The following is a 143465-nucleotide window of genomic DNA, read 5'->3' on the forward strand; positions in this document are numbered from 1 at the left end:
TCTCCAGTTTGAGTCCTGGAGTGACGTGAAGACTCTGGATTCTTCCCAGAGTCCAACAAACATGTTCAGCTTAATTGGTGACAGTAGAATGTTCAGTAGGTGCATATGTATAAATGTATGTGTGTGTGTGTGTGTGTGTGTGTGTGTGTGTGTGTGTGTGTGTGTGAGTGTGTGTGTGAGTGTGTGTTTGTGTGTGTGTGTGTGAGAGAGAGAGAGAGAGAGAGAGAGAGAGAGATAGAGAGAGAGATAGTACCAGCTCTAGTTTCCATGGATGGATGGATGAATGGATGACGGATGGATGGATGGATGACTGAATGACATGAATGACAGATTAATGGATGGATGGACAGATCTATGGATGGATGGCACCAGCTGATGTTGTTCACTGGTCAAACTGTCCTGAGTGAAACCAGCCGCTAACACCAGGGGGCAGGAACATCTGGTCTCCTCCTTCTATGACACGCTGTCTAACCTTCAGTCAGTCAGTCAGACATCAGACAGCGTCAGTATCAGAGGACAGGAACCGGTCCGTCATGGCTGTGAACGTCCCCGGCGTGATCGTGATGGTGGTCTTCTACCTGCTGGTCCTCGGGACCGGCATCTGGGCCTCCTTCAAGTCCAAACGGGAGCAGAAGAAGAGCGCGGCCACTGGGATGGAGATGGCCCTGCTGGGGAACCGGGGCATCGGCTGGGTGGTGGGGATCTTCACCCTGACAGGTGAGGGCTGCGGGCATGTTCACAACAAAACATCAGTCAGAAAACCGCTGAACAAAAATATGAAGAAAAATCTCAAATTTCAGACCGAGTTCAGATCCTGAGTGATGTTTGACAGGAACTCGTAGATTATTTGTGAGATTTCACAGTGCAGCTCGGAGGTCAAACTGAGTGATACAAAGAAGAAATCCTACAATTCTTGGTATTGGCCACTGTTTTAAAGACTTTAAGGGTTAACAAATGTTCATAATCAGTTTCTTAATGACATATCGCACAAACAACATTGGTTTGGGAAGACTGGGATGGAAGAACATTGTTTTATGATGGTTCTTGCTAACAGTCACAAAGAGTGATAAACTGAATCCACTCACTTGTTACTGTCACTTTCCCACCAGTTCTTCTCAAATACATAACCCTTGAGTCTGAATTGGTTAGTCATCCTCCCCATGGAATCAATATCCTGCAGGGTCTCGAACCGTTTCACTGCTTGGTGTGTCCACTGCATACCGGTTCCTCATTATCGCCTTTTTACTGGCAATAAGTCAAGTTTTAACCAGATACCTTTCTGCTTTCTTGTCAGTTTTTCCCTGCTTCCTAACAACATCATTATTTGGTATTTCAAAAGCCAATATGTTATCAGTAGTTGAATTTACAATACTCCACAAGGTTTGGATTTGCAGCAGCTTTAGAAAACGTGTGTGTAGTTGCCCTCTCAGTTGCCACACAGCCTGCAGCAGGGTTGTTGAGTTTTTAGTTGTCTGCTCTTAATCTGAGGTGCTGAAGATTCTTCCAGCCAAAGTCCTTCCATGTCTGTGAGCAAGTGGAAGAGCTTTGTGTCAGGCGCATTTCGACAGTGCACTGGAGGCGTGAACTGATAAGTAATTGCTTGGTGTCATCGACATATAGGGAGTGTGTAAAAATGAAGAAGCTGCAGAAACTAACATAACCCCAAAGTGGCAGAAAATCAAGTTCAGGCTTGATTACACATTAAGTTGTGTTCACATCGTGCTAAACATTCATGCGTCCTGTTCTGAAGTTTTTAGCGATGGTGAATTATTAACCAACTTTCGCCCCACACCAGAAAAGCTACTGGTTGCTCATCAAATCATTTACTCTGCGATCATGTGTCTCACAGCGACGTGGGTGGGAGGTGGCATGATCGTTGGCACAGTGGAGATAATGTACAGGCCCTCCATGGGACTGACCTGGACACTCATCATGTTTGTAGCATACGGCACTTCGTTCTTTACAGGTAAGAGTTCAACTTCTTAATGGGAAAGTGTCCATAGTCCAAAAAGGTTCATTGGTCTTCCAAGTTATAATCCAAAACAAAGGTTCTTTTCCAAAGACCAGGGAGGTATTTTATTATTTACCTGACGGTTTCGGCAGCTGTCGGCTTTTATAAGGCATAAGTATCTTCTGGTTTGTACACCTGATTGATGCATTTACCTGAAAATATAAAATGTGAACAACTGAAGCACAATAAAACGTGTCCTTGTTACATGTATGCTCGTGGAGGTTCAGCTGGCACTAATCTGGAAATGAGCTTCAGCGAAGGGGAACACTTTCTGATTCCTTCAGAGGCCCCCGTACTTTACCTCACCACACCTCACACGATAATAGAGTTGGGGGGTCCACCCATCAACTCCCATGAAAGGATCACCTCAACCGGGTTGGGACAGGTAGACTGGAAGGAGCATGCTTGATCGGCTGGGAAGATTGGGGAAGGTTTTTGGGTTTTCGTGGTGTTTGGGAGCTCTGGGTCCTGCCTGGTCTTAGGTTAATGACTTAGGTTGGGGTCTATGGGCTAGTCCTGGCTAGGGGCGGTCTTTACTGGTTCCTCTTCTGGTGCTTCCTGGCCGGAGGTGGTCTTCTCTGATTTTTCATCTGGTGCCTCCTGGCTGGTGGTCCTCTCTGGGTCTTTCTCTGGTGCCTCCTAGCTGGGGGTGGTCTTGTCTGGTTGTTCTTCTGGTACCTTGCAGTTTGGTCTTCTCTGTCACCTTTAATTTTCTTTTTATAGAAATCTACATAAGATATTTGAATTATTTTGCAATGTTTTAATGTGTTTTCATTTTTTGTCTGCTCTGTTTGACTCGAAGCTGGTCTAGTCTTTGCTCAGCCGATGAGAGACAGAATGTGCATCACCATGCTGGATCCCTTTCACATGACATATGGAAAAACACCCACCGTGATCTTGAGTTTGGCTTCACTTCTGATCGATGTGGCCTGGATACCGTCCACGCTCATCGGTCTTGGTACAGTTTCTACTTTATTTCCATCTATTTCTACATGCATGATGAAACACACATAGCCCTGTTTTTTAATCAAATCTCACTAAATCAGTAGCTGTTTATTTTTCAGTTGGTGTCAAAGGCTTTGACAAGAGAATCAAAATCATATTTTTATATTTGCAAAGTTTGTAAATATAAAAATATGATTTTGATTCTATTCAAACTTCCTGACAGGAGGAATCATGAGTGTTGTTCTAAATTTGCCATTCACTGTCTGCATCTGGATCTCTGCTGCTGTGGCCATCACCTACACACTGATGGGAGGTCTCTACTCAGTGGCCTACACTGACGTGATACAACTTGTCCTGGTTTTCATTGGTTTGGTGAGTTTTCCTTTGTTTTTCATCGGTCTGTCTGGTCTCGTGATTGGTTCACATGATGGTTCCCATGCAGGCGGTATGCAAAGTGAAGACCAAACGTCTGTTCACTAGCATATTTCTTGCTTTGCTTCCACTTTTAATTCCTCCTACTCATCTAGGGGATGCATACAAAAATCTTTCGGGAGTTGATAGATGTCAGAGAAATGGTGTCTGTGAATGAAAGTCTTCACATGACACATCTGATGCACTCTTCATCTCCATCCTCTATCATTCAAAGCAGGCCAGATCTTAAACACAGCTTTCCTTTGGATTCTTATTGTATTCATGATTTTCTCTGTTAATGTAGATTGTCTGCGTTCCCTTCGTCATGACGAACCCTCACTGCCTCAACATCAGCCACACTCTGCTGAACAACAGCCTGCATGCTCCCTGGATTGGAAAACCAGAACTGAGCAGAATCTGGATCTTAATTGATGACTTCTTCTTCTGGGTAGGATCGATCTAAATGTGACTTTCTGTATCTCACTGATAGCTCGACATCCTACCTGAGAATAAAACCACACACAGCATTAGAAATAGTTTCTTCTTAGAACAGAACACCGCAAAGCTCAATGCAAGCAGTCATTTCAGCAGCTCATTCTCATAAAGTGTCGTTCTGCAGGCGTTGGGCTCGGTCGGATATCAGTGCATCCACCAGAGGACCCTGTCAGCTTCATCCTCCAGCTCCGCCAAGCTCACATGTGTTATTGCAGCTTTGCTGTTTCTTTCATTCGGGATACCTCTCATTCTGCTCGGAGCCGCTGTGTCGTCTACAGGTAGCAACAAGTCTGAACACACTGGCGTAAAGTGTGAAATGTGATAAGTTATGCTTCTATAGGAAAACTTTTCCTGTGCAGAGATTTCACTCAGCTGCCTCGGACATGGCAGAAACTTCCTGCTCCATTACATCAGTGACAGCCGTGTTAGGGAAGCCATTTCTACAAAACATACGTACCAAGCAATAAGCAGAATAACAAACTATGCATAATTGTCTTGTCGCTAGAGAGACCTGTTACCAAATGGAGAGAGGGAAACGTTGCTGTGACAGTTTTTAGTGAGTGAACCGAAACAGAAGAGGAAGGAAATCCCAGACAAAATTCTGAAAAGCAGGGAAGCGACTGGGCAAACCGTGGACCGTCAGACCTTGACCTTTCTCCTTAAGACTACAAGAAGGTATAACACTCAGGCTGACAAGGAAAACTAAGTCCAAAGACGAAATCTTCAATCCAAGTTAAAACAAGCAGAAACTTTGGAAGACCAAAGGTGCTGCTGGCCACGGCAGCACCTTTGGTGTGAAATGGTGTGAAATGTGGTGAAAATGAAATTCTAATAACATAACGTTGACTTTACTTGTGTTCGTCCGTCCGTCAGACTGGAACATGACCTCCTACGGTTCTCCGTCTCCATACGAACGTGGTGAAGCAGCTCTGGTCCTGCCCATCGCCCTGCAGCACCTCACCCCGACCTTCGTCTCCATCATCGGCATCGGATGTGTGGCTGCAGCCGTCATGTCTTCAGCCGACTCTGCTTTGCTTTCTGCTGCTTCGGTTTTCAGCCAAAACATCTACAAGAGCGTCCTAAGACCCAAGGTGGGGAAAATACTGTACACCTGAGCTGTTTGGGTTTATTCTGTTGATGCAGAAGAAGTTAAACTGAGCACTTCCTGCCTGGCTGCTGCTCTTTGCCTTCTCTCTCCAGGCGTCTGACAGGGAGATGCTGTGGGTGATCCGGGCTGTTGTAGTTGTGGTGGGCTTGGCCGGCACGTCGTTCACCAGCCTGAAAATGAGCACCATACTGTACTGGCTCATCAGTGGCGAGCTGGCCTACATCGTCATCTTCCCTCAACTCGTCTGCGTCCTCTTCTTCAAAGTCTCCAACGCTTACGGGGCCATTTCGGGCTTTGTGGTGGGACTGGTGTTGAGAGTGCTCAGTGGAGATGCAACACTGGGACTGCCTGTCACTCTCCATTTCCCAGGATGCACTCTGGAGGACGGCGTCTACGTCCAGTACGCTCCGGTTAAGACCATCTCCATGGTGTGTGGTCTTGTCTCCATCTTGCTCGTCTCCTATCTGACGTCTGTGCTATTCAGTAAGAACCTGCTTCCTGAGAGGTGGGACGTGTTCAGGGTGAAAGTCCAGCAGCCGCCACAACCACTGACACCAGCGGGTGGCGCCGCAGACAACAAAGACAGCCCGACGGAGCCAATGATGAGCTACAGTTAGCATTTCTGTGTAACTTGAAGCAAAAAAAAAAGGTGAGACGACTGAACAATATTCTGTAGCCACATTTTACAGACGGGAAGCAAACACACCGCACTGAGACAGTCTGTGGTCTTGGTTTAGCTCCACTAGCATGCAGGCAATCGCGATCATTAGAGGCTCAGCGTAAACACGATGAGTGATTCCTCATACTCTGATCCTGAAGTTTTGACGTTGGCAAAACGTTAAATAGTCAATGGAGAACCGACCGTGGCCGAATGTGGCGTTTGCTGACAGGAAGGGTCACACGGTCTGAAGATGGAATGTTGCACAGTGCGCAGCTTTTAGAAAATAATAAATGTGTATCTTTGGCAGCACTTTGTACCTGTTCCATTTTTTGCCAGACATGTTTCTGGTTTCATTTTCAACATGTGCCTCCAATAAACTCAATCCAACCATCCTGCTCTCATGTTATTTTGTAGTAAGGTTTGTCTTCAGAATATGTTGATAATAATCTGTAGATGTTCTCCTGTATTTTTTTGATGGGTATGTGGTAAATACCAGGTGATCAGGCAGACTACACAGACGTGTCCATTGAGAGCTTTTGGATTTACAGGACCATAAACACCTGATCCATCATCAATACTACTCCATCCAGTTCAGTGTTTCACTCTAAAAAATGATTAATGGGGTTAGTTAGTTGAGCTTAAAATCATGAGCTTTTTCGGCATAAAAGAATAAAGTTGTTACATGGACTTATTATAACAAGGTGGTAATTTGTTTTAAGAGGTTAGTCCGGCTGAAAATATTGGGTTAGCTCGTTGAGCATAAAATCAAGAGCTTTGTCAACATAACATTCTAAATTTGATACATGGACTTATTGTAACAAGAAGGTGACTATTTTAAGAAGTTGGTCCAGCTTGAAATCGGAAACTGTGTCAACTTAAATATGTATGTATGTTTTCAACAAAACCTGTCAAATTCAAACTGAAAAAACTTCATTTGTCCCCAAGGGCAATTCAAAGGCCAGACCTGAAATCAACTGCACCTCATTCATTGTCTGAGCTGAATTAGGGACTGAAATTTTGCTGTATATTGAGTTTTCCCATCAGTTTGCCCAAATCTCAGAGAGCAACTGGCAGGTGACAAATAACTGAAAAACATAAATGTAAAAAATAAACTTTAAATAAGTAAGACAAAACAAACAAAAGTGTTCCTAAATATTTTAGGGCTGAGTGTAAGTAAGATGACCACACGGTGGTGCAGTGGTTAGTATTCATGCCTCACAGCAACAAGGTCCTGGGTTCAAATACTGGCCGGGGCTCGGGGCCTTTCTGTGTGGAGTTTGCATGTTCTCCCCTTGTGTGCGTGGGTTCTCTCCGGGTACTCCAGCTTCCTCCCACGGTCCAAAAACATGCATGTCAGACTAATTGGTCACCCTAAATTGTCCCTAGGTACGAATGTGTGTGTGAATGGTTGTATGTCCGTATATATATGTCAGCCCTGTGGCAGACTAGTGAACTGTCCAGGGTGACCCTGCCTTCGCCCACAGCAGCTGGGATTGGCTCCAGCCACCTGTGACCCCGAAAGGGAGAAGCGGAAGAAAATGATTCAATGAATGAGTTTATATAAGATTTTCAAACCATGTTTTAAGGTGAGGTGACCTCACCTCTTTCATACATTGCTTCACCTAAATTTTACATAAACCATTTCACTGAAATTAAGTTGTTTCACCTTAATTTTGACATTGACCAGTTTATTAAAATTATGTTACTTCACCCTAATTAACTGTTTGTAGGTTGAAGTAAATTATGTTGGTTGACCTTAAATAACTGAGTTTCGACCATTGAAAGTCCTGTGGGATTTATTGAAAGGTTTTAGTTGGAATTTCTTAAAAAGGTTGATGCAAACTGTTACCTTAATTGAATTAAGGTAACAGGTCACTTCCGGGTGAGTGGACGCTGGCGCGTCTTGCTGCCGCTGCTCTCCGGCACTTTTAATGTGTGTGTTTTTATATTAATGGACTGATTACACGGACTGGTCATTTCTCCTGGCCTATGGACAATTGACTTCACTTCTTTTTGAGTGTCATCAAACTCACTTTGAAGTGTCTCTCCTAATCACGTATTTTTTTGGTGCTTTTGGTGCTTTCCGCCTCGGCAAACATTTGCCCACCTGTTGCCGTTCCACTCCCGGCACCGTCCCGTCATCATGTGGGCAAGCAATTTTTGTCTTTGGCTCACATGTGTGTGGCTGTTCCTGCTGTCCTGCCATCATCCTGTGACAGGATTATTTCAATACACCGCAGCAGAGCTCCACTGGATCCGCTCTCACCTGCCTCAGCCCCCGCCTCCTGTGCTGCACCAATTCCAGGACATCGCTCTTCCCCCACGCCGTAAATATATCCACCGTGGGTCTCGCAGGCACTTCCATCACGACGACTCTACAGCCATAAAATCCTTCTGGTCCACTTCTCGCCGTCGTCTCAAAACCACCAGGCGGACTGTCGATCACAGCGCGTTAGCCGGCTTAGCTCGGTCGGCTAACTCAGCTGTCAGGCACGACACTCCAGTCAACATCGGTCTGCTAAACATCCGCTCACTCACGAGCAAGGGACATCTCATCCAGGACATCCTCACCGACCGTAAGCTGGACTTTCTCTGCTTAACTGAAACTTGGCAACAGCCTAATGTTTACACTCAACTTAACGAATCTACTCCGCCTGGCTTTGTTTATGTCTGCCGTCCCCGTGGCAACGGACGCGGGGGTGGTATCGCGATACTTCACCGCGAGAAGTGGAAAGTTCTCCCCGTGTCCGTGCCCCCACTTACCTCATTTGAATGTCTGGCTTTTAAGTTGCCTGGTCCCGCTCCCACCTTAATTGCCACCGTTTACCGTCCCCCCAAGCCAAACTGTAACTTTTTAGATGAACTCTCCACCCTCCTCACCCACCTGTCTACCTTGTCCCCTAACGTCATCTTGCTAGGTGACTTCAATATACATATAGACAATACTAATCTCCCCCTCACCAAAGATTTTTTGTCATGTCTGGAGAGCTTTGATTTTGCTCAATTCACCAATTTCCCAACCCACAAAAAAGGACATTTTCTGGACTTAATCTGCTGTTCTGGCCTCGCTCCCTCCAACTTCACTGCCGATGAACTTCCTGTTACTGACCACCTCCTCCTCACCTTCAGTGCCACACTCTCCCTCTCCATCATCAAGCCCCCCCGTCTCATCTCTTTTCGGAATATAAAGAATGTCAACTGCGACACTCTTTCCACCAGCCTTCGTTCTGTCTCTATCCCGGACTCCCTCTCCAACCCTGAAGAACTAGTCATCCTCTACAATAACAGCCTTCAGGACATACTTAACTCTCTCGCCCCAGTCAAAACCCGTCAGGTCTCTTTCTCCTCCTCTGCCCCCTGGTTCACCCCTGAGCTCCGAGAGATGAAAGCCAGGGGTCGTCAACTTGAGCGTCTTCATAAAAAATCTGGTCTTACTATCCACAAGGACATGTACAATAACCATCTTCTTCTCTACAAGGACTCCATAACTCAAGCCAAAACCAGCTATTACTCCAGCCTCATCATCACCAACGATGGAAATTCAAAAACACTCTTCTCTCTGCTTAACAAAATTACCCAACCATCTAACTCCCTCCCACCCCATCTGTATTCCACTGACTCCTGTAACTCTATAATGCAGTTTTTCAATCGCAAAATCAGCAATATCCATCAGAATCTTTGCTCGATCGGACCATCGCCCTCCCCATCACCCCCTCTTCTCCACTCTCACTATTTTTCCAGTTTTCATCTCCCCAGTCCCCCCGAAATTGCTGATATAATCCTAAAATCAAAGCCCTCCACCTGCCAGCTTGATCCCCTCCCCACATCCCTGGTCAAATCCTGCCTCCCCTCTCTTCTCCCTCTCATATGCACCATCATCCATTCCTCACTCTCCTCTGGTATTGTTCCTTCTTCATTTAAAACAGCATCTGTTACCCCCATGCTAAAGAAATTTGGTTCAGATCCCAACAATTTTAATAACCTCCGCCCCATTTCTCACTTACCTTTCATTTCTAAAATTCTGGAAAAAGCAGTCGCCAGCCAACTCCATTCTCATCTTTCCCTCAATAATCTTTACGAACCCTTTCAATCTGGATTTCGCTCCCGCCACAGCACAGAAACAGCACTACTTAAAATCACCAATGATCTCCTCATGGCAGCTGATTCTGGTTCACTTTCTATCCTCATCCTCCTCGATCTGAGTGCGGCCTTTGACACCATCTCACACCCAATCCTCCTCCATAGACTGTCTTCCATCGGCATCACCCACACACCCCTCAGCTGGTTTCACTCATATCTCAAAGGCCGCACTCAGTTCATTCAGCTTCAGTCATTTAAATCAGACCTCTCCCCAGTCACCACAGGTGTCCCCCAGGGCTCAGTCCTGGGGCCCCTCCTCTTCATCATTTACCTCCTCCCCCTTGGCAGTATTTTTCGCAAATTTAACATTCAGTTCCACTGCTTTGCGGACGACACCCAGCTCTACCTCTCTTGCAAGCCCAATTCCACGCTCCCACCCCCCTCCCTCATCTCCTGCCTTTCTGACATTAAGTCTTGGTTCACTGCAAATTTCCTCCAATTAAACAGCAATAAAACTGAAATCCTCCTAGTTGGCACTAAATCCACACTTGCTAAAGTTGACAGTTTTTCTCTCCCCATCGACAGCTCCTCGGTCTCCCCTTCCCCTCAGGTCAAGAGTCTGGGTGTCATCCTGGACAGCACTCTCTCCTTCCAGTCTCACATAAATTGCATTACTCGGTCTGCTTACTTTCACCTCCGCAATATCAATCACCTCCGTCCCTCCCTCACTCCTCACGCTGCCTCCATCCTTGTCCACAGCCTTGTAACCTCCCGTATCGATTATTGTAATGCTCTCCTTTTCGGCCTCCCACAGAAATCACTCCATAAACTTCAACTGGTCCAGAACTCAGCTGCTCGAATCATCTCAAAGACCCCTTCTCACCACCACATCACCCCCATTCTCCAGCACCTGCACTGGCTCCCGGTCAAGCATAGGATTCATTTCAAAATTCTACTGTTCACTTTTAAGGTCATCAATAACCTCGCACCCCCATATCTGTGTGACCTCCTCCACATCTCAACTTCAGCTCGCTCCCTCAGATCCTCCTCCTCCATCCACCTCACTGTGCCCCCTGCCCGCCTCAGCACCATGGGGAGCAGGGCCTTCAGCCGCTCTGCTCCCCAGCTCTGGAACTCTCTCCCCCCGGACCTCCGTAATCTGAACTCTCTGCCCCTCTTCAAGTCCAGACTTAAAACCCATCTGTTCAGATCTGCATACTCCACTTAGTTTTCTCCTACTATTCTCAGTTCCTTACCGACATTATTTGCTGTGTTGTTACTTATGATTTTATTTATCTATTATTATTATTGTTCCTCTGATTGTTGTTTTAACTCTGTAAAGTGTCCTTGAGTTCCTTGAAAGGCGCTTTGAAATAAAATGTATTATTATTATTATTATTAATTAAGCTGAGCTGTTACTTTATTTCTTAGAGTGTTGGGTGGAGGAAGAGGCTACTGTTTTCTGGAAACTCAATCCTGTTGAGAATGAAGTGATACACTCATAATTGTTTGCACTCCGTCCAGGAGACAGAAAGTGACTAATAGTATAAAGCTCAATGAAACTGATGAAGCACTGAAAAACGTGGATAAGAGAGAAGTCAGTTTACCAGCAGTGCTTTCTTTCAGTGTCAGTCTCATCGTCGAGAGAACGTTGAATAATATCACAGCTGTCACTTTCACTACTGCTTGCCAAAACTCAACTTAAGCCTTTGATTTTCATTTATTCCCAGTATGTTTCCTCGAGAACTAGTTTCACTTTGCAGTGAATTGTAAACTTATGGCTGGTAGGCGTGTAATCGGATGCTATTCTATAATTTGTGCAACGCCCATGATAACTCATCTACCTCCAGTTTCTCTGTTCACCAAAAATGTGCCTGTCAGCTGTCGATGTGAATAGTGTTCTAATAGCAATGCTTGAAATCACCACTAGATGGCGCCAAAAAATCTCTGTATAAATCCAATCAAATCCTGTTGAAGGTTTTTTTTTTTTTTTTTTAACACATGACAGCAGAAACACTGGGAGACAGTGTACAGATGGGACTCTAGATGCTGGATGGTGTTGATCAGACTGGTCCACATGAAGAGAACCACAAATGGGATTCTGCAGGATCAGCCAGGACGAAAAAAAAAAAAAAAAAATCCCAGGTTGTCCTGCACTCTCTCAGAGGGCATCAGCTGGTATCCTATGTGATTTTTTCTTGAAGTTTCCCAAAGTTTTGGCGGTCCTGAGCAAAACTGAGTAAAATGAAAAAGTATTGTTTAAATCAGTGTTTCTCAACTGGTCTGGCTCCAGGACCCATCATCACCATTCATGTCAAGCTGCAACCCAAATCAAGGAAAATTTTCAACTTCACAAATTTACTGGATTAAATTGTCGTGTAGTTTGAACCACAGATAGTAGAATAGAATATCACAGAATGCCAACACAAAATAAAAGCAGTTAATTGATGATCCAAAATGACCAAACATACCAAGATGACCTCAAGTGGTGATAATAGAGAGGGAAATATTCCCTTTAATGCTCAATTAGCTGCAATTTAATTAACTCCAAAATGCTTCACTTCAGTAACATCAGCTGTTTTTTTCCCACAGACTCAACATACACAAACATGAAATAAAAAAAGTGCAAGCACTGAGCAGCAGTTTCAAAAAGAACTCAAATATGTAGCTTTCGCTGAGTACCCACTTGCTGAATATATCACAATTTCCTATTAAAACTATAATTCTACAATTTCATTTAGCAGACGCTTTTGTCCAAAGCAATGTGCAACACAAGCAAGAATTCAGACATAATGAGAACCTTTAGTAAGTGCAAAAACTATGGAAACTAAGAACTCAAAATATATAGTTTTAGCTGAATACACACTCACTGAATACATAACAATTTCCTTTTAAATCTAGCCAGTGAGAATTAAATTAAAGGGGCTGTATCATGCAAAATTCACTTTTTGTATGTTTTAACCTTGTTGTATAGTTATGTACTCACCAAAAACACCCCAAAGCATTTTTCTCCTTCATGCCTGCGTGTTTGAGCTTTCCTCATGTTTCAGCTGCTCAGAGAGGCAGCCCCTCCCGCACCCGTGAAAACGCTCTGTTTCCCATTTTCACGTCACACGGTGAAGATGGCTCCCCTGAGCCCCCCCCCTCTCCCGCAGGCCCTCGGCGATCAGCGTTGCCGCTTTTTTCAAACTCTGATTTCGGAGATAAACTTTAACCATCGTCTGAAAGCAACAATCAAGCAAGAGCAAGAGTCTGAAGGGTCTGAAGGGTCTGGAGGGTCTGAAGGGTCTGTGCTTGGTGAGTTTCTCACAGGAAAAGATGTTTTTGTGTGTCTTTGTGTGTAGAGAAGCTAGAGCTAAAGAGCTAAAGCTAGCCAGCGTATTTGTTTTGTAGCTCTGATTGGTTGAAGTCGCTGTCAGTCAAAGTCCACAGGGGGAGAGGCAGGATTTTCAGTGAAACAGAGCGTTTTCTCTTCCAGGTTTCAGAATTAGCCCCAGAAAATCTTTTATTTCACACAAAATTACTTTTCCTTAGCGCCAAAAATAAACTATTACCATGTTAATGCCATTTCTAGGGTTTGGACTAGCTAAAAAAGCACGATACAGCCCCTTTAAAGGTTGTATAGAAGATCTTTATTACTAACAAAAATGATTTAAAGCTAAAAATTGGCTTTGCTAAGCTGTAGCAGCCTTGTTTTTATCGTGATCAAAAAAAGAAAATAAAAATTAATCAACTCTGGACGTTGTAAAACCAACATTACTTTAGCCAATCAATAACGAGGTAGCCTCGTTATCTATTGGTTTTCTAATGTGTCAATCAACCTCTCTACAATTTTAGTGTAACTGTCATGCTCCTACGCCGTTTCCGTACCCCCCCACCCCCCCCCCCCCCCCCCCCCCCCCCCCCCCCCACGTGCTCCACCCTGCTCCTCCCATGCTCGGCTCTGCTGCCGCTATCAACAGTTTCAGTTTCAGTTCAGTTTACCTTTTCACCTGTAGACTTGAGACAACTGCCACAAACAATGTATGTTTTAATCTTAAAACAAGACTTGTATGAAAAAGTCCGGAGAGTGAGAGGAGGAGGCGGGGTTTGTTTAGCCTGCAGGCTGCAGCCACACAGATCAGCTGTGAGCTCCGAGCGTCTGCTCCAGTCCTGCAGCTCCGCACAAACCTCCCCATCCTCCTCTGATCCACCGAGACCAGGGACGGCTCAGGGACAGGGTTTGGCGCAAGTGCAGGATTTTACTCATATTCGCTGTGTTTTGTGTTGTTCAAAAGGACACGTTGGGAGCTATGTGTTAGCGCTATGATGCTAAGTTGCTACATGCTACTTTCTGCGTAAGGAGGAGGCGGTCCTCCAGAGAGAGCAGGGGAGGAGGGGGTGTGGGTCACACATGTGCAGCATTTCAAAAAGGACTAACAGTCACTGGATTTCTCTCTCCATGGAAAATCCTCTATACAACCTTGAAGCAGCACTTATTTCCACCTTAGGTGTAACACTGCTCTCACAGACCTGAGTTTGGAGGAATTAGTGGGAGAGCTGGGCATGTTTTCGGCTCCTGACAAGAGTCTCAAAGTGTGGAGTTAGAGTTGGTGAAGCAGCTCTGAGGCCCCGCTCAGTGTCCAGTGTGTTTCTCAGCTTTGCCTTCACTCACAGAGAGGTAGTGCTGAACGGCAGGAGGACCTTCACTGCTCGAGTGGCAAGACAGCGATGCTCGCTTGTTACAATGCTGCACCAGCAATGGGAGAGGCTTCCCTCCATGCATTTCTTTTTGAGTGTGCGGTCACAAGACAGCTCCACCAGCACACTCTCTTCATTGCTTTTTTCGTTTTTTTGAAAGCTTCGATTTTGTCAAGTTGTTCAAAAATGTTGTGCCCTCTCCCCTACACAGACACATTTAATGCATTTAACTGTTCAAACACATCAGCAAGATAAGCAACGTGTGCGAGCCACACACTGTCACTGAACAGGTCTGCAAGGGGCGAATTGTTCAGAGAAAGAAAGTCTGCGATTTCAGCTCGTAGTTCGTAAAAATGGGACAATACCTTTCCCCTCGAAAGCCAGCGCACTGTGGTGTGATACAACACTTGTACATGCTCACTACCAAGATCTTGGCACACTTTTTTAAAAAATGGGGTGTTCTTTGCAATTCGCTTAATGTAATTTACCACCTGGATGGCATCGTTTAATGTTCCATGAAGCAGTTCCATATCCTTTGCTGCTAGTGCCTCCCCATGCAAAAAACTATGGTTCCATGTTGCATTCGGAGCTTTCTCAAATATTCTCCTCACTCCCCCCGAGTTTTTTCCTGTCATGGAGGCAGCACCATCAGTTGTGATACTGATGCATATTTCCAAGCTAAGGCCCACTGAACTCAAATGCAAGTCCACAGAGCTGAAAATGTCTTCTGCATACATAGTAGTGAGGAGCTCTCTTACGCAGAGAAATTGTTCAGGTAAGTCCCCGTTCTACACGTGTCTCACGTAAACAAGTAAAACTACTTTGTGATGTCAGCAGATTAGATTAGATTAGAGTCAATTGCCATTTGTACAGATTAAAAAACAGTTTTCAACAAATACATTGGAATTCTTGTGCATTTCACCAGTCAGATTTGTCCGATCAGAACAAATAAAATATTAAATATGAGGAATTACCCTCAAAACATATATATATATATATATATATATATATATATATATATATATATATATATATATATATATATATATATATATATATATATGTATATATATGTGTATTGAACCGTTTCGGTACGGGCCGTTCGGTTCGGTACAGGGCTGTGCACGGGTGAGTTCACGGCCCAGAGTTTGTTTGTTTTTTTTTTTCCCTGGCTCATGGGCCGGATGGTGCGTGTGTTTACGTTCTGCCGCTAGCATGTGCAGCTATGATTGCTACTGCTAGCAGCTTTGTCGCGCAACGCGGTCACAAAATCTGTCCTGCGCGCGGACGTCCGTGGACAGAAATTCATGACATGACGTCCCAGGGACCAATGCGCCACGCGGACATGTGAAGCATGTACGAAGCTGCTAGCAGTAGCAATCATGACTGCAGGTGTAGCTGCACATGCTAGCCGCAGAACGTAAACACACGCACCATGCGTCCCCCCCTTAAACATTGGACGTCGTATAGACGTCCAGATCATGTCCATATTGCGTCCGTCCATCCAAGACCAATTATAGACCTATTTTGGACGTCCAAAATAGGTGCGGTATTTGGACGTCTTATTATTACCCAATTTTGACGTCTAGATGATGTTGAAGATCTGGACGTCTAAATTAGGACCCAATATCGACGTTTACATGCGGTTGAACATTTGAAAGTCGGGGAAACTTTATGTTCCTTGATTAAAAATGTTTACCATCTGAACGAGATGATGAATGACATATTATGTATGAAATGGGTTTTGATGTATTTTATTTTTGTTTTATTTTAAAGGGCGACAGACAGGAAGTTCTGTGTCTGTGATCACTTATGGGAATGGCTAGTAGCTACGTCATCGAAGCTGAATACGTCACTTCCGTGTCCAAAGCGTATGGTGCGGTGCTGTGTCCCGTGTTGTAACAACTGGAACGATGTCAACAAAACCATATCCTACTACCGCTTTCCTCTGATATTACATCATTATATTATTTTTCCTGATATTACAAATAATGAGGCGGACTCACGTTATATAGATCAGATTTTTATTGTTTCATTTAATGATCTCTCAGAGCCAGACAGCAGCAGCACCGCCGCCAGGTCTCCTCCCCACAGCGGTGACGGTCCCACCGAGAGACACACACCCAGCACCGGACCCGGTCCTGAGCAGGACCCCGGACCGAGCAGGACACAGGACGGAGCAGTACACAGGACCGAGCAGGACCCGGGACTCAGTCCACGAGGGCGGCGCGTGCCACCCGCTGCCGGTGCTGCTTAAATTAATTAAAGACAATTTATAGAAGTCTTAATAAATTTTTTGACTAAACGTCCTCATTCTCCAAAGGGCCATGGAGGCACCTACCAAGGGCCCATTGATTGATTCACGTAAACAGTTTTGTTTTCACTGCCAGGTGACTATGCAGTCCTGATGCACAAAGCTAACGCTACATGGTAGTTAGTATTCTACTTCAGTATGGTACAGATTTAGCATTACACACATACCTTATCGCCATTTTTTTCATAAATAGAGCTCATCAGACATTCAAGACTAGATCTTCCCTATTGAGTAAAAAGAAAGCCACTTGTGGATCCCGTTTCATCCCGAGGGCAGATCGGAGCTCTCGCCATTGGCCAAAAGTTGCTCCTGTGTTGATCCGGGTTTTGCTGCGACACTTATCTGACTCCAGTTTTGACCTTTTTGTCGCACTAGACAGAACTTTTCTTTTTCTTGCAGAGTCTCTGTTGGTGTTTGGGACGCACTGGGTGCAGGCCTTTTCGAATCCATGCTTGTCTCGGTCTCAACAGCAATGGCGGCGGTAAAGCAGCGAATACACATTTATCAGACAGGACGGCGTGCACGCGCACGACGTCAAGCTCAGAGCGATTCGTACCAGAATCACTCATATTGCTGTGCCTTCGGTGCCTTGCACAGGAAAATGGGAGCGACTGCGATCTTGCAGAAATAGCTCTTGCTGCCCATCAGGCAAAGGTGAAAACGTGTGTGGGTGTGAATAATTGATAATCTAATATTTAAAACTGCGCTGTGCTCTGTTAAAACCTGTTTAAAGGCTACTGAAGACATGTTCAGATGAAATGTCATGCTTTGACTCGGAGTTGTATCTGTGATGAAGAAACAGACCTTAAATGTGATCCAAAATGTATACTTTTGATTTTAATAACATTTGATAAACTTGGCATACCTGCAGGTGTTGTCAAACGAGTAAGGCGGGGATTACTCAGAACAGCAACTCTGTAGTGACCTGTCTTTCTCTGGGACGGCCCCTCTGCCTCCGGATTGGTCCGCCACCTCCAGTCCCAAACATATTGAGCCTCCAATCAGAATAAAAAAGTACATTAAAATGTTAATATAATGTAGATACAAATAATTAATACAATAGATGTTAGATCAGATCTTGCCATCAGAAAAACCCTATAACCCCTAAGCCCTAACATTTTTAAAGAATCACTTATCTGTACATCAGAAAACAAGATAATTTCTATACCAGACTAAAACAAGTTAAAAGCCGAGTTAAACTGAAAAGAAGCCTAGGTTAATAGATTAGATTATCAACTCATCAAAACTAAATTAAATAACAGTAACGATAAGGAAAACAGCAATAACAGGGCTGATGTATGCCCGTATGCACACTGTGAGGGATGATGAGCATATGGTGAAATACTGGATAGGAATGCTGCTGTTAAACTGACCTGTACGGAAAAAAAAATTAATCCTGCACTCTTCTGTTCAAACAGTTACTTTATAATATTATTATGACATTATATTATTAAATACAGGTTGGTGGAGAGAAGGAAGTGTATGATAGCTTTATCTATTGAGGGAATTCTTACATTTTATTTGAGTACTTGCTTCCTTACTTAAGATACTCTTGTGGAAAAGTACTTTAATATGAATGCATACAACCTTGCTTGTAAAACGGCTTATGCAGCTTTTGAAAATCTTTAATCATAACTGGATGAGCTACCCTCTGTGTTTGAGACTCCCTGGACTGGTAATTCAGAAACCCATCCCTCAGGCCATACCCCCGCCTCTGGCAGCACCTCAGCGTTCGGTTGCTTTGCCTGGCTGAAGGCCTCAAGCAACGACTCATCTTGACTGGAGCTGTGAAAAGTCTCGAGGCAAGTTATCTTCAGACACCTCTGGTTTTGGAACGCATTCGGCTAACTTTTTAGCTGTGCCTTCCATCTTCTCCCGTCTCTTCTGGTGTCTACTTTTGTGCAACTTTAAGGAGCCCACCAGGGGTACATCAGAGTCAACGAATGGTAAATCACACCATGCATTTGGATCAATCTGGGGAACATTTTCGGTTTCCTTTTGGGAAGCTTTTACAGTTTGCTCACTCCTGTCCTCGATCCTGTCCAAACCGGCATTTGATTGTGCTCTGCTTTGTGTCACCATACCGACAGGTTTAACAGTTTGGTTTAACTCCTGCAACGTAGGGATATCCTGACCCAAAATCACCTGATAAGCAAGGTTGGCTTCCACCCCCACAGTTAACAGGTATGTATGGCCTGCCACCTCCACACACACTATGGCTGTTGGGTACATACGGTGATCCCCATGAACACATGAGATGTCCAGACATGGCCCCGCAAACTGGCACTGACCTTTTAGAACTGAGGGATTAACAAGGGTCTGTACACTCCCGGTGTCAGGTAAAGCTAATGCTGGCTCCCCATTAACGTTCACCTCAGTAATTTGTCGCTTGCCACCCCCTTGAACCTCCTCCTTTCCTGGTTGAGGGACAGGACAAAAAGTATGCACTCTTAGCCTTTCTGGTTGGACAATCTGGCTTTTTGTGCCCCTCCTGCCCACAGGAAAAACAAACTAGACCCTTGGTTGAAAGCTTAACTTTGCCAATGTTAACGGTTTCCTCCCTGGCCTTAGTTACCCCTAAACCCTGATCCAGATCACCACCCATACCAGAGCCCACAGACTTACTCTGCTCTGCGCTGCCCTTGGAGTGGGGATCAAACCGGAAGGTTTTAGGTCCTTGCCTGGGCGGAAGAAAGTTCTCCACCAACTCTGCTGCCTCCCACCAAGAAACTGGATGGCGCTCCTTAACCCAGACTCTCAGCTCTGGTAACAAGGAACTCTAGAACTGCTCCAGAATGAGGACTTCCCCCACTTGCTCCTTGGTCTTCTCCGGCTGCATCCATTTCTGGTACATGTCCTTGAGCCGGGTGGAAAACTCCCGCAGGGTCTCTCCGGGCTGGAAGTCAGGCTCACGGAACCACTGGTGGTACACCTCTTCTGTGATTTCATACATTGTGAAGAGAGTGATGATCTTGGGTGGTGCTGCGAGGGTTTGGAGGATGTTCCCCAGTGAGGAGTGGCAGACGGTGTCAAAGGCGGCCTTCAGATCAATGAATCCTATATAAAGTCCAAAAAGGTTCATTTGGTCTTCCAAGTATAATCCAAATCTAAAGTTCTTTTCCACAGACCAGTGTGTTTGTTTGTTTACCTTACTGACGGTTTCGACAGCTGTCAGCCATCTTCCTCTGAGGAAGAATTAAGAGGAAGATGGCTGACAGCTGTCGAAACCGTCAGTAAGGTAAACAAATAAACACACTGGTCTGTGGAAAAGAACTTTCAATTTGGAATCCTATATACAGATGGCGGTCTTTACGGAATTCACGGGTCTTCTCTATCAGCAGACGTACAGCAGAGATGCAGTCGACTGTGGAGCGATTGGGCATAAAGCCAGCCTGCTGGGGACGGCGGCGGCTTCTGATCGCTGGAAGGGCACGGTGAAGCCAGATCCTGGTGAAGACCTGGCCAGGGATGGAGAAATGCCTTTATGGTTTCTGCAGACAAGCCGATCACCCTTGCGTTTCCAGAAGGGCAGGATGACCCTCTGGTCCAGTCGGTGGCAGCTGCTCTGTTTCCCACACCTGACTGAATAAATGGGTCAGCCACTCCACCATGGCATCGCCGCCGGCTGTGAGCATCTCACCGGTGATAGCACAGATCCCCCGGCATTGTTTATGTCCACACTAAAAATTTGAAAAGCCTTCAGGAAGATGGAGCCATTATCGGTGGTTTTCCTCACAACTTTGCTGCTGATGCCATATTCACAATGAATGTCATTGAGTGCGGTGGCCAAAACATCAAAAGTGAAGGAACCTCTTCGCTTTCTGCAAGCTAGGGCTACTGAACGTCTAGTTAGATCTGTAGGGTTCACCCAATGGGCAGTCACACCAAGGAAGCTCCTTCTCCTAACTGACCAGCAGTCTGTAGTGGTGGTCATGTGATCCACTTTACTCATTCCTCAGTTAACACGCTTTTCATGGTCTTTGTTAAATCTTCAGTCCTTGATCTCAGGGTGACCCGTGTGATGACTTTGGCAGTAGGGAGGAGATCTGTGAGAAGCTCTCTGAAGGCTTCATTTTCAACAGTTGACCATGGCTGGAGCCCGTTGACAACATACTGAACAATGGCCCTTTGACCTGCACTCTGAGATATGGATCAGGTATCCAGCACGGTGCTGTTTGATGGTGGAGGTCTCAGCTTCCGAAACCCTCTTTCTTTTCTGTGAAGTCGGCTGCTCATATTTTTTTAGATGGTGTGGATGTGCTCTCTACATAAGATAAGATAAGATAAGATAAGATAAGATAAGATAAGATAAGATAAGATAAGATAAACTTTATCGTCTCAGTAACAACAGGAATGTCAGTCCAGCTGGTAGCCGGCGCCCAAGTTAGAGCTGTTCACCGTATGCTGGCTGTTTAATAAAACAATAGAAATAGAAATAATGGAAATTTTCAAACGGTTACTCTTGGTGTGACACACTCTATAACATTGACCAGAAGGTAACAGCTCACACTCAGAAAAAAGAGTGTAAGAAGGATCGGACAGTCCTCTGTTAGCCAGACCGAGCACTGCCTTCTCAAAGATCACCTGAAGAGATGGAGAGTCCTTCTTGCCAATTACCTTCATGGCTGTTTTTTCCATTTTTGCCAGTCTGGCTTTCAGCTGAACAGAGAGAGTCCCGAACCGAGCTGCGATCCCATACCTAATGATACTGCTGAGAACATTCACTTATAAATTGACATATCGATCAGGATTTCACTTTTGATTTTGATTATTTCAAGTGTTTTTTAATACAGGATATTGAGTCTATTTTATATTGTCTGTTCATTTTCTCCCACCTTCACTACCTGATCAAGGTTAACTGAAGCGCTCTTGCTTTAACCAGGCAGGGCTGGGAGCCAGAGCCAGGTGTTTTTACCCTGCAGGGTGATTCTCAAGAGTAATGACATTAACTGAAATTATAAATGATGCAGGACAGAGAGAGATTTTTCAGGCGAACAGTGAATCCATTACTTCAATATTTCATTACTGGATACATATGAAAAGAAAAAAATAGGTAACACTTTACCTGAAGCACCCATGTATAACACATCATTAGTATATTATAGCACTGTATAACTATAGTTATAAACACTCATAAATGATCACAATGCTTTATAACATCAGGACCTAACTCTAACCCTAATCCTAATCCTATGCTGTATAGTGGGTTATAAAGCATTGTGATAATTTATGAGTGTTTATAAGAACTTATAATGTGTTATACTGGTGCTTCAAGTAAAGTGTTACCAAAAAATGTCAAAGGAAAAACAAATATCAGTGTAAAAATGAGAAAGTATTCAGTAATCACTGATATCACAATCTTGTTTGAATTTTTCCAGGTGAAGTTTGACAGTCAGCAGCAACATAAGCACCCTCACTGGACGTCCAGGAAAATTAGTCAATCAAAATAGCAATGCCCAATATGTTTTTATTTCATTTTGGATTTGTAAATGTATTTTATTTTTTATGTTTGAAAATGTTGAGACCCAAACTGGCTCCAGCTGGAAACTCAACAGAGCTGGAGGATTCAAATCAGGGAGCCAAACCAAACAGGCATTTTGTTTTTATTCTTTTTTTTTTTTTAACTTATTCCTCTAATCTTTTTTTTTTTATTATTTTTTAGTGTTTTACTTTTTAATTTCCTTATCATACTTTTCTTTATTTTTAATTCTTTATAAATCTTGAACAGGGCATGGGCGAGACATTGATGCACCAAAGACAGCATCATTAGTGTTTGCATACTGTCGCTCCCCTTCGCACATCACCCCTGAATGTCAGGAGATGGAATTATGAACCATCGCTGGTGCAGTTAACTTCAGATGAGGCTCTTCAGACAGTGTGGAGGAAAATGTTAAATATTTTGACTTAGTTCAAAATATTTTCTCTCTCATTGTGTTCTGGCTGACTGAGGCGTTTGTTTATGGCTTGGAATTTTTTTTTTTTTTTTAATAAGAGAAGATGTGTCACATGGCGACAAAGGGAGGAAAGCTGGACCCAAGATACCAAACACTACAGAAGAGGTGGGAAAACTCGTTTCATCGTCCATAAAGAAATCAAAAACGGAGATCACAGCGGGCTCAGGAGCGAGATGCATAATGCAGAAGGATGTAGTAGTGGAGGGCAGAGGTGGAGGAACACGGACACTGAGCCACTGAAATGCAGTAAACACAGCCTGAACCTGCAGCCAGAGCAGCCGGGGTCTGAGTCTTAAAGCCAGAGCAACAGGTGGCCGGAATCACACTCAGCTGGAAGACATGAGGGCAGCGACGAGCAATCAGACATGAGGAGGAGCCGAGGAGCCCGAAACCGGAGGCAGAGTCCGACAACCTCATGAAAACACACGAGACAAGGCATGAACCCCGACAGAACCAGGCACACAAAGTGAAAGTTTAACTTGTTCATATTAACAAACATTAACATAACTGTTTTTTTTTTATTTTTATTTTTTAACTTTAGACTGTCATGTTTTTCTATATTGTTTGTTTGATGACGTTACTTCTGAGTCCAGGTTTGTACTCGTTGCACTATTTTCATTTGGAGAGAGAAGGCTTTGTCTGGTCAGCACTCATTTAACATGCAGTTGTTCAGCAGGGGGAGTTTTCAACTTTATATTTAAATAAATAGTCAACTGTGTCCCAAATTGTCCCACTGAGACAGTCCACTTGTTTTTCAGCGACGCAACAGAGACGTCTTCTTCAAAATGATGTCATGTAAACTGGGACTGGCTATCGACTACATTCATTTGTATTTAAGACCAATTTTCACATATTTAAAGACGTGTCAGATGTTTTTCAGGGACTGTTTTCTGACTGGGTTTAAATATGCTGAGATTCTTCACATAATGGATCAGAGGCATAAAAAAACAACCAGACTGAGGTTTTATATTAGGCTTCTACAGTTGATCTGCGGAGATGAGCTGACGGTTCATGGAGACTCCACCTCACAACGTCCAGGAGTGGAGAAACATCCACTGCTCCAGAGCTCTGACGGAGGCTCAATGATCCAGCCGATGGCCTCCCTGCTGCTCCCCGTCCGATTCAGCAATCATCACATCACAAACTGCTTCATTTCAAAATCAGCTTTATTCATCCAACAGTCCATAAATACAAATGACATTTCAACAAAAGATAAGATGAATCAAGGACCGTCTCATTCAACATGTTTCAAACTTCCTCTGATCCAACTGTGACTCCTCAGCTTCTTCACTCTCACTGGTCGGTTTAAATCCAGAACTGTTCCCACTGCAGCCGAGCACAAACACCCAGCTGAGGATCAGCTGAGGATCAGCTGAGGTTCGGCTCTTTCCACAGAGTTCAAAAATGACTTGTCTTGATGGAGGCTCAGACAGCTCTTTGACATGTTTCATGTCTTCACTTGTCAGATTTTCATCTGAATGTTTTGACATTTTTGAGTGAATTTAGTGAAAATAAGCAAAAAGAAAATGCAACTTTATTCCTGTTTCTGTTTATTATGTGACTGAGAGGAGAGTGGACCGTGAGACGACGTCATCAGAGAGCCTGTCCAATTATGTTATTAGAGAGTGTCTCTGATGATGTCATCGGAGAGCTCGTCTGATGATGTCATCGGAGAGACTGTCTCTGATTATATAATCATGAGCATCTCTGATGATGTCATTGGAGAGAGTGGTCTGATGATGTAATCGGTGAGCATCTCTCTGCCACAAAACAAACACACTTGCACATTTATGTCAAAATGTCCAAGTTTCTTTGTCCCTGCCCAAACATATCTCACTTTATCGTCCATGTGTGTGTGTGTTTGTGTGTTTGTGTGTGTCCACCCAGACAAGCTGGTAGTAAATTTCTAAGGCCATTCTTCAGTTTCGGTGCTTTCATACACCAGATCAAGATGGCTGCCCTTAAATTCGCCCCAAAGTGCAGCCATCAAACGGCGCCGGTTGTTTGGCCGGCCGCCACAACATGTCCGGTCCAGTCACCGTTTATCCACAAAACCTGTTTCCACCGCAAAGAGTCAAACTTTGCTTTAATCGATACACAGAAAATTCAGCTACTTCCAAGCGTAAAAAACTTTTTTGCAAATTTTGAATTTCTAGAGTTTCCATTAATGTTAATTTTTGCTTTCTGTGAAAATTGTAATCACAGTAGCTGGATGGAAACCCTGTTAATGAAAGACTTCAGATGACACTTCATCTGAAGAGAATGTTTAAAATACTTGTTCCCTCTCTTCTGAAGGCTCAAGAAAATAACAATGAAATGTGCAAATCAGCAGTTTTATAAAGTCAAATCTTTTCGTAGAGAACTTTGTTTCTATGTGAGATGGAAACAAGTTGCAGAGCTGCTGTCTCTCGCTCTCTGTTGTACGCAAACAGGCTTTGATGGGTTTTTGTTTCCCTTAACTCCTGTTTACTGGAGGCGCCTCAATTTACTCAGTCCTGCAACATGACAATGTCTCACTGTAAGCTAACTTAGCGTTAGCTGTGACTAGCATTAGCTTGGTTAATAAACGGTTAGCTTCCCTTCAGAAGTGCTGCATGTTCGTAGTTTATCTCAGCTGCCTGGTTGCTTCTTCTTCTTGTGAATAGTTCATAAATCTGTTTGTTCAAAAGGCAATGCTAATGCTAATGCTAACATGACAATAGTCCAGCTGTGTGGAAATCATGACGATGGCTTTGGAAAATTTCCAGAAATCGACCCATGACTGTGATATCGTCATGTCTTTCGTTGCACTTTTAGACATGAGAGTGAAGAGATTTTTCTCAACCCGACATAAAAAACTTTCTCTGCCCAGTCTCGTCTGTCAAGCTTAACAAAAACAAAATGCAACATAAGACCAAAGAACTTTAAACTCATCTGAATGTTTGAGTGAATCAACAGGAGGCTCAGATGTGTGTAGAAATAAACTCAGTGAGTTCTGTTAGTTAAAGAAATAATAACAATATAAATTCCATCTGTTAAATCAGATAAAGTGTCAAACCAACTACAGTCAAACTACAGTCACCCAAGTATTAAAGTGTACAATACTGAAATAAATCAATCAAAACTGATCAATGGGACGGCGGTGCGAGACGTCACCCCGTCGACTCAACACGCTGACTTCAACTCAGCTTGAAATAAAGAGTTAAGAAAAGCCGAGACATTGTCCAGCAATATTTGGCGATCAATGAATCAATCAGAGATAATAATAATAATCACATTATCAATGGTATCCTGATTAGAATTCACATTATTGAGCCATGGCTCGAACCACAGGGAACGAGCCTCGAGGGTCGATGGTTCAAATCCCGGAATCGAGCCGGGAGGCTGACGGACTTCCCTGGATTGACTGGAGTGTGTGATTCAATAAATACACGAGACCTGTGGCTCTCAGCTGAAACCTCCTTCTGGACCTTTCCCACTTCTACTGTTTGGATTTCTCCTCGCTGAAGTTGCACAGGAGGCTTTTGGCGCCGCTCTGCCACGAATACAGCGTCTCCATCGGAGTCTTGCCATCCTGCACAGAAACACAGGAGCGAGCGGCATGAGGGAAGCACAGGCCCATCAAAGAAACCGCTTTCTCTTATTCAGTGTTCGCATGGTTTTCTTTAGAATAAAATCACCATCGAAACTTGATATCGATATCGGTAAATATCAGTTTTCGGCCATAACGGGAATCTTAATGCTGGTATTGATCAGCATCGTAACCTGGGAGCATCTGTGGTTTCCATGGATACTCACGGCGTTCTTGGTGGTGAGGCTGGCCCCGTACATCATCAGCAGCCTGATCATCTTGAACCTGTTGATTCTCACGGCGTCGTGCATGGGCGTGTCTCCGTCCTGCAGACAGACGGGGAGACAGCGGGACTCGGATCAGGTCCTGGTTTCTCCACGGTTCCAGTGAAAACACAGCGTTGTTTCATTTTCATTTCAGAAAGTCGTCACATTTCCGCATGAAGCTGCTGATTTACTTCAGAAAAACCAGAAACCAGACGGTGTTTTCTGAGACATTATTGACTCGTTTCCATGAGACGACTGCTAATAAATACAGGCCACGTTTACAGGACGGCGTTCTGAAGTGAAAACACAAAACTTTGGACTATTTCGAGGATTCGGAGTCGGAGCAACTGAAAACACAACTTTTCAGCTGTGTTTCGTGGAAACGTGGGACTAAATACCTAGTTTTCAGCATGCTGCCATGTAAATCAACTTCATTTTTGAAATGTTGCCATGTGGATGTGAAACTTTTCTAAACTGAGGGAGTTAACCAGAGTTTGCTCTGCTGAGAGCTTCATGGAAGTTTCCCTCCGTTCAGCTGACTGAGCAGGGCTATCACGCTCTCGCAGGTCTTACTCTGTCTCTGGCGTTGACGTCCGCCCCGCAGTGGATCAGGTACTCGGCACACTCGCAGTGTCCCGTCCTCACGGCCACGTGCAGAGGAGTGCTGTGCAGCTGAGGAGGAGGGGTCAAATTACGGGATTAATGCACGAAACAGGAACAGGGGATTGAAGACACTGAGTCATTGACTGGTTGTCGTCTGTCCTCCTACCAGCAGATGGCGCCCAAACACAAAGGTTGACCCACTGCAAACAGCCTAACAAGCCCAACTAACCTCACTAACTCACCGGCCAGAAAGGACCCGATTTCATCTGAAGTGATCCAGACTGGTCTAACGGAGACATAATAACCTTCAATTTGTAACGTTAAAGCCTTTTATCTGCTCACAGTGTCAGTTTATGCAAAATGTTTCACAATTAGTAGAAAATGACTTCATCCTCAACATCAGGCCAATATCAGTGAAAGCTTCTGCTTCAGCTGTTGCATTCTGGGTGTTCTTCCAAAATCCACTGAATGGCCCCTACCAGCCTCTACTGGCCCCTACCAGCCCTACCAGCCTCTACTGGCCCCTACCAGCCCTACCAGCCTCTACTGGCCCCTACCAGCCCTACCGAACCCTACCGGCCTTACCGGCCCCTATACCGGCCCCTACTGGTCCCCACAGGCTGGACTCACCTTGTCTCTGGAGGTGAACTTGGCTCCCTGGTCCAGGAGGAGCTGCAGGGCGGGCAGGTTTCCTCCTCTGCAGGCCCAGTGCACAGCTGTGGCCTCCAGCTGCACACACACACATTCAGTCAGCTCTGTGTGTGTGTGTGTGTGTGTGCGTGTGTGTGAGTCTCCTGCTCTCTGATACCTGATACTTTTGTCGATATCACTGCATCCGGATTGGAAACAGAACATATCAACATGTCAAAGAGCCTTTTAAAGAAATCCCACCTTGTCTTTCTTCTCGATGGCGACGCCGCTCTCCAGGAGTCTCTTCATCACCTCCACATATCCGCCGAAAGACGCCTTGTGCAGGGCGGTCCTCTGGAACTGTCCATCGAGACAAACGACCACACGTCACAAACTGTCACATCTCTTCCTCTTTCCTTCCAAAGTTTCAGAAGTGAGAGGACTGATGAACCGATGACAGAGCCGAGGAGGCGGAGTCTCACGTGGTCTGCTGCGTTCGGGTTCCCTCCGTCAGCCAGGTACTTCTCCACCACAGGAAGCTTGTTCTCCATCACTGCTCTCAGGAAGAGCTGCTCGTCCACGATCTCTGGCTGCAAAGGTCGAGACAGCGAGACGTCAGCTCCCGGCCAGATTAGAGCATCTTCCTCCCGTTGTGTGTGAGAGTTGACTCTTACAATGCTCTCGGGCTCCGGCTCCTTCTTCTTGTGGACGGGGGCCTTCCTCTCCCTCCTCCTCTTCCTCAGCTGCAGGATGTTGAACAGGTCGTCCACCGTCTCCAGCTTCAGTCGGCCGCTCCGGTCCGTCTGTTCGGGCAGAGACGAGACAGACGACTTCAACACGACGGCGACAACGTGGAGAAAGAAAACACCACATTTAAAGAGAACGTCGACAACACTGGAAACACAACGTCACGTCGAGGTGAAGTACAAAACAGGCGGGGCCTCAGGAAGGCGGGGCCTCAGGAGGGCGGGGCTTCTAGAACTTCGTTTCTTATCGTCTGAAATCTACTCAAAGTTCCCTCCATTAAGAAGTTCCCCTCCTCGACTCAAGAGCGATCTTAGAGTTCTGTCAAGGCGGAGGCGGAGCTTTAAGATGACAGATCCCGTGTTGCGTTTGAGGCGGTCAGGCCGTTTCGGTACTCACGTTCAGGGCGGCCACGCTGACCTCTTCCTGCTCGCTGCCGCTGTCGCCCTCCTCCTGCAGAGCTCCGCCCACCTCCAGCTCCCGGTGGGAGCGCCGGTCGTCCCGTTTCTCCCGGTCGACGGCCGCCTCGTACTCGCCAACCTGGAAGTCGGCGGCCTCTTTGACCTCCGACCTCTTCCCGGTCACCTGAGAAGACAGCGAGTCAATGTTACAAGTGTTTATTTATGGTGATTTTTATTTATTTATTTATTTATTTATTTATTTATTATTGTTGTTGTTGTTGTTGTTTTATTGATGTTCTGCCATGATGATACGAACAAAAGATATTTGCTGTGAAGCAGATGATTCCTCTAAAGCTTTGTCTTTTGTTTGGATTTGATTTTTGTTTCTCTATTGAAGATTGAAAAATCTCAACTAGAAGTTTCTTTGAACATATTTAACCTCATTTAAAGTTTTTCAAGATGATTTCAATGAGTTTCTTTCTGTGATTGTATATTGAAGAACTGAAGTTTTGAAATATTAGATTGTCTTATTTTATTCCTGAGCAGCTGTTTTCTCATTTCTTTTCCCAGTTTTCACTACTTATAAAACAAGAAATGCAGTTTCATCATGTTGTGATTTAAAAACAGTTTTATCTTAAAATCTCATCTCATGTTTTATCTAATCCCATGTTTGTAAAAAATGTGAACCATCATTTGTGTCAAAATTCATTTAACAAAATCACACACAGAAAAAAAAAAGATTTCAGGCTCATTTTCTCATTTGAAAGAGTTTTAGCTCCCTATTTTCCGATCAAGAGAAAAAGTTAACATTTTTGAAATCAAAAAGAAAATCAGATGAATTGAAAAACAAAAAGAAAACATTAAAAAATATCTTTAGCAAAAACCTTAAAAATATTTTTAAATGTTTATGATATTTTTCCTGTAATTGATTTTCCTTGCCTATGACAATAATATTCTATTCTATTCTATTCTGTCATCATCACAAAGACATTTAAAGTTTTTTCATGACTTCAGGCTGTCACCTTCTTAGATTGTTTGTCAGTATTGCAGATTCTAAAAAAAGGGCAGTGAAACAACACAAAACAAATATGAAGAAAATATTTTTATGATGTTCAAACTTTCACATTATGTCAGTATTTTAAGAATTACTTTTCTTCATACGACAAGGAAGTTCTCTTTTTAAAAATCAGGTTAAATTATTGATTTAATATAAAAATGAATTGCTGTAATAAAGTGTAAAATTCCAATAGCTCATGTGGAACATTTTTCTATGTATAATTTCATTTGTGTAACCATCAAATTAAAATCGTCAACATATCAGCTTTCTTTTCCTCCTCACTTCCAAATAAAGACATTTTTATGACTTTGAATAAAAACATAAAAGAATTTTTAAATATTTTCACCATAAAAAAGAATAAAACTGAGCTTTCTATGTTGTTTTCTTTTAAATGGAAGCAGTTTCTATCTCTTCGAGCTTCATGTAAAGTCAAGTTTCTTTCAGTCAATATTAAATCATCCGAATAGTTTTTCTCCTCATTTGAAGATGTTTTCAGGATTGAAGGACCGACTGGAAGAAACTCGATTCAGTTTAAACAAGTTCAAGAAGCTGAATGTGGAAATCATTTCCAGGATGCAGGGAGGCCTCACCATCTCTTCCACACTGTGCAGTCCCATGGCTGAGCTCTGGACGGGTCGGACCGGCGCAACGGAGGAGGGTGTACGTCCCACTGCGTGTCTGAGAGTGTGTGTCTGTCTGTGTGTGTGTGTGTGTCTGCAGCCTCTTTTATAGCTGCCTCAGACATCTGCAGGAAAAAAAAGGTTCCTGTCTGTCATCCTGGATCACATTACACACACACACACACACACACACACACACACACACACACACACACACACACACACACACACACACACACACACACTGTCGCCAAGCAAAGAGAAGTGAGACATGTCACTCTCTTCTATTCAAACACTTTAACAAACTTTAAATGGGTTTAAGATAAGTTCAGCTTATTCCAATAATAATAATAATAATAATAATAATAATAATAGTAATGATCAAAGAAAATAATGTCAATTACAAGAAAACACCCTGCAATACTGTAATAATAAAGACAAAATCAGGTCAAAATGACAAAAAACAAAACAACCGACGCATTCAGTAAATGTATTTTTTATTTAGGTAATTATTTTTTCTTGTAGTGAAAACAAGGCAAATGTTATTATTATAAATTGATTATTATAAATAGCATAATCATCAGCATTATTATTATAATTATTGTTATTAGTAATAAAAAATGTGTGACGCTGACTGCTGCTCTCGACCTGCATGTTTTGTGTTGAAAGTCTTTGTATGATTGGATTTGTGTTCATGCAGGTTTTGTGTGGTAAGTGTATTATTTCTTTGTTTGAAATACATTTCAAAAATAAAAGCTGACTGTGTAGCGTCCTTATTCGAATGTCTGTCATGTTGCCGTCAGGCCCGTCCAGGTCTGCAGCTGTCCCCGCTGTGAGTGACTGAAACGCTGAGTGAGAGTCAGTTTTCAGGAGGAGTGACTCGTCTTCTCAAACACAGGATCTCTGCAGGCTTCACTCTCACCACGTGTGCAGAGAAACGCAGCGATATCACAGCGAGGCCTCGCTTCCTGGAGGAATAAATATTCTCCCAGCAGAGCAGCCAATCGCAGGTGGAGGTCAAAGGTCAAGAGGCTGCTGCTGCTGCTGGGAAATGTGGCGAATGCTCACATCTGAGAGTCATGTGCCGACAGCAGGGTGAGCTCACCGTGGACCAATCAGAGCGCAGACACGCTGGAGGAAGACATTGTTAATATATGGATGGATTTATTCATGTAATGAGCAAAGCTTTTAAAAATACTCTGATTACACCTCAGAGCTGCCCCCAGGAACACAGTGAGGTCCGCAGGTCCAGAGGGAGGCGCTCCGCAGGCTGTCAGTCACTGTCCTTCATGTAGTTTGCAGCTCTGTTAAGTTACTGCTGAGTAACTACTGTAACTACCGAGTACCTGCTGAATAACCACTGAGTAACTCCTGGGAAACTACAGAGTAACTCCAGAGTACATTTACAATGTGGGTAAAGGCTGAAGCCTTGTGACCTGCATGTTTGAGGCCAAAAGTCCCAACTTTCTACTTTTAGTTAGCATTGTGGGGAAAATCTTGAACACATTTGCTTGATTACACACACACACACACACACACACACACACACACACACGAATGGTGCAATGATGCAATAACTTGTAACTTGTGATACTTCTGTGTGTATATATATGTATGTATGTATATATATATATATGTGTGTGTGTGTGTATATATATATGTATGTGTATATATATATATATATATATATATATATATATATATATATATATATATATATATATATATATATATATATATATATATATATATATATATATATAGATAGATAGATATAGATATAGATATATACACATACGTGTGTGTGCATACATTCTGTGCATGTGACATTCTAGCTGTTGCATCCATTGGAAATATTTAAACGACCTGACGAGTGTGTTGACCTATTTCTGACAGGGGAATTATTTCTGTCATCTCTTCGTTTCAGGCTCTCGTCTTTTCATCTCTGTCTTTATTTATTTTTATGAGCCGCTTTTTGAAAGGATGAGTAGAAGTGTGAGTCCGGGCCGATCCCTGTGACGGCCGTCGCTGGCCTCGGAGCTCTGCTTGGTTCAGAACGGCGAAGTTCAGCATCCAGCCGCGATATTCTGGTGGTGTGATGAAGTCTGCGATCGACACGCCGCCGGTGGCAGAAATACCGAGCGGTTTGAGGGACGCTCCGGCGGCTAAATAAAAAAGATGAGATGAAGTCCCATGTGCCTCGTTCAGCTGCTGCTCGCACACAGAACACCTCATATCCTGCTCTGATGGCGGAGTGCGAAGATGACACCATCCTAGTGCGTGTGTGTGTGTGTGTGTGTGTGTGTGTGTGTGTGTGTGTGTGTGTGTGTGTGTGTGTGTGTGTGAGCCGGTAGTCTGGGACCGGTTTGGTGTTAAACCCTGAGGGATGCATCACAGGATTCTGTAATTATAAATAGGCCCCGTGCAGAATTCCTTCTCTGGAAATATATCTGCGTCGACTCTATAAGTAGCAGCGTAAATCCTCCTCTCACCCGGTTCCCTTGTTGGAGGGTGGAGGGGGGGCAGGTGGGGCGGGGTGGGGGTTTGGGGGTTTGGGGGGTAAAGTTGCCCCCGCCACTGTTTACGAGTGTGTCATCATATGGAGGTAATCCTTCACTCAGAAAGACAAACCGTCCGCTGGTAATTCTGTTTGCAGGCTCGTCCGCGGACCCTAATGCGGACCCCCCCCCCCCCCCCCCCCCCCCCCAGCCCCCCTACAGCCCCCCACAGCCCCCCACAGCCCCCTGACCGGCCCCCATTCGTCTGCCTGAGAGAGCTGTAACCGTGACAGCCGGAAGGTGAAGGTACCGAACAGTCTGCCAGAACAGGAACCTCAGAGTCTGGACGCTGCTGTTGACCGGCCGGCCGGTGTTGATTACCGGCCGGATGTCGTTGGTTACCAGCTGGACGGTGTTGGTGACCGGCCGGCCGGCTCGTTGGTGGAGCGGTCCATTCCCAGTCCGTCACGAGTTTGATTCCCCATCTCCCCCTGTCCACATGTCCTTTAGCAAGACGCTGAAGCCCGAACTGGACGGACTGAGCAGCAGCGAACTCGTCAGCCGCCTGCGTTTAGACTGAGAAATCCTCCAGCATCAAGGAACGGAAACAGGAAACGCTGGTAAAACTTAACTGACCTGCTTCAGTTGGTAAATCCTACATGAAACCAGGTCTTTCAAAATAAGTTCATAAATGACATGCAGTGAAAAAGGAAAAATTAAGTTCTAACACCTTAATTCTATAACTGGTAATACCAAAATAATTGAAGTGGTATGAATGTAATTTTTCAGTATATGTAATTCATTAACTTCATTCAGTTGAAGAAATTCAGTTACGTTGATCCAACATTTTCTTACACTTACAAAAAACCTTTCATTCCATCTGCTGTAACCATCCTGAACAACTTTAGATGACACACTGCACACTTTTAACACTTTTAAACTCTTTATTTATTTATTTTTTATTGTGTAAATGTGTCTCGATGGGAATGTGTGAATGTGTTTGTGAGTCTGTCACAGGAGAATTTCTGTCAGACAATGAAGTTTTCTGTTCTGTTCTATTCTGTTCTGTTCTGTTCTGTTCTTTCTTGCGCCGGCCTCCTCCAACACGTCTTCCTCCTGCTGTGCACGAAGCCTGAGCAGAGACAGAGCAAACCACTGCACCACCCACACAAAACACAGTAAGGCAGCTTGCTTTCAGAGGTTACTGAAAATGTTTTGATTATATATGAAAGAAAATTCAGTGTTTGATTCCCCAGAACAAAGGATGAAGCAATTCTGCCACAGGGAGAACATGCAAACTGAAAACTTCTCAAATGTGAAGCAGGATAGCAAAACCCTGCACTGTTTGTTTTTTTACTATTTTGTTGATTGAATGATTGAAAAAAAGTTAATTTTTCCAACATCTTGTTCCAAACAGCGGCAGAATCTCGAGGTTTAATGATTATCTTCAAACGGCTTCTGAGTGTGTGGAGGGACAAGCTGTTGAGGTGTGATGCTGCCGTTTATAACGGTGTGTGAACGAGGTCAGTGCGGATGCTGTGGCTCGAGTCCGAAGAGGTCAAACACACACACACACGCACACACACACACACACACACACACACACACACACACACACACTGATGCAGCTCGGCGTGAAGCTTCTTGCTGGGTATTAATAGAGGCGGCGCCGTAATGAGGCTCTTTAGGAGAGTGGAGATGTGCGGAGATTAACCGCAGGTGTCACCCTCAGCGGCGGCGGCGGTCCATGTGCACGGCCGTGCATAAGCATATAAGGACCGCGGCGGCGGCGTATCGCGCCGATCCGCGGCTCAAGGTCACAGGCTAACGGCGTACTTGTGTGTGGCTTCACGTGTGGCATGTGATCATCCTCATAAAGGCGTCGGGGTCAAAGGTGAAGTGCAGCGAGGCGACACCTGCTGTAACCACACATGCTGATACCCCCCCAGCCCCCAAGCCCCGCCCCCATTCATGTTATTCCTGGCTCACACCTCCGATCATCAACATCCTGGAATCCTCCTCAGGCCTGGAGCGGCAGCGTCCGGCCGGCTCTCTCTTCCTGGTCACAGGACCGCCGTCTGCTGCTGCCGCGCTCACATTTCATATTCAGAAACTCTGTGAGGAACAAAACCTCACCTTCCATCTCAACTGTCATTTCTTCAATGTCATTTTGTCAATTCCAGAACTCTCCAACAACAAAGGGGTTCGGACAGATTTCACGTCAACTCAAAACTACGATTCCAGCAAGTTTTGGAGCTTTTAAACAATCTAGAACTTTTCCACAAATTCTAGAACAGATGAGATATCCAATAAGTTTGAGACGTCATTCTAGAAACTCGACAAGTCAGAGAATCCTCACAAAATCTAGAACTTTGATACTTTCCAGAACTCTCATTCAGTTTAGAATTACTTTTGTTTCTCACAACATCGAGAACTCTCACATGTTCTGCAACGCCGACAAACGTTAGCATCAGCTCTGTTTCACAAATGTTCATTCTAGAATCCAGATCAGTTCCGCAATTCTAGAAGAGAACAGACTTTATCAGTCCCTGTGGGAACAGGGACAACTTGTGGCCCTACATGGAAACGACATCGTTTTCAGCGTTTCTGCCGTTTCCGTGGAAATGAAGCAAAATGTTTCCTTGTGAACGCCACCCATTTCTGAAACGCTGCGTTTTCGCAGGAAGTTCAGAACGAAGCGGACGTCTGTTGAGAAAAGACGAGTCCGTCCTGTGAGACCTGCTGGAAGTGGAGCGGCGCAGTTTGTTTTGGCCACGTGCTACTGATCCCGCCCCGCAGGCAGCGATCCCGAGGAATGGCCACCTCCACCCGGGAACAGGTGGAGCGGGCGCGGCGGCGGCGGCGGCGGCGGCGGAGGCCTGGGAGGGCTGGCCAGTGGCGAAGGGGAACCGGAGGCAGTCCTACAGCTCAAGGTTAAAGATGAGCAGCGGGATGTGTGTGTGTGTGTGTGTGTGTGTGTGTGTGTGTGTGTGTGTGTGTGTGTGGTGGTGGTGGGGTCTGTTTCCATGACAACGGTGCACAGAAATGCAACTTTTTGGAAACAGCTCCCCCAGCGGAGCTTTTGAAAGCAGTCCAACATGGAAATGAGGGAAAAGCAACTTTTCTGAAAGTCCAGCTTCTCCTGGACCTGGTAGTTCTAGAGCTGACAGTCACCATGACAACAGTCCCGCGTGGCATTCGGTCCGTCCCCGTGTCTCCCATTGTCCTCCTATTTCAGCATTTTGAAAATGTTGCCATGTAAACGTGAAACATCTCTGAAACAAAACATAAAAACCGTTGTGGTGTAAACGGGGTGTGTGTCAGTGTATCTGTTACTTTTTCCTTCGAGAAGCTTTTCACAACCTTTTGCTGGTATTTTTTTTTTACTCCAATTCCTCCTGACTGTCTTTCAGTCCTTGGAGGATTTTACAGAGACGTCGGACCACAAGAATTCAAATCCACAGATTTGTCTTGATTTTTCCGAAACAAACGCGCCCGCGGTGCGTCCAACCGTCCACAGCTTCGCCCTCCTGTTAGCAGTCGGTTCGGCTTCTCTTTGCTCAGTCGGCACGGCGGGCGGACTCGTTGCCCCGTCGTTGAGCCAGGCTGCGGTGGATCGGACTCGAACTTGAACTGTCAGGGTGGAGCGAGCAGCAGCTGAGTGAGGATTGGTTCCAGGGTGTGCCGGGCACCGGAATTCCCTGCCAGCCCGCGGGTCACGGTCCGAGCGTCCGGGCGCGTCGCGCTGAAATCTGACGCTGTCGCATTTCAACCGGCAGCTCCGGTGGAGACGCTGCCTTGCTCCCGGGCGGTGCAAGTGGGATTTACGCGTGATGAAGAGCAGCCACAGCTGTCGGCTCGCACGACGCGGCGCTTACAGCTGCTGGCGGACGCTAAACTTAGCAAAGCTCATGTTGGACAAGAGGATTTCTGACTTCACCCAGAAATATTGTCCATGTTTTTCAGAATCTGAAACGGGTCGATTTCCAGGTGCAGCAGAAATTGTGAGGAATTTGTTTTGGTGGACGAGCAATCAGACAAAAGAAAGAACAGGTTTAAACACAGGCACAAATACAAAATACAAATAGGAGGAATTAAGTCAAACAAATAACACAACAGCAATAACATAACAACAATAAATATTGAAGAATTCGAGTCCAGGCTGAGCCTTTCTGTGTAGAGATGGCATTTACTCCATCCATCCACCAGTCATCATCCATCCATCCATCCATCCATCCATCCATCCATCCATCCATCCATCCATCCATCCATCCATCCACCAGTCATCATCCATCCATCCATCCATCCATCCATCCATCCATCCATCCATCCATCCATCCATCCATCCATCCACCAGTCATCATCCATCCATCCATCCATCCATCCATCCATCCATCCATCCATCCATCCACCAGTCATCATCCATACATCCATCCATCCATCCATCCATCCATCCATCCATCCATCCATCCATCCATCCATTCATCCATCCATCCATCCATCCATCCATCCATCCATCCATCCATCTATCCATCCATCCACCGGTCATCAGTCAATCATCATCCATCCATCCATCCATCCATTCATCCATCCATCCATCCATCCATCCATCCATTCATCTATCCATCCATCCATCCATCCATTCATCCATCCATCCATTCATTCTTCTTTCCATCCATTAATCCATCCCTCCATCATCCAAGCATCCATTCCTCCTTCAATAATCAGTCAAACATTATCCATCATCCACCTATCCATCCATCCATCATCCATCCAGTCTTTCATCTTTCCATCCATCACTCCATCATGCACTCATTCATCCATCCAGCCATCCATCCATCTGTTATGCATCCTTCCAGCCATCCATTCATCCATCTGTCATCCATCCATCAATTCATCTATCCATTCATTCATCTTTCCATCCCTCCATCCCTCTAAATGATCAGTCATCATCCATCCCTTACATCCCTTCATCCATCCGTCCAGCCTGACTGTTTTTGAAAAGTTGCACTTTGTCAGCAGTTTTCAGAAAGTTCCATCTTCATCGGCTTCATCGCTGTCGTAAACGGGACCTGAATGTTTCTGATTCAGAGAGTCGGCGTCTTGAAATATTCTCCCGTCTGATGATTCCACAGCAGTAAAGCGTGATGAGAGGAGGCGTGTCCGTCAGTTTGAGGACACGCCCACAATGCTGCGTTCTCACCACATGCTTCAGACTGAGGGTTCAATTCCCGTGTTTAAAATACCACACTTAGCCACAGGAGCAGTCATGTGTGGAATGTGCTTCGCAGAATGAATGTGACTGCTGCTAAAAACCATGTATGGAGAATAATGAGTCAGAGAGAGTGAAACGAAAACTGTGGATGAGTCAGGCGGCTCGCCACATGGGAACCTGCTAAATAAGACTCTGACTGAGAGGAGATGTGAGAGCTGATCAGCGAGCAGAGGATCCGCTTTCAAAACCGAAAGAAAAGAAGGGCTGGAACACAAGGAGGGAGCAGAAATGAAGAGGGGAGATAAACGAGAGGAACAGAGACACAGGGAAGGAAGGAGAGAGAGAGAGAGAGAGAGAGAGAGAGAGAGAGGAGAATTCAGAAAGCGGCGGCTGCAATCGGAGGGTTCAGATCCACATTCCTGTAGAGTGAGGAGTGTGTGTGTGTGTGTGTGTGTGTGTGTGTGTGTGTGTGTGTGTGTGTGTGTGTGTGTGTGTGTGTGTGTGTGTGTGTGTGTGTGTGTGTGTGTATGTGTGTGAGAGACACACACAAAGTGGTTTCACAAGTGATAACCCTTCAGTCTGATTCCACTGCTGTGGTGGGAGAGTTTCAGTGGAGAAGACGAGCAGCAGGAAGTGAGACAGAACAACACTTTCAGTTTGTCTTAATATCGTTTTATCTCCATCTGCCTTCGTCCACCCCGATATGTAAAAGTCAATATAGCCATTTGTGTGTCAGAAAGTGTGTCTAAATATCACACTCTCCTCCTCTGGCTCACCCCCACTAACCTCCAGATTATAGAGCATCGTCCACCCTTGAGCCGATGTAACCAGCACAAAGCGTTGTCTCATTGCACTCTGACCCAGAGGGACTCAGGATGAGCCTCATACTGACTTTCAGGTGTTGAGCTTCAGATGCTCGGGCGTTAATCCCGCTGCATCATGTGAAAGAAAAATCCTCCAGTTTGACCAAAAAAGATTCTTCCGCTTCGCTGGAAACACCAGAGTCCTGAACCCCGAGTCCCCTCCGACATAAAAGTGACTCTTCAGAATTTTCTTTTTTGTCCCACTGCGAGACGGGAAGCGTGGTTACCATGACGACACATTCCACTTCCCCAAAACAAGAGGTCCCGTCCCGCCGGCCGATGCCGCTGAAGACTTTCCCTCCGGTGGCCCCTCGTCTGAGTCACCCAAGACTTTTCCCTCCAAACTGTGTGGAAAATCCACAGATCAACATGTGAGCGACCACAAACTGATGCAGGAAGCAGCTGCTCCCGACAGCCGTCACGACACACTCAGGTCCCGAGGACCGATCCACTGTTCGCTCAAACGATTCAGTCTGCGGCTAAAAGACGACTGATCCGGAGATCAGTTTTCAGTTTGAGGTGCTTCTCTCTCTTTTTTTTCCTGGTTAAATTTTCGATCAGTTTAAGGAGGAAATGTATAAATGAAGGGAAGACGGCTCGGATCCATTCAAGGGCTGCAAAAAGCAGCACATTAATTGAGACAGCTTTAGCATGAGGCATTTGCATTATCTGTTACTAATATGACCAACTTTGTCCACTAAAAGAGCATCTTATTCATCCTCCACTGACTCCTGACCTCCGGACAGCAACAGAGCATCTTCCTCCCACTGACTTCAGCGAACGTCCAGAATATAGAACATCCTCCTGACACTGACTGCATTACTGTGTAATAATATAAATATAAAAATAGACTAACATCTAACAACTAAAATGAATATCATCATGAATATAAAAAATGAGCTGTATGTGTTCAATGACCTACTTTCAGTTATAAAAGAAAGTAACTCATGCCAACTCAGTATTGAGGTAAAAGTGCAAAGTGCTCTTTATTCCTGCAACGACTTCCTGTATTTACTTCAACTGACATCGAAAACAGCGTTTTACTACACGACACGGCCGTTCTAACAGTGTTTTACTTTTAGTTAGAATAATCAACGGAAGTCCAGACGTCCTTCTTTATTACAATGTGTGTGTGTGTGTATATGTATGTGTGTGTGTGTGTCTGAGAGAGAGAGAGAGAGAGAGAGAGAGAGAGAGACCTCAGCATCTGCATTGACCTCATTCACTCACAGTTATCAAAAGCAGCGTCTTAAATAAAGTTTATTCTTCCATCTTTATTCTTCTTAAACGTGAAAGTTAAACTTTGGGAAAAGATGCTGAAATAATAAACTTTTTTCAGTCATTCAATCAAGAAATTGCTCCAGAAAGTGAGTGACGATGCAGCGGTTTGCCCTGTCACCTCACATTCGTTTGTTTTTTGTTTGCATGTTCTCCCTGTAAAAACAATCCGTTTTATGTGGAATCAAACGTTGTGTGCGTGTGCGTGAGTGTGTGTGTGCGCGCGCGTGCTTGTGTGTGTGTCTTTCAGTTTCTCTGCTGGTGGCTTCCCGCCCACCGCTGCCCCTCCTTCTGCCGCTCTGCCGCGCCGCTCTGCCGCGTCGCTCCGCCGCGCCGCTCTGCCGCTCCTCTTTCTGCCGCGTCGCCGCGCCGCTCCGGTGCTCTGCCGCGCCGCTCTGCCGCGCCGCTCCGCCGCGTCGCTCCGCCGCGCCGCTCTGCCGCTCCGCCTGCTGCCGCGGCTGCTGGGCGGACCGGGGCAGATCCGAGCCGACCAGTTCCGCGTTCCCTGCTCAGCCGCGGCACACGGAGCAGGCTGAGCCGGCGGAGCAGCGGGGCGGTGTCATGGTGGACAGCGGCGGCCGGCCGCGGGGCGAACCGGAGGTGAGGGTCGCCTTTTCCTTCTCGTTTCTGCGCGGATGCGGAATTCATCCGCGTTCCGTTTGAGCCAAACTTTGACGCTCCTGGCCGGACCTCCCCCCCTCCCCCTCCCCCTCCCCCTCCACACACTAAGTGCGTCACCGTGCACGCGCACACGCGGGATCTGTTTCTCTGTTTCTCGCCGCACATTCACGCTAAGCGACGTGACGTGGAGCCACGCAACTTTTACTGAGCACACGTGCGTGCACTGTACAGTAGGTGTGTATACCCGCTACGCATGTTCGCATGCGTACACGCGCCTTGTCGTTACATATCGCCGTGGCGCGCGCGTGTCGTCCATTGATGTTGTTTTGACACGGGTGACGTAGAGCGTGACGCGGCCGCGCGATGAGATAAGCAGATCCGCTCCGTGGGAATAAACAGGGCGCGTGCGAGGCGGCGGTGCGCGTGCGAGGCGGGATCTCGGAGCTGCGCACTTTGGATTTTTCTAGCAAAAAGCAGCCACACGCCCCCCTTCACCCCCCCCCCCCCCCCCCCCCCCCCCCCCCCCCCCGCGTGCGTGCTACTCTGCTTTGCTCTGCATGTGTATACGCACATACACCTGACGCACGCACGCTGACGCACCGTGCGTGCGTCAGGTGTGTTGCGTGAGAATGGAAGGTTCTGTCAGGTATTTAAACATTTGCACTGTTTTCAACAGTTTTACTGATACTGTTAGATTTTGAAGGTTCTAAATGTGTTCTCCATCTGTAAAACAACCGTCTGATAAAATCCACGTTTTTTAACTTTTATAGTTTATAGCTAACTAGCTAAGATTAAAAACAATGATGTATGAAAAGATTTTCAGATTCAGTTATTTTTAAACATTTTCAAAGTCTGTTTCACTTTTTTTTTTTACAAAATTATGTGAAAAATTTAACATTCAGTTTATTCTAATCCTCTAATCATTTTTCAAATATCTTTTTATTTATTATTTGTTGTTACATTATTATTGTTGTAATTTTTAGGAACGTTCAAATTTTAGTCGACAGTGGAAACACCTGTTAATCAGGAATCAGAAATTCAAAATCGGTTGTTCTCAAATATGAAAATATCAAAGAAACTGTAATGTTTTCTGTTATATCTCCATCTATAACTTATAATCTAACAAGTTTCAATGAGATTTTTAATCTTCATTATGATAATTATGTCGACTCGGATTTAAAGAAAAATAAATACATGAAAATTCCAGGATTTCAGATACTGTATCACAATTTTAACTTAAAGGACTATACAATTAAAGACTTACAATATTTTAGTTTTTATGCAATATATCTAACAATTTTGGCTGCTTGACTTTAATTTTGGCAAACTTTTTTTTTACAGTTCATCCTAATGTTTGTCTGACACACCTGTGCATATTTGTCCTTAATTTTTGTACTTAAAGCTGAATTTGTTTCTTGTGTGTCGTGATGGTGAGGAGCACACGTCTCTGATGATGAGATCTCGTTCTCATGAAACAGACACTTTTCTCGGGAGCGTCTTCTGCCTGGCGATTAGTGTTTGTCTGTCTCTGGTATCAGGTAATGGGATGAACCGATGTTTGTTTACCGAAGTCGGGAATGAGTCAGATCTGAGACGAGTGACTAATCCCGCGTCCACACTCTTTACTGTAAGCACCGACATCCTAAAGCTCTGTGAAGCAGTTTGAAGCAGTTGCACAGTAAATGTGGAACCTGTGAGCTGCTGTGGTTTAGAATCTGAAGTCCAGAGGACTGAAATTCACTCAGATCCATCAAAGTGGGGAAGGAATGGGGGCAGGTTGGAGGGTGGAGCTAATCATAGAAAGGAATGCACCTCAGAACTGCAGAAGGCTCTTTTGGATGAAAGATTGCATCACTATTTGCTGATAATACATTTCTTAGGATTTACCAAATGTGTCAATATAATCAACAAATTAAAACGTAACAGAATCGCTCAAGATGCTTCAGCTTGATGGTTTTATTTGAGATAGTAGTGAAGCAATGTGAGCAGTGTTACTGTTGACTGGAAGAGATTCATTCACACAGATTTGTCACTCAAGTAGATGACACACAGATCAGCCATTACATTATGACCATTCTGATGGATCTTGTCAGCAGGTGGAACATATCAGGGTGCAAAAGAACATTTAGCCTCATGTACCCGGCAATTGATTGGAAACAGTGTAATTTTTGGGATTTGTTGTTCTTGCAAAGTTCAGGTGATGGTGATTTGAAAATACTCACGGTGAACTTAAAAACTCTGAAAATGCTGCAGTTTGCATGGTCGGCCAGTACTTGCTTTGTTCTTTGTCATACAACAATAATGCCTGTCAGCTCCTTTTATTAGACGTGCCCTCAGCGTCTGTATGAAGAAATGTTCCCACGTATGCAGATGATGGTGTAGTAAATGTTGCCTTTGTCAGAGAAGAGCTGTAGAATTCAGGACTGAGCAGCACACTTAAAGCTCGTGTCCGGAGTTTTGAAAGAGAGAGTTTTTTTTAATCCAACGCCTCGAGGTTCCGCCCTCCCTCTGCTTTCATGAGCGACCAAGCCACACCCCTTTAATTGTGCACGCGCATTATCTGTCGGGTGAAAATGAGAGCCTCCGAGTCCTACAGCATCCTCCATGTTTAGCTGTTCACGGTGGATGTTCAGCAGACAGTGGATATATCCGAGGTGAGCGCTGCGGAGCTAACTCACCTCTGCTGGGTGAGCGACCTTGCTCTCTGGCTGCGAGCACACGTTGATTGACAGCATGACAAAGTGGAAGCTCGAAATCTATTGGCTGAAGCTGACCGGTGCTTTTTCGGATAACATGGGGGTCTATGAGACGAAGGTGGGCTCATAAATACATTTTTATATTGCTTTATGCTAATATTATATTATAGTATCGAACCAGACTGACACATTTAAGCTCTGTTAAAAAATGATACATACGTTGGAAACGAACGGACACTCCGGACAGGAGCTTTAACTCTCCATATCTGTGGTGTTACAGTATCTTACCTGCAGCTCTCGGGGGTCTTCCTGGTGGGGGGCGGATCTCTCAGAACTGACTGGTGAAGCTCTCCATCCAGCAGACGAGCCCCTTTAGCCTAAACTGCTGTAGAAGTTCCTGTGAGGCTGTAACCTCATTCATGTGGTTGGTTGAAACTTTTTAAAGGAACATAGTGACCACTCTGAGGTGTCAGATCTCTGTATCTCAATCCAACAGAGCACCTGAGGGATGTGTGGGACATACCGGTTAAACTAACCAACGTGCTAACACCTCGGTGCAGAAACCACAGAAACGTTCTAATGTCATGGCTGGTTGATAAAGGCTACGCTCCTCTTATTTGTAGACAAAACTTCAGAAATGGGGAAATGCATCAAATAGAGGCGTCATCAGAAACCTGTGAATGACTTTGGTTTGAGCCGGAGCTGAAAAGTATTATCGTCTTGACAGGAGAAGAAAAATCACTCTTGATTGGAAAGTGATGAGAAAGCTCTTTGTCATAATCACACAGTGCCACTATCAGAAAGACTGAATCAGAAAACAGAAAAACAAGAATCAGATCAAGTTGGATCAAACCACAGCTAAGTAATGTCTGAAAGTCTGAAAGTCTGAGGTGGAACAAGCGGGATTCATCGTGTGTGGTTCTGTTGTGATGGTTCCTGGCAGAGCGCTGGCTGAACAGCAGCATGTGGATAAACCCCAACCTCTGCCATTCTGGTAGACACAGAGCGGCGGTGATAAAGGAGAAAGAAGCTCTTTTATCTCCTCGAAACGTCTTTGAATCAGACCGCTCACCTGGAAAATGTTGGATCCAGGAAACAAACCTGAGAATGACCTGCTGTTCTACAATCGCTGTCCTCTGAACTGGAAACATACTGAAACTTACCAGAATAACAGCTTTTCCCTGTACGTCGTCGGTGCACAATGACCCTGCCTTCAGGACACGAATGACCAAATCAAATCAAATATGGAGTGGTGGCTTCATGAGAAATGAAGTTTGGCATTGAAATAAATTGCAGAAGTGGTTCAACATTTTGCCTCCTATAGGGAAACTTTTCACCATTTAATCGATGCCGTGCTGGCTTCTCTTTAATCTGCTACAGTTCTGTTGGTTTTTGGCATCCATCCATCCATCCATCTATCCATCCATTCATCCATCCTTCCATCCGTCTGTATTCCTTTCTTGGCAGTCTGAACCTGCAGCAGCATGGCTACAAAAATGGTCCAATATGACCTCTGTGGTTCAGGTTCAGGTTCAGGTTCAGGTTACTTTATTAATACCCGAAGGTAGATTTGTTCCTCAGTGGGATGACATTTACACACATTTATACACAGTTATAAGTGCCACTGGTGGTCGATGCCCTTATTAAACATTGTTCGTATTCCTTCATTCCTCCATCCATTTGTCCTTTATAGCCCAGCCTTGGCAGGATAAACCTACAGCAGCTCGACTGAAAGCGAGCGGTGTGTGTGTGTAGAAATTCACTAAGTTCCTGAAACGTCATCCATCTTTCTGCCACATCCAGTGTGGACTGTGTGCACTTTTTCATCCATCTGTCTGTCTTCCTGATTGACCATATCGAGACGAGCAGCAGTGCTTTTAAGATGCAGATTTTAAATCTATTTCTGCTATTCTGTAGAACTTTTGAATAGATTCAAACCACACCAGTGCTTAGCATGTCAGGTAGGTTTTAGCTAACGTTTGTGCCTCTTCTCCTCTGCAGGTGACCTCAGTTTGAGTCAGGAGGACGTCACACGGCTTGAGTCACCGTTTCCTGGCAGGACAGTGAAGACAGCAGCAGACCGGGACGAGGCCGCCGGCGTCTCATGGAGTGAAAATGGCGCAGCGAGGAAGGGACCCGCCTCCACGTGTGTGTTTGAAACGCCGGGCGCTTCCCCAGCTCGATGGGACGAGCGTGGACGAGTGAAGACGGAATACAATCTGGGCGGGAGATGTTTCGCGAGAAGGAATGATTTTAAAGTTGGAGGCAAACATGGAGCAGGATTTCACACAGTAGGATCTCATGTTCCGCTCACTGACGTTCACTCACACGCTGCTCTGATGCTCGCCTGTCAATAAAAAACTGAAGGAAGGACTCTGACGGGCCTGCAGACTCCGCCGGACTCTTCTGAACCTGGACGAAGACACTTCTCTGGAACAAACAGAGGAAATCAACCTTCAAAGATGGCGGCTGCAGGAAGAAAACACCTGGTCAAAGACTTTAACCATTTCATCACCTGCTATCTGTGTCGAGGTTACCTGATCAAACCCACCACGGTCACTGAGTGCCTGCACACCTGTGAGTACACACACACACACACACACACATACACACACTGCAGTATTAGTGCTTCGTCAGCATGACTGGAGGAACCAGAAAAACCGCCCGTGTTGGGACCTAGAATATTTCCAAAGTCCAGAGACAGATTAAAACCAGTGTTGGGATCTGGTGAGTCCGACGCCGGCGGGGTGGAGATGAAGGAAGTCTGTGGTCAGAAGCTGAAACAGTCTCCTGCAGGATTTTGTCCAGTCGCTGAACCTGTTACCGTCACATCTCCACACTGATGTGTGCACATCTGGGAAATAAACCGTCTCCTGAATGGAGTTCACATCCCGACCGCCTGGTTTCTACTGTATGTGAAACATCTGAAACAAACAAGCTCAAACTTTTACAGACAGGAAGCAGCTTCAGAAGTATTTTGCTTTCTTTTTTCAGGTTTTAAAACTTACCTTTGACATGTTCTGACGGTGTTCGATGGTTTTCCTCCATCTTCAGAACAAAGCAGACCGTCGAAACCTGTTTTAACGTGTTTTAAAAATCAATTTCTCTGAAAAGAAGAACGCAAAATACTTATGAGCAAACTAAAGTCATAATGGAACCAACTGAACCAGACAGTAGTGCCGATCTTCCTTTAACTTTGTGGCTGTGTTGCATTAACGTGTCAGAGAGGCTCTTCGGTGATTAAACACGGCAAACTGCCAAAAACGAAGGTAACCGTCCAGCCGTAAAGGCTCTGGAGGAAACACTGACCTGTCAGCGAAGAGGATCGCATGCCAGCAGATCATCGAAGTCTCCAGCAAAGAAGCTGAACTGATGTAGAAGAAGCTAACGGGTGAAGCTGATTGGACCGTTGTTGAAGCTAACCTGCTAACGAGAGCGTTGTTTTGTCTCTTCCAGTCTGTAAGAGTTGCATCGTGCAGCATTTTGAGGAGAGTAACGACTGTCCCAAATGTGGCATTCAGGTGCACGAGACCAACCCGCTGGAGATGCTCAGGTAGAACATGATTCCTCTTTGTTCTGTTTCTGAGAACGTTCTCTTTCATCTCATTATCGCTGTTCATGGACCTCTTCCAGTAGTTCTTGGGAACCTGTTCTCACTGCCTCTCTGTTCTCAGGCTGGACAACACTCTGGAGGAGATCATTTTCAAGCTGGTGCCTGGACTCCGAGAGAGTGAGTTTGGTAGTTCTGTCTCCTCTGTGTGTCTGGAACGACGACGTCGGCTGCCGGGTGCTCAGGTTCCCTGTTTCTGTCTGTTCTTGCACTTTAGAAGAAGAACAGCAAGAACTTGAATTCTGGAAAAGAAATCAGCCCAAAGAGAACGGCCAAGGTGAGCGTGAAAGAGAGGTCCATTTCCCTCCCCGAGCACACCTGGAGCCAGTATGGAGCAAGAAAGAATAGATTTCACCTGCAGCTTCGTCCAACTGGTCTGCTGCTTCTGCACCGAACCAGAGAACAAATCTCTGTAGCAGGTCCTGAACCAAGCTCAGGGTCTCTGGAACCCCTGCAGCAGGTCTTGGATGATGAATCCCGTGTTGGGAAGTAAACTCAGTTCTGCCAGAGACAGCTTTAAACAGTGAACTAATAATAACTTTAATAATGTAGAATTATAATGTTGCTGCACGTTAGATTAAACAGGAAGTTTAGAAGAAAAGAGGAACGATGATGAAACGAGGCTATGTGGGTTTTATTAAAATGCTGTAACTGCTAAAAAACACAGTAAATTGTCATGTTATCCGTCTGTATGCCGTCATTTTGTCCGTTACTGTAGCAGAAGCCCTGCGGTGTCCGAGGCTCGGGCCGCCCGACGCCAGAGGCGACGGCGGCGACGGGGCCGGCGACGACGACGGCGGCGGCGAGGACTACCACAGAAATGACCCTCAGATCGCCATCTGTCTGGACTGCCTACGCAACGGCGGGCAGGCGGCGGACGGCAGTGTCACGGTGTGTGTACGTGATCGCGGCTCTCTTCTCTGAAAATGCGCGGCGCCTCCTCCAGAGGCCGGCCGGCGATCTCGCTGCCCGTCCAGGAAAAACACACATTTATCTTTGAGACGCCTCTCGTGATCAATCAGCCCGTAATAGACTTTGTCTCTCTTCCAATTAGGACTTGATGAAGAGGTTCATCCGCTGCTCCAGTCGAGTCACCGTGGGAACAATTAAGAAGTTTCTCAGTCTTAAACTAAAGCTGCCGAGCTCGTACGAGGTAACAGAGTCTTCCACCTTCTGCCCGAAACCTGGGATTACAAACCTCCACTTCTAAACACTTCAACACATTTAAAGACTTCAGCCGTTTGTCTTCATCTTCTTCAAAGCTATTAAGAGCAGGAAGCACAGTTTAGCTGAGTTTTCCTTTGTTTATTCCAGCAATAAACCAAAGTTTCCACATCATTGTTCAGTTTACATCAATTAGTGGGAGGAAGATGCTCTATAATCTGGTGTTAGAGGAGGAAGATGCTCTATAATCTGCTGTTAGCAGAGGCTAACCCTCATGCTGGATGTTCTCTGAGGTTCCGTCAGTTTCGTGTTGCTGTCTGAGGACTGAGTCAGTTCAGGATTAGTGAAGCTCCTCCTTCTGTCAACAGGAGTGCAGGAATATCGTCAACAATCAGGAAGCAGCTTAGCGCCATGCTAATTGTCAGAGATTATGTTGTAACTGTGATGAAAGAGTTAAAGAATTCGGAGCAGACTGTTCTCTGGAGAAAGCCTCTTTGAGCAGTGTCAGATAAGGCTCTCGCTCACAGCTTCACCCCTGATTTCCTCTGAAGCTTCGGCTTCCTGCGGCTCATGCTGCCTGGTAGCAGCGATGCTGCCGGCCTCCCTGAGCTCAGTGCCGGCGGAGGTTCAGAGCGTCGAGTGGAATTTATTCATCAATAAAACCAGGAGTGTAAACTGAACCGCGGGGGTGAAACGTGGTGCACGGTGCAGCCTCCCACACCGAACTTCCCCTTCGCCGCCGGCTGTCAGACCCGCTCACTTCGCCGGCGCCGCCCCGTCCTCATCACACACACCGCCGCGCTCGTCTGCTGCTCAGTGTGTGTTTCCTGTGTTTGTGTGTGCAGCTGGACGTGTTGTGTAACGGCGAAATCATGGGCCGAGATCACACTCTGGAGTTCATCTACATGACGAGGTGGAGGCTGCACGGAGAGAACGTGAGGCTCGCTTCCTCTTCACACCCGCGTGTGTGTGTGTGTGTGTGTGTGTGTGTGTGTGTGTGTGTGTGTGTGTGTGTGTGTGTGTGAGATCTCTGGATTCCTGTCTTTGTGGGCCCGGAAGCTGGCACCACACATTGTGGGTTTGTTTGTGTGTTAAAGTGTGACGTTCTGAAGTTTATTTCCTCGTCTTCTGAACATCGAGCTCCTCGTCTCATCAGCTCAGCGTCTCAGTTTGTGTTCAGATGGTACGAAGAGCAGAACGTTGAAGCGTTGGAGTTGTGTTTCAGGCGTGAGGTTCTCCTCTCTAACATGGACTCCAGGAGAATATCTCTTTATTGCATATAAATATCTAAATTATGTGGTTGATTGATCGATCATTTTAATGCATTATATGAAAGACAGAACAGCAAATGAAGAGACATTTGCAGAGCCGCTACATTACAACACATATGGCAGTCACCTCTTTAAAAAGGAAAGCTAAAGGAAAGCCATTTGAGCATGCTAACGCTAAGAGCGAATTATGAAGAGCAGAACGTTGAAGCGACATAATTGAGCGACAGATTTATCCTCCCCCGTCAGGGCACAAAGAGATTTGGACAGTCGTTTATTCCAGCTGTACTCCGACTCTACAACCAGGCCCTGCAGGCACGGGGAGACCGGGTTGATGGGCTGACTGACTTGGGACTTTTAGCTGCACTTGATGCATTTTAGCAAATTACTAGTTTGCTCTGCATATTTATTGGACCAGCAGTGTGTTTATATTTATTGCACTGTGAACTCTGTTTTTCTGTTTGTCTTCCTCTTTTTAAATGTCTGATTTTCCCCAGAGGGGACAATAAAGGTTTCAATCAATCAAGAGGCTCCTCCAGTAAACTGGAGTTGAGTGAAATAGTAACTTTTCACCATACAGAAGCTCTTGCCTCCAGATAATGATCTTGCAGTTTCTCATGCTAAACCAACCATAACAAACCAATGTGTGCAACTTCCAAACAAAAACCCCAAACATCAAGCACAGCGAGACAGCAGAAGGCAGTAATGCTGAGCGCCGCCTCCGCCCCCAGTGAAGGGTTTCCGGTTTGACCCGTGGCGTGCCGCGTCTCGCCGGCGAACGTGAGCGAAGGTTCCCGCAGGAGCCGAGCGTTCACGTGTTCATGAGGGACGAGCGGCTGAAAGCTGCCTGGCGGTGCAGACCGGACGCCCGGCAGGAGGCGTCTCGCCGGGTCAGCAGGACGACGCCGGAGCTCCGGGCCCGGCGGCTCCTCGGCTGAAGCTCCTGCAGCTGCAGCTCCGGCGGGGATCAGTTCCATCTCTGGAGGGGAAACAGGCGGAGGAGAGGACGGAGGTGTGAGTGGAGCTGTAGTCAAGACCGATTAACCCGACGCTGAAAGGACGCCGTCTGCAGGCCGTTCACTGAGAACAACTCGACAAGCAGCAGCGTTCAAATGAGTCTGTTCAGGGAAGATGATCAGATGGAGCTCTGAACGCTTTTAGAGCGTCTTCCTCCTTCTAACATCTAGATTGTCATCTTCCTCCCTCTCACTGATGCAACTTTACATAAACTAGCAACCAAACTCCTTCATTTTCATATGAAGAATAAACTATTTCCTGTTTTCAGTTCCTAATTTGGTTAGTGAATTCATTCAGAAGCAGAATGTGAAATCCTGAAGGAGAAAACATCCACGCTTCTTCAAATGATGGAATAAACCAAGCAGAAGCCTGAAGCTCAAATGAAACCCTGGACGTTCGTCTCCTCAGAGGACCGAGGACAGAGCGAAGCCACCTCTCCTCCACTGCTTCCAGTCTCAATTTGAACGTCCGAAGGGGATTTGTCCTTTTTTTAAATCTCCAGGCGGCATCAGAGCGAGCGCTTCTCCTCCTCTCACCACCCGGACGCTCCCAGATCTGCCCGGCAGAATTATTTATGTCCCGACCGCCGAGTCTCAAGGATAAACACAGACAAATTATTTTTGACTCTTGTTTGAAGCCTCGCCTGGTTTGAGGACGAATGAAGGAGAGAGAGCGTCAGTGACAGGGACCGTTTGGGAAACGCCTCACATTAACTGTAGACCCGCTGAAGACTGGTTCGTGTCCGTTTTAGGGCTGATTTGAGACCAGTTTGATTTCCACTTGTTGATTTGATTCAGGACTCCTTTCAAATAAATTGATTCAGACGACGCTTGGACTGGTTTGGGAGCAGTTTTTGCTAGCTTGCTAGCTTGGTGGTGGACCAGTTTTACATGGCATGTACAGGAGCATCAGACTAGATGAGGTCTAGGTTTAGTCTGGGACTATATGTTTATCTAAAGTCATGCGGTTTGTGCTCTAGTTCTTGATGTGGTTTGAAAGAACATTGAGAAAAGTTGTGGTCTTGGGTTGAAACTGTGTTTGAACTAGTTTCAGGTCTCTTATGGTCTTGGTCTGAGACCAGTATGGAACTCTGTTTCGGACTCGTTTCAGACCAGTTTGGGTCCGGCTGTTTTTCACACATTCGTTGGAACCTTGGTTGCGTTCTGTGTCTGTCTAAATGGCCACGGTAAATCAGCGTCGCTATCAGAACGCTGCCATCTAAACATGAGACTTTTTATTTGACGAAAAGACGGAAACTTTGCGTTTTCATGTCAGCTCCTGCAGCGAAACCGTTCCGTCTGAGCTGCCGCTTAACTTCTGCGTCTCCTGATTGGCTGATTGCCACTCAGCAGATGTGGAGCGCCTGGACTTGGTGCTTCGGTGGGTTGATGAAGGGGGACGGCACTGCCGGGTTCGTCGGTTCACCGTCTACCTGTCAGCAGCTCATCCAGGCTGTCTGCTGGAGAAAAGATCATTGAAGCTCATGAAACGTTTTTTTTTTCTTTCTGACGCCCTTTGAGCCTCCAGGTAATGACTCTAGTCTCAGACCAGATGTGGACTTGGCTCTAGAGTAGATCTAGACTGGTTTCAGACAGGTTTGGGACTTGGTCTTAAACTAGTTTCAGAACAGCTGTGGATTCGGTTTCAGACTTTTAGGTAATACTTTGACCCTTGGCCTGATTCAGTGCGAGGAAAGAAAAGGGATGCAGAGAAGCGTGAGCGGTGGAAACAGAACGTGAGGGTCAGGAATGGAGACAGGAAAAAGGAGAGTCGTTCATCAGCCTCGTCCTCCTGACATCTCCTCGGCTCCGCTTCATTTTCTCCCTCCATCCCGGAGGACCGACGGGAGAGGAGAGTGACGAGAAATCAGTCTGTCCCCTCTCAGGGTGTCAGAATAGGAAAGTGGTCTTCTGTTACCCCCACGGTGCCTTCAAATAAAGCCATGGAAATGCATCAGTGGAACTCTTCCCTCCTTCCAGACTGAGCTGTGAAGCTCTGTTATCACTGGAAGACGGTTATTTATTTTGTTTAGCACGTCGGCATCTGCTGAGTCTGGCTGAGTTCGCTTTGAATTAATCAGATCGGTCTCTGTAAATATCTCGGAACAAATGTGAAGCCGCTAAATTTAAAACGAAGTGCGAATTATCACCCTCACAATCTTCTCTACCAAAGTTAGCCCCATAGGGCTAGAGTCCGTCCCGGCTGACTTTGGCCTGGAGGAGGAATCACTCTGGACATGCAGCCAGATCTTCATATTAACCTCACTCTGTTTTCTCCGGCTTCAGTTCCTAACCTGATAAATCTGATCCTGCTGGGAGGCCTGTTTATTTCCAGAGTGCTGAGCTGCAGGGGCTTCACAAGGAGCAGAGCATCCAGAGCCAACACACACACACACACACACACACACACACTGCAAATTTTTAGAGAATGGACTATGTGTCTTGAAAAAGTGTCCACGGCCGTCTTTAAAAAAGGACAGATGGATCAAAAAAGTGACTTTGAGTATCTTGGACACAGACGAGATGAGTCTTGGACATGGATTGCAAGTATTTAGAAAGTGGGACTAAAAATATCTTGAGCAAGGTGCCAGAAGTATCCTGGACATAGACAATATGAGTCCACGGCATGGACTCTGCGACCCTTGACAATGGACTACAAATGTCATGAAAGTGGACCGCAGCTGTCTGGAAAAAACGAAGGTCGAATAGAAAAAGGCACAAGTGTCTCCAACATGACAAGAGTCCAGGACATGGACTACAAGAGTCTAGAGAATGAACGGGCAACTGAGATAACGGGCTGAAAACATCCTCAAAGGACAGCAGGTGTCCTAGACATGGACTGCAAGATCCTATCAGTGAACTACACGTTTTGAAAAAGGATCTGGGAAATGGACTAAGAGAGGTTCTGGGCTCGTTCAGGACCATTTGTAGATTTGGTTTGACTAGTTTAGGGCTGGGTTTGGAACTAGCTTTAGAGTAGTTTAGGACCAGTTCTGGACTTGTATTGGTTTGGGATTCGTTTTGGTTTTCGACTCGTTTGGGAACGTCTCGGGAGGTGGATCTGCTTTTTGGGTACATTTGACCTCAGACCAACTCAGTCTCGACTCGTTTGGTCTGACAGGTTTTCAGAAGCCGTGATGTCTTGATAACAGGAGTTTGATTCCCACCCTGCCTGTGGTAGAGTTGTAGGTTTGAAACCACCGTATTTACTTTTCTTTATTGCATGTTGGGAACAGAAATCTGAGGAGGCCGTGGCCCGGGGCAGCTCAGGAGGCACATTGGGAACCTGGGGCATCTTGGGAAGCTCAGGAAACCCCTCGTTAGACCGGAGCAGCATCTGGGATCTGGGGATTTCCCACTGGGGGAACCGGAGTGCTTTGGGGAGGACGGCACAGACCTTCTTCTGATTTCCACCGTCTCCTGTGGTTGCTCCTGTGGAACTGCTGTTTGTGATCTGTGTCGTATTTGTTGCTACAGAAATAAAATAGAAACGTTTTGCTGCTGAGGCTCATTTATTTGTTTCACTTGAAGCTTGAAAGCAGCTGAAGGCTGCAGAGATCCGGTGTTTCTGCAGCGCGATTAAAGCGTTTGGAGGAGAGTCGCTGAGTGAAACGGTGTCGGATCCTGACAGACTGTTAGCTCCAGTTCAGGCCTGTTTCTCTTTCATTTTCTTTTTAAAGTGGGGGGGGGCGTGATGCAGCAGAATTGAGAAAGCCGGAGGAGATGACAGCAGCTGTACTCTGCTGCACCAGCAGCCCGGAGCTGCCAGAAATAGGAGGCCGGCTCCACAAACAGGAGACTCTGCAGCTGCACCCACACGAGCGCCGGCCTCCTCCCGCTGAATGTTTCATGAAAGCAGCCGCTCGCGTCTTTTCGCTGCTTCCAACCTGTTTCACGGCCGGCCGTGACGTCTCTGTTATTTCACCTGCAGTGATGGAGGGATTACCGAGCCCGAAGGGCGTAATGTAATCTGATTACATCTATCTGGAACGCAGTCGTGTCAGCTGTTACATGTCTGAAAACTGCTGCACTCGTCTGCTCTACTTTCATTTATGGGATGGTTACAGACTAGTTCACGCTCGGGGACTACTTTTGGGTGCGTTATGGATTCTGACCTGTTTTGGACCTGGTCATATGTTGTAGACTAGTTTATCTGACTGACCTTAAACCTGGTTTAGACTCTCTAGACTGTTGTTAATGCTCTTTAGGACAGCCATGGCCTCGGCTTCAGTCCCAGTTCTGATCAGTTTTTGACTAGTTTTAGTTTAAAACTCATTTTGAACTTGGTTGTTGACTAGTTTGGACCTGGTTTGTGTGAGTTTGGATCCATTTTAGACCAGTTTGGCTCACCTTTTGGTTCCGTAGTAGACAAGAATCTGAAGTGTTAGTGTTGAGTCGGTTCTACAGTTGTCTTACATTCACTGAGGCTAGCTTGAACTTGGTTTACAGACATATTTTTGATAGTTTCAGACAAGGCTCTGACTGAAATTGGACTTCGTCCTGACCTAGTCTACATACTGGTGGTCCAGGTGGTCCAGCTTTGGACCATCTGTAGACTTTGACTTGGTGTTAGACTCGTTTGCAGTGATGTGAATTTGTTTTGGGGTTTTAGACTTTAGACTTGCTTTTATATTGATTATGGACCATCTGTTAACTAGAAGCAGAGGACTTGTTGTCAACTTGTGTTAAATCTGTAGATGTTTTACGCAACTTCAAATTAATTTGGATTTAAAAAGCTCACGTTTAGCTGGTTTTTGTCAAGGATTTGGCTGATTTCAGACTTAGATCTGGACTTGGTTTTGAACTACTTTGCATAGTTTTGGACTAGTTTATATACCTTTAGAAGAGTTTTGACCCAGCTGTAGACTTGTTTTAAGATGAATGTGGGACATGGATGAAAACTAGTATTTCGTGAGTTTGGAATCCATTTTCAGAGGACGTCATTCTGGACTTTGGTTTGGACTAGTTTACATAGTTTTGCAACAACTTTTTGAAACTCGCCCCCAAGTTGGAACTTTAAGAAAATGTTCTGGCCCCGTTTCTATGGAGACTTTTCTGAAATGCTGCTGTGTCGCATGCGCACCACAGCCACAGTAAACAGCTGTTCTGCACATGCTCAGTAGACAGACAACAAGAACAATATTTTCCTCCAGAGAGTCAAGACCCCCGAGTCCAGATTCTCCTGGTCCCGGTCCTGGTCCTGGTCCCAGTCCAGATTCTCCTGGACTTGGTAGATCTGGAGTTGACAGTCGCCGTAATAAAAATCCAACCCGGTCATCCCAACATGAAAACTACATCGTTTTCAGCGTTTCTGTTGTTGCCATGGAAACTGACATCATTCTGAAGATGTTGTCATGTAAACGGGGTCTAAGCTGTAAAGCCTGAGCATTGATTCCACCTCTCTCTCTTCTCTCCTTCAGACATATCCCATGGTCCTCGAGTACCGACCACGCATCGACTTCGGCTGAAGACGACCTCACACACACACACACACACACACACACACACACACACACACACACACACACAGGCCCACAATGTGCAGAGAAAGAGAAAGATTTAAATGTATTTTTGTACAGCTGATGATGAAGTGCAGATGTTATGTTTAAAGAGCTTTTATGCGACATAGAATAATATATGCGATAATATATGATATTTTTAAATGTATGTCCCTGTGCCTAAACTACCCGTTCGGATCACACATGAAGTACGACCGTATCTCCACTTTGCCTGTTTGACTCTAACTGTAGATTAAATGTTGATTTTTCTACCGTTGAAGTTTCACGTTTCTCTTTGTTTGTTTTGCAGTTTGAATTTGTTGCATTCTGATTCACAAGAAAGCTAAAGCTACAACAGCAATGCTAACGCTACAACAGCAATGCTAACGCTACAACAGCAATGCTAAAGCTACAACAGCAATGCTAAATTCACAGCATGAATGCTCATACTATGCAGATGACCTCTCGCTCTACATATCAGTGTCAGTGTAAGAAATTAAATGAATGAGTGGATGTATCACAACATTTTACAGCTTATTTATTGTTTTTAGCCCGTAAGAGGAAAGGTTAAAGGTCAGCACTCATCTCGACTCCATGCCAGTCAGGACATCAAATCATGGCAGAAATGTGGGTTTAGTGATGGACTCAGACCTGAAATTCAACCGCCACACCAAGACAGTCACAGAATCAGCTTAAAGCTCGTGTCCGGAGTTTCTGTTCATTTCCAATGTATGTATCATTTTTCAACAGAGCTTAAATGTGTCAGTCTGGTTCGATACTATAATATAATATTAGCATAAAGCAATATAAAAATGTATTTATGAGCCCCGCCTTCGTCTCATAGACCCCCATGTTATCCGAAAAAGTGCCGGTCAGCTTCAGCCAATAGATTTCGAGCTTCCGCCTTGTCGTGCTGTCAATCAACGTGTGCACGCAGCCAGAGAGCACGGTCGCTCGCCCAGCAGAGGTGAGTTAGCTGCGCAGCACCCTAGCTAGCTTACCTCGGATATATCCACCGTCTGCTGAACATCCACCGTAAACAGCTACACATGGAGGATGCTGTAGGACTCGGAGGCTCTCATTTTCACCCGACAGATAATGCACGTGCACAATTAAAGGGGCGTGGCTTGGTCGCTCATGAAAGCAGAGGGAGGGCGGAACCTCGAGATGTTGGATCTCTTACAAAACTCCGGACACGTGCTTTAAGCCCACCTGAATTACAAGATTTATGAGCAAATGAGATGCAGAGAAAACGGTTTTGCATTTATTGGTGTAGAAGGTGGTCGAGGGCAGAGCACACCTGAGTTAGGGGGGGGGGGGGGGTAACCTATGTACAAATTCACAATACAAAACAGTGTTGTTGACGCACCACACGCAACCTAGAACAATCCCAAATCCCCAATCTAGTCAACACCAAAACAGAGCCGACAACCAACACAAAAACTGACAGAACCATACATATATAGACATTTTTTTTCCTTCCTTCTGACACACTCACAAATATTTGAAATGACTTTCATGAAGAGCACTCATTGAAATAATGCATTTCCCCACCCTAACCCTCTCATAACCCTAACCCAGACCCTGAACCTGAACCTAACCTAAAACTAATTCTAACCCAAACCCAGAAATCAAGTCTTAACCCTCAAAAAGGTCCGTCGAAAAGTGAGGACCAGCAAGAATGTCCTCACTGTGCTGGTTTAAAACTCACTGTGGTCCTCACAATTGAGTATCTGCAAGAACACACACACACACACACACACACACACACACACACACACACACACACACACACACACGCTTGCTATTCAGCGAAGGGAGTCTCCAGAATGAAATCAGGCCTGAAGTGAAGTTTTGACATCAACCTGCAGAACACACACACCTGATACTGTAACACGCTATAAATACACTGTTACAGAGGAGAGACATCACACAGCATCCGCTCCACCCGGAGGCCTGAGCGCGCCTGTGTGTGTGTGTGTGTGTGTGTGTGTGTGTGTGTGTGTGTGTGAGAGAGAGAGAGAGAGACTGTGTGAATGGCTGCAAGTTTGCACACACCTGAAGCAACACGCAGACAGTTTTACACATTTTACACACACACATATTCCCACATCACATGTTCTCAGCTGCACAGACACACACACACACACACACACAGACACACACACACACACACACACAGACAGGCTGGAGGGCTCTGTGGTTCCTCCATGATGCTGCTGACCATCAACACGTCGATGGCGTGCGGCTGTGCAGGAAGTGAGAAGGTCAGTCTGCAGAGCTGCTGTCCAACAGGAAGACGCCTGGACTCAGTGAGGCCCACTGTGGTTTGGGTTCCATTTGTTCCACTTCAGGTGATCAGAGACACAAACTCTCCAATGACAGGCCTGGCTGGGACTCGTACCCATGACCCCCTGCTGTGAGAGAAGAGTGTTCACCACTACACTGAGCCTGAACAGGACTTACCTCAGCTGGGACCAGCTCAGTGCTGCATTCTGTCAATCTCTGAATTCTCTTCATAAACAAATAACAGCACCAGCTAGTGGCCCAGCATGCTCACTGCAGTGTTTAATCCAGACCGGTCTGTGGGACTCTTTGGGTTCTGGCTCTGTGTTGGTTCTGGTTCTGGAGCCGTTCCTGACCTGGATACAGGGAACGTGAGCCGCCGCTGCTCGCTGCTCGCTGCTCGCTGCTCGCCAAACAGACGCAGTGTTAAAAGCAGAAACGTGACTCACTCTGTCTCCACTCGTCCTGCTGCAGCTCCTGGATCCGGCCTGGATCCGACGCCCCCCCGCCCCCCTGCCCCCACAGTCCTGCAGCCGGGCCTGATGTCCCAGACCGGGCCAAGACAAGCAGCTCATTAAAATACAGCAAGTCTCCGCCTGTCCTTCTGTCCGTCTGCCAGACGCCATGAAAATATAGAAATGATGTTTAACAATGGAAAGAGCCTCATGGAGACAGTGGCGAACTGAGTCCGTCTCCATCGGGAGGAGACGGAGGAAAGACTGCTGCTGCGGCTTTCTGGTCCAGGTTGGTAGTTTCAGTGCTTTGAGTGGCCGACATGCAGCGAGACGCTGGACTCTGTGGAGGGTCAATATGTTGATCAATACCTCCAGATGAACGGTGAGATCATCCTGCTGAAGTCAGTTTTCAGACGTCAGGCCTGATGATGAGAAGAAAACCAGCAGCAGTCAGCTGCTTGAAGACAGTGTTATCTCTTTGAGCACTTCTTTATGTTTAAAGGAGCCTTTTTTAATGTAAAACCTTCATGTTCGGCATCGACGTTCTGCTCTCAGCCTTCAGAAACCCGTCCTCCGGGTTACAGTAGGAGCCGCCTCGTAAACCCCGGCAGGCCGACCTCTGACCCGCAGTCACACACACTCACCGCTGTGGCATCCTCATGTGTCGCCGCCGGCTCCCGGACGGCCGTGACATTCCCAGAACGGGGGGGCCGGGTGTCGGGGGGGGGGGGGGGGGGAGCTATGTGCTGAGCTGACGGCACCGAATGTCATCGAAGCCTCTTAATATGTCGCCGCGCCGGACGCCACTTACGCTCCATGACTATATGAGGACGGCGTGCGGGGCGGCAGCGGGGGGGGGCCGGGGGGCGGGGGGATGGGGGGTGCTCGGGGGTCATCTCCCATCAAAATGCTTCATTAAATCCAGTGTACCTTCAGTTTGTTCATCTTTTTTCTAGAAGGCTTTTCCCACACGTTCCGTCGGTTTGCTTCCATGTTTCTGATAAAAACAGGAGAACGTCGCCGGAACGTCCAGAGTCCAGAGAGAACCCAGAGACGGAAACGATCCGGGTCTCCGGTTCACAGTGTGGAACCGACAGATCGTAGTGTGACGCTGACTGCAGAGACCTGCGCTGAGTTTTGGGGCCTGTTTGTGTTGAAAATGAAAGTGTCTGAAAACGGCTCCCACGGTGGAACTTTTTGAAAATGTTCAGTTTTTCTTTGTCTCTGTGGAAACGGGGAAAAACACAACTTCTCTGAAATATGCTAATGTGGAACAAAACCGGAGTGAACAGCAGCTCTGCTCAGTGGACGGAGAAGAAGAACTGTCAAGACTCACGGTCCAGATTCTGCTGGTCCTGGTCCTGGTCCTGGTCCTGGTCTCGGTCCTGGTCTCTGTCCTGGTCTCTGTCCTGGTCCTGGTCCTGGTCTCTGTCCTGGTCTCTGTCCTGGTCCTGGTCCTGGTCTCTGTCCTGGTCTCGGTCCTGGTCTCTGTCCTGGTCCTGGTCCTGGTCTCTGTCCTGGTCCTGGTCTCTGTCCTGGTCTCGGTCCTGGTCTCTGTCCTGGTCCTGGTCTCTGTCCTGGTCTCTGTCCTGGTCCTGGTCTCTGTCCTGGTCCTGGTCTCTGTCCTGGTCTCTGTCCTGGTCCTGGTCTCTGTCCTGGTCTCGGTCCTGGTCTCTGTCCTGGTCCTGGTCTCTGTCCTGGTCTCGGTCCTGGTCTCTGTCCTGGTCCTGGTCTCCGTCCTGGTCTCTGTCCTGGTCCTGGTCTCTGTCCTGGTCCTGGTCTCTGTCCTGGTCTCTGTCCTGGTCCTGGTCTCTGTCCTGGTCCTGGTCCTGGTCTCTGTCCTGGTCCTGGTCTCCGTCCTGGTCTCTGTCCTGGTCCTGGTCTCTGTCCTGGTCCTGGTCTCTGTCCTGGTCTCTGTCCTGGTCCTGGTCTCTGTCCTGGTCCTGGTCCTGGTCTCTGTCCTGGTCCTGGTCTCTGTCCTGGTCTCTGTCCTGGTCCTGGTCTCTGTCCTGGTCTCTGTCCTGGTCCTGGTCCATACTCTCTCGGACTTGGTAGTTTTGATCTGTCTCTGTTGTTCGTTTTCAGAGCGAATCGTCCCCTGCAGAGCAAACAGCTCCCACTAGTGGACCAACACGCTAACTGCATCATTTTCAGCGTTTCTGCCGTTTCCATGGAAACAGACGTCGATCTCAAAGCTTCGGCATAAAAACCTGAAACTTCTCTGAAATTAAAACACAAAATCAACATTCTCATCTCTTTCTCTGACTGCTCATGATGAAGGAATTCTCTGCATATCACAAACTCGGGACATTATCAGTAACTTTACCAAGTAACTAGTCTGTAACAGTAACTGATGAAGTCATTTGTATTTTCAGCCACAGTGGAGTGAAGGACTCGTCTGCTCGGCTTCAGGCCAGTGACATATTGTGACAAGACACTGAGCAATAAGTAGTGTAGAAAGATATGCAACGAGCACCTGTTCGCACACACACACACACACACACACACACACACACACACACACACAGCCGCCGGTCTGAGCATGCCGGTGATTGTGCGTCTGAGACGCCGCCGTGAAAGACGATCTGACCGTTTCTGATGATTTATTCCCGCCTATGAAGTCACTTGTCGGCGTTTGGCGGCGGCGCTCGCTCCTCCACGCGTCCGTTACGCAACCTGACGGCTTCATGACGGGAGGTCAGAGGTCGGCGCCGAGCAGTCGCCGGCCGGTTCTGCTCTTCGGAACCATCAGATCATCCGCATCGCGTTCATCCTCTTCTGCAGCCTTCATGACCAAAACAGACGTTTTCAATACTTTACAGCAAATCTACGGTAATTATCTGGAGACGTAAAAGTGCAAAGTAACTGGAAGAAGAAGAAAAAAAATCTAAAAAAAGTTAATATCCAGAAAAAGGAGGTTCACAATTGAATTTATTCTGTATATTTGTTCTATTGTTCTATCAGGATAATAATAGAAAGCTAAAAACAAGGAAGATCTACAACATAAATCCTAAAATATAATCTGTAGATCACTACATTTCTGATGAATAAAGGTAAAAAAGTAAGAATTTAACTAAATAATAAGTTAAATTAATTCAGAATTAGTTCCCATTTTTCACCTGTCGTTGAAGAAACTTTCCCTTTAAACAACCTGTCTCTCCTTCAATACATGTCTTGGAAAAGTTTGGGGTTTTTTTCAATGTGGGAGTTCTGGGACAGAACATCATCAGTGGGCGGGGTTAGACTGTCTCACTTCCGGGTTCCAGAGCCAATCATATGTGAGTTCTAAAGGTTGTCAAACAAGCAGCGCAGCAATCCATAGTTAATGACTGCTCCACGTGCACGAGACTCCAGTCGTGCACGTGTGTTTTGTGGTGTAAAGTCACTTATTGCTCTTTTGACTCCCGAAGCTGCGTATTGGACGTTTTCTCTTCACATCCTTTTAGCTCTTTTAACCATTTTAACTCTATTTTCGACATTCTCACCTTGATTTGTCCGACGGCGTGATTCAGGGAGCTGATTGGCTCCCGGACCGAGCTGCAGTACCGGGGTCGGCCACACGCCGCGCTAAGCCCCGCCCCTCAGGCAGGACGCACGAGAAGACGGCTGGATGGAAATGAGTTCATCTAACATGGTGACAGGTGTGTGTGTGTGTGTGTGTGTGTGTGTGTGTGTGTGTGTGTGTGTGTGTGTGTGTTGGGGTGGGGCTGTAAGTGTGTTTTATGGCAACAGGTGTGTGACAGCATGTAGTACATATGTCAGATATGCCGTTACTTCAGCACCCATGAAATTTTGTGTGAGTGTGTGTGTGTGTGTGTGGGTGTGTGTGTGTGTGTGTGTGTGTGTGTGTGTGTGTGTGTACCTTTTCTGATGTGCCGACTTGTCAAGTCGTCGTTGCGCAACATCTCATTAAAGCGAAGAAGCCGTCTCCTTCTTTGAAGAAATGAAAAATGAATTACCATGAGTAGTTCCTGCAGATAAAAAGTAACTAGTTACTTTGAAAGGTCCAGAACTGAAACTGATCATGAGTGTGTTTTAATGTAGGGATGCTGTGACAAATGACCTGAGCAGTCAGCATGGCGTGGGTCAGGTTAATGATTGTTTAACTCTTTATGCTGAGTTCAAGGTTCCTGAGGAGGAAGATGCTCTATAACCTGGATGTCAGAGGAGGAAGATGCTCTATAACCTGGATGATGGTTTCAGTAGCTGGAGCTGATCGAGGTCTGGTTCTGGAGTTCCAGTCATGTTTAACTTCCTGTCAGTTTTGTGTCTCGAGGTTTTTAGCGTCAGGTGTTCTTCGTCTCGGCCGTCGGTTCCAGCTGTGTGATCACCACAGTGTGTTTGGGAAGAACATCGACTCATCAGTGGACGATCCCAGGATGACTCTGCATGTGGAGTCTGTAAATATGTTTACAGCGAGGCCTCCACATTGATACGATTCCTCACCTCAACCCAGATGGAACCAGAGACTCACAACCAAATGTTAACCTGGCAAATATGTACAACATGGCGGGGCGTGAGCACAGCAGGGGGCCCACGACGCAGTTATACAAGACCACACACACACGCGCACACACACACACACACTGAGGGCCTGGTTTGCACAACATTTCCAATGAGAAGTCAGAGTATTTGGATTCTGAACTACACTACGTCTCAATTAGAGGAATGATCGTGTTTCTGAGCAGCTGGAGATTCACTGACGCTCAGGTTCGGCTTGTTCCTCATTTTGAAAACGTTTAAGTTTCATAAAAGAGTTTTTCGGTTGAAGAAAAGCCTGAAACAACCTTCCAGCTGTCCTTCAAACCACGGTGGCTCCACAGGATCGGCCTGCAGAGACACTCGACTGGAAACTGGTTCACATCTTGAACACTGTCCTCCTTCCTGCCTGATTGTCCTGATGTGTTTCGCCTGTGCCTGACTGATACTCTGGCCATCTGTTGTGGGTTTTCTCGTCTGCTGGTTCGTCTGTGTTCCATCACTTTCCCCTCACTGATCACCGATCAGACCAGTTTCACCAAACGCCACCTGTCAGCTGCTCATAATGACAGTAAACCAACTGATCCTGCAGGAGAAACTTGTTCAGAATGATTCACATTTTAAGGAAAAGAAAGTTTTCACAATTTTTTGGTGAAAAATGATCATGTACCATGTTTTGCATTGTGGTGACATCCGATAATGGACTTAGAGTCATTTTTACTACTTCTGAGTCAACCAATCAGTCAGTCAGAAAAATGACCTTTTCACCCTTTCATAGAGTTTTTATTGAACGATAGAATCTGCTGTGACGACTGTGAGCGGCACACTGAGAAACCGGCTTCTTCAAGACAAAATGCCAAATGTTTTAAATATTTTGGGTCCATTCATACGACAACGGTGGTCAGAGGAAAATGTTCCAATTCCGTCTCCATGGAAACAGGACAAAATGTAACTTTTTTTAAAGACTTTGACTCCGTCTCCATGGAAACGGGGCAGAATGTGACTTTTCTTTAAAAGACTTTGACTCCGTCTCCATGGAAACGGGGCAGAATGTGACATTTCTTTAACAGACTTTGACTCCGTCTCCATGGAAACGGGGCAGAATGTGACTTTTCTTTAAAAGACTTTGACTCCGTCTCCATGGAAACGGGGCAGAATGTGACTTTTCTTTAACAGACTTTGACTCGGCTCGCCTGGAGCTGAACAGGAAATAAAGTTTGAATCAAAACGTGTTTGACGTGTTTCAGAGGAGCAGCGATGACGGACGCCGTGTTCTCGGGTTTCAGCTCCTCTTCATCCCCTGTTAGTGGGTCACTCTGCAGACATGTGTAACACACACACACACACGCACACACACACATGTGACGCTGTGACTTGTGACCTGCTGCTTTCTATCTTCAGGCTCCAGGTATTTTTACTGTGTCTTCTGTGAAAGACGACTTCAGACTTTCTAGTATTCACGTAAACTGCAGTGACGAGGGGAGCGCTGCGTGAGGCGCCGTCGGTCTGATGGTCCCACGGCGACTCGGGGGTCAAACCGCCGCCGACCGCCTCCCACTGAGAGTTTCTGTTCTGACGAAACATCAGAAATTAAACTGATTCCAAATGACTGTGAGAGAAAAGGAACGGTCAGTCGTCCAACAGCAAACTGAAACTTTAGCGTGACGGGATTTCTTCATGTACGGAATGAACAACATCCCAGTTTCCACTGACTGATCCAAATAACGGAACGGCTCTTCTAAAACAGGGCTCCGCAACCTTTATGACCAGAAGAGCCATTTTTATGACTTTCCACCTAAATTAAGTAGTTCTGAAACCATAAAGAACATTTAAGCTTTGAAATGAGGCGACTGCAGATCAGGAAGCTTCATTCTTGGTTTTGATGAACAAACAAAAACTCGATCTAATGATGTAGTTTCAACGTAACAGCAGGTCATGATGGAGAACATGTTCTCATATTCTGACTTATTTCTGTACCTGATTTTAACAGTGTCGTTCCTCTTTTCAAGCATTTCTTGTAGACAAATTAGAATTTTTAGCGGCTTTAACCATTTTACCTCTTTTTCTGTAGTTTAGCATTCATTTTCTTCCTTTAGAAATTCTGAACATTCCTGGTTTTTTAAGCCATTCTATAAAATTCACAGCCATTTTTTCCAAATTTTATCTGTACTTTTTTTTGAATCCCTTTTGAACCAACAGTGATGAATCTTTCGTAAAGATTCCCGGATGTTTATTAACGTTTCGTGCTGTGAAGGCTTCATGGAGCCGCTGCAGAGGGACTGAAGAGCCACATGTGGCTCCAGAGCCGCAGGTTGAACACCCCTGTTCCAAAAAAACACAACGTCTTGGACACACACACACACGCACACACACAAACACACGTGCCGCTGGCGCCACCTGAAGAGCGGGGCGAGGCGTCCATAAACACCTTTCCCTCTCTGAATCCAGCGAGGGGCGAGTCGGGGAGGCCTGGAGGCCTGGAGGCTTTACAGCGAGCGGCGGGTTCACGTGACGAGCAGGTGACGTCTGAAGTTACCCAGAATTCTGTTCACGGAGCAGCTTCTAGAAACGTGGCTGCGAAACGCTTTACGATCAAACAAGAGGTCGGAAATTCTGGACATTTATGAATAAATAAAAGTCGTAGGACGGAGGAGAGGAGTCCAGCAGGCCGGAGCGACGCTTCCAGACCCGCCAGGCTGCCGCTGGTCCTGCAGGCCACGACTCGCAAACGCCGCCATTTTCAGGGGTAATCCAGATGTAAACAGATGTTTTAGGAACTTTACTGTTCAACGTAAAACCTTTCTTAAAGGGAATGTTCTCACTGAGACTCTAACCAGCTTCATCAGAGCAGACGGCTCACGGCGGTGGAGCTGAGGGTGAACTTTTCACTTCTTTCTTCAGTTGCAGGCAGTTTGGTTGATTTTCACCCCATCCATTGATCTTGTTCATCGGTTTATTGGTGGAACTGCAAATAAAACCGTTAATCTGCTGTTTTACTGCTGATTATTTGAGAAAAATGGAGCCCACAGATTTTCTGTTTATTATTTATTGTGACACTTTTCTGTTTCTGTTCAAATATCCAGTTCAATTGTTCAAACTGAAAAACTTTTGTAGGACTGAGTTTCACCCATTCACCCCTCCCACCTGTTCCGCCTGGCCCAGGCCCAGAGGAACCAGCCCCCCCACAAACCCCCCAGCTGGGCTCAGGAAACACACGGCCAGCAGGAAGTGTGTCACGGGAGACGTGGATCCAGATTCAGCTGGAACGACGTCTCGATTTCAGAGCCGCAGCATGTTTGACCTGGAGGAACACTGCAGGCGCGTTTACACGACGTTTCATCCCGAAAAACATCAAGAGATCAGCCCTGTTCCAAATATGAAGCCTTCGTCGTGATGGTGGACGCTCAGTGTTTTCTGTAGCGCTCCTGTTCGTCACTCCGAGACCTTCTGCTCTTTATTTCACTTTTGAAACGACCTGAAAAGATCAAAACATGGAGCCAGACAGCTGCATTCACCCAGACTCATCAGATAAAGGCACATGCAAATAAAGATGTTTTATAAATCCACACACACACACACACACACACACACACACACCGCGGGGTGTGCGACACTGGACCCATCTGATGTGTGTGATTAATTAGATCGTGTTTCTACAGCAGCAGGAGCAGCGGGCTGTAAATAGGTGGTAATGTGAGGCAGTAAATGTCTGAGGGATGGATGGGGACGCTGACGACAACACACACACACACACACACACACACACACACACACACACACACACACACACACTTGTGCTGTCATACATGAGAGGATCATAATTGTATTTATTTATTCCTGCAGGCCTGTAAGACCTGCAGCTGCTCCTGATCCACCAGGGAACACATTAACCCCAAAGACACACACACACACACACACACACACACACACACACACACACACACCTGGCGTCTCCACAGTGTCACCTTTGTGTGATCTGCTCCCACAGAGACTTCTTGTTTTCTGCAGGATGACTGAGCACTTTTGTTTTTATCCTCTGAAGATTTCAGCTGCTTTAATTCACAGAGAGAGAGAGAGAGAGAGAGAGAGAGAGAGAGAGAGAGAGCGACAGAGACAGAGAAGAGTCTCTCTCTCTTTCTTTCTGTCTCTCCATCTCTGTTTCTTTTTCTTCTATTTCTGTTCATCTGTAACACAGAACTCGTCGTTCTTCCTTCAGTTTTATCTCGGATCTTAAAAACATTTCTGTGTAGTGCCCTTCAGACACACACACACACACACACACACACACACACACACACACACACACACACACACACACACACAAACACAACACACAGTCACTTTAAACATGAAAAAAATCACATTATGTGCTATTTAGTTGGTTTTGGTGAACTCTGAACACATTTCTTCTCATCGTTTCTTCTTTATTTTTTTTAATCTGATATTAAACGGTTCTGCACAGATTTCCTCTGCACTGTCGGCTTCAGTTCCTTCTGTTTCCACACGTGAAGCTGAGCAGGTCTGCAGGTGAGCAGCGCCCTCTGGTGGCTCATTCACACATTACAAACTCAATTCTTAAAGGGGACGATCTTAAACCTGAGTGGAAGCTGTGCTCAGGAAGAGAAGGGAGGAAGAGGGATGTCGACAGTTCAGAGATTCTTTGATATTAATAAGATAAAAGTCAGTCAGCCAGTAGATTAACTTCAGTTAAAATCAGGACGGCTGGTTCAACATTCCTGCATGAAAAGATGTTTCCTCCCGGGACGATGAACCCGGATCAGGTCTCAGGTCTCAGGGTGAAGCTTCATGGTACTGAGTCAGATGTGGAACAGCGAGCTGCTCTGACCTCTGACCTCTGTGGGTTTGACTGGTTTATTGATCGGAGGCCTGATGGCGGCTGATCTGCTACAACATGAAGAATCATCTCAGGACTTTCACATCAGTCGTAGAAAGGAAAAAAAAAAAAAAAAAAAACAAAAAACAAAAAACAGCAACTTCTTGTTGCATAACTGACGTTTGGCCTCCAACTATTTTATTTGAATCTTTTTTTCCCCAAAGAGAAAATAAAGTTTTTACGACTGAAGAGAAAAAAGATGCAAACAGTGTGTGTGTGTGTGTGTGTGTGTGTGTGTGTGTGTGTGTGTGTGTGTGTGTGTACGGGTTTTTCTGTGCTTGTGGGGACCAAATGTCCCCACAAGGATAGGAAAACCTGGCACTATGTGCCTCATGGGGACATTTTTTGGGTCCCCATGAGGGGAGACAGTGTTTTCTTGACCATGTTGTTGTTACTGAAAAAAGAAAAAGGTCAAAAACATTTCTTTAGGGTTCGGCTGTGTGGTGGTCTGGGTTAGGGTAAGGGTCAGGGTTAGGGGCTACAAATGAATGGGAGTCAATGGAAGGTCCCCACGAGGATATAAATACACACACGTGTGTGTGTGTGTGTGTGTGTGTGTGTGTGTGTGTGTGTGTGTGCAGCAGAGAGGGAGGAGAGGCGTCTGTAGTCAGGAGGAATATTTGGTTTGATTCATAGCAACGCCTCAAAGTGTGGGAGAGACGGAGAGACGGGGGGACGGGGGGACGGGGGGACGGAGAGCGAACATCTGGGAGGGCGAGTCTGAGGAGCAGCGGCGGCTTTTCACAGCGTTTGGCAGCAAAACACACACACGCCTTTCCTCACAAACCAGAGCGGACAGAGGGAGGAGGTTACTCTGGTTCATCTGAGGGAGGAGGAGGAGGAGGAGGAGGAGGAGGAGGAGGAGACACACATGGAAGATGCTCTATAATCTGAAACGTTTTCCCGAGGCTCTGGATGGGTTTTCAAACTGCTTTCCTGAATCAGATTGTTTTCTTATAAAATAACCTTTAAAATTAGACGTTTCTTCATTGATTTTCCAGCTGAATGAAAGAATAGCGGCTGTTGATCTGTGTGTCGATGAGGACGATCTCCTCGTTTCCTCGGCCGCCGGCCCGTCTGTCACACTTCAGGCTGGAGCATTTGGTTTTCTTCTTCTCCTCTCTGGTAATTTCCTGCAGCAGCGCCCGGTCCTGAAAAGCTGCTTCGCTCAGCAGCTCCGAGCGTCTGTGGGTTAAAAATACTGCTGGTTTCCTCTGTGCCAACCGGTCCTGCCGGATCCGCCTGAGCAGGAACCGCTGCTGCGTTAGTCCACGTGTCATTTCATGTCTTCTGACCACAGTTTGGACAACGTCCCGCTGTCCTCTGTCCTCAGCGTCTCTCCAGGTCCAGGTAAACTTCAGTTTGAGCTCGACTCAGACCCAGAAGGAAGAAGACGCTGGAGGAGCCGCAGCTCCGCTTGATTACAGCTGTCTTCCTGGTCAACGAGAGATGGATCAGTCCAGACGAGTCCTGGACCGGCGTGACCCGCCGGGACCCGCCGGGACCCGCCGGGACCTGTCATCAGCTCTGGGGTCGTCCTGGACAGATCCTGAAAACGTCCATCCATCCATCCATCCATTTTCCACCTCTTATCCAGGGCCGGGTCGCGGGGGCAGCAGTCTCAGCAGGGATGCCCAGACTTCCTGTCCCCAGACTTCCTGTCCCCAGACTTCCTGTCCCCAGACTCTTCCTCCAGCTCCTCTGGGAGGATCCCGAGGCGTTTCCGGGCCAGGCGAGAGACATGGTCTCTCCAGCGTGTCCTAGGTCTTCCCCGAGGTCTCCTCCCGGTGGGACATGTCCGGAACACCTCCCAGGGAGGCGTCCAGGAGGTTCCATCCTGAAGAGGTGCCCGAGCCTCCTCAGCTGTTCCTCTGGATGTGGAGGAGTAGCGGCTCTACTCCGAGCTCCTCCCTGGTGACTGAGCTCCTCCCCCTGTCTCTCAGGGAGTCCAGCCCCCCTACGGAGGAAGCTCATTTCAGCCGCTTGTATCCGGGATCTTTTTCTTTCGGTCATGACCCAAAGCTCATGACCATAGGTGAGGGTGGGGACGTAGACTGACCGGTAAATCCAGAGCTTCTCCTTTCGGCTCAGCTCCTTCTTCACCACAACGGACCGATACAACGACTGATCACTGCAGCCGCTGCACCGATCCGTCTGTCAATCTCTCCTCCATCCGTCCCCCACTGTGAACAAGACCCCAAGATACTTAAACTCCTCCACTTGGGCCAGAGTCTCTCCGCCGACCTGGAGTGGACAGCCCTCCCTCTTCCGGTCGAGGACCATGGCCTCGGATCTGGAGGTGCTGATCCTCATCCCTGTCGCTTCACACTCGGCTGCGAACCGCCCTGACCTGCCACCTTAACGTGGTGGGGGAGTTTGAGCGCCCGCGTGATCCCAGGAGCTCTGCTGTCCGGGGCTTTATGCCCCTGGCAGGGTCTCCCATGGCACACAGGTCCTGGGTGACGGGCCAGACTAAGGACAGGGCAAAAGCTCCTGAGATGAAGTTACAATCGAGGTCCGTGACGTCGCCCGGCATGGCGCAGCCGGGGCCCCTCCCTGGAGCCAGGCCTGGGGTTGGGTCTCGCAAGCGAGCGCCTGGTGGCCGGGCCTTTGCCCTCGGGGCCAGGCCGGGCTCAGCCCGAAGGGGCGACGTGGGGCAGCAGAGGATTGTGGGTCTGTTCACGCTCCGGGCCGTGCCTCGTCCACGTGTCGGCGCCGGGAACCAAACATGCCGCCGCGCTCATTTATTTCTCCACCTCCACGTGCCGCGGCTCCAGCTTCGCACCGTGGACTCCGCGGGAGGAGCCCGGCGCCGTAAATCCAGCCGCCAGCCGCAGCCCATCTGCTCTTATGTAACACTCCCATCATGCAACGCCGCGAACCGGGAGCACCACCTCTGTTCCAGCTCACGGCACGGCATTCCAGCGCAGCGCGTCCGCTCGCTCCAGCAACTCCAAGGCCTCCACTAAAATCCCAGCATGCTTTCCCAAGATGCATCAAGTGCAAGTGGAGTCTCAGGCAGGGTTGTCCAACATAAGGCCTGCAGGCTAAAACCAGTTTTGGGACGGTTCATTGTATTTTCTACCAGTTATAGGAACAGAGGAGAACGACCGAGGAGCCATAAAACACTCACAGCCGACGCCGGAGCAGCACCGAGCTGCAGAGCCGAGCTCCGAAAACAAACACGGCTCCACCTGACGCCGCTTTTAGAAGAGCTGCGCCGCCAAAAATGTCCAACGGGGAAAATGAAGTCTTTATTCCAACAACATCCCGTTTTAGCTGCAGGTGAGAACAAAGCAAACGTCCCAGATTTATCTGAAAGAAACTGTGACGATCACGATAAAGCTGCACCCGAAACCCCAAACCAGGTGTGATGAAGCTGGACGTCAGAGGAGGAGGAGGCTCGTCAACCCACCTGATGGTGATGAAGATCTCATCATCGTCAGGTGTTCAGCAACTCATAAAAAATCAGATCGGAGCAGGGAGTCCGGGATCTTCAGGCCCAGACCGGTCTGCAGGCCGAGCATCAGCTGAGAAACAAATGGAAACAAACAGACGGAGGCTGAGTCGACTCTCTGGGCGTAGAGGGAAAAAAGAAAAGAGCTTCAAGTCTTTTCCAGAAACTACAGAAACACTGGAGCTGTTTTTAGGAAACCAGACGGAGAGTTCAGTTCAGATGATCTCAGTGTTAACCACACACACACACACACACACACACACACACACACAGCTGCTCGCTGTCTTTCTGTTCGGTAAGGCCTGGCCTGCAGCCCGGATCCCGTTTCTCACTAATTATGGCCAGAGGTGGAGCGGTGGCGGCGGCGGCGGCGGCGGCGCAGAGTCGCAGCTTCGCCTCTAGAACAGAGAACAGAACAGAGGCGCCGCCACTGCTCCACTGCTCCGCCTCCCAGCCGTGGAAACGCTCCACACTCCGTCAGCTCCACCTGACATGACAAACATCAGTAATCCACTAATCTGAGAGGGAACCTCGTCCAGTGACTTACACTGAGATCTGCAGACTGAGAGGGCTCCAGGCTGTGCTGCAGTCAGAGTTACAGTGTGTGTTAAAGTTCCAGAAGACCTGAGAGTTCTACAAATCTCCGACCTGTGTGAGACTTCCAGAATGTGAGGGTTGTAGAACGTGTCAGAGTTCTAGAATACTTCAGCTGTGTGGGGAGCAGCTCTCGAAAGGGATTTCTAGAATGTGTTAATGTTCTAGAACAATTCAGAGCGCTGCAAAGTGAATTCAGTTCGCTGCTTCAACAACAACTGGAGGAGACAGTGGAAAAGAAGAAGACCTGCAGAACCAGACTCGTGTGTAGTTCCGTGATTACAAATAATAATAATAATAATAATAATAATAATAATAATAATAATAATAATAATAATTATTATTATTATTATATATTAATAATATTTATATATTAATAATAATTAATAGTTAGTGTCTAAGTTTTCATTAAGAAATAAAAGTCTTAATCTCTTCATATTGAAGTAACTTTTATTCGCGCGCAGCAGATTCTCTATATTTTTACAACATTTAAAGTGAATTTTTTTCCCTCACTCAAACTTTTTCCTACTTTCTTTTTTCCTCCTGACATCTGAAGGTCTTGTTTCTTCCTTCTCATCTCGCTTTAACGGTTTCCACTGGAGCCTTTTACTGTGGATCCACAGCTCCTATTTCCCGTCAGTGTGTGTGTGTGTGTGTGTGTGTGTGTGTGTGTGTGTGTGTGTGTGTGTGTGTGTGGTGTGTGTGTGTGTGTGTGTGTGTGTGTGTGTGTGTGTGTGTGTGTGTGTGTGTGTGTCCAGGCTGCTCCTCCTCCTCCAAACATGGCGCCGGGCCTCAGCGGCGCTGCCTCCCCGACCGACGACGCAGAGCGGGAGGCACCGAGCAGCAGACGCCGCGGGCAGAGACCGGCTCCAGTCGCGTTCTGAGCAGCTCCCGGAGCAGCAGGACCGCCACCGGGCTCTCGGTTCCGTTCCGCGCTCTGACTTTTACGCACGGCCGCTTGGAGCGCTTTTACGCGTCGGGGCGGCGCGCGTAACGGAGCGCCCACCTGTCCGGCGGAGCGAGGCTTCCCCGCGGATCCCCGAGGATGTGAGGCTCCCCGACCCGAGGCGGAACACCGGGGAGCAGCGAGCGGACGGGTCGGAGCTGGCTCTGGGCAAATCATGCGCAGCCGTGTGAGGAGCAGAGGCTGAGGACGAGAGTCTGTCCAGAGAGAGAGACCGAGACACAGACAGAGAGAGAAAAACAAGTTTTCCACTCTTCCGCGCCGAGAGGATGGATGGAGAACATTCAGGAGTGGAGCGGGAACGAGAGAAGCTTCCACCCATTTACCACAGCTCCGCTCCTGCTGTAAGAAATCTGCTTTTTCTCCTTTTCCCTCCAGAAAACAGCTTTTATTCTGACGCGTGTCAACGTGGACCAAATCCTCCAATCAGCAACTTTTCAGCACGACAACGATTTCAAAGCACAACACGAGACAAAAACACAAACCGAAACCCAGACACGGTTTAAACCAGCAGGCTGCTGTTGGAAGTTTTATATTTAAAAAGACACATTTAAATTCAGGGATTTAGTGAGAGTTTAGTTTGGGGGAGAAGCTTGTTCAGAGCAGCAGGAGGAGAAGTCTGATCCAGAACACACGTCCTCACGTCCAGGCTGCAGTGTCTGAAAGTGAAAGTTTTCCAGGAACAGAAGGAGGCAGAAAAACGGAGAGAACAGAACAGGACCAGAGAGAACAGGACCAGGGAGAACAGGACCGGAGAGAACAGGACCGGAGAGAACAGGACCAGGGAGAACAGGACCGGGGAGAACAGGACCAGGGAGAACAGGACCGGAGAGAACAGGACCGGAGAGAACAGGACCAGGGAGAACAGGACCGGGGAGAACAGGACCAGGGAGAACAGGACCAGGGAGAACAGGACCGGAGAGAAACAGGACCAGAGAAAACAGGACCAGGGAGATCAGGACCGGGGAGAACAGGACCAGAGAGAACAGGACCAGGGAGAACAGGACCGGAGAGAAACAGGACCAGGGAGAACGGGACCAGAGAGAACAGGACCGGAGAGAACAGGACCGGGGAGAACAAGACCGGGGAGAACAGGACCGGAGAGAACAGGACCGGGGAGAACAGGACCGGGGAAAACAGGACCGGAGAGAACAGGACCGGGGAGAACAAGACCGGAGAGAACAGGACCGGGGAGAACAAGACCGGAGAGAACAGGACCGGGGAGAACAAGACCGGAGAGAACAGGACCGGGGAGAACAAGACCGGAGAGAACAGGACCGGGGAGAACAAGACCGGGGAGAACAGGACCGGAGAGAACAGGACCGGGGAGAACAGGACCGGGGAGAACAAGACCGGAGAGAACAGGACCGGAGAGAACAGGACCAGAGAGAACAGGACCGGAGCTGTTCTGTGGCTGTTTGGAAAAAGTGATGCTGAGTCTTACATAATGAGTCCTGAGATCCTCCGCCGCTCGGCTGACATCATGCTGCTGCTGAGCTGTGGAGGTCTGCAGTCTGAACCGGGCTGACCGGTGGAGGTCTGGACCGGGCTGACCGGTGGAGGTCTGGACCGGGCTGACCGGTGGAGGTCTGGACCGGGCTGACCGGTGGAGGTCTGGACCGGGCTGACCGGTGGAAGTCTGGACCGGTGGTAGATGTGGTGGCATTATTTATCCTCAGACACTTTTTAAATTTCTTTTCCTTTTCTTTCAGCTTCAGGCTGTTAGTGAGAACGCATCGATTTGATGTTTTCACTTCAGAAAATTTTTGCGTTCCCACATCTCAACAATTGCCCGTTTCCATGGAAACGGCAGAACCACTGAAAGCGATGTAGTTTTCCCGTCGAGCCCCTAGTTGGAGCCGCTGTTTGTTGTTGCCATGGTGGAACCGTACAGGCTGCAGAGAACAGGAACAGCAGGACAACACGGCCGGGCTGAAGGATGATCGTCTTCTGATCCTTTGTGATTTCAGACGTGATCATGTGATGGTTTTGTTCCTCCTGACTGACCCAGGATCTGCCGTGTCGACGTAAACCTGCCAGCTGAAGAATCAGACGCAGAGATGGTTTTATTGGTTTTATTGGTTCTTTTCAGTTGTGATTGAAGGACTGTATAGAAGGTGGATGCAGGTTTCTCTGTGATGAATATATATTTCAAGAAATTCTTTCTTTTTAGTATTGATCCTTGAATCAGAGTAAATTTCATGTTTTGCAGAAATAGTCAATACAGCCGTAGTGCACGTGAGCAGCAGTGTCATTTGGGCTTGGCAGGGTGGGGCGGGGTGGGGCGGGGTGGGGCGGGGTGGGGGCGGGGTGGGGTGGAGGCTGGATGGGGCGGGGTGGGGGCGGGGTGGGGTGGAGGCTGGATGGGGCGGGGTGGGGCGGAGGCTGGATGGGGCGGGGTGGGGTGGTGGGGTGGAGGCTGGATGGGGCGGGGTGGGGTGGAGGCTGGATGGGGCGGGGTGGGGCGGGGTGGGGTGGAGGCTGGATGGGGCGGGGTGGGGTAGGGCGGGGTAGGGCAGGGGCGTGGCGGTTGAGTTGCACATCTCTGAACAGAAACACCAGATAACTGTTTTTCATCAGTCATATGAGTTTTGAGGCCGTTTGGAGTCGTAATCAGGATTAACACTGCCTCAGTGAGCAGAACGACCCAGAAGCTGTTTGCTGTTCTTTATTCTCCTGTTTGAATTTCGCTTATTAACGTCTGAGGAGAATGAAGCCCAGATGAAGCTGAATTCTGGAGGAGAATATAAAGAGCTTCATCTGGTGTTTTTGTCTCCTACTTGATCACTTGATGCTATTTTTTACCTAAACATGATGCAGGTTTTTTTTTTTTTGGTTTGTTTTAACATAAAAAACAAAACACAATTTTTTTCAGTATAAATACTCGTTAGAAACAGATCTCATGTATTTCAAGGGTTTCTTCAGCTGCGAGCTTCTTGTTTACTGACTGTGCTTTTTTTGACTCTATAAACAGTTGAAGTCTGTTTCCTACGCGCAACTTTTCAGTTATTTCTTCCTGGTTGCTGTGTGTTTGCTGCCACTTTGCCATTTCTTTGCTGTTTGGTTGCAGGATTTTTTGTGCATCTTGCTTTTTCAGCTATATAAAAAATATATAACTGAAAACCCAGGCTGCAATATTTATTTATTTATTTATTTATTTAGCTTCCTGGTTTTTCAGCCTGGTTGCCATATTGTTGTAGAATGTTTTTGCTGCCTGGTTGCAATGTAGGCTGGTTGCAGTTTTCTTGCATCCTGGTTTTGCACCCTGGTTGCAGGATAGTTGCAGTATCTTTGCAGACTGTTTTGCTGTGCTGTTGCAGTGAAACTGCTCTGTGGTTGCAGCATATTTGCAGGCTGGTTTTGCAGCCTAGTTGAAGTTTTTTGCAGCCCGGCTGCAGTGTTTTTGCAACCTGGTTACAGTATATTTGCAGACAATTTGTTGCTGTCTAGTTGAAATGAAGTTGCGGCCCGGTTGCAGTGAAGTTGCTCTGTGTTTGCAGTGAAGTTGCTCCGTGTTTGCAGTGAAGTTGCTCTGTGTTTGCAGTGAAGTTGCTCCGTGTTTGCAGTGAAGTTGCTCCGTGTTTGCAGTGAAGTTGCTCTGTGTTTGCAGTGACGTTGCTCTTTGGTTGCAGCCGGTCGTGCTGCCGGTTGCTGGATGCCGTCTCCGTTGCGTCAGGCAGGAGGAATGTGCGGCCCGGACGGTTCTGGCCGATAAACAGTCTGTCGCTGCTCAGGCTCTCGTCTGTCTGGTGTCTGGAAAGGCTGTAAAGCGTCGGCGGCGCTCGGCGGCTCCTGCAGGACCTCAGCCCGACTCCCGGGTCCCGAAACCGTGAGATCTGAAGAAGTCTGGATGAAAGGCTCTCAGGCTGGAGGCTGCCGTCGTGTTACAGACCAATAAAAACAGAAGAACTGAAGACAGCTGGAGCTGAACAGGGACGACCCCCCCCGGCGTTAAACCATCTCATTATCCTAAACGTCCTGATGACATTTCCTCAGACCTCCGGACGCGGCGGGCAGGTGGTCCGCCGGAGCCGGAGCTGCAGAACCGAGTCTGGATTCTGCTTCAGGATGGAGGTTGGAGGAAAGTGTCCAGCTGACCAGTTTATTGGGAAAGAAAAACCTGAATCAGTCTGTTTCCTGTGGTTTGATGACTGTTTTCACTTTCTTTTAACAAGATCACGTGAATTTACACGTTTCTGTCGCGCGTTCCTCTTAGAACCAGCAGGTCTGGATCCCCAGACCGTGTGTGTGTGTGTGTGTGTGTGTGTGTTGTTGCTAATGAGAGAGTGAGTATAGAGGGGGCGTGGCTTCGATCAGAAACACGTGTAATTAGGCGCAGTCTGAGGTTCAGGGCCATGCGGGGAACCGGTACAGACCAGAGCCGCGCTGCAGGCGGAACGGTGGTTCTGGACCATCGCAGAACCGGGTCCTCACTCCGACGGCGCTCCGGACCGGCACACGGTCTGCGGTTGTAAATTCTTGTGAGAGTGGGCGGAGCCACCAGATCCCTTTTGCGGAAGCGATTCCAACGAATGACACCATTTCCAGGAAGAACACGAAACGTTTGTCTGTTTACACGACAACGGCGTCTGGAGCCCCTGAAAACACAACTTTTTGAAAACGCTTGGACAGCGGAAAAGCTGCTACTGAGCATACCTGTAGAACATCTGTCCTGTTCTCCTCCTGATGTCTGTTGAACATCGGTGAACTCCTCGGTTCTCCTCACATCTCAGAACAGTTCAGTGGAACATTGGAGGTTCTTGATATGTTCTCCACTGTTAACCAGGAAGTAGAGAGTGAAGTTTCCGCTCTGAGTTCACGATTCGGGTGTTCTGTGGCTCGTTTTTCTCTCAAGACAACCTCGATGTTTGTACTGAAGCTTTCTGAAGTTTCTAGATCTAAAAACAGGAATAAGCCAGTTGGACGCCGTCCGGGTTCCCGTCAGGCGACGAATCTGTCCGTTAACGTCTGCTGAGCTGAGCACTGCTCTGGAACTCCTCTGGGATTTTCCTAAATCCTGACGGAGCAGAAACAGCAGCAGGAATGTTTCTGACGCACTCAGCCTGTTAACCGGGCGTGCCCAGAGGTCCGGAGGCGACGGCGTGACGTCGGTGTGTTTCCTCCCTCAGCGGTCGGGGTGTTTCCTCCCTCAGCGGTCGGGGTGTTTCGGATGGCGCTGCAGTTTTTAATGAGGCGAAGTGACTGCAGTCGCCCCGGGAGACCAGCAGGTGGCGTCACGTCGGGCCCCGAAGGGAGAGGCGGTGGGATGCCACTTCTCGCGCCGCTCGCCTCTGGATGCTTTAATTACCGTGAGATGTCAGGCTGAGCGTCAGCTGGAGTCCAGGGTTCTGCTGGAGCTTCTGGTGTCGGCACACAGTTGACTTCAGCTTGAATCTGAAGACTTGATCGACTTTCACTGGGAGTGTTTGGTTTTTCTCACGTTCACTCGGTTATTAAAATGTTGGTTCTGCTGGGAATGAAAAACCTCTATCGTCTGGTGTGTTTGGAGATTTCTCATATCGATAAGGAAAGAAATAAAAGCTCGTGCAGTGAAATGATGAATTTTAAGTTGATGACAAGTTTTAGCAGAATTAACGTTAAACTAACGCCTGAAGGTGGTTCAAGGTCAGATTCTGATGTTCGAGTTCGATTAAGATCCAAAATATGATATTTAAGTCAAAAAACAACCTGAAAAAAATCAACGTGACTGACAGGAGAAACCAGCTGGCAGCAGATGAAGCAGCTCGATCGGACCTGTAATACCAGTCTGCACCACCAGGTGGAGTCATGAGTCAGCTGCAAGTCAAGCTTCAGGAAATGAATGGAAGTCAAAGTGAAGATTCTGAACACTGGAAGAAAGTGCTTTTCTACACTGTGTGTGTGTGTGTGTGTGTGTGTGTGTGTGTGTGTGTGTGTGTGTGTGTGTGTGTCAGGAGCGGCTGCTGTACATCTGTGGGTCTCTCTCCGTCTTCCTCCAGTCCTTCCTCTGCTCTCTCTCTCTCTCTCTCTCTCTCTCTCTCTCTCTCTCCCTCCCTCTCTGGTCTTCCTTCTCGTCCTCCTGCCTTCATCCCTCCGTCACCTGCTCCTCCTCCTCCTCTCTCCTCCTCCCTCGGTGGCTCGGGGAGGACGGAGGAGAGGCAGGAGGTGATTCATCTCTGGGTGTTTAGTAAACCTGCTGCTCTTCTGTTTGGCTCTCAGTCGTGTCCTCATTGTCTGTCCTCGCAGCTGAAGGCGGAGACGGCCTCGGCACTGATCTCACACCCGGCAGCTGGTCGGCGTTTGGAGGATTTAGACGTTCTAAACTTTTAGGGCTGACACGTTAGTAACTGATTACTGTTACAGAGGAAGTAACTGCAGTAACTGAGGGTTCAGTTCATGACTCAGTACTTTAATTTGAACGGCCGTCGCTCTTTCCTGGTCACTGATCACTGTAACTAGTTACATGGTAAAGTTACTTGCAGTGTAATGATCTCTGTGTCATGGTGGAGTCAGCATCATTTGAGCTTCATGCTACATCAGATAGTGGAGGAAGGTGCTCTGTGATCTCGATGTAAAGGAGGACGGTGCTCTATAGATGTGGATTCGATGGAGATGCCTCGCGGCCGTTCCTGACACCTGACTCTAACTTTTCAGGGTTTTGGACGAGGAGCCAAGCAGCCGTTTCCGTCCCTGGGAACCTTCATCTCCACGCTGAGCCAGAGGAGGGACCTGGGGGGGCGGGGCCTGCCCGGCGGCCTCATGGGCACCTTGACCGGCACCCATGGCCTCAGACACGGTGAGTTGACTCCCAGTGACCCCTGCGGTCCATCCCCGGACACTGCAGGTCAGGTGACCGCTGGCGTGATTCTCTCTGTCGTGGCTTCAGTTCGTCGGATTTCTCAGTAAATATTTGAAGGTTTTCGGCTCAGGCCTGCTGTCGGAAGCAGAACGGACAGTGTTCTGTCCTGTTCTCCGGTGCTCCTGGTCTTCAGTTTTCATGTATGAATTTCACTGACCTTTGAAGTTTCTAATACGTTGCATTACTGGAAAATAAGATAAAAGTGTTTTCAATTGAAAAAAAAAAAGCAGTAAAAGTAAAACAGAAACTCAGTCTTGAAATATCCTGGATTCACATCCAAGAGCCCGACAGGAGTGAGGCCGACGTCCTGCCGGCGCTGTCGAGGTTCAGCATGTGTCTTTCTCATCACCGTAACTCATGGAGCATTTATGATACCAAGAAAATTCAGAAACTGGCAGAAAGCAGAGGAGCAGAGCTTCGTGTTTACGATATGAATCATTCCACCGAATGCCAGGACTTCTGCTCTGCGACCGTCCAATCACGGAGAAGAGTCAGCCGGTTCCTCCTACAAACAGAATCAGTGAAGAGCTGACAGAAGCTCACAGTGATCCTGAAGAGGAGCGGAACCCTCGTCTCTGAATGTTCCTTCTTAACTGTCCTGCAGACGTGAAATCCGAGTGAATCCGGGTCCTGAGTGAAGCTGAGATGGACGGACGTGTCTTCAGGTGCAGCATCCATCAGCAACTGGAGCGAGAAGTCTTAGTTTCTGAACTAAGGAGGGTTAAAAACGTCGTCTTTTCTGGTGTGGTACTCCAGAGCGGTCTTGATCACGGTCTAAGTCTTCACTTCACGGCCCCTTAGTGTGGCTTTTGTCCTGGTCTTGGGATGTTATGGTCTTACTCTTGACTCGGTCCCGGCCCCTTAATGTCTTGATTTTGTCTTGATCTTGGGGTACTTGGGCTTGGTCTTGACTTGTTCTTTGCCTCTTAACATCTTGGTCTTGTCGGGTCTTGGTCTTGACTTGGTCTCAGCCCCTTAAAGTCCTGGTTTTGCCAGGGTCTTGGGATGTTCCCGTCTTGGTCTTGACTTTGTTTTAACCCCTCAATGTCTTGGTCTTGTCAGGGTCTTGGTCTTGACGGCCTCGGCCCCTAAACGTCTTGGTCTTGTAGGGTCACGGGATCCTCTGGTCTTGATTCAGTCTTAAGGCGGTCTTGATTAATATGTGAGTTTTCGTGTATAAAAGGATCAGTTGAGTAGTCGAAGATTTAATGAAGACGACATTAAACATTCTCAGTAACATCTTCCTGATTGTCTTGATTTATTAAAAGTTCTTCTGCTTTCTAAAAACTGGTTTTTTTCTGCTTCCAAACAAAATGACTCATTAATGCAGAAGTTTTCTTGTTGATAAAAGATCAAAGAGTCCTGTAACAGCAAAATGCCTCTTTTCTCCCCAAACCTCCAGCAGTTCCAGGTTTTAACTCGAGCGCTCCTCTGAGCCTCCAGATCCTGAACCTCAGCCCGGCGGCTCGCCGTTCGCCGGCTGCCTTTTGTTCTCTCGGTCGCTCTCCGTCTGGCCCGGAGATGTGATGACGTGCGACTTCCTGTGTTTACGGCACGCTTGATGTATGCACTCGCACCGTGTTTACGCCGAGCTGCTGGCGGCAGCGGCGGCGGTGGCGGCGGGTCAGCTGGTCAGATTCGATCTGAGTCTTCATTTTCTTCCATCTTCATCTTAAATTCAGGAGCTACTCAAAAACTGTGCTGAATGAAGTTTGCAGAAAGTCTCTGTTCAACTTCTTTTATTCAACATTTAACACCACATATGGGAATACCCTCCTGTTTTACTAAATTCTTCTCAGAAAACGAACAAAATCCTCAATATTCTTAAAGAAGCTGTCTCTGGTTAACATTATGTCAGACAGTCCTAAACATGAATCCTTTTCTTTCACCATTTCATTTGTTACATTTACTGTTGATTTTATTTTTTGCCTTTTCCTTGTGAAATGTTTGGAGCTCCATTATTCTGTCTCGCTGTTGGTTTGTGCTGCTTCACGTTGGCCTGATGTGGGTCTGATTCTGGTCTCTCCTGCTCACATGATGGTCTTTGCTCACCAGAGGGTGGTTCATGGTAATTTTTTTTTGTTGCTTTCCGGTCTGATTTGGGCCGATCCTGGACTGATGCTGGTCCAGGCTGGTCTACGTTGGTAGGTCTGTGTTGGTTTGATGCTGGTGTGTGTGGTCTGTGATGTCTGTCATTGTCGGACTCAGGTTCATATCTGCCTGATTCTGGTCTGTTTGGGTCTGTGTTGGTCTCTAAGGGTCTGAGTTGGTTTCTGTCAGTCGCTGCTCCTCGTCTGATCCTCTGTTAGTTTGTTGCAGGTCTATGTGGGGCTGATTGAGGTCTAAGCTCTCTGATGCTGGTCTGTTCTGGTCTGACGCTGGTCTATGCTGGTGTCTGTTCTTGTTTTGGTCTCTGTCTTCTTTTAGAAAAAAAAATAAGCGTTTCAGGTATAACAGGATGTTTTGGTTTAATCTGTCCTTAGATAAATGAAAACTTTCAGCTAATTGACAGAAAACAGGCACAGTGTGGTTTAAATACCTATTTTCTGATGTTCAATTTAGAAGTTGTCCGACCTGCTCCAGTCTGTTTTGACGAGTCGGCTCATTTCAGACTGATTGGAAAGCAGTGTGTGGGCCGTCAGTGCTGACATGTTCAGCAGGACTCGTTTGGGTTTTATCGATCTAATGGGAAAACATCAGACTGCGGCCACATGTTCGATCCCGATTACTCCCGAAGTCTGGACGACTGGAGAAACAGCCCAAACTGAACTCTAAAGCCCGGTGAAGCTCAGACTGCTGCTAAAGTGACTCACTACTGCCACCCGATGTTAACCAGCGGCATGACTTCAGAGTTACGCAGTGCTGGAGCTACGATGCGTGTCGTAGTGCGACATAAAAATGTCTGCTGTAGGATTTAACCCTCCATAAGATAAGATCATCAGGTCATAGCGCCTCGCTTTAGCGCCGTGTGACGGGTCACCGGTGATGCTGCCGTTTGCTCGGCGCCGCTGTTTGGACGGTTGAGGCGCCGCCGCTTCCCGTTAAAGGCGAGGTTATTTCTGACTGCCGTGAGAACCGAGAGCCAGCGGAGCGCTCACCAGCCCGCTTTGTCACCACGGCGACCGATGCCAGAATAATTATGCAAACCTCCGCCCCTAATGAAAACCATATGAAAGTGAAAGCACGCGCGCATGCACGCACACACACACACACACACACACACACACACACACACACACACACACAGGAGACAGTGTAGCTAGCATTCCTCAGGCTCGTTACAGTCATTCGCCCTGTTGGATAATCACCACAATTTGCTGTTTCATCTGTAAAGAATTAGCTTAGGTTTGTGTTTCCTTTTTAATACTGTTAAATAAGGCTTAGTCCTGCTCAGAACCGGCTCCTGTTTCACCTCACAACACCAACACCTTTTCTGGAATCTGCGTGTTTGTTTCAGAATAAAGATTTTTAAATGTGTTGGTTTCAGAAGAAGGTCTGGAGCAGTGTATTCAGGATCAAAATGGAATCAGAGCGACAAGCAGCCTGAAACCCCAAAATGGGAACAAACCCTCCAGAAACATACTTTTCCACCATTTTCATGACCCTGTCCCAACTTTCTTGGGGATTTTTCACTGCTGTCTTATTTGTATTTGCTAATATTGCTGTTGAATTGATTATGACTCTAAAATCTCTATTCAAGTTCTATTTTAAAAGAAATTGTGTATTTATGACATTTACATGTGATTTCACTCGTCGTTCCAACATTTCCAGAGTTTTATTTGAGAGTATTATTTCAGAGGGTTTTATTGTGATATAAACTCTTCAGGTTTTGAGAGGAGGTAGAGTCGAGTGTCATCTCTGCGAAAGTGAAACTGGTTCCATGTTTTCTGAAAGTGAGGCTCAAGAGAAGAAGGTGTGAAGATGATAAAAAGAAGAGGTCCCAGGATTAAACCCTGAGGCACCCCGTTATTGACTGAGGCGGGTTGGGACTGGTGGTTCTCAAAGTGTATGAACGGTGAGTGGTCAGAGAGGTTTGAAGAGACAGCCACAAGCCTGGAGAGGCAGGTTTCTCTTTCCGCTATGTCACAATAAGGGAAGTTGGCTTGCTATTGGATAGACGATAAATTCTGATATCGGATCAGGCTGTTTTGGCCCTTATGGGACCCGGTAGGGATCTGGTTTGATAATACTCAGTGCAGGTCTCTGGTGTCTCGGCCAGGCTTCATGATGCAGAGGCTGCTGGTAGAAGAGTGTAAATAACCTCTATAGGCAGACAGTCTCAGTGCCGTCTCCATTCTCGGTTCGTGGACAACGGTCCTCAGTGTGTGTGTGTGCGTGTGTGTGTGGGTGTGTGTGAGCAGAGTGCCTCATTCACGTCGGACGTCACTGGATGGCCCTCGAGAAGGAGAATCGGCTCGTCCTCATCAAAGGTTTCCAGCCCAGCAGCCTTTCAGAGCCATCAAAGGTTCGGTGGGATCGCAGAGAAAAGGCGTCCTCAGGGGTCACCGGGGTGATTCAGCTGATTAACGGGCGCCATGACGACCGCAGCTCGTTACCTTCAGGAACAACCCAGGTGTTAAACAGCTGACAGAGCTGCGATAATGAGGATGAGAAGGATGAGAGCGTCATTTTCTTTTTTTATTTCATTTACTGAACGTTCAATTAGTGTTTGTTATGGAACACGACGTGTGTCTCTGCTCCCCTGAGTGTGTGTGTGTGTGTGTGTGTGTGTGTGTGTGTGTGTGTGTGTGTGTGTGTGTGTGTGTGTGTGTGTGTGTGTGTGTGTGTGTGTGTGTGTGTGCTTTACCCCCAGTGGAGCAAAGGGGCAGCAGGTTTAAATTTAATTTGACTTTTCTTTACATTAATTTAATTATGTGGATTTAATTTATTTCTGTTTTGATTTTTATTATTTGATTTTTCTGCCATTATCAAGGTTAAAGGTTTCATTTCTCATTTCTCTCTTTCATGTGACTTAATTTGATCTTATTGTTGTATCTTATAGAAGTAATCAATATAAAAGTACACTCTGATGTTATTTATTTATTTATTCACTGTTTCGATTTAAGTTAATTTAGTTTAGTTTGAGACTCAATTAAATATACATTTAATGAAAATTGTGGTTAATTAAATTTTAAGTTAATTTAATTTAGTTATTTTAAGCATACTTAGTGAATTTAATTCACTGAATGTGATTTAATTTAGAATTGGTTACTCAAATTTAACTTGAGTGATTTAGTTTTGTTTGATTCGTTAAGTTCAGTTAATTTATTAAACTGAGTAGATGTGATTTAACTAATTTACTTTTTCATTTCAGTTACTTGAGTTAAATTTTATGTGCTTGATTGTTTTGTCATTTGCTGCTTCATTCGCCTTCCTTTTGCTTTTAGTTTATTTCATTGTTTTAGCTCATTTCTAATTTTCCTTCTCAAAGCTTTTTAAATATTATTCTATGAATTGTATTCCTGATGTAATTGTTTCATTAGTCTATGAATTTTTTCCATCGTTTTCTTCCTTATTTCCAGTTTTTCTTTTAATTTCACGACTTTATTTGAGTTTAATGTGGAGACTAGATTGACCCTGAGTGAGATTTGAAGATAAAGTGATACGGTCCAGTCTTTCGTCCTTCAAACTGCGACGTTTTCACATCAATCCTCTGGTTTAAACACTTGATGACGGTGGATCCAGGCCCGCTGCTGTGGAAGCGTTTCAGCGGTGGACACTTTGTAGTCTGATTACTCTCTGATCTTTCGCGAGATGAGAGGAAGCTTTGGATTCCTGTGATAAAACACCTGCTGCTTTCCTCTGTGCTCCGAGACCTTTTATCTCCGGCAGAATGACCACCCACAATGCACCTGGGCTCACTCTGCCAGGGACTGTTGTTACTGTGGAGATGGAGACAATAGAGACGATTACAGACACCAAGGGGGTGTGTGTGTGTGTGTGTGTGTGTGTGTGTGTGTGTGTGTGTGTGTGTGTGTGTGTGTGTGTGTGTGTGGAGCCTGGCCTCTGTGATTACACTCTGATTGGGTCTAATGGATCTTTTATGTCTCAAAGCAACATCTTTTCTCTCTCTCTCTGTCTCTTTTGCTCTTCCACTCTGTATTTTCGCCACAGTTACACGTTTTTCCACATTTTCAGGACGGCTTATAATCTGAGTAACATGCATTTGGGCCGACTTTCCTTCCATTTAGTTTTTTTTTACTTTTTTTTTTTTTAAGCTAGTTGAAGCTGCAGATGTGGAAGGTATGCCGCAGAAATCACACGATCTTGTAATTGTTTCATCTGTCTGCAGCTATTTGGCATCAAAAGGTTTCCAGTAGGGATGTGCGATACCACTTTTTTTCAGACCGATACCAAGTACGAGTACTTCATCTTCAGTACTCACCGATACCGATACTTGCATACCGATACTTTATATACATAAAATGTAAAATAATGCAATGAGATTATTTTTGAAAATGAATTTTATTTCCAATAAAAAGGCAGCCCAGCCACTACGTTTAAGTCCAAAATAATAGTCTGAAAAATAAAACAAGCAACTCTGAGTTTGCACTTATTTAAATGAAATTAAGTGCAAGATAAAACAATTTCTCTGAGTTTTACACTTTACATAAACCAAGGTTTTTAAATGTACTAATTTTAATGATTTTTTTATGAACTAAAGTCAAAGATAGAAAAACCCCTGAGTTTAAAGAGTTGCTCGTGTTATTTATGCTGCTCTCGGATCTCTGTTCTTCAGTTTCTCGGTCTTCTGCAGAGTTTGCCGTCGAGTTGCTGCCGGAGTTTTCTTTTTTCCAGCACAACAGCGTCAGACTCTCGTCCACAAGCTTCGCCCTGAGGTGTTTAAACAAATTACTAGTGGTAAATGAACAACATCGCGCACCTCCTTTAGCAGTTTTAGCATTGCAGAGTTAGCATTCTGCAAAGCTCGGCTCGTTTTCACTTGTATAAAAGAATTTCCACACCGGCGGAGTTTTGGTGAGAGGAGCAGCCGTTCTGGATTCATCCTGTTGTCTCTGCTCTGGATGAGACTCATGGAGAAGTCAGCCCGCTGCAGTGTAGCCCTGCGCCTGTCAGCGACTCCCAGAGAGGAGCTTCTTCCTCCTTCATGTTTGTCGGCAGCTTGCATCCCATTTGGTTGCACTACCGCCAACTGCTGGTGAGGAGGGCTTACTACGCGTGGGGTTTTCTTGCCGTGAGTATCGGCGGCTGGCATCGGTAGCCTTCACGAGTACCCGATACCTTGAAATAAGGCCAGTATCGGCCCGATACCGATACCTGGTATCGGTACTCGCACATCCCTAGTTTCCAGCCTTGAAAGAGAAAAGTAAGGTTTCCATCAGTATTTCCCCGAGGCCTGAGGTTTTCCTCTGTAAACAGTGAAGTCATCTCCGTCTGCCGCGCTTTAGTGTCACCAGTGAAGTGGAAAGCCGCCGATTGTCCGTGTCGGCTTTCTGAGGCTCACCATCGGACCGCCTTGTAGCGCAGAGGAAGCCTCACGGCGGCGTACGGTAGTTTACCAGCTGATGATCTTCTACCAGTGAAGTTTAACTAGTTACACACCAGTTTTCACCGGAGACTCAAACGCCAAGATGTTGATCCGTCATTTAATCAGAATCCTGCTAAAGGACATGAAAAGACCAAACTGGTATCTTCCAGTTTCTATGAAGCTCTTGCGGGACTGAAGAAGAAAACATTGATACTGGGCAGATTCAGTTTCAGCTTTGATCCAGCAATATGTGGCTGGAAATATATTCTGGTAGCAATTCAGTTACATTCATTATGACTGTACTTCGTTCAGGCAAAGTACCGAAGCTTTTTACCACGTACAGTACCTTTGACATGACAAAGGTACGTGGTAAAAAACCGAGGAGCTCTGGTTTTCTCTTGAACTGATGGAGTTGCCTCTGGTCTCCGCAGTGAGAGAGTTGCCTCCGATCTGCAACGACGTGCGGCAGAAGCAGCGTCTCTCCATCGACACGCTGCCTCCTGAGGTCAAGGCCCCATTCCCCAGCGACCCCATCATCCCGCTCCGGACCAAGACCACCAAGGAGTTCCAGTGAGTCTCCCGATCGGAGGGCGTCGGCTGGAAAGACCAACACATTGTTACTGTTATCTGTCTGTTGTCAGGGAGGACATGGAGCGCGCCGTCCAATCGGGTGACTGGAGGGAGGTCAGGGAGTTTTACCTGACCACCTTCGACTCCTTCATAGAAATCAACGCTGCCTTCAAGGTACCGTTCGGCTCTCCGTAGGGGGTTAAAGGGAAGTTTACTGCCTCAGCCATTTAACGATGGGAAAACAGTCCCACCGGTTGTTTCTCCCCTCCTTCTGTGTAATTTTCCCACCTTGTGTGATTCCGTCTTCACAGCGAGAGGCGAATGGATTGTTTAACACGACGGACGACTCGGGGGTCAACGCCAAGTTCGTGAACGCTGTTTACGACGCGCTGCTCAGCACAGTAAGAGACTGAACGGGAACAGGCGCTGTGAAGGGTTTCAAGAGGAGAACCAATGTTCTGAAGGGTTGAACAGGAGAATCAATAGACGTCCCTATGTTTGAATACTCGATACTGGGATCCACAACGGCCGATCGAAGATCTGACCGTTGAATGAGGCACATGTAGGAGCTGAAGGTTCAGCCTGTTTTGCTGTCCTGAACCTTCTTATTTCTCTGTCCCTGAACTCTCAGCCTCAGGACATCCAGAAATCTGTGCTGAAGGGGATCATCAACAGCCTGCTGAGGGAGTGGAAAGGGTGAGAGCATATCATTGATTACTGACGTGAGAGTGGAGACCTGCTGTCTGTGAATTTTACCATTAGTTTGATATGAAGGGGGTTGGTCATCTTTCAAAAAGAACTGTTGGACAAAATCAGTTCTTTTATTTTTTTTAATGCTTAGACAACTTGATCTTTTAAAATCATCAGTTTATTTTGCATTTGTGTGATGATTATAGAGCATCTTCCTCCCTCTTATTGGATTTCATCTCTTGGTCTGGCAGTGTTTGTCTGCAGCGTCTCACTGACTGTGTTGGTTTGTTTTCAGGCCTCGGACGAAAGACGACCTGCGAGCTTACTTCATTCTGGTTCAGGTGAGATTCAGACAGTTAGATTATTCACAGTGTGACTTCTGGAAGTCACAGTTTGTTTATGTGTTCTCCTGTTGGTGGATTTCACCCATTTTGACCACATTCTCCCACAATTTTCAGTTTTACAACAGAACCTTCCTCTAGTTCGAGGAACCACCACAAGAACACAGTGTTTCTGCTGTTGGAACCAGGGTCTAAATTTAGCTTCAGGGTAGTTTCTGTGGTCAACAAGTTTGGTCTGCCGAGGAGAACATATCTGATGGATGACAATGGCTGGATGTTCTATTAAAAATGCTTTGCTGACCATTTTCCTCCATTTAGTCATCGGAGCTGTGTTACATCTACTTTTATTGTTTTTGTCTGTACCGTCAGCCTGGAGGCAGAATCCTCCCAGGACTCCAGCAGAACAGCGGGTCTTTTTAGATGACCAGTAGTTCCTAGAACTCAAAGTTATGGGTGCTATTGGTCAAAATGTGACTTAAATCACTCACTATTCTTCTCTCATGTCGTCATTCTGATGGACGGAAACCTGCTGTCTTACACACACACACACACACACACACACACACACACACTGGATGAGGTCATGCTGTTGCTGGTTTCCTGTCTGATGAGGACTTTCCTTCTTTTAAAGCCGTAACTTGGAGCAGATTCTTCTCTTTCTTCGTTGGTGTGTTGAAACTTTCCGTTGACTCCACGCAGCTCTCATGAGGTCATGTGTTGTTATTTTTTAGTGCCTTTAGGCCAAATGGGTCATGCTTCAGAGGAAAACCAAACCAACAACAGCCTTTTAAAATCCGACTTCAATCGCTTTTCCGTCAATCTTGATCGCAGATTCAGGTTTATTTGAGTGTTGCTCTTGTTTTTATAGCTTCTAGCATGGTTTTGTTGTTTCATCAGGTCTGACAGCGTGAGGCCAGAATGAAGCTTTTCAGGATTTCTGCTCCAGATGTTAGATTTTAGGTAGCATTAGCTGTTGTCTTCAGGGTGAACTCCTGTTTACTGAAGGTGGAGTCAATTTGATGTAAACAAACTCAGTCCAAACAACAGCAACGTGAACCGTGTCCCTCTGGAAGTAGCATTAGCATTAGCATGTATCCACAGAAAGCTGTGATTAGCTTTAGCATGTTAAAATAGTAGTTATCTTCCCTTTCTAACAGCCATCTGCATGCTGCTAGTTTATCTCAGCTGTCTTGTTGCTGCTTCTTCTCCCACAAGGAACTATACCGAGTAACTAGTTACTTTTTGTTTTTAGCAACTAGTTAGCGAGCTCCCTGCTTTCCACAGGTGGAAATGCAAAGCTTTCATTGTTTCGGTTGGTTGTTTGCACGTCAGCAGTGCTGAGAGAAGCTGAAAAAGCTACTTTCTGAAAATGCTCTGCCTTCCTGTTCATGTCAATGGAAATAAAAACATCTTTTCCTAAACACTGAACATAATAAGCAGTAGTTCTGCACACGGACACAAACCTCCCCATCAAACCTGCTGCAGCATCTCTAGAGATCACTTACCAGAGCTTCTGCAGATCTGAGGTGACTGTGTATAAAGTCTCTTTTGTGTGTGTGTGTGTGTGTGTGTGTGTGTGTGTGTGTGTGTAGAACCCGCAGTATTCCAGTACCAGCACCTACGTGATTTACGCTCACCTGCTGAGGCAGATCGCCGCCCTGTCTGAGGCCGACCACCACTTCCTGGTTTACTGGCTCAAGAAGTAAGTCCCGGGCGGTCCACGGTCCTGGTTCTGTTTTCCCTTCCGTTCAACACTTGACCTTGTTTGTTCAAGTGTGCAGATCATGACTGAGCACTGGGCCGGTCTTTGAATGTTGCACATTGAAATTATTTCAGAAGTGTGGTTCAATGAAACAAATATCACAATTTAAACAACGTGTCAAAGAAACACCATGAAGAACAGTTTCAATCTGTTCTGCAGTCCAGTCGAGACGTTCTGACTGCTCCACCAGTGTTACAGTGGAAATGTCTCTCTCTCTCTCTCTCTCTCTCTTCCTTCTCTGGATCAGGAATATTTTCTCTTTGCGGTGATATTTACTATCAAGCTGTTTCAAATTAGAACTTCCACTGAGTTCAGCTCAGATCCACAAACCCACTCTCTTCTTTTTTTACTCGCTGAAGGCTTTTATTTTCAAGTTTGTGTGTATTTCTGGAAGGTTCTACTGTGTGTGTGTGTGTGTGTATGTGTGTGTTCCCACATACACACTTGAAGTCGCTGTTCCGTGTCTAATTTGGGCTCCGTAGATAAAGTTTGATGGATGTGTTGATTGACCGTTTGGCTGATTTCTTCATTGATGGACTGACTGCCCGGTCGATTGTCCCGTTGCGTTGCAGGCTGTCAGCCAGGCGCTTCAGGCAGCTGGTGGAGCGCCTCCTGCAGTTCATCTCCACCCGGCTGTTCCCCGCGGAGCCGGACGAGCTGCCCCCTCTGTCCAAGTGCTCGTGGTGGATTCCCTCGGCCACCAAAGTGCTCAGCCTCTTCAGTGAGTCTGCAGGAGGCCGGGCGAAGCCCTGCTGCTCGCCCATCCGTCCTCTCACTCGCTTCCTCCACCTCTCCTCCGCAGACGCAGCCAACAGCGTCTCCTCTCCGCCCATCATGCCGTTCACCGACTTCTACAACATCACTCTGGAGCACATCGACTTCATGGAGGAGTACAGGACGTGGCAGAGCTACGGCAACTCCAACAGGTCACAAATCATCTTCAGCACTCTGCACCTGCTGCACCTGCATGACCGACGCATCCACCAACCTCCGCACCGGGTCACACTCGGGAGAGTCAGGAGGAGCTGTAGTCGTCCTCTGAGGACCACACAGCCTCTCAGGGCGCTTTCACAGCAGTCCTGCTTGATCTGGACCAGAGTCCACTTCAGGGACCTTCAGACCTGTTTGATCCGGACCAGAGTCCACTTCAGGGACTTTCTGGGAAAGTCCGGTTTGGTTCACATGTGAAGACTCCCCTGAACTCTGATCCGGATCAAACAAATACTCTGATCCCCTTAAAAACGTGGGTCTCGGTTCACTTGCAGGCAGGTGCAGCAACAGCACATGATGTGGAGCACAATGCATTTTGGGTAGTAAAACAAACGAAGCCACAAACACATAAAGAAAGAGTTGAAAATGTCTGGTGGATTGATGAGGAAGTACAGACGATGATTTTCAGATGGTCAGACGACTATATATCACAGTTGTTTGTGGCTAGCTGCTAGCCGGCTAAAGGGGCGGGACTTCCTCTTTCAGTCTGGACCAATTAATGAGCTAGTTTTTTTTTTTTTTTTTTTAAATCAGGCTTCACTTTCTCTCTGGTCAGAGTTCATTTCAGGCGACAGCGCCCCCAAACGAGCATCTGTTGTATTTTCATGACGTATGGCGCCAATAATTGCGCCACACGTCATTTGAAGGAGGTTAAAGATCCGCTGGAGGCCGGTTTGATTAAGATTCTGTCTAAAGAATCGCTTTCAGTTTGTGTTTTTCTGGAGGTCCACTAAGCTTATGACCAGTATTAGTAGCATAGAATCATAATTTAGACATTTCCCTGAGTAAAGTCTCGGACAGGAACTGACGGAGGTCCTGTAACTCCACTAACTCCATCAAACATCAATTCCCGGCAGTGCTTCATCACTTTGGCTTTACTTTTTGTTTCTTTCGCGTTTTAAGCTGAGATTCCACCGCTGTTTCCTCTGACCAGTGGTGGTGACTGTTGTAAACTATCCTGGACAATCAAATAGTTTAGTTTTTGAGCTTTAGTGTATTTGTAGTCCTCCCATCACTGACCTGGGATTTCCACCTTTGGTGAATAGTGGGCGTTCTGTAGTGTCCTGCAGTAATGAGAACCAGAAATTCAAACCTGTAACCTCAGTGAGAGCACGTCGGCTCGACGGAGCGCCGCCGCCGCCCGGAGCCGAGAGCCGCGATGGAAGGTCTGTGGACGTGGGACTGGGCCGGAGGAGCGTTTCCCACAGCTGCACTCTGTCTGCAGGAGCCTGGAAACGGCGGCAGAACCGTGAAGTCTCCGTCACGCTGCGTCACGACTCGTTAACGGCCGGCGCAGGGAACGGATCCAGAGTTTACCGACGGGCTGCGGGGCGGGATGGGCGGGATGGGTGGGCGGGACGGGATGGGAGGGCTGGACAGGCGGGACGGGGGTCGGACGATGGATGTTTTTCTGAAGCTGCTCATTTGGGGGAAACATGTATAATTTAGAAATCTGTGGAGGAGAAGACGGGAATGGTGAAGGAATAGAACGTAGCCTCTTTAGCTTTTAGCTACAGAGTGATTACATCCTCTAATATAATTCTACAATTCTACAATTTCATTCAGCATACGCTTTTCTCCAAAACAACGTACAACACAAGCAATGTTGTTACTGCCTCATCGGTGCTCAAATGTTGTGATGAATTAAATCATTTTCTAATCAAACTAAGTAAGATGTTCTCCTCTCACAGGTTCTCTTTCTGTCAGTTTCCCTTCATCCTGTCGACTGTGGTGAAGAAAGCCATCATCCAGAAGGACTCGGAGCAGCAGATGATCAGCCAGGCCAGGGTGAGGGGTCACAGCGGGGAACGGCGGCGGACGGCGGCGGACGGCGAGGACGATGCCAGACTGAACCGTTACTGTGTGTCTGTGTTCCAGCAAAGTCTGGTCAGTAAGGTTTCCCGCCGGCAGCGGGTGGACATGAACCTGCTGTTCCTCAACATTAAAGTACGACGAGCACAACTCCTCAGCGACTCGCTGGATGAGGTCAGTGCGCCGCCGCCGCCGCCGTTGATCGGGTCGCGGCGATACCAACAGCAGAGTGTCCTTTCAGCTGACGAGGAAGCGGTGCGACCTGAAGAAGAAGCTGCGCGTGACGTTCGTCGGGGAGGCGGGCCTCGACATGGGCGGCCTGACCAAGGAGTGGTTCCTGCTGCTGGTGCGACAGATCTTCCACACCGACTACGGTGAGACACGGCGCCGCACTCTGATTGGCCGTCCGGGAGCGGCCCACAGGCACAGATAAGGCCGAGCATGTGGAAGGTAAATCCTCCGGATTCAGACGAGATGGAAAGTGAAGCCGCGCTTTATTGAAAAGTGGTGGAATCATATTTTTATTGGAGCGAAGCGGAAAGAACATTTTTATGAGCGGCAGGTCTCTGTGGATGTGAGGACGGTCGGTCGGGGGGGGGTCACCGCCGCTCTGGAAACTCTGCAATTAAATGTCATTCCAGAGCCGCGCGGCTCTCATTCCGACCTCCTCTTCCTCCTCGCGGCGCTGGTCCTCCTCCCCAACACGACCACGGTTCACCACATCCACACAACTCAGAGACCCGCTTCCTGTCTCCTCATGGACGACCGTCCAATCACAGGCCAGACTTAACTGTGAAAGTTAATTAGTGTCTCATTAGAAGACTTGTATTCTTGATATTTCTTTAATTTTTCCACTTTACGTTGCGTGGACCTCAGGAGTTTTTCTTCCATCAGAATTGAAATGTTTTCAAGGCGTCACTTTACTTTCCTTAAATCACCTGTGAAGGGAACATAGCTCCATCCCACGCCTCGGGGAAGCTCACAGGTACCAACAAGTTGACAGACTGTTCTCCTGACTGGACAGACGGTGTATGAATGTTTTTCTGTCCATGTTCACATCTAAGATCAGTTAGACACACAGGTAGGAGGAATCGGAGCATCCAGAACGGTCACATGCTAACGCAGCAGTTAAAGGAGTCCACTGGAAGAATGCCAGATGCCTCATTTACATGACAACGTCATGAAAACCACGTCTGTCTCTCTGGAAATCCATGTATGTTCACCAAACATGAGTTTTCAGCGGCTCTGAGAACCGTCGTCATTGAAATAGACGCCCAAAACGTGAAAACGGGGCCTTCATTGAAATTAAAAGACGTAATTAATCAAAAAAATCAAGAAAACTATTTAGAATTTTGACATGTCATGACATGCTGTTTCTGTAGGAACAAAGTTTTCAAAACTTTGTCGTTTAAACGTGAAACTTTTCTGAAGCAACAACACAAAAACATTGAAACATCGTTCTGTAAATGAGGTTAATTTCCAGACATCTCTGGATTGTATTGAACTAATTTTTTATGTTGTAATTTCGGACAGGATTTATGATCATTTTAGTTTTTTGACTTGTTACAGGCTCGTTTTTTTGTTTTGAGCTTGATTCGAGGCTTGTTCCTGTTTAACTTTGGAGCAGTTTGATTCTAGTTTTGCTCTTGATGTTAGGTGAGGGTTTGCAGTTGTCTGGGCCCTGAGGGCTTCTCTGGCCTGCTTCTGGTCTTCTCAGGGGTCAGAGGTCACATATGCATGATCACTGTCACATTTGCATGATCACGCTGATTTTTAATCACTTTGCACGTGGACTCGGTCGTCTTGTCTTCTGTATGAAGGGAGCATCTGCAGAGAGTAGTTTAGCAGTGTGCGGTGGAACGTCGAGGTGACGCTTCAGACAGCCGCCCCGATGGAGGCGCCGGGATCAGAGTCCAGCTCGACTCAGTCATCTCAGAATGTCTTTACATTTAGAAGAAACGTTGTTGCATCAGGATAAAGAGCTGTTTTCACAGCACTGATGCAGAAATTCTCCCAGAGTAGCTGAAACTTTATTAAAAACACTTGAATGGAAACAGAGCTCTCTCTCTCTCTCTCTCTCTCTCTCTCTCTCTCTCTCTCTCTCTCTCTCTCTCTCGCTCTCTCTCTCTCTCTCTCTCGCTCTCCCCCTCTCTCTCTCCAGTTGTTCTTTCCATCGTCGCTCCATCTTTTCCGCGGTCGTCTGAGTTTTCGGTGCCAGCGGACGTCGGCCCAAAGCAACACACTCAATGAAAGCTGTGTTCCCCTCATTAGCAGCCCGGGGAAAACCCCCGACACACACCACACACACACACACACACACACACACACACACACAGGCTCTTTTCTTCATGCAGTGGTGTCCAGATGTTGCTCTGAACAGTCGGCTGCTGTTTTCTCTAAAAGCTTTCTGCCGAATTTATTCTTCTTCTGAACAACCTGCTCAAGATCGTTTTGTTTTAAAATTACAGATCCACATCGCAAATTTCAACCCCCTCTTTAGTGTGTGTGTGTGTGTGTGAGTGTGTGTGTGTGTGTGTGTGTCTTTTAAAATCTTGGAAATATAATATTTTACCTCAAAGTAGTTCTAACTACTAAACCTGGCCGTGACGTTGCCTGGACGGTTGTTAGCATGCTAATGCTAACGCTAGCGCTCCCAGTCGAACCGGTGTGTTTCTCCGTTGACGTGGCCGCACCTCCACCCCTCCGCCCCTCTGCTCCTCCCTCGTTCTCGCCTGCTGACGCTCCTCCTCCCTCCTCCCTCCTCCAGGTATGTTCACCTACATGAAGGACTCGCGCTGCCATTGGTTCAGCAGCTGGAAGTGTGACAACTACTCAGAGTTCCAGTTGGTCGGGACTGTATCCTTTCATGGAGCCGGCCAATCACGGCCGGTAAACTGTTTTTTTTTATTATTATTATTTCACAAGCTTCTCACAAGAACTTCATGACTTTCTCTCACTGGAGAAGTAACTCGACTACTTGGTGAAGTACAAACTACCAGCTGTCTGCATGTTGACGGTTTAGCTGAGGTGTTTTGTTGCAGCATCTTCTAGAATGGTTCAATAGAGCATCTTCCTCCTCCGACATCCCATCATAGAGCATCTTCCTCCACTGCCTGAACTCAGTGTTTGCTTGTTGGTAAAATCAAACATTGAACGTCCACCTGTTTTTTTTTTTTTTCGATGTCAAGGGGTGGCACGCACGCACACACACACACACACACACACACACACACACACACACACACACACACACACACACACACACACACACACACACACACACTCAGAAAGTACTCCCAGTCGTCACATATGGCTGCCATATGTGTTGTAATTTTGAGTGTACGACAAATGTGTATGTTCTTCTGAACTGAAAAGCAGAGATTATATGGAAGTCACACACACACAATCTCACACACACACACACTCACACACTCACACAAGTTCAAATAAACAAACACACCTCTGTCCACATACATTTGTTCCCACGCACACTCATGCAGGCGGCAGCATGAAAATAAACACAACCTGTACCGTTACCGCAACCATTAAGGTCATTAAGAAGTCACACACACACACACGCACACACACACCCTCTCTCTGAGCAGTTCGAGGCCCTCGTTCATATATCCTGACTTTACGGGACAGGCGTGGATAAAGCCGTCTCTCTCTCTCTCTCTCTCTCTCTCTCTCTCTCTCTGTCTCTCTCTCTCTCTGGTTTTATCTCTTCATCCTCTCTCCAGCTCCTGCCGGCTCTGGTTCACATTATCTCGCCTCTTTGTTTTTCTGCCCACTTCCTCCTATTTGTCCTCCTCTGAGTTTCTTCTCTGCAGCAGCACAAAGCACAGAAACAGGAGAGCTGCAGATACAACCCCACTTTTTTGTTTTTCACATCAGAGTTAACCTGTTTTTCTTAATTCCACAACTTTAACGCCGTTTTTTTCAAAGCGTGTTGTGATGTTAGTTTCGTCTTCACGCTCTTGCTGTTGTTGAAGCGATAATCGAATCATGTGTGGATCAATACTTCCAGATGTTTCTGTGTGCGGACCGGCAGCTGGCTTCAGCTGCAGGACTGTGTTTCCCGCGGTTAACCGGCTGTTTACCGGCTGTTTACCGGCCCTATTTCTGGCTGATTAGCCCGGAGCTTTTGGTGTTCTGCTGTTTGCGTCGGTCCACGTTATTAAAGCCCCTCTGAGCAGTGCTCGGGGCCGTCCGCAGGACAGAGTTTCTACTAAAATCACACCGTCTTCTGCTTTTTCATGTCTGAGAGGTTCTGAAAATCATTTCCATTTGCATGCAAACAGCAGAAAACGCTGTGCTCAGCGTGTTCGGCCATGAGGTGGCGCTGTTGGTTGTTTCTGTAGTGAAATTAAACGTCTGAAGACTTCATTTAACCCGAAGCGGGACTTTAAATTCAGCCCGACTCAACCTGAAGCAGCAAATCTTCACTCTGAACAAGAGCAAGTTATATAATTTACAACCTTTAACGTCCTCAGCAGAGAGTTCAGTCATCACAGTGTGACTTCGCAAACAGAAATATGTCCAGATCTCTCTCTCACACACACACACACACACACACAGTAACCTGGCGAGAAACTGGCAGCTATTATGTTATATAACCTTTTGACGGTTCCCAGCTGGCCAGTAACGGGGCCTGAAGTGCTGCATTATTCTCTATTCACACACTGAGGCTCAGAACACATGTGCAATAAGCACACACACATTTTTCACACTTATTTCTTTCCATAATCTCCATATTTGCTTCATTGTGTGATGAAGAGCATGAAGAGAATCGTCCGAACTCCGCAGGCCGGCGTGTGTTTTGTTGGCTGGAGACGATGAGGAGAAGCAATGCTAACGCTAAAACATTTCAGCTGATGCTCACATTAACGCTCAGCACGGAGAACAAACCTGTTCTGTCCTCTTAAACACCAGCGTCTTGTTGCTTTCAGCTCCAAAATCCCAACTGGCCGAGCCAGAAAATTGCAAGTTTGGCAGTTTCAGCCGAGCAATGTGAAGCTGATGGAGTGTGAGCTTCTATGTTACACACATTAATGCTGAACAGTGACACACAAAAACAGTTTAATACAACAGTATAGAATAGGATGGGCAGGAGAAGATGCTCTATAATCTGGGTGTCAGAGGAGGAAGATGCTCTTTTTCAGTAATCAGTGCGTGTGTTTCCTCCCTGACCGGACGTGCGATCAGCTGATGGGCTTAGCGGTGTACAACAGCATCGCTCTGGACATCCACTTCCCCCTCTACTGCTACAGGTCTGTGCTCGGGCTGCGTTTGCTCCTGCCTGCCGCTGTTCCAGCAGCTCACCCCTGACGATGTCTCACCTGCAGGAAGCTCCTGACTCCGCCCACTGCACCATGTGACCAAAACGCCCTCGTCGGCATGGCGACCGCCACTCTGGACGACCTGCAGCAGATCATGCCGGTAAGGATTGACGGACCAACTGAACGTTGTTCTTCTTCCTGTTGGTCGATGAATCGTCCTTTAAGAAGCCTGAAATCCACTTTTTAACAGACAACATCTGATCAAGTGGAAACTTGGCGAATGTCCTCCTCGTCCATCGTCTGCGCTGATTTTATCCAGTGTTTTGTTGTGAGATGTTCTCTTTAGCCACGAGAAGTCAGATTGCCTCCTGGACCGGTTCAGAGTCCGGCTCAACACCTCAGAGAAACCAGCAGAGCTGAACATGCAGGTTTTCTGAGGAAATGACTCAAATCCCAGCATGAAGCCCGTTCCAGTGAAACCTTCTGCTGTGAAACTCTCGTCTCACAACTGTCTTCAAAAATAATCAGTGTTTTCTTTGAAATTTCTACTATTTTCTTGGTGGACTGGCCGGATTGGAGCGTCATGTGGCCCAGCTTTTGGCCCACGGGCCTTTTCTTTAAAACCTGTGCCTACTGCTGCAGTACCGGTCAGGGCCACAGGATGGCGCCTCTTGTCCGTGTTTTGCTGGATTTGACTGGATCTCGTGACACACGCTGTGTCAGACCTGCAGTTCTCCGCTCCGCCACCAGAGGGCGCCACAGGCCCATTCCTGCAGGAGGTTGAGTGTCGCTGCAGACTGAGGCCAGTCCTCTTCCTCTAGTTTATCAGTCCCAGGCTTGATGAGTCTGGTAAAGCCAGAGTGGAGGACTGTTCTCCTGCTGTTCTTCATGACATCATCCGCACGGCGCCGTTCTCTTCCTGCCTGCAGGACGGCGTGTTTTCCTCCTGCTAAATATGTTACTGAAGCCTCGATGCCACCTTCTGGACCTTCAGCTCCTGCTGATACAGCGCTGAGCGGAGTGTTGATTCGTTTCCACGAGGCCTGATCCGTTCAGTGCAAACACGACAAGCAGCTGGTCCAGATGTGTTCCAGTGTTGGACTGACGGTCAGATTCCGCAGTCAATCAGACGACGAATGCAAGAAAACTCTGCAGATGAGCAGAAACCCCGTCAGCGAGTGAAACTGAAGCTCTTGATCTGAGGAACGGCGCCGAACAGGCACGATCGATACACCGATCAGCATGAACGGCGCCGAGCCGACACACCGGAACCCCACGGCTCTGTGGGCCAAGACAGACGCCGTGTGTGGAGACAGTGTGTACAGCTGCAGTGTGTGTGTGTGTGTGTGTGTGTGTGTGGTGTGTGTGTGTGTGTGTGTGTGTGTTGTGTGGTGTGTGTGTTCTCGTATTTCTATCCTTGTCGGGGCCAAATGTCCCCACAAGGATAGCAAAACGTGGAACGACGTGCCTTGTGGGGACCTTTTTTCCGGTCCTAAGTAGGAGAAACAGTGTTTTCTTGACCATGTTGTTGTTACTGAAAAAAGTAAAAGTGCAAAAACATTTCTTTAGGGTTAGGCTTTGTTGTGGTGTGGGTTAGGGTTAGGGTAAGGGTCAGGGTTAGGGGCTAGACATGAATGGGAGTCAATGGACGGTCCCCACAAGGATAGAAATACAAGACTGAGCGCGTGTGTGCATGTGTGTGTGTGCGCGTGTGTGCATGTGTGTGCGTGCGCGCACTAAATGAGGGAAAGATTACAAACTCGCTCAGTTACCTGATATTCTCGTTGCACCCAACCAAATTCCCCGTGAAGGTCAAAACCGCACACACACACACACACACACACACACACACACACACGTACGCACGCATGCACGTTATAGACATTCTGATGTGCACATACAGGCATGCACAAATACAGTCTTGCAGACATATGTTGACACCTCTACAGTAGCATGCATTTACACACACACACGGTGGCGCATATACACACTAATACCCAGTGCATGTACACATACACACACACACACACACACACACACAGACACACACACACACACACACACACACACACACACACACACACACACACACGTGTGTGCAGACATACACATAAACCCACACAGTCATGACATGCACACGCACTTTCTCACTCACACACACACACACACACACACACACACACACACACGCCCCCAAAGTGCTATATGTGGATCTGAGTTACGTAACAACAGGATATCAGATCCGCTGAGTCCAGTTGGCTCCAGAGGTTCCAGTGACTCCACAGCTGCATTTAAAGCTGAGTCAGCGGATCGCGGCGTCTCCTTCACTCCCTCGCCTCCTTCACTCCCTCGTCTCCTTCACTCCCTCGCCTCCTTCACTCCCTCGTCTCCTTCACTCCCTCGCCTCCTTTGCTCCTTCGTCTCTGGAACATTCTGACGTTCGTCAAGTCACTGATGAGCAGGGACCGAAGCTTTCCCCCCAGTGTGAAATCATGACTCAGTAACCTGCGAAAAGGCGCAGACGTGTTTGTTTGGTGAGTCTGACCCTGTGTGTGTGTGTGTGTGTGTGTGTGTGTGTGTGTGTGTGTGTGTGTGTGTGTGTGTGTGTGTGTGTGTGTGTGTGTGTGTGTGTGTGCGTGCGTGTGTGTGCAGGAGCTGGCTCACGGTCTGGGAGAGCTGCTGAGCTATGAGGGGAATGTGGAGGAAGACTTCTACCTCACCTTTCAGGTACGCATCTCCCTCCACACACACACACACACACACACACTCTGAAAACACAACGTCCTGCCATCGCCGTGACGACGGTACAGCCACGCACCCAGCTGTGAATGATGCGAGCGAGATGCGAGGGCGTCCGAACGCCTCATGCGGCTATTGGGAGGCTCCGGTCAGGTGACATTCAGGGTCTGGGTGCAGGGTTTCCATCAGAGCTTTATAGCCTGGCGGGCCGCCAGGCTTTACTTGCCCCCCCCCCCCCCCCCCCCCCCAAGCCAAGCGTCGCTAGGTTTTTTTATTGTAAATATGTTTTTTTAATGCACCAAAACAGCGACGGAACTCTTAATCACATCTGGTGATACGGTTGAAGGTGCAATGGCGACACCTCATGGTCAATAGGTGAACACACAGGGGGTCAGAGGTCAGGTGTATTTTCATCAGAGAGCCGCGGCTCGTTGATAAAGCAGAGCCGGTGCGAGTTAGCATGGATGTTAGCACGTCGTCAGAGCAGCCTTCTGCGACCCGCGATGGGAAACATCGAACTAGTGGATTTAATCCAAAATGGTTCGTGTTCTGTCCTCAGAATGATTCACTGACCAAACGGTGGAACTGCGGTGCTTCTGTTTAATGAACCGCCACGAACAACATGCTTCATCAGTCTGAGAGATTCCATTCATACACTTCTTCTTCTACTGCTTCACACTGCACTATCCATCTAACAGTGACACTGCGCCCTCTGCTGGACTGAAGGAGGCACTGCTGGACTTCTGCACTGCTGTGAACTCTATAGAAACAACAAATATTTAAAGAACATAATAATATTAATAACTGTAAGCAATCTAATAATTTTTCAATAATTTTTCTTCAGTTTTTCATTCAAAAAGTAGACGAGGTCACAGTCCAGCAGAGACGTCAGCCTCTGAGTGTCCTGTTTTTACACCTTGATCATGTTTGCACTTTATTTTTGTTAATTTGTTTTACCTTTAAATGTGAACAGCAATGGCTTGTTTTAAGATTCACTAGATTTAACTTAGGTGAAACGTTTGATATTTATTTTAATTGTATTTTTTTGTGTTTGTTAAAACGTTATTTTAAGATTGTGCCTTTTGTAAGACTCTGCATTTAAGTAATGTTAAGAAATGCTGACAATAACACAAAAAAGTCATAATTTCAAAATTTCTGTCAACTTTTAACTTTTTTTCTTTTTCTTTTTTTTTTTTTACAAAAACACGGTGGGCTTCTCTAGCAGTCCAACCACCAGGCTTAGCAGGTTTTCTGGGGGAAACCCTGGGGTGGCCTCAGGGGGGTCAGGGGGGTCAGGAGGACCAGAGTCGCCCGCCATGTCTGAGGTCTTGGTTCATGGTTTGGGTTAATATCTGAGGTCCTGGGTCTTGGTTGGGGTTCATGTCTGAGGTCCTGGTTCATGGTTCTGGTTCATGGTTCTGAGGTCTTGGTTCATGGTTCTGGTTCATGTCTGAGGTGTTGGTGGTTTTGGGTCCGGCCTCTCATCTGATCCGGCTCAGCTCGGGCGTGGTATCTGGACTGTTCTGTTCATGGAGACTCTGCTTCAGGGGTCCTGCTGTGGTTTCGTATTTCCAGATCGGAACAGTCCGGACTTACAGCAGGTATAACTGCAGTGAAAGGGTCCGTTGATGCAGGAGGTCCTGGACCCGGGGGGTTAGAGCAGGAGAGGCGGTGGAGATCAGGTCAGTGGGTTTCTGGTTGCCGTGGCGGTGTGACTGCGGCTCGCTGTCAGCTCACACTCTGGGTAGAATAACACCTTTACATAATCTATTCTCCCTCCGCATACGTTCCACAGGCCTATATAAAGAGGTATTTATATCCAGCCCCAGCTGCTCCCTGCTCGGCCGCTGACGGAGCTCCGGCCCACCAGACTGACTGAACGTGCTGAACGTTACGTAACCACAGACTCAGCATTGAGATGTTTCGCATGCTCGCTGTAGGAGCCGTGAGGACGAGAGGGGCAGCGCCCGGGTGCCGAGAATGGATTTACAGAAACACGACGTGACTCTGATTCAGAATCAACAGGAAGTCCTCTTTAAAAAGAATCAAAACCACCTTTTAAACACCTCATTCTGAAGGAAAGTAACTGTTCTGGATTAAAATTAAATCTGGAGTTGATCTGGTTTTAAAGGCAAAGTTAAGAAATCCTCCATCATGTTGACCATTTTTTGTCCGGTAGTCGTCTCGGTTTAGTTTATTTTCGTCGGTTCCAGCCCACGTTAAAACACCAGTAACATCAAAATGTGGAACTGAGCCAACATGCAGCAACATTTTGATGGAACTTGAGTTTCAACACGACAAGTAAACGATGAAAATGAACAGCAGAGAGACGACTGCTGGACAAAACATGACGGAACTGAGGAGTCCTTGTCACGACTCTCTCACTATACGGCTCTGGGCGCACGTATTTCAAGATGGCCACCTGGAGCGAGAAATGAAATCAGTTTATTTAGCAAAAGAAATGGGTAAAATGAAGACTGGATGGCGGAAGTAAGAACTTCATATTTTTTTTTAAAGCTGCAGCATTAAAGTTAATTGAGAAGAAAGAAGCAGGAAGTGGATTTTCTGTACTTCCTGTAGACCGGAATCCATCATATCTGGCAGCCCAGCGTTCGGTTTCTCAGCAGGAAACTGGTTTGTGTTCATGTGGTTTTGGGATTTCTGCAGTACGGTCAGGACGAGACAGACGAGATTCAGCAGCTCGAGGTTATCAGGACGGTTCAAACTCAGGAACGCTGAAGCGTTGATGGAGGAGGAAGAGTCAGAAACGCTGCTGTAAACATGGCGTCTGGACCTTCCAGGTGTTCCAGGAGGAAATGGGCGTCGTGAAATCTTACAACCTGAAGCCTGGAGGAGACAAGATCGCAGTCACCAAGCAGAACAGGAAGGGTGAGAATACACACACACACACACACACACACACACACACACACACACACACACACACACACCTCTGAAGAAACGTGCTCTCTGTCACACCTGTTGACCTGCTTGAACCTGCTGCTCATATCGACGCCTCTGACTCGACAGGAAACAAACCGGGAGTTTTCTGATTCAGACTTTTCGTAAAAACAGCCGTGATGTCAGTGTGGAGTCGCTGGCAGAGACGAAGAAGACGTCGTTTACGTGACGGTGTTTCCAGTGAAACGTTTAGTTTCAGAAACTTTTCATGTTTACACAGCAACGTTTCCAAAACGATGTAGTTTACATGTTGGTCCACTAGTTGGTGCTGTTGTTTGTGTTTATAACGAAATAAGAGAACAACACACTCTGCACATGAGCAATGGAGAACACAGACGTACATATGAACAGAACACCAGGTTGGAATTTTATTACGGTGACTGTCAACTCTAAAACTACCAAGTCCAGGAGAATGTGGACTGAGAGATGGTCAAAATATTCTCTAAAGCAGTGGAGGACATGGAGGTGGGTGGTGTTACAGTGCGGGTTGGGTGTTGGAGGGGTGGTGTTCCAGGTTATTTTCTTGGTTCTCCACCTAAAGCTCCTGTTCCGTGTCTCCAGAATACGTCCAGCTCTACGTCGACTTCCTGCTCAACAAGTCCATCTACAAGCAGTTCGCCTCCTTCTACCACGGCTTCCACAGCGTCTGCGCCTCCGACGCGCTCATGGTGAGTCTGCGGTCCACGTCTGGAAAGGATCAGAGGACTGGGATGTGCGACAGTTTTAAATGTGTGATTGGAAGGCTCTCCAGTGAATCAAACTTCTTTTAATGTGTCCAAGTTCCGGAAGGTCTAAGAGTTCTAGAAATCTTTCAGAGCTCTGGAATGTGTGAATGTTCTAGAATGAATCATAGTCCTGGTCTTTGTCAAAGCTGAGGATCGTTTTGGTTGAAGAATGTGTCAGAATCGTTGATTGTATTCATTTTAGAATGTGTCAAATTTGTAAAGACTGTGGTGGAAATGTTTTATTCCGGAGGATTTCATTGAATTTCCATCTAAAACCAATTTGAAATACAAAAAGAAGATGTCTTCTGCGATCGTGTGACAGGATGAATCTCTGCACTCTGGTCTCTTCTCGTAGCCGTTAGCTAGAAAGCTAAGTGTGTTTATATACGTGGATGCTCGGCCGCAGCCTGCACATGCCGCATTGTGTTCCTTCCATTAGTCAAATGTGCCGTGCTTCAGCCGAGTCCTGGGTTCTGCTGCGCCTGCAGCCTGAGCTGCACGGAGATCGTGATCAGGTCGATCTGCTCGGCTACGCTAATAATAACAACGGCTCAGGTCCACATGTGGTTCCAGGCTTCATAGCTTTCTGCTCTGCTGACCACTGATGCGAGTCTTAAATTCAGTTTTGAAACTACAGCTTGATCAAATAAAATTTTGAACTGGTTTTCAAATTCAGTGAGGTTTTTATTGATTAACCTGAAGCTGTGAGTGAAATCTGTTTGGTACTGACTGAACTCTCCGCACGGCGGCGGTGATTCCAAACCTCGGCAGTCTCAGACTGAAGCAGAACGTCACAGTGGAGAACCGACCGGATCTCGTCAACATGCAATCTGCCTGTGGATTAAAGTCTTTCAGTCTCCATTTCTTTGATGTACGGATTAGCTTTGTCACCTTGCAGACCCCCCATGGCGCCATCCCACCCCCAAGCTACAGAATGAGCTGTTAATGTGACGGAGTATTCAGTTCCTCTGATACGCTGCTGCTGTTGTGCGCCACGGCCCGCGGCTCTGTGTATCCGTGCTCTTCTGCCGTTCCGTGGAAACGGACGTCGATTTCAAAACGTTGCCGTACAGACGTTTTCACTTAAAACCTTCTGGCGTAAACGAATCTGAATGTACCTTCTAGAAATGCAGGAGAACATCTGGACACGATACAGTGTTCCACAGAGCGTGTTGTTGTGATCAAGCATTCACAGCTTTCTCTAGATATTGAAGACCAGAAAGGGGGGCGGCACTCGCAGAGCTCGGCTGCTTGAGCGGTTCATTTAACTGGTGTGTATCTGATGAGGCCGTCTGGATCGAGAGTGGAACGTACAGGGATTTATACTCATTCATCATTTCTCAGCCTGTTTGAGCTGAAACGATGTCGAATCTCTGTCCTGTTGATGTTGGTTTTTTCTGGGCACACAAAGTTTTCCCCCAAGTGGAGCAGAGACGGTAACTTCAGGTTGTTTTTCCTCCGTCCGTCGCGAAATGTTAGCTCTGACTGATAAACCAAACTGGCTGAGTCAGCGATTGTGTGTTGTTGTTTGATGAGCTTGTGGGGGTGGAGGGGGTTGAGGGGGTGGGGGGGTCGGACTGAAGGGCCATCGAGGGGACACTGCACAGAAAACCACCGCAGGAATCTGCCCTGAATATCATCTGTCCGCACTGTCCTGTTTCAGGAAGGAGAACTCTGAACGCTGATTTCTGCGAACGCTGTGAAACGCATTTCCACGACAGAAAAAGCGTCCCAGTAACATTACTGCAAGGAAACATACTGACTGTATTTCATTTTCACGGTCCTTCGTGTTCTTGATGGTGGACGTTCCTTCATATTCAGTCCTGCTCTGTTGTTGGTCGGTAGTGTTTTTCCATGTTGTCCACTTTTCCAGAACATCATGTCTGAAATGTCTGCGAGCTTCTCGATGATCTCCGTGATGCAAGAACATGAGTCGGTGTCGAGCTGCTTTACGAGGCCTCTTTAACCCTTTGTGGCTCCTGAGCGTTCCATTTTTACCCCCTGGGGGTGGAGGGGTGGAGGGGTGGGGGTGATAACGGGCGGAGGATCGCTTCTGGAGTAACAACTCTTGATTTGGCGTCACCGCTAAGTGGACCTGGTGAGTCAGGCGATGGATCGGACGACAGGCGTTTGACAGCAGTTGACCAGTGTAGGGCCGAAAGTAGGTCATGGGCAGAAGAGGGGAGGCTGGGGGGCAGGAGGGGGTAGGAAGGGGGCAGGAACGCAGCCTGGCCACGGGACAGGTTGCTCTGATTTAAAGACTGTAACAGTGGGGACACAACCGCAGCTGAGCTCATGACAAAAGCAGGCGGGACAACCAATGACGTATAGAATTACTAGACCGCTCGCTGCTCGGCGGACAGCAGCGGCGCCATGGCAAATCGGCGCTGACTTCCGGTAGGGGCAAGAAGCTGTGGGGCGCTATGTAATCCAGTGTAAATACACAGACTTCAAGGCCTGCTTGTCATCACTGATGGGACAATATGTGTTATGTTATGGCTTTTACTGTTAGCAGACAGTAAAATCTCTGTCCTAGGCACGCTGTCATGGCGATCACGGCGCTGTTTATCCCTCACAGACAAGAAAAAACAAAGCATGTTTGTAGTTGACAGATACGGACTTTCAGTCTCAATAACTCTTAAACAAAACGTCAGTGACATACAAAGGGCGCCTGCATCCCGTCGTTGTGAGGTGGACGACATGCTACAAGCTCATTTTTATTAAAAGTATGTGTCTATCAAGCATCAGAAACAATATTGATTTCTATAAGCAGCCGGTCCTGCTGTGGGGTTAAGGGACCGTCTACAATTTACAAGACGCTGCAACAGTGAAGATAAACACCAAAAAAAAAAAACTAACACAAAGAAAGAAAACGTAATACCACCAGTGGGATTCACTGCAGTGTCACCATAATCACCACAACCTTCATTTGTCTCCTATCAGATTTATTGGATATGGCGTTTGTCTTCACTGTTCCAGCGTCCTGTAAATTCTAGATGGTCCCTTAACTGCTGATTGAATCAATGTTTCTGCCAAAACAGAAATAATGCCAAATAGAAAGTGTTTTAAACAATTTTTCTCCAATTCAAATGATTCAGTGGACTTCACAGCTTGCTCAGACCCACATACCTTGGAATGTTGCTTTTTTCCTCCCACAAAAATGGCGATAAAAAGTTTCTGGAGGAGCAATTGTTGCAGTCAGAACATGCACAGTATTTATGTAATAATGCTTTAATGCTCAATAAGAACTGAACTGAACTGAATACCTTAACATACACAGAGGTTTCTCAGAGTAAAATGTAAGAGATAAAGTAGTGTAATAAAAAATGAAGTCAGTTTAAGCAGTGGGGGTCCATTGAATACAACGGACACTCATTTCTACAATAATTATAACAGATTGAGTGAAACAGCCAAAGGAAGACAAGAAATGGAAAAAATGAAAGCATGAAACACAGTAACTGCAATAAAAATTAAAAGTTTATTCACAGTAAATGAAAAAATGCACACAATGACATATTAATTGCACATTCCGTAGTCGCAGGATACACTTGTCTTTGTGACTTCTGTTTCAGAGGAGATAAATAAATAAAAAAAAACTCCTGGGTCTCCTGGCTTGGTGTTCAAAATGTATCTCAAGCATTGTGACTTGATTCCAACACAGAAGTTTACTGTACCTTGGTAAATCATGAAACACAAAGTCACATACCGTGCGGGCGTCCCACTCTGAATCCGCTTTTTGCCCCTACTGGAAGTCAGCTGGCGATTGCCGTCTCTCAGGGGGCCAGTGAGCGGTCTAGTAATTCTATACGTCATTGGGGACAACAGTCCGGTGTTCAGACCTGAATGAATCACGACCGACACATTTGTTTTGTTTTTGTTTTCGGTTTTCCTTCAGCCCTGTTCTGTCCATCACAGCACCTCTTCAAAGACACCGAGGGACCCTCAGCCTGCTAGCTCTGTTAGCTCTGCTAGCTGCTTTCACTCTGTTAGCTGTGCTAGCACTGTTAGCAACACAATGAAGACAGGAGAACCAGAAGAGGGAAAACAGCAGACTCCTTTTAAATGTGAAATCCAAAACGTCATGATGGCTTGTGTCGTTGTCTTCTGAATAATTTCTTTGTTTTTTTGACTGACTCTTTCTGTTTTGACTCAGTTTTGACCCATTTCATCATGTTTTGACTCGTTTCTTTGTGTTTTGACTATTTTATTTGTCTTTTCACTTGTTTCCTTGTTTCCAGCTGCAGTTTGACTGGTTCCGTCTTTGTTCTCTCTTTTTGCTGTCAGTCAGTCTGGTATGTCTAACGGATGTGATGCAGCAGATCTGTGTGTGTGTGTGTGTGTGTGTGTGTGTGTGTGTGTGTGTGTGTGTGTGTGTGTGTGTGTGTGTTTGTGTGTTCTCGTATTTCTATCCTTGTTGGGGCCAAATGTCCCCACAAGGATAGCAAAAACGTGGAACGACGTGCCTTGTGGGGACCTTTTTTCCGGTCCTAAGTAGGAGAAACAGTGTTTTCTTGACCATGTTGTTGTTACTGAAAAAGTAAAAGTGCAAAAACATTTCTTTAGGGTTAGGCTTTGTTGTGGTGTGGGTTAGGGTTAGGGTAAGGGTCAGGGTTAGGGGCTAGACATGAATGGGAGTCAATGGACGGTCCCCACAAGGATAGAAATACAAGACTGCGCGTGTGTGTGTGTGTGTGTGTGTGTGTGTTGAGTAAATACGGAGTTTGTCATTGAGAAATATGGAAGTGGAGTGATTGTGACAATGATTCAGTTTTCTGAGTCACTGGGAGTCCCTCAGAGGTTTTCAGTTCGTGGCTCAGTGACTCACCTGTCGGACACGCCTCTGTCGTCACCTGATGAAGCAATGCGCCTAATTGTACTCACTTACCGCTCTATCTCTGACCTGCATCACTCATTCAGGGGAAACTGTTGCAGCGCCTCAAGTCTGTCATGTTTCTCTGGAATCAGTGAATTATTTTTTCTTTAGCGTCCGGTTGTGTCACTTCAGCTCCGGAGCGTTGATGCTGGCAGGGTCAGAAGTTCACTCCCTGCTGGTTTAAATCAAATGTTTGTTTCACCACAAGGTGAAAGCTGGGAAATTAGTCATGTTTTGTTGATTTTGAAGACCATTTCATTTTCAGTATTTTTTGTTTTCTGCCTGACAGTAAACGTCCCGTGTTGTTTATTCATCCTGATCCATTTCACTCTCATTTTCTGTAATGATGCTGTTTATGTGTGAGGTCTTCATCTGACCTTTGACATGCCATGTGGTTTCCTGCAGCTGCTGCGTCCGGAGGAGGTGGAGATGCTGGTCTGCGGCAGTCCCGAGCTGGACATGAGCGCCCTGCAGAAAGCCGCTCAGTACGAAGGCTACAGCAAGACCGACAGCACCGTACGGTGAGAGGCCTCCACTTCCTGTTTACTTCCTGCTGTACAGGAAGCGCACAGGTCCGTCTGGCCAGGAGCGACCAGTTTAGCCTCACCTCCTTTGACCTGCAGCCAAGCTTTTAGCGCATGAAGAGACTCGGACTTCAGAAATCCCTCGACTTTATTCAGAAACACACTGGAGGCTGATACTAACTGGGTTCCATGGATGAACTCATGATTCTCTGCTTCAGATGTAAAACTGCTGCCAGATTCACAGAACAAGGTGTGAGCCGATAGGCAGCAACACCCAGATTATAGAGCACCTTCCTGCCAGTGACTGATGTAACTCTGCAGCCCGTCAGAGCTTGCATTGACTGCAGTGACGTGGTAACTGCTCAGCTGTCTCTGCTCAGTTTGTTCACATGAAGTGAAAGTCAAGTTATTCCAGTTATAACTGTTGAGTCAGTGTGAAAGTCTCTGGGATTCTCTCGGCGCTCAAGCCCGCAGCCCGGGGAAACGAGGACACAGACAAAGTAACGCAGCGAGGCGCTGACAGCTGACGGCCAGCAGCTGCAGGCCTGCCTGTTACACAACCTGGAGCTGCAGCCGCACAGAGTCCCAGTCTGCAGAGTGTTTAATCTTCAGACGATTCAAAGCAGACATCAGCAGCCGGTGGTCCACTGGCCTGCCAGACGGTTTCCTGATTGATTTCTGCTTTTAGGAGAAGAGTGCTTTTAACCGAGTTCACCTTATTTGGTATTCTAGCTTAAACTGAAAGGACCTTGTAAGAATTTCAGCCACTTTTTATTTCTAAATACTGTAACTTCGACTGAAGCATCTAGCTCCTCTGACTTCCAGATTGTAGAGCATATTCCTTTGTGTAATTTGAGTAAGCATCTAGATAATTGAGCATGTTCGCTCTGATGCCCTTTTCGGGGCTCAGATGTTCTGTGACTCTTTAAAGAAGAAATATTTCTTCTTTCTGGAAACTCTGTTGTTATGCATTGATGGTCTTGGTGGTATTGAACTTTTTAAGTTTTAATGAGGAGATGGTGTTTGGTCCCGGTGGCTCCTGTGAGCCCCCACCCCACCCCCCCTCCACCCTCCGCTCACCCAGGCCCCTGGGCTCCACATGCCAATCCAAACCCTTTGAATCTGGGTTTTGAAATGGACTCTCAGCGCTGTGGTTCATTCCAGATTCTTCCACCTCAGAAAGTTGGTCAAAGTGAAATCCAGTCTTGCTCATGAGCACTTTGAAACAGTGATTCATGCGTTTATGACGTCTCGGCTGGGTGGCTGTGATGGACTGGATGTCCCGGCCAGCCAGTCGTCTCTCGCACGTCTCCAGGTGACCCAGAACGCTGCGGCCCGGCGACCTGGAGGATGTCCGATCAACACATCGGTCCCGTTCTGGCTTCCCTCCAGTGGCCGCCTGGCTATTTTAGAGTTCATTTTAAGTTCATTTAATCCGTTTTCAAATGTCAGAATGTTCTCTGAGCAGCTGCTCCTGGATGGTACCGAGCTCCAGACCGAGGTGCAGAGGGGGACGGAGCTTTTTCTGAACTACTTCTTCACATCAGACGGAACCGCTTCACTCTTTATCTCTAAAATGAATCTTAAAAAACACTTTCACTCCTTGACTTTTGACCTGACCTGACACTGGGCTCCTGTTTTATTGCTCAGCACTTTGTGCTTTTATGTTTCTGTTATTTATATAAGCACTGTATCTGAGCGGCGGTTGTTTTAAAGTGCTTTGTAGATAAAGCTTCATTGAGACTTTCTGTCTCAAAATGATGTAACTTCAGCTGACACCCAGAGTTAGAGGCATCTTCCTCCTTAACACCCAGAGTATAGAGCATCTTCCTCCTCTAACACCCAGTATAAGCATCTTCCTCCTCTAACACCCAGAGTATAGCATCTTCCTCCTCTAACACCCAGAGTATAGAGCATCTTCCTCCTCTAACCCGAGTATAGAGCATCTTCCTCCTCTTAACACCCAGATTATAGAGCATCTCCTCCTCTACCACCCAGATTATAGAGCATCTTCCTCCTCTAACACCCAGATTATAGAGCATCTTCTCCTCTAACACCCAGATTATAGAGCATCTTCCTCCTCTAACACCCAAGTATAGAGCATCTTCCTCCTCTAACACCCAGATTATAGAGCATCTTCCTCCTCTAACACCCAGATTATAGAGCATTTTCCTCCCTCTTTACCCAGATTATAGAGCATCTCCGCCTCTACTGATGTGAGATGGTTTTTCGAATCCTTTTAACTCGTTATGTTTGTGAAGATTTTTTATTTTCCTTGCTTGAACCCTGCAGATGAGATCATGCTTCTGTCTGGAGCGTGTGTGTGGCCTTGCAGCCGTCTGAGTGTGTGTCTGGACTGTCCCTCAGTTGCTTCTGGGACGTAGTGCTGGCCTTCCCTCCGGAGCTGCAGAAGAAGCTGCTCCACTTCGCCACAGGAAGCGACCGCGTTCCCGTCGGAGGGATGGCTGACCTGAACTTCAAGATCTCCAGAATCGACGTTCCCAACCGACTGTAGGTGTCGGGAAGACGAAGGCGGTCCTCGGCATGCCGCGGCGGCGGACGCAGAGTAATGGCTGATGCATTAACCGTCAGGCAGTGGTGATAAGGCGCAGCGCTGAACTCTGACCAGCTCTAAATGTGGTCAGGGAAAGAAAGTTGCTCCGCTGCAGCTCTGCGGCTTTTTCCTTCACGCTCCGGCTGCATGCTCTGTGTTTCTCTTATCAGCGGGTGCTTTATTCCTTTTGGATCTCATATTGCAGCATTAAAATAGAGCACAGTGCAGGAGAGCGCAGAGGCCTCCGTGTCGCACGTGTGCATCTCACATACAAGTCCTCCCCGGTTTGATTTCATTGTTTGCATGTTCTCCCTCTGTTCAACTGTTTTCTCTCATATTTTAAAAGCAAAATATCTCTGCATGCAGTTTGGAAGCTAATAAGCTCACACGCTAACTCCGATCCATACGAGCTTTAAATGAGTGTTTTAATACCGCTTTGAACCACTAGGTGGGACAAAGTGTGAAATATCTCTAATAATGCAGTGTGTGTGTGTGTGTGTGTGTGTGTGTGTGTGTGTGTGTGTGTGTGTGTGTGTGTGTGTGTGTGTGTGTGTGTCCACAGGTTGCCGATCTCTCACACCTGCTTCAATCAGATCTGTTTGCCTCCATATCGAACCAGAAAGGAGCTCAAGCACAAACTGACCATCGCCATCTCCAACGCAGAGGGCTTCGGCCTGGAGTGACCCGTCCACACACACACACACACACACACACACACACACACACACACACACACACACACACACACACACACACACACACACACACGGACTGTCGAATGGGACTGTGAAATCCTGCAGCCTTTTTGAGGCGTCCGAGGCTTTGCCTGATCTGAAGGTTTTCAAATCAGATTTTTTCAAACCCAGCAGAGTCTGGATCAGAAGAGGATCAGACCTGTTTGAAGGATCCTGTTCGTGGAATTTGTTCAATGTCATTTATTTACATGTATGAGATCGTTGGGGTCTGATGTGTCTTCAGAATGTCATCGAGAACAAAGGGTTCCCAGCCTGAGGTTTCAGACCACTCAGAGGCCCGAGGTTTGTCCTGCTCTGAGACTGTAGAGGCAAAAAGCAAGAAACCTGGACCCTGTGTGGAACCGAGAACAGCCCAGAGGTTCTGAAGCGTCATCCTCCTGAATGTTGGGGATGTTTTGAGAAAGGGTGATCAGGTGGTCTTGTGGATTAGTTGTTTGAAGACATTGCCGCCGGCTTTAGACGACGAGCAGCCTGTGGAGCAAAGCTGCGTTTCAGACAGGAAAGTGTGAATGTTGAGTAGTTAGAGCGACTCTCGGAGCAGCGAGCTGGTCCCTGTAATGCCACTCCTGTGCATGAGGGGGCAGCGGTGAGCCACATCAGTCCAGTGGTTCAGAATCAGCCTGGACCGAAGCTGCTGCTGCGTCTGCAGGACAGACGAGCAGGACAGGATGAGACGAGCCAGGTAGCACGCGAACTTTTAGAACTTCAGTAAGCCTGATTTTAACCCGTTTAAAGAGATACGTTTCCCTCATAGTTTCACTCGTTCACTTTACTGTGACCCCCTTAATTTTAAGACATACTGAAAACACAGAAATGTCAGAGCCGACAAATTCTCCTCTGCACTTCAGAGCGAACTCAGTCGAACTGCAGTCAGGAGCCGAGTTTCCTTCCTGAATGTTCCGATTCAGATGTGAACAAGACTCGCACTGTTCATCTGAGCTTCCAGCGTCCTTGAAAGGAAAACGGTTGTTATCGGCTTTGGCGTGACGCTCCTGAAAGCCCCGGCGTCTGTGAATGTCTCGTTGTACTTCCTGGGCCGTGAGGTGAAAGGTCGCGTTGAGCCGAGCGGTTCTGTTCCGGTGGAAATGTCACTCAGACCCGGCGAGGTTTCAGCCCGACGGCCACAGTTCCAGCTTCTCGCTTTACAAATCCCCGAAGCTTCGGCCTGTCTCTGCAGTGCTGCTTCAGCCCTCTAGGGGGCCACAGTGAACTGCAGTGGCCCGCAGGCCGTCCCTGGAAAACCCTGAACCAAATCAAGATTACGGTTATTTTTGGCTTCATCTCGTCTGAAATGGTCACATTTTTCCCCTTTACTGACCGTTTGTACATCACTGGTTGTGACTCGAGGCTTCGGCTTGCAGAGAGAAGCTCAGTGAAGAAATTAAGACATTTGTATTTTTATTTACTTATTTACTGAAATCAAAATTTCTAAAGATGTCGTGGTTTTCAGAGAAAGCAGTGACGCAGAGGAACATGAGCTCAAAAAAACTACATTCTTATGTCTGGACCCTCAGGAGTAATGCTAACTTTGAGGAATTTAGCCCCGCCCCCAAACTAGAGTGGCTCACTGCTCCATCTGATGGCGCCAGGTGGTATTACAGGCTTGCTTCAGTGACTCCTGACTGTTGTTTTCTCCCGTTATGTTGATTATTTTGGCCGTTCTCCAGATGGAACCTCTAAAGTCCAGTTTTCTTTCGGGTTCTGCCGCTGCTGTCGGTTCTCCGTCCTTTCAGGTGTTTCATGGTGGATCTGCACCTCCGATGTGTGTGATTGTCAGTGACGTAGCGCGGTGGCTGTTGATGGAAGCGGAGGTATTCTCTCGGTGTTTATTCTGGCGGCGAGCAGAGAGGAATGACCATCTGAGTTTTCCTGAGGTTCTTGACCTCCGTGGATTAGATTTCACAATCTGACAGAGAATCATCGGCTGTTTCGTCCGGCAGGTTACAATAAGTCACTCGCCTTTACGCTTCAGTTTGCTGCTCAGTATTTAGTGAATAAATCCTTTTCGGACAGTTTTCCAGGTTTTCGTGCTCCTTCGCCTTTTAGACGTGATCAGATTGTTCTCAACTGACCTGCTGTTTAAAGCTACTGCTTTATTTAAGATCAGATCAAGTAACGAAATGTTTCTTTCAAACCAAAGTCAGGTTCTAAGTTTTCATGGCCGCTGTCGGTTCTCTCATACAGTCAGTTTTTCAGGTTTCGTGTTTCTCCTTGATATTGTGGTCGTGTGAACGGGGCCTTAACTCCGCCTGACGCTGTAACTTCCTCGCCGTCACGTCAGGAACCTCATTTAGAACCAGACTGTGTGGAAGGAGTTAAACCCGTGAGCTGAAATCGCCGGGATGTTTGAGGAGCTGGGGTCTGAAGCGAGTTATGTAAGTGTCACACAAACCCAGTGACACCCAGACTTACTGCCACAGTTTCAGCAGCTTCCTCCGCTTGTTTTCTTTGGCTGTGGCCTCCTCCTCCTCCTCCTCCTCCTCCTCCTCCTCCGGCTCACCACTGCTTCTTTCAAAGCTGCATTATGTAAGGTTTCCATGGCCGAGCGTCTCTGGTCCCAAAGACTCGGAGTATCCCGGCAACGCCGCGGGAACTCGCTCGGATCCGAAGTGGCGATGTGGGTCAGTCATTCACCGAGCGGCTTCACCAGCAGCAAAACAGGCCTCGCTCCAGACAATGGAGCTTCTTTAGCATGAGCGACGTGTCGCGGCGTGAGGCGTTCACGTCCCGTCGGGCGAAAATCTGACGGCTCTGTGTGTGTGTGTGTGTGAGTGTGTGTGTTTGTGAGTGTGTGTGTGTGTGTGTGTGTGTAAGGGACCAACTGTGTCAGGTATGCAGTTGGCTAAAACAGCTGAGACAACACTCAGAGATGTAATTATTCCCACTGTCCTCCTCCTGTGTGAGTGTTGAACGGCCCGCTCTGTGGAAGCCTGCATGTTGGCTCAGACTTGCATAATGTCCTGTGTGAAGTATTTACAGTAAAAGTTGAAGAGAGGTCGTTCCTCTTGGGAAAAAAAAAGCGTTCTCCGAGTTATCTCTGCTTCTTTTGTTTGACCTTCGTGTTCATGCGCGCCCTCACGTCCACAGCTGAGCTGGAAGAGTCCAAACACACAGACATTTCACCTTATTGATGGAAATAAAGCTTCAGGTGGAGCAGAGAAGCTCATCCATCTTCTGTTCTGAATATCTGGGAGAAAAGGAAGAAGTTTTACCAACCAGCAGGAGTCAGGAGCTAAATTACATCAGAACTTTTAATGAGATTTTATACTTTACACTCACTATCATTGTAAATATTGATAGTTCCAGAGGAGAAATGAGCCGACAATAAACATATAGAGTATTGAAAGCAGTGATATTTTGGGGTCAATCTGCACAGGAGTGAGAAAAACTCCTGGAACCTTTAGTTGTTCATCCCAGAAATCATCAATTTCACATTTTCACGTTTCATGTTCCATTCTTATTTCAATCTTCAATTATTTTACTGACGGTGATTAAAAAAACACTGAATGATTCCATCTCGATTGGTCCATTTATATTTCTATACCCTCCCTCCCAACCTGCACCCAAGAAGTGAAGGACGACCTCAACAAAAGCCTTTTGGTGGCTTTTTTTTTTTTTTGAGAAATCATCCCAGACAGTCACGGACCGAAGTGTTCCTCAGTCTGGACCAGGACCCCGTCAGACCAGGAAGGTCCAGGGAGAACAGGGGAGCAGATCTGGAAGTTCTCAGGTGAAGGAGAAGAGCCTGCTGGTTCCAAGAACCCGGATCACTGTGATCGAGACGGGGAGCCACATTTAGAACTGATCATAGAGGTGAGTCTGTCATAGATCTATATTCTCTCTCTCTCCTCTCGCATCTCTTCTCTCTCTCTCTTCTCTCTCTCTCTCTGTCTCTGTGTGTCTCTCTCTCTCTCTCTCTCTCTCTCCTGTCCCACTTCAATTCTGGGAATCAGCGCCCTTATCATTTATTAAACAAACACAGATATGTAGGCCACGGCCGGCTGCTTTGTAATCAGTAACTTGCCGACAGGCCTCCATTATCGCTCCTGTCACTGGGAGCGGTAGAGGGAGCTCCATCGGGAGAGTTCCAGAACCTCCCACAGTTTGGGAATCTCTCAGTTCTTTTCCTATATATGAAGGAAGACTTTGAGAACCTGTTTCAGTTCTGCAATTTTAAAACCTGTTGGATTTCTAAAATTAATATTGAGGAGGATTATGTAAGTTATCCCAGACAGGTTTTACCTGAACAGGTGAGCTCCTGGCCTCAGAACAAACACTGAAGGCTTCTTCACACAACCTGAGAAAACCAGATGTCTTCAAAGCATTTTCCAGTCCGTTCACACCACAACGCAACTTTTCTGAAACAATGCCACTGCTTCTCCGTGGACATGGGAGGAAACAGACCTTTCCTGAAACACATTTGGTGTTTTCTCTTTAATTCTTTCAGTTAAAGGGAACTGAGAGATTCTCTTCTCTGTTTTTTTCTGTCAATCATTCAGAAACTCTGCATTTCGACATTTCGACATTATTGACAAGTTCAGTAAACTTTATTGATGCAACATGATGAAACTCACTCGATCTGGGTCAACACTGGTGTTGTCTCCGTTCGAGGTTTATGTAACCTGCAGGACCCAAAACACCGGGCAGGGGGGCTGCCTTTGTTTTGATTCTCTCCTGGGTCGCTGCAGCAACTTCGTCTGCAGACGGCAACTTATGTAAAACAGAACGACCACGGAGACTTTTGCTGAGTTTACATCAGCTACACAGTCACTGCAACAAGTAACTAGTTACTGGATGGAGTCATTCTCTGGTTGCTTCACTTCCCAGCTGCTCTGATGTGTTTCACCTGTGGCTGAAGGGGTGATCGTCGTCACCTGGTGGTGCAGTAGTGATCTTCCTCTTGTGCGTTGTCTCATCCATACTGTCCAAATCTGGTTCTGCAGCTTGGACCAGTGAGGAAATTCCCATTTCCCAGTTGGAGCTTTTTTCAAGAAAGCACGAAACGAGTAGTGCCGTAGAGATCGGCAAATACGTGGAAAAAAGAACATCAGCCTGTGGATGAAGTTGTGTTCGTTAACATCTGCATTGCACATTGTGTAGAAATAGTTCTTAACTGCTTATGCTATCCTCGCTATTGTTGTCTTTAACTGCTTGTAGGAGTGAATCCTTCCTCATTAACCGGAGACGTTCGCATCCTCAGAGCTCCAGCAAACTGCTGCTTTCCCAGTGGGAGGGCTCTCAGCCTGGCGGGTTTCAGATTACATACTGATTACAGATTACATACTGAGTTCTCCAAATTCCCAGTCGTGCCTGAACGCACCATGGAGTTGTGAGCCGGTTCAACATGAGCTGTCTGATCTGAAAAGAGTCAAAACTGAGCATAAAAACCCTGATTTGGAGGAAATCGTGTTTTCAGTCGGTACAGCGAGAGACTGAAGTGTGTGGCTTCAACGCAGAGTCTGGAGGGACCGAAATCCTCCTCCCATGGCGGTCTGTCCTCAGCCAACCTCCGAGCCACAGCAGGAATGTGTGTGTGTGTGTGTGTGTGTGTGTGTGTGTGTGTGTGTGTGTGTGTGTGTGTGTGAGAGAGAGTGTGAGTGTGAGTGTGTATGTGCGTGTGCGTGTGTGGGAAGGGTTTGTTGCCTGCAGAGAAAAAAAGGCTGGTGTTTTGCCACAACTGACCTACATAGCAACTTGATCCAGCTCCAGAAAAACGCCAACAGAAACAGAAGACTCACCGAAAAATTAAACTGGTGACAAGAAAACGCCGATAGAGAGACAGAATCTAGAGCCGTATGTCTACAGCAAACACACGGTATGTTCTACAGACAAATATCTATGTGGAGAGAAAGATTGTTTTTTTTCTTAATCACTCACAACAAACTCAGTGAAGTTTTGTTTTGACTTGTAATGAAGCCTCGATGCATCACAGCCTTGTTCTCTGAAAAATTCTCCACAGGACGTCTGGAAGCCAAATCCAGTTTGTGCTGTAATTCCACTTTAGTACCACTAGTTGGAAAAAACGTCTGAAGATCTTTGTCAGTTAGAAATGCATTTGTGAGGTGTGTGTGTGTGTGTGTCTGGAGGCTTGAATCAGTTTTTTTTCCTTTCTATTTGTCTTTAGTCCTCCCGACCGAACGCTTGCTCCAGTTTTCTCCTGCAGATTCTCCGGTCCTCGTGCCAGATGTGAAGAAGCGTTCTTTGTGTGCAGCTCAGCCTTGAGTCGTCTTTTTTTGGAGGTTGGCAGCGTTTCAGGGTTTGACTCGACGGCTTCGCAGGCCCAAACAGTCTGGTTTGGCACAGACGGCAAACTGTTACACAAGCAGCATTTCAGCCTCGTCATGTCTGCTGCCGCCCAGATGAGGATTTCAGGAGTGGAGAAACATGCTCGTCTCGCTACAGCGCAACACTTTGACAGTCCTGAAGTGTGTCACACACACATATGAAATGAATTGTGGAGCTGCTGTCTCTCTCTGATATGCTCACTGTTAGCTTTAGCATTAGCATTGCTGAATCTTTGTTAATTTGACTTTCACTTGACTTCATGTCGGCGGAGCTGACACAAGTGAAGAAGCGGCTCGGGGCATTACCTGAGCTAACCAACGAAGTCAGACAGCTCAAAAGGTGATCGAGGACAAGGACAAATCATCGTAGACCTTGAGCGACGGGTGCATGACCTGGAGCAATACACGAGGATGGACGACGTCATCATATCTGGATTAAACATCAAACCACGCACGTACGCAAGAGCTGTTGTCGCGGGTCCTGGCGTCAGTGAAGACGCTGCTAAGGAAGATCTGGAAACCCTCGAAACACAAGTCGTACAATTTCTGAAGAGCAAGAACATAACTGTTGATATAAACGGCATCTCCGCCTGCCACACGCTTCCTCAGAAGGACCTGAAGTCCAAACCCGCGGTCATAGTCCGGTTCGCCAATCGAAAGCACAAAGCACAGCTTCTCATGCAGGGGAAGAAGCTCAAGGGAACCCAAGTTTATCTGAATGAGCATTTAACAAAGGGAAACGCCGAAATTGCACGAGAGGCCCGCTACCTGAGGAAGAGCGGCAAGATAAATGCAACTTGGACACGCAACTGTAAGGTAATGATACGTCCTAATTCATCCACTCACGAGCAAGCTAAAGTAATCGTGATCAGAGAGCTCAAAGACCTTGATCCTTACAGATGATGCGGAAAATTATGGCCCGATTAGGGCACTGCTTTCCCCTGGCTTTATGCCTTTTCTCCTTCTGCATAGTGATGACAAATGCAGTTGTTTTGGTTAGTCCAGGAGGCTTCTTTTTCATTTTTCATTTCCATTTTCTTTGGATTTGGCATGCATGCATATGGACTAACCTCCCCTCCCCTCTGCATGTGGAACTTTATGCATGGCAGTTGTTTCAGACTTTTTGTTTTCATTTTTTCTTTTTTGGACTGGATGATTCCATTGCTTCAACCCTCTCCTGGAGAAGACGACTTTTTTTCCTTCCTTTTCTTTTCCCTCTCTTTTTTCTTCTTGGACTGGATCTTCCTATATGTTTCAAGCCCTCTCCTGGAGGAGACGTTTTTTTTTCTTTTTTTCTTTTTTTTTTTTCCCCTGTTCTCTTTGGGTCCTTGCATGATATTTATTCCTGGATAAAACAGAAACTGCTGTTTGTAGACACATCTTTGAACAAAAATACTATATGTTTCCACCCTTACAAACCACGATGAGTTCATCTCAAAATGAACTGTGCCGTTTGAATTATGATAGATTCTGAGGACACCTTGCTTCCATTTCGAGAGCTTGAAGTGAACAATGTCACTGATGACTTACTTAATCCTCAAAATAGGGAAGTAAAGGCAGAAAATCTTTATAGAAAATACGAAAAATTTAAATTTAAAACATTTGAAACGACTGAACATAAATCTTATGAAATTGAAAATGATCTCGATCCTGAAAATAACTTTTACAATAATATAATTAATGATTGTGAGTACTATACCAATGATCAGTTCAAGACTCTCAAAATGGAAGAAAATCTCTCTGTGATACACCTTTAACAGCAGGAGTCTACACAAAACTTCAAACACATCAAGGATTATCTGAGCCAGTTCAAAAAATTTAGTGTGGTTGCTGTGTCTGAGACCTGGTTAGATGAAGAAAAAACACCTGGTATCGAAATGGATGGGTATGAATTAATTACATCACACAGGGTTAATAGACTAGGTGGAGGAGTTGCATTATACATTGAGAAATCATTGCAGTGTAAACTGGTAAATACAAATAACATCGACAACATCCTTGAGTCATTAACAGTAGAAATAATACTTAAAAATGCTAAGAATATAGTCATTACATGTTTATACAGAAGACCTGGATCCTGTTTGGATACCTTCAACTCAATTCTTGATGGTATGCTTGTCAATATAAACAATAACAAGATGCACCTAATTGTCGGTGACTTTAACATTGACATTCTCAAGTCCGACGAAAACACTGAAACAAGCAACTTCATCAACACCATGTTTACTAATAATCAGTTCCCTGCAATAACCAAACCCACCAGAATCACATTAGAGACAGCAACACTGATAGACAACATTTACACTAATGCCATAGAAAGCCAAATAACTGCTGGACTGCTTATCAATGACATAACAGACCACCTTCCCATATTTGCTATATTCCATCGGACTTGTGTCAAAGGGAAAACTCCCATAGACAACACCTATACACTGACACGCTTAAGAACCCTGATGCATCGATTGCACTCAGAGAAGACCTGCAAAAACTGACTTGGGATGAAGTCTATTCTGCCTCTGAGCCAAATGAGGCCTATAATGCCTTTTTGACTGTATTGATGATGTTCTATGATACACATTGTCCCCTTAAAAAGACACTTCGCAAAAACCAACAAATACATGTCAAGCCCTGGATGACTAAAGGAATAATAAATGCTTGCAAAAAGAAAATCAACTCTATAAAAACTTCCTAAAAGATAGAAATGTGGAGTCAGAAATTAGATATAAGACGTATAAAAACAAGCTCACCAACATTATTAGAGAAAGTAAAAAGGACTACTATCATAAAACACTGGATCATTACAAAAGCAACATTCACGGTACCTGGAAAACACTTAACAACATAATCAATAAGGGCACTGGTAAAACAAAACTCCCAAATTACATTAACGTGGGCAACACTACACTAAACGGACCTAAAGAGATTGCAGCTGCATTTAATGATTATTTGTGAATGTAGGACCAAATCTTGCAAAGGAGATAGTGAAGCCCAGAGATAACATGGGCTAGATGAAAGATTGATCAACATGAACCCACACTCCATATTTATTAGCGCTGTAAATGAATATGAAATACTGACAATTGTCAATAACATCAAAAATAAGAAATCGACAGATCACTCTAATATAGACATAACCTTAATTAAAAGTATAATTGATATCATCTTAAAACCCTTTCACTCATATTTGTAATTATCATTCCAAACCGGTATTTTTCCTGATGAAATGAAAACTGCAAAAGTTATTCCAATATACAAAAATGGAGATAAACAATCACTTACTAACTACAGACCAATCTCACTACTTCCTCAATTTTCCAAAATCCTGGAAAAGCTTTTCACGAATAGATTGGACAGTTTTATCAATAAGTATCATTTGCTAAATAATCATCAATACGGTTTTAGAGCCAAAATGTCTACATCAATGGCAGTAATTGAACTCATTGAGAGCATTTCAAAGGCAACTGACAACTCAGAATTCACCATTGGAGTGTTTATTGACCTCAGAAAAGCATTTGATACCATCCATCATGAGACACTACTCAAAAAAATGAATAGATATGGAATAAGGGGTACCGCCCTCACATGGCTAAAAAGCTATCTTACTAATCGGAAGCAGTACGTGCATCTTAATGGTGTAGAGTCTGATACCCAGCTGATTACATATGGAGTCCCACAAGGCTCCGTTCTTGGTCCCAAGCTTTTCATACTGTATATAAATGATATTTGCGATGCCCTGCAAAGTGTAAACTGTGTCCTTTTTGCTGATGATACAAGTCTGTATGCCTCCAGTCCAGATCTTGAACAGCTCCTGCATGCAGTAGAAAATGATCTAAACATTCTTAAAACGTGGTTTGATATAAATCAACTATCATTAAATATAAATAAAACAAATTCATGGTATTCGGTAACAAAATGATTACAACTCCAATAAAACTATCCATTAACGACAGAGCCATCGAACTAGTAAACCAAACCAAGTTTCTCGGCGTGATAATAGATAACAAGCTAAATTGGAAGGCCATATTGACAATTTAAAAAGAAAAATATCAAAAATAATAGCTATCTTACACAAAGTAAAATATTTTGTCAACAAAAAATCCCTCCACACACTATACTGCTCACTTTTATTGCCATATCTAACATATTGTGTGGAAGTGTGGGGGCATACGTATAAAACAATAATCCATCCGATTTCAATACTACAAAAAAAAGCAATAAGAATTATTAATCATAGTGACTATCATGCACCAACAAATTCTCTTTTCATTAAAAACCGACTACTCAATTGGATGACTTAACAAACTTAAACACAGCACTCATAATGTATAAAGCATATCACGATATTCTCCCAGAATGCATGCAGGACCTGTTCAAACAAAGAGAGACCAGATATAATTTAAGGGGCACTGCAATATTTAATAAAATAAAAGCAAGAACAAACACCAAAGGACACTGTACTTCAGTCAAAGGGGTGAATCTGTGGAACAGTCTGGACAAGGAACTAAAAACAGCAAAGTCTCTGAATATATTCAAAAAATCATACAAAACCTGGGTGATTAATAAATACACACAGTGAAGTAGTAGACAAACCCAACAAGACATATCATACAAAACTCACAACCAAGCTAATTTTTTTTTTTTTTTTTTTTTTTTTTTTTTTTTTTTTTTAACGATTTAACTCATTCTTTATCCATTATGTCTGATGGTTTGGCCTCTGTACTTTATCTCGCGTCACCATTTACTGTAAGTACCACTCTTAGCGGCCTCATAAATGGGGAGAAGCACAAGAAGGAGGGAGGAAAATTTGGACGGAAGGGGAGAGGATGGGGAAGGGAGAGGGAAGGGAAGGGAAGGGGGAAGAGAGAGTAGAACCACGAGGAAGGAAGGGAGCAGATGGAAGGGAAGGAGAAGGGAAAAAAAAATAAATAAATAAATTTTTGCAACAAAAACGACAGGAAGAAAATGTTAATTAACAAAGTGTTTCCTTTTGCTGTGCCCTATTTAGATTGTCGGCTTGTTGTCATAGCTCGACTTAGTTCGGTTCTATTTAATTTTCATACAGCGGTGAGGTAGTGGTGGGCAAAATAAGCTTCGGCTTCAGCCCTAAACCTTTTCGGCCAAATGATATGTGTATTCATGTGTATGTGCGTTCAAGTGTATGTATGTATGTGCACATAAATATGTCTGAGTATGTCTATGTATATAAGTGTATATCTATATGTATGCATACATAACTTATGACATGTATTCTTTATGGCCGAAATAAAATTAATTATCTAAATTTTGCACTCAGTTCTTCTGTGAAATGTGGTCCAGTTAAAGCAACAGGAGCGTTAGCCTTCAGCCACATTAGCTGTGATTAGCATTGGCATGATTAAATGCAGATTAGCTGCCTTTCTGAGTGGAGGCTACATGCTAGCAGCGATTATATTCAAGTCAACACTGGGCTGGAGCATTTCCACTATGGGCTGCAAACCTGCCTGAATGTGCTCTGCTGACTGTTAGCTTTAGCTCTTAGCTTTAGCATTAGCAGAGACGCTGTATCTGCATTAGCATGGTCAATTGATGGTTAGCTTCCTTTGTAATGAGCCTGCTGGAAGTCCTGGTTTTGGATTTGGCGCTACGTCGTGACCTCCACATGATTCTCCCCTTCCTGGGGGGATTTTCTTTCAGGCACATCACTCTGAATGATTGAGCGCCGTGACGCATGTAGCGGCTTTAAAATGGGCTCATTAAAACCTGAGAAACATTGTCAGGTAGCATCTAAACTGAATCCAGATCATAAATCCTGCTGAAGGTGGCTTCAGCTGTTAGTCCGTCACCCAGGATCTTTTCATTAACCCTGCCAAAACCGTTCTTCTGTCTGACACCAGAAACAGGCTAAGATCTTCCTGAAGTTTCATATTTTCCTGCCTGGACGTGTTGGGTTCCCTCTTGGGTTCTCAGACCTGCGGTTTGATGACTGGAGTCTTCGGTATTTAAATGTTATCGCGGAGGAATGCCATCCGACCCACTTCACAGCGTGTCAACAGCACCGGAGTGCCATGTGAGTAAACACAGCCTGATCTCCAGCGCCGTGCACGGACTCTCCAGGCGCTAAAATAAGAAGGAGCAGCGGAATGACAACATCATGTCGCCCCAGTCAGGATATCTGGGTTCTGTCTCCATGACAGTTCCTTTCCTTGGTTCGAATCAGTTGAAGTTTCCAAAGCAACATTTTTTTGTCACGTGAAATCGGGAAACGTTTATCGCGTTTTTCATCCAGAGAGGGAGACGAAGATTAATGCCATACTCTGAAGTAAAAGCATCATCAGTACTATGGTCTTGCAAGCTGATGACGCTAGCTGGTGATGCGAGCTGATGACGCTAGCTGGTGATGCGAGCTGATGACGCTAGCTGGTGATGCAAGCTGATGACGCTAGCTGGTGATACTAGCTGATTACGCTAGCTGAAACAGAAAAAAATCCAGAAAACTCCCATAATCATCAGTCAAACAATAACAGCTAAACATATGAGCATAATGGCATTGCTAATAGCACATTAGCATTAGCGTACTGACGATAGCATCATGTGTGTCAACTGTGTTGTGCTTTTTCTGGATTCTGATTGGCTTGGCTGGCTTTATGCTTCTCGCTACGCTGCCCCCTACAGGACAGACGCGATCATAGATGCTTTTACAGTTTTTCACAATTGCTAAAACACATTTCTTGAAACCTCCATCCATTTTCTCAAAACCTTAAACACAAATCCAAAAATCCACACTACATTCACAAAAACCTCAGACATTTCTGTCAAAATCGAATTATCGCCTCAAAACCAGTTCTCTTGTGATCAAAACCACACTATGCGTTCAGATCTCACACACAGCAGGTAAAAACATCTTCACCTCAGGTCGTTCATTAGACACTACATGAAATAACTGAGGGCACAGCAGCAGTCCACACTTTTAAACCTGCTGGGTTCTTTTCCCAACCCATTTCCTGGGTAGCCCTAGATTTTGTGCAGATTGGGTCACTTTTACCCCAAATTAGATGAATTGTGTTGACCCAGCAGAGTGAATTGATGATTTGAACAAAATCACCATTTTGAACCCTCCTGCAACTCCTTCTCTTTCTTGCATCTGGAGACTTCTGGCAACAAACGCAACAGAAAACTGGAGTCCTGTGTTTTCACAGAAGATTATTGCAATGGCTAAGAAGGAAAAGACATATGACATCCCTCTCCTAATACTCATGTGTGGCTGTGGCTCAGTTGGTAGAGTGGTTGTCTAGATGTTGTGAGGTTGTCAGTTCAAATCTTTTCCTCTACATGTCAGTGAACTGCCCTGAGCCCCAGCTGGCTTCCAGTGGAGGGTTTGACAGCCTTGCATGGCAGAGGGCACGTGTTTCTGAATTCTGAGGGTTTACATTTTTACTGTAAAGTAACCTTCCCAGACCCACTGATAAATCTTGACCCAGCATCAGGGTCAACTCTTCAACCCAAATGGCTGCTGGGTAGAAATAACCCAGCTTTGGCTCGGTCCCTTTTGGGCCCAGCGCTGGGTCAGCAATTCCACTCAATGTGGGTTATTTTTACAGTAACCAGCAGTTTTCAGAGTGTGTAGTGCACAGAAAATTTTTATTTTACGTATTTGAAATGCATTTAGAAAAAAAAACCCATCTAAGTCAAAGTGATATCTAAATTGACCGTCATAACAAAAAATAAATACAAAACAAACAAACCAAAGCAGACTACTGCATGGTCACGGTCCTGGAGATTCAGTCTCCAGCATCTTGTCTTTGTGCACACTTGGTCTGATCACATCATTAGAAATATGTGTGTTCAGTTTTGAGTTGTTGTGTGTAAAAGATGACAGCTGTGTTGGAGTTGTGTTCACATTTTGCTGCCAGTGAGTACAATTTTGCAAAAATGTTGTGAAATGTGTTTAGTGACTGAGAATGTGTCTGAGGTTTTGCAAAAAAGAGCAGATCGGTTTTGAAAATTGAGCATAGGACCTGAACAGTGTTTAAGTTTTTGCCAAAAGAGTGTTTGATTCGAAAAATGAGTTTCGGCCACTGAGAGTTTGGTTCAGGCAATGGGGTTTAGTGTTTTAGCAATTGTGAAAAACTGTAACGGGTTTTTATGCAGGTTCCTGTAAATTGAATTTTATCCGGCTCTGTGTAAACATAGCCTTTTATTTGACTCTCATGGCATCGTATTTGCATTTCCGTTTCGTTTTACCTTCACACGGCAACATTTTGAAATCGTCCATTTCCATGGAAATGGCAGAAACGCAGGAAATGATGTAGCCAGCATGCTGGGCCACGAGTTGGCGCTGTTGGCTCTTTATATAATGAAGAACTGTCTCCTACAGCTGTGGAGCACGTGCACTGTCGTCGTGTTTCCAAAAAGTTGCACTTTCTCGCTTTCCTAAAAGTTGCTTTGTGAGAGACTCTGAGGACTGGAAACACAGCAACAGCTTTCTGTGTTCACTGGAAAACAGCCTCAGATGTATCACCTAGAGCTCTTCCAGTTCTTAGAACATGTTTCTCCTCGGTTCTGGTTTCCTCCGTAGAGTCAACATTTAGTTGTTTCCGATCTTGGAGCTGGATTCCATCTTCATGTCCTCCACTCATTCTTCTATTTAAAGTTCCTGCTGAATGTCAGCTGAGTGGAAGTCTGAGAGGACTATGTCTTGATGTCAAATCGAGGTGTGTCACCTGACCAGAACAAGCAGAGATAGGGCTCAGCGGTGGGTCGCGGTAGGGTGGTGGTGGAGGTGGGGGTAGGGAGGGGTGGGTGCAGCGTTCGATCCGAAGTGAACTCCAGAAGCTCACATTCTGCCCCGGTGTTGGTTTCGCTGCTCGCAGATCAAACAGAGACTCGGTGTTCCTCGGCAGGCACTCTGTGTTCATCTGTGACCTGCCCCTCTCGTGTATTTTTGTCCTCTGGCAGCGAACGAAATGTTACAACAAAAAAATAAACAGTGATAAGTTCAATCTGAGCGATTGGCGGCGATCTGTGTGACAGTTCTGTCCTCATGTCAACATTTGTCCTGTTTATTTCATAACGCGTTCTCAGTTGAACTGCAACTTTTGACTGGGATGATAAATATAACCTTCAAGCATGACTCAGGAGATTTTAAACAATACACAAACAATCTCCGTTAGTATAAATATTCAAAAGTATTCTTAAATCCCACTTTTTGGCACTTTCCATGTTTTTCATGGTTTAACATAACATGGTTTAAACATGATTTCATGAGATCTCACAAATATTTTTCATCTCAAGGTTCATGCTTAGGGAATGTTTCAATGATTTCAAGTGAAAACACTTCAGTTTCGGAGCTTTTTGGGATCTGTTTACACGATCGGGCAATACCGAGGGAAGCCGGGCAGTGCCAAGCAGTGCAGTGCGGCGCATACACCACGCGCAGAGCGCCGCGGCGCAGAACGGTGCTCACACGGAACACGGAGCGTTTAAAGAGAGTTTTTTCTTTCTTTTTTTTCCATACATTTGCCCTGGGTCCGCAGCGAGGTGTGCCGCGGTCCGCTAATTGAGGAACCCGGACTTAGAGATTCTGACTGTGCTGTTTGAGGCTCCCTGATTTCCCCTCCTCATGTCTGATTGCTGCTCCCTGTCCTGATGTGTTTCGGCTTATTGGGACTTTTTCCTCTGTTATTTCTGTGAAACTTGTGCTCCAGGCTTTTCTCTGCTTTTCCATATTTGGATACTTGTCCCGACAGCGTGGCTTTGTCAGCTGCTTGCTGCACCTCTCCTTCCTCCAATGTTTCTAATAAAGCTTCCTGTGACTTCAATGGCGTCCAAAAGTAACTTCTGACCCGTTGATCTCCACCAGTGTTGAACTAAGTGTGTGGGACAAATTGCAAACTCTGACCTGTTGACCTCTACGGCCTCTGAAGGACGTGGTTTCAGCAGAACGGAAAAGTGTTTGGGAGCTAATTATAAAGACTGATAAGGTCGATTTTTACATTTAGATCCTGCTGACGCAACGTTTCAAGTGGAAATCATCATTTTTATGTTTTTGCATCAGAAAAGTTGGATTGTTATTACGGTGATAGTCCAGTTTAAAACTACCAAGTCTAGTAGAAGTTGGACTGGGACCAGGACCAGAACCAGGAGAATCTGGACCAGGACCAGGACAATCTGGAGAAAAACATTGTTCTCAATGTCCGTCTACTGAGCATGTGCAGAACAGCTGTTTACAGCCCTCGTGGTGTGTATTACACAGTAACTGAATTCCTCCCGTTTCCACTGAGACACAGTTAGAGCATTATCAAAAAGTTCCACATTGGAAGCCGTTTTAAAAAGAGTTTAGCATTTTCACTTGAAAACGTTTTAGTGCAGCCAGGGTCTGACAGAGTTTTTGTCTCATCGTGTCCGGAAGCGTCTGATTGCTGTGGATGAAGCTCAGGAAGCCTCCCTGTCTTGCTGCTTCAGGAAAGTGTGTAAAGTTGTCGTCTTGTTGAAAGCTACCAGAAGGTTCCGGTCCGTCCTACACTCGCCTCCTCTGGTTTTCTGACTCCTGCGCTCTTCGATCATTAATCCCACTGAATGGAAACATCTTCACTCCCCCCTCCCCCCCCCCCCCCCCCCCCCCCCCCTCTCCATCCTTACATCTTCATCCGTCCACTTGTCTCATTTTACTTCACACGTGCTATGTCTTGACCTCTGACCTCCGACCTCCTGTCCTCTTTTTTATGGTACAGACCTCCACCTTTCTAGGTTTGCTCTTTATTCCTGCCGCAGAACACGGTGTCATCTGCAAACAACATTTTCCACGGAGCCTGGAGTCACCTGTCAGAGAGTGTGTGTGTGTGTGTGTGTGTGTGTGTGTGTGTGTACCATCTGTCCAGCACTTCTCACTGTCGGAGTGACAGCAGCAGTCATGTTTCATCTCGGGGACCCTTGACCCTTTAACCTCTTCAGAGGTTAAAAAAAACTCACTTTCCCACAGAAAGTCATGAATCATCGGCGTAACGGGAGACCGCCTTCACATGGTGCCACAGTATTTATGGTTTAGTGAGTGAGGAACGTGTCAGGTGGGATTACTGGACGAATTGGATGAAGGGGTTTTTGGGTTTTTTTTCAGCTGAGGAGACAGACGACTTCCTTTTGAGGGTTTTATATTTCGACATAAACAATGCACCTCTAACAAAACCTTTACGAATCCACCATTTACTTTTCAAACTGCCTCAGTAACCTTCAGTTTTTCACGTGGACTCTGTAACATCCAGAAAGGCTCGCATGAAGATCTGAAGCTGCACACCGACTCCTCCTGCTAGTCTGGTGTTTTATAGACAAATGTTTGCCGGTGAAGAGTGGAAAAACATTTCACCTTTTAAAGGTTCAAGATTCAATCAGTGGTTAACTTTTGGTATCATACATGTGTAAATGCTCCATCCAGTTTTTCAGGGTTTAACCCGAAGGAGTCGTTTCTTCCTGGTGCCTCATTTCAAGCTCTGCTACAGTCAACAAACAAGTGAAAATGTGTCGTTTTTGCATTTCCACAGTCACATTCTGAAAGCGATGTCAGTTTCCATGGAAACAGCAGGAATGCTGAAAATTACGTAGTTTCCCTCAACAGCTAAGATCCACGATATCCTGTCACAACTGGAAGACGCCTCCAAAGCAGCTCACCTGGATGAGGATGTTGGTGTTGAAATGACAGATATTTCATGGACAAAAAGCCATAGTAAGTGTTCATTCTTCTTTCTGTGTGTTTCTGAAACAGAAATTTATAATTGAAAGTTTCTCACAGGCTACATTTGTTAAAGTTGAGACTTCTTTGAATCTCCTGTGATGGATTAAAACATCAAATGGCTTCTTCAGCTCTTATCATATGAAACTCTCTTCATACAGCAAGTTATTGGAATAAACCTTTCCAAACTTTTTCAAAATAATAATATTCAATATATATGCATAAAAAAACCAGCATTCCATTCTCCTCTCAGCTGGTTGAACAGTCAGTGGTGTTAATATGATTTGTTTTGTCACAGAAAAAAAACACGAAAACCTTTGTTAATCTGCAGCTCATAACAAAACTGAACACAAAGAAGTCAAGAAGTGAGCAGTCAGTAGAAACCGGTTCCGTCACATCTGGTCCAGGTCTGAGGTCCAGAGAGCTGGAGAGGAAGAGCTGGAGCAGCAGGGGGGAGGCGATTACTCTCAGGTGTGAGGAGGACAGGGGGAGGACAGGGGGAAGACAGGGGGAGGACAGGGGGAGGACAGGGAGAGGACAGGAGGAGGACAGGGAGAGGACAGGGAGAGGACAGGAGGAGGACAGGGAGAGGACAGGGGGAGGACAGGGGGAGGACAGGATGAGGACAGGGGGAGACTGACGTCGGGAGACCGCAGTCTGCATTATTCTGGGGCTGTCTTTGGGTTGGTCTTGGTCTTTTGGTTGCCTAAAGCAGGGTTTCCCAACCCTGGTCCTCGGGGAACACGATCCTGCATGTTTTGGATGTTTCCCTCTTCCAACACACCTGATTCAAATGATCAGGATCGTTATCAGGCTTCTGCAGAGCTTGATAGCGAGCTGGTCAAGTGAATCAGGTGTGTTGGAAGAGGGAAACATCCAAAACATGCAGGATAGTGTTCCCCGGGGACCAGGGTTGGGAAACCCTGGCCTAAAGCAAAGCCAAGGAGGTTCTCCAGGCCATCTGCATTTTTGCTTTGTATTTTTGAATCAAAAAAAATCATGGAAACCCTGATGAGGCAGCTTGTCACAGCTCTATTTTGGTAAATGTGGCAGAATCATTAAGAAGACATCATCAATTTAATTTTCTGGGAGATCTCTGAGGCCATCGCTCCAGGTCACCAGCAGTTTAAATGCCTTTCATTTATTATTAGAGGAAAATTTCAACGACTTCCTGTCAACTTTATTATTCTTCTATCCTTTATTTATGAAGGTAAAAGCCTCGTTGAGATGTCAAATTTCCAAAAGGGGACCTGGCAAGGCAGCAGCAATCGACAAGTACTTTCACTGAGCAGTACAGTGGAAAGAAGAAGAACCGAGTCGTTCTGGAGACGACGCTTGAGATGAAATGATGAGCGCTCAGGAATTAAAACAGTCACAGTGATGAAGCAGAGCTCCTTCACAGAGTTTTTGCAGAGATTTGAATTCCTCAGTGAGCAGTTCTGCCAGCCTCCAGTCCACTCAGAGACGATTCCACGAAGAGGAGGCGGCATATCGAAAGGCCGTCTTACCCAGTCCTGTTCTGACTCTAGGAACATTTTAATAAAACCCGGGAGCGCAGTCCAAGGCGATTTCTTGACCTGATCATGACAGTGATACACAGTCCAGTTTCTTTCAGTGTTTTCAGCAACATTGAGAATTATCAAATCACCAGAGTCCAATAAGAAGGGTCGGGCTTATCTGGACCTGCAGATTTACTTGAATCAATATTTCTCAGAGCCCTACGAACCTCTGCCACATTTAGAGCAATAACCCGGACGGACCGAGTCTCCGAGGCTGACGGAGGTGGCAGCCGCTGAGTGAGGGAGGATGAAGGGAGTCCAATAAGCGCCCAGAGGAAGCCGAGTTCATTAAAACGATGAAGAGTTGCTGCTTTTTCAGTTATGTGTTTTCCATCAATGATACAAATCAGTAAGTCTTTTGTGGTTTCATCGCAAGTAGACTTCGTGACTTTCCAGAATTTCTCTGGCTCCTTCGGGTTACTTGTGGATTTGACGAGGTGGTAATGTGATTTAGCCTTCTTCACTGGAGACGTAAAGCGATTTCTGAGCTGCCTAAATCTCAGCCAGTCGGCCCGAGATGAAGATTCTCTGGCTCAGGCTGCGTCCCCCCCGCCGCTGTAGAGCCGATCGCTCAGAGCGAACCACGGTTTGTTCCTCCTTTACTCTGTTTTCTGTATGAACCGTGTTTATCGATCTCTTCCATGAGAAGGTTATAACAGTAGTCCAAGGCCAGTTCAGTGTCATTGATAAGAAATATCTTCTTCCAGTCGACCTCCCAAAGGTCAGGGAGAAAGGCTCGACGACAGAAGTGTCGGAGATCCTTTCTAAAAGCAGTGACTGACGGTGCCTCCAGTTTGGTTTGTTCGACTGCAGCGTCGTCCTGCTGCCAGTGAAAATATAACCAAGGCGCCAGAGCGGGAGATTTCTTTCAAGCACAAACTGAACTTCAGTTCTGCTCCTCTTGTTGCCCCTCTGAGTGGAGTTCTGCCCCCTCTTGTTGCCCCTCTTGTTGCCCCTCTGCCTCAGCATGTGAACTGAAATAAAGTCCATGTGGAGAAAAGGTCAAGCCTCCATCTGCCTGGATCCACCTGTTGGAGCCTCCTGTCATCTGACACAGTGTGTATGCAGTGTGTATGCAGTGTGTATGCAGTGTGTATGCAGTGTGTGTGTCCAGTGTGTGTATTCTGTATGGAACCTCCTCGACCCCCGCCGGTTTGAACTCCTTCACCTCCTTGAACCGATCACATGTTTGGCCCTGAAACGTCAATATTTTGGCCTGGTTTCCCGGCCGGGTCTGTTTTGTGCGGCCTGACCTCCGTCACCTCCGCCTTCGTCCTGCCGTCAACACGTTGTTGTGAAAACACCGCAGGAGGGCGGAGGTCGGGGGTCACGACCCGCGTGGAGAGGTGAAGGTAGGGATTGGCTTCGCTGAAGGACGAGTCGGAGAGCCGAGCTTCAGCTGGAGTGTCGGTACGAGTCCTCGGAGAAGGTCAGAGGTCACGAGTAAACGGCAAGACACCCTAAGAGAAAATATGGCAGAAAAAAAACTAATTTTTCTGAATATCTGAACAAAATAAAGTAATTCCTGGTCTTTGTTCTCATTTCCTCCACTCTGAGCTGATCCTCGCTGTTTCACTGCAGTTTAGATGAACTCATCTTTTCGAGACAGAAGATTCACACTCTGTAACCTTCTCGTGGAAGATTTCACGTACTTGTAGCACGTGCACACACTCACACACAGTGACACACACACAGGGACACACACAGGGACACACACACAGGGACACACGGCGTCCGGCCGGGTGGAGGACCGTCTGTCTCGTTATTCTCGCTATTCCTGGCCGTTTCTGCCGGCTGTAGGCCGGAGCGCTTCACGTGCGGCGTGGAACTCTCAGGTGTCAGCAGCTGCTGTGGAGGACGGGGGACGGAGGACAGGTGGGGACCGGTGGGGACCGGTGGGGACGGGTGGGCGGCTCCGCCGGGATCCACCACCTCCCTTCTGACGGCGCCGTTCTCTTTCTTCTGTTCTGTTCTCCACGGTTTGTTTCTTCATTTCTTCATGTTCTCCATCAATGGGGCGAAGCTGAGGCTCAGAAACACCTGCTGGCTCATCAGAGTGGGCGGAGTCTCCGTGCAGCTCGAGCACGTAGCATGTAGCATGTAACATGTAGCTCGGAGTTAGCATCGCTCTCGCTCAGCAGGTTAGCTTTCTGTGGAGCAGTTCTCTCCGACTTTAACCAGAAATAAAACACTTGTTCAGAACATGAATCAAAGGTTTCCTCCTCCTCCTCCTCCTCCTCCTCCTCCTCCTCCTCTTCCTCCTCCTCCTCCTCCTCCTCCTCCTCCTCTTCCTCCTCCTCCATCAGTCCACTCAACATTCCCCCGTTTCAGCGACTCCTTTCTTCTTTCCATCTCAGATTTCTGTCACTAAACTGTGTCAATGCAGCAGGAAACGTCAAGTAATCAGATTACATAAGAGTGTTGACATGGGGCTGCGATCGGAGCTATTTCTGAGGTCTGCTGGTGGAGCCAGGAGGGCGGAGCGGGTGAAGGGTGACCGGAGATCTTCATCATCCTCATCCTCCTCAGCCCAGCGGCTCGTCGGTCCTCCAGGGTCACGTCGCCTCATGCAGCTTTCCAACTCTGACCCCTGGATAATGAGGGCAGTGTGGAGGAGCTGCAGCTGTGTGTGTGTGTGTGTGTGTGTGTGTGTGTGTGTGTGTGTGTGTGTGTGTGTGTGTGTGTGTGTGTGTGTGTGTGTGTGTGTGCGCACCAGTTGGTTCACTGAAGACTTCAGGCTCTCTGTTCTGATTATTTGATCAACAAGATATTGAGTTCACTACTGTTCACCTCTATTGCACCAATGTAAACACACACACACATACACACACACACACACACACACACACACACACACACACACACACACACACACACCTGCACACACATAGACACACCCGGAACGTTCTGCACCGATATGAGAGTACGGGATGTTATCAATAACATTTACAAAGATAAATTGGTAACATTATAAACTGTTGGCTTCAATCCAGTTGGAGATACAACACACACACACACACACACACACACACACACACCAGATCCAGTCCTCAAGTCGTGAATGTGTTTAGGTTGAATTCAGGTGGAGAAAGTCTGCAGGAAGCCTCCTGGAATCAAACCTGGAGTCTGCAGGAGTGCAGACCACTGCACCACCCTGTCAACCACTGCACCACCTTGCAGACCACTGCTCCACAATAGCTCCACGGTTTGTTGCGCTCTGCAGAGTTTCCCTTTTGTTCTGGTGGAATCAGGAATCAGACCGTGTTCCGTCTCGTGAGGAAAAGCTTCGTCAGCTCCGCCACGGTGAGAAAGTTCAGCTGCTCTCTTATTTACAGACTTATTTTTAGTGAGTGAAACGTGAGTTCTGTGGGTCAGCTCGTTCATCTGCTGAACAGCAGTGTGTGGTGTGTGTGTGTGTGTGTGTGTGTGTGTGTGTGTGTGTGTGTGTGTGTGTGTGTGTGTGTGTGTGTGTGTGTGTGTGTGTGTGTGTGTGTGTGTGTGTCTGCGCTGTAAAAAGCCTCTGTGTTCCCGGGACTCACGTGGAGCCCGGTTCTCTGACAGCAGACACAACAGAACCTCATTAGAGCGGGCCCTGGTGTCTGGTTCTGCACGTGGAAGCGGTTCTCTTCTTCTTCTGTCACATTTCCCTCCATCCCTCCATCACCGGACCCACACTGTGTCTGACCCCCGGAGCAGAAAACACCGCAAATCAGCACAAACCCACACTTTTACCCTCTAGATGAGAATTAGGTTTGCATGAAGATCGGTTCAGATGTTTAGTGTTCATGAAGCCTGACGACACTGAACACAAGTATATATAACCAATATAAATAAACTGTTATCAGATAAATAAAGTCATTTTAATGTCTGAGTGAATGTGGAAGTTTGGAGAGAAAAAATATTTTCTGAGTTAAAACAAGCAAACAAGTTTCTCTCAAAAAAAAGAAGCAATACAAATAATTCTATCTTTGCAAAAGTACATCACGCCGTGAGAAGCTCTTTCAGTCTATTTCAGGGTCAGGAACATGAACACACACACACACACACACACACACACACACACACACACACACAGGGCTGGGCCCTTCCCTTATATTACCTTCACACACCCTGATCACGCCGCCGCCGCGTGGAGCCGGCGTGGAGCCGCGGCTCGTGCAGGTCTGAATGACCCTGACCGACACTGGAGGGGAGGGTGGCGGGGGGATGGGGGTGGGGGGGGTGGGGGGGGGGGGGGGGGGGGGGGGTTGCGGGGGCTCTGCAGAACCAGACTCAGAGGTGGAGACTTTCCTCTGTTGTGGTTAGAATTTAATGATTTTTAATAATCATGTTTCCACCACTAAATCCTCTGCAGCCACAGTTCGGTTTCTCTGTCTGTTACAAACTGCAGAAGTTTCATCGATCAGACACTTCCTGTCTTCAAACCGTTCCTTCATCTCTTCAGTCTATAAAGTAACAGAGTACAGAGTACAGAGTGCAGAACGCCTTTCAGCCGCCCGCTGATGTTTCCAGCCGCGGTGCTGCTGCTGCTGCTTCCCGCCGTCCTCCCGCCTGATCGTCCCGACGAGTTCCACCTGCGGCTGAGCGTCTGATCGCCGTCACCTGGAGGCAGCGGCTTAAATCCAGCTTCTGCCGCGTGCTTCCTGTTTGTCTCTCAGTCCCTGGCGTCCTGAGTCTTTCCACTCACACAGAAGTGGAAAAGTGGTTTCAGTCTTTCCTCTTGCTTCGTGCTGCTCTGCTTCCTCAAACCTCCTGTTCAAACTCAGACTTTCTGGAACAGGAACTGAAAAACAGAAGTCCAAAGGGACGGACGGCGTCTGGGACAGACTGTGGACGCAACACCGCGCTCTCGAAGACCAGTTTGGATCGGAAGATCTTTGATTGTCACGCTCAAACAAACATTTACAAAAAACAAGGTTTCATCTGCAGAAGGAACATTAAAGATTAATGTGTGTCCAATCGAACAGAGAACCTCTGACCCCCGACCAGAACCAGGCTCTGAATCCCTCCCGACAAACGTTCTGTCTGTCCAATCACTTCATCTCCGTCTGTCCCCAAAACCCAACGAGAGCCTCAGGAAGTCTCCTCTGGGTCTGGTTCTGCAGGAGGTCTCTGGGTCTGGTTCTGCAGGTTTCTTCCTGTCCCTCCCTCAGACGACGGTGTTATTTGAAGCTGCAGAAATGGAACCGATTAGAAAGTTTTACGGCTCTAATGAGGCTTTATCTGTCCGGTTCTTCTCACGTGTCTCATGATCGTTTTATCGCGGCTCGTTGTTCGATTGGACCATAAAAGGACAGAACGTGAGGGGAGTGAGCGTGGGCCCTGATCCGGAGTGACCTTTGACCCCCCCCGTCGGGATCTCAGCTCCGTTATCTGCACCTCTCCGTCTGGTATCGACTGGCCGGAGTCTGTCGGCCTGGAGGCTCCGCCCCTCGCCGTCTCCCGCCGCTGGAGGAGTGTTCTGGAAACGGCGGTGGGACGTGCACACTCTCACGTGCACAGAGGTCGCCTGCTGTCAACACCGTGACCCGACGTCACAATTAAACCGCGACCAGTCAGCTGCAGAGCTGCTGTCTCTCTGACAGTCACTATTTCACTAAACTGCTGTTTCCTGGAGGAGAAGCTTCTTTCATTTCACTCCTGAAGTGAAACTCGTCCGCTGGAAGCAGCGTTAGCATTTCTCTGAGCTCGGCGGCTGTGAATAGCATTAGCATGCTTCAGTAGCCGTTAGCGTCTGTTTCTCAGAACTGTTCGCATGTTGATTGTTTCACTGAGCTCTTTTCCTGCTGCTGCTTCTCATCAGGTCTTTACGATCTGACATCCAGATTATAGAGCATCTTCCTCCCACAAGGATCAAAAGAGGTGCTGAACGCCGATGGACATGTTGCAGGCATGTCTTTTGAGGAGACGGGGGGGTTTTGGGGTGCAGGTGGGGGGTGAGGGGGGGGGGGGGGGGGGGGGGGGGGGCAGCTACATGTCTGCGCTTGGAGACCGTCTCAGATTCCAGCAGTGATCTACAGCTGACATTCAATGTGTGGAGCCTCTGCACAGCTGCATGTCCATTACGAGGGCTACACACACACACACACACACACAACCACACGCACGGTCTTGTATTTCTATCCTTGTGGGGACCGTCCATTGACTCCCATTCATGTCTAGCCCCTAACCCTGACCCTTACCCTAACCCTAACCCACACCACAACAAAGCCTAACCCTAAAGAAATGTTTTTGCACTTTTACTTTTTTCAGTAACAACAACATGGTCAAGAAAACACTGTTTCTCCTACTTAGGACCGGAAAAAGGTCCCACAAGGCACGTCGTTCCACGGTTTGCTATCCTTGTGGGGACATTTGGCCCCAACAAGGATAGAAATACGAGAACGCACACACACACACACACACACACACACACACACACACACACACACACACACACACACACACACACACACACACAGAGGAGTGTGGATTTTTTGTGGGATTTTAGGGAGGCTGACTGAGACACTGACACACAAACTGCTGACATGACCCAAACACCAACACACCATCTCTGTGTTTGTCTGTCTATGGTTAAACACTGGACTCTTCAGGGCCAAAGGTCGACCTGAGACTGAAGGTCGACCTGAGACTGAGGGTCAACCTGAAGATGAAGGTCGACTTTAATAACATTTATTTTCCTTCTGTCTTTTCAAGCCAGTGGTTTGAAACGTCCCTGTTTTCTGTGGAAACTTGTATTTGATTCATTTACTCTGGAGATTCGGAGTAAATGATGTTAAAATCGTCACCTGAAGCCTGAATGACCACTACACCTGACCAGACGCCGCCTCCCTACAGAGACAGCGTCGCCATGTTGTCTCTGACGGATGTGTTTTCTCTTTGAGCTTGTCAAGGGGTTTCCATGGCAACAGCGTCAATATGTGCTTTTGTGCGGCGGTTGGATCATTAACCAGCGCTGAGAGCAGCCGTCTCCGTCCGGCTCCATCTCGGCTCCCTGCAGGTTCAGTCCCGGGCGTCTCCGGAACGCTGAGCGGAAACGGCGGCGGCGGCGTTCAGCCGGATGGGTTCCAACAGGGGAGCGCTGATGGAGGCGACACAACGTGCTTCACAGCATTTAGAAAGGAACATAAAACCAGAAGACCCGTCCCGTCAGCCTGAAGACAGTCACGGCTGCTTCAGCTGCAGTCTGGAAGCTGTTTCTCAGTTGTCACAGTGGTGCAGTGGTTCGCTCTCATCTCACAGTGAGAGTGTTCCCGGTTCAAGCCCAAACTTGTTATTGTTTAAATGGAGTTTCCATATTTTACATGCTTTAATTTCCTCCTTCAAGATTATCCAGAGGGTCGTCTCGCAATTGGAAGGTTGCAGGTTCAATTCCTCGAGCAGTCTGTTTGAGCGCCTTCCCAGGCAGCCTGCTCCTCTGGAGTGTGAGTGTGACCCATGGAGTGTTTTCCGACAGGCTGCACCTCGGAGTCGTTCTCAGACGGTTCTCCTTCCTGAGGCTCGGAGCTCCGGCGTCGTGTCTGGAAACGCGATCGAAAACTTTTCTCCTGAGAGCATCGGTCAGCGGGGCCTCAGTGCCTCTCGGTGTTTTCAGAGTCCGAGTCCTTCGCTCTCACCTTGGTTGTGTCCATCTGGGTCTCATGACCTCCCTGCCCCGGGCGTGTTGCTGATGGTTCGAACCCCGTGTGTTTTGGTCATGTTTTCACGCTCTGTGCTTCTGTTTGGCTCTTATCTGTTTCTGGGCCTTGGTCCTGCACGGCCTGTATCGCCGTGTGTGTGTGTGTGTGTGTGTGTGTGTGTGTGTGTGTGTGTGTGTGTGTGTGTGTGTGGTAAACAGCAGCTCTTTAACAGGGAGTAAACCTGCTGAACCGTTTCCCCCAGAGGTCGGAGCTGCTGGACTTTGGGCTGCGGTGCTTCGTTGTACTTTAACATTTCTCTTTTTTCTCGCTGGTATTTACACATCAGGTACTGCTGAACGCACAACTCTTCCTTTCTTTCTCTCCTTCGGCAGCCTCTGCAGCTCTCCGGCTGGAAAAAGTGACCCAGGCCGCCTCTTGTGTTTATTTCCTCTCATAAAGTGCAGCTGGCATCAGGAGCAGTTTTATTAAACACAGGATAGCGTGACACACTTTCCTCTGAGCGTTACGTAACCCAACCTGAAGAAACGGAGCGCTTTGAGGCAGCAGTCTTTTTTATCTCCTGTTTGAGTAAAGAGCGGCTCAAACCGGATCACATGAGGAGGCTGAGGGGAGATTTCAGATTTTATCTGATCTCGGTTGGTAATAAACACTTCATCATATCAGCGGAGGAGGCAGCAGCGTCTCCAGAGGTCAAAGGTGAAGGTTGTTCAGTGAAACTGAGAGACAAAATGTCACAATGACTGAAAAGACAAGAAAATCACATTTGAAGGGAGGAAGATGCTCTATAGTCTATAGAGGATGAAGATGGCTACTCGCTCACAGTACTGAGAGTTCTCAGCTCTGGAACTGTTTCTGCCGGTGGATAAAGTCCCGGGTTTCAGGGTAACGGTCTCTGGTTCCACTCCGGTTCTCTGCCGCTCTTCTGGGCGTTTTCCTGCGGCGTCTCTGAGTCGCTGCTGTTTGCTGCAGCTGGGAGGAACACCGAGTGCTGCACACTGAATGTGCACGAGGCTGAAGCGGAGCTTTGTGTCGGCGGCAGGCGTGACGCTGGAAGCGCTCGGAGCTCCTGAAAATAGCCGCCCTGCAGACTGACGCTGCCTCTGAGCCTTTGGGCCTCTGGGCCTGCAGAGCTGCCCAGGTAAGGCTCCGGACCCGGGGCCCGAGCCAGAACCGCTCCCAGCATGTTTTCACATCCTGCCGTGAAGCCAGAAACGCTCATGCAGGGTGTGTGACGACCGGAGAAAACAAGGAGCTTTCTGTTTGTGCTGGTCTGAGTGCTGACTCGCCGCTGTGTGGAAACACTGTTCGCCCGGAGCCACGGCGGCGAATCGCAGCCCGGAAACGTCCTCGCTTTAAGCGAAAGGGCTTTTGGTTCAATTATGCTTTGATATCTGGAAAATTAAGTCTCACTGAAGTTTATAAACTCCAAAGTCTCACATCTCTCTTCCCATAAAATGACCTGATTAAATAAGTGCTGACTCTTCCTATGCTGGGGGGCGTGGCCTAACGCCATAGGGTGGCGGGACACGCCCCCAGTTCTGGATCACTTCCCAGGCCTGCTCTAAATCCAGTCAGCCAGCTGCCTCGACGATCGAGATGGTTAAAGAGTTTCAGGACTGATTCAGAAGAACAGCAAACGACTGAAGTTCCTCCAGGCAGACGGCGGCGTGTCGGGATGTAAAAGTCAGCGACTGCTAATCAAACGAAAAACATGAGTGTGACTGAATTTGTTGGTTCAGATCAATGAAAATTTACAGTTTTCCTGATAAACACATTTAGATAAGTCCACTTTCACAAACAGTTGGCGAAAATTTTCAGATGTTCACAGGAAGTGTTTGGTTTTTATTTTTAATGGCATCCATCCATCCATCCATCCATTTTCCACCTCTTATCCAGGGCCGGGTCGGGGGGGCAGCAGTCTCAGCAGGGATCCCCAGACTTCCCTGTCCCCAGACTCTTCCTCCAGCTCCTCTGGGAGGATCCCAAGGTGTTC

The 143465-nt window shown here is 46.7% G+C and overlaps 4 protein-coding genes across 7 annotated transcripts; 3 read left to right on the forward strand and 1 right to left on the reverse strand.

The window, feature by feature from the left end:
• Positions 1–533: 533 nt before the first annotated feature.
• Positions 534–5587, forward strand: LOC115399226 (high-affinity choline transporter 1-like). Its single transcript, XM_030106506.1, has 8 exons — positions 534–717; positions 1850–1966; positions 2814–2969; positions 3180–3328; positions 3672–3815; positions 3987–4140; positions 4736–4953; positions 5063–5587. The coding sequence occupies exons 1-8, from the start codon at positions 534–536 to the stop codon at positions 5585–5587; spliced, it is 1647 nt and encodes a 548-aa protein (XP_029962366.1).
• Positions 5588–25267: 19680 nt separating this feature from the next.
• On the reverse strand, positions 25268–30575 carry ankrd1a (ankyrin repeat domain 1a (cardiac muscle)). Its single transcript, XM_030106298.1, has 9 exons — positions 30501–30575; positions 28852–29037; positions 28383–28511; positions 28191–28298; positions 27970–28068; positions 27709–27807; positions 27049–27147; positions 26437–26535; positions 25268–26212 (listed from the first exon to the last, which is right to left on the reverse strand). Exons 1-9 carry the CDS (start codon positions 30525–30527, stop codon positions 26120–26122), a joined length of 939 nt encoding a protein of 312 aa, XP_029962158.1. The 5' UTR covers positions 30528–30575; the 3' UTR covers positions 25268–26119.
• A 10275-nt stretch (positions 30576–40850) lies between these two features.
• Positions 40851–56537, forward strand: LOC115399097 (polycomb group RING finger protein 5-B). Of its 4 annotated transcripts, none has more exons than XM_030106290.1 (9): positions 40851–40984; positions 45703–46278; positions 47158–47254; positions 47376–47431; positions 47529–47588; positions 48033–48208; positions 48366–48464; positions 49321–49410; positions 56180–56537. In XM_030106290.1, the coding sequence occupies exons 2-9, from the start codon at positions 46164–46166 to the stop codon at positions 56225–56227; spliced, it is 741 nt and encodes a 246-aa protein (XP_029962150.1). In that variant the 5' UTR covers positions 40851–40984; positions 45703–46163; the 3' UTR covers positions 56228–56537. The 4 variants fall into 4 exon arrangements, with proteins under 4 accessions (XP_029962150.1, XP_029962148.1, XP_029962151.1 ...); XM_030106288.1 differs by having other exon boundaries at positions 40853–40984; positions 48030–48208; XM_030106291.1 differs by having other exon boundaries at positions 40853–40984; positions 48030–48202.
• A 16682-nt stretch (positions 56538–73219) lies between these two features.
• hectd2 (HECT domain containing 2) lies at positions 73220–114216 on the forward strand. The gene is made up of 22 exons (XM_030106297.1): positions 73220–73730; positions 80020–80161; positions 88145–88283; positions 88355–88457; positions 88595–88684; positions 88915–88979; positions 89269–89314; positions 90907–91016; positions 91649–91797; positions 91879–92002; positions 93758–93854; positions 93945–94052; positions 94120–94252; positions 96646–96734; positions 99084–99148; positions 99224–99317; positions 101810–101884; positions 104698–104785; positions 105419–105525; positions 110861–110976; positions 113347–113490; positions 114096–114216. The coding sequence occupies exons 1-22, from the start codon at positions 73656–73658 to the stop codon at positions 114214–114216; spliced, it is 2280 nt and encodes a 759-aa protein (XP_029962157.1). The 5' UTR covers positions 73220–73655.
• Positions 114217–143465: the final 29249 nt, after the last annotated feature.

The sequence above is a fragment of the Salarias fasciatus genome, chromosome 13 (assembly GCF_902148845.1).
Source record: "Salarias fasciatus chromosome 13, fSalaFa1.1, whole genome shotgun sequence".
NCBI classification, from domain to species: Eukaryota; Metazoa; Chordata; class Actinopteri; order Blenniiformes; family Blenniidae; genus Salarias; species Salarias fasciatus.

Coding starts and splice junctions, on each gene's coding strand:
- hectd2 (XM_030106297.1), top strand. CDS start 73,656: ATGGATGGAGAACATTCAGGAGTGGAGCGGGAACGAGAGAAGCTTCCA. Junction 96,735..99,083: donor AGTTCCAGTTGGTCGGGACT/GTATCCTTTCAT, acceptor ACGTGCGATCAG/CTGATGGGCTTAGCGGTGTA. Junction 113,491..114,095: donor ATCGACGTTCCCAACCGACT/GTAGGTGTCGGG, acceptor GTGTGTCCACAG/GTTGCCGATCTCTCACACCT.
- LOC115399097 (XM_030106288.1), top strand. CDS start 46,164: ATGGCGGCTGCAGGAAGAAAACACCTGGTCAAAGACTTTAACCATTTC. Junction 47,589..48,029: donor GCCCAAAGAGAACGGCCAAG/GTGAGCGTGAAA, acceptor CCGTTACTGTAG/CAGAAGCCCTGCGGTGTCCG. Junction 48,209..48,365: donor ACGGCAGTGTCACGGTGTGT/GTACGTGATCGC, acceptor TCTTCCAATTAG/GACTTGATGAAGAGGTTCAT.
- LOC115399226 (XM_030106506.1), top strand. CDS start 534: ATGGCTGTGAACGTCCCCGGCGTGATCGTGATGGTGGTCTTCTACCTG. Junction 3,816..3,986: donor TTGATGACTTCTTCTTCTGG/GTAGGATCGATC, acceptor GTCGTTCTGCAG/GCGTTGGGCTCGGTCGGATA. Junction 4,141..4,735: donor AGCCGCTGTGTCGTCTACAG/GTAGCAACAAGT, acceptor TCCGTCCGTCAG/ACTGGAACATGACCTCCTAC.
- ankrd1a (XM_030106298.1), bottom strand. CDS start 30,527: ATGGGACTGCACAGTGTGGAAGAGATG. Junction 27,808..27,969: donor CCATCGAGAAGAAAGACAAG/GTGGGATTTCTT, acceptor GTGTGTGTGCAG/CTGGAGGCCACAGCTGTGCA. Junction 26,213..26,436: donor GCCTCACCACCAAGAACGCC/GTGAGTATCCAT, acceptor GTTTCTGTGCAG/GATGGCAAGACTCCGATGGA.